This window comes from Lepidochelys olivacea, assembly GCF_965140295.1.
Source record: "Lepidochelys olivacea isolate rLepOli2 genome assembly, chromosome: 1".
Lineage (NCBI taxonomy): Eukaryota > Metazoa > Chordata > Testudines > Cheloniidae > Lepidochelys > Lepidochelys olivacea.
The window spans coordinates 202,698,926-202,843,104 of record NC_140411.1 but is presented as its reverse complement, the minus strand read 5'-3'; the positions used below and the strand labels follow the sequence as shown (position 1 = coordinate 202,843,104).

Genomic DNA, 144,179 nt, shown 5'->3' with positions numbered 1-144,179 from the left:
GCGAAAGATCTTTTATCTTGTTTGGTCCAAGGGGTCTCTAACCTTTCTATTTTATGATCACTTCATAACAGAGATCTTTTCACAGACCATAAAACTCATATCCAAAAAACACCAAATCCCAAACCAGTTGGCTCTCAACATCTTTCATTCAGTGGACCAATGGGAAAGTTCCCTGGATCACTGATGATTCATAAATCTAGTCTATCCTTGTGCCTGGGAAGGACAGGTACTACACTGTAACTATACTTTGTGGAGTTTGTGCACTGTAATTTTAAATGTTCTAAGCTCTGAAGACTAGCTCATTTCTCTTGAAAGACCATTTCAGAATCCATGTGGCTGCTGCAGGTTTGAGGGTGCTGGTCATCAAGACTGAGGTGCATTGGCAGAGTTATGTGGTGGCGCAGGGCTGGAAAAGCTGGGGAGTTTGCAGATCTAAAGCTGCAGGGGTGAGTGGAGGAGAATGTTGGAAGAAGACAGGGGAGAGTGGCTGGAAATCAGAACTAAGGTTTATTGGCTGAACAGGGTGAAGACCAATAAAAGAATAATCAGATGTGTTGCTGTTTAGAAATATTGGCATTGGCAAAGCTGTATTGGAATCAAGGACTTTAAAACAGAGATTTAAAATCCAAACTAAGCAATGCTGACAGGGCTGTATGTGGGGTAGCTCAGAATTGGAATAGCAGCAGATGTTGCAGATAAGAAATTAAATGAATTAGCAAAGCTTTCAGTATGACAGCAAGAGGGAATATCATAGGAGCTACGCACCAGAACTGCATGGAATTTGCAGTGCCAGGGGGAGGCAGGACTGGAATAAACAGGCATTTTGGAGGTCAGGAGTGAGGTACTTAGGCAGAGCTGGCGATGGGGAAGGAAGAGCAATTTTAGACTTGAAACTGCAGCAGAAAATGGAAACAAGGACTCTTTCTGACTCTGAGCCACACAGAGATGAATCCAGAAATGGAATAGCAGGTAGTGCTGAAGGTCAAGACTGATATGCATTGGCAAGACTCTGTGTGCAGATCCAAGGACTGCAATAGCAGGATTTGCTGCTACAGGTTAGAATGGAGAAGGCATGGTTTTAAACAGCTTTTCCCTAGTCGCATTTATATAGGTGATAGTCACTCTAACCAGAAAATCAGTTGACAAAATAATCCAAGGTATAAACCTCCAAGTCTCAGAAAAATATATAAACAGACTAACAACAATTTATCCAAGAGATAGAGAAATAAAAGAACATAATGCTGAATTAACCACTTCCTGGTTTCTCTCCATCACCTCAAACTTTCTCACCTATTATAATATCCCGCTTAAAGAGAAAGAAAGGAAAAAACCTTACCCAAACAGTTCAGAACCTTAAAAGAACAAAAAAAACCCACAAAAAACAAACCTTAAAAGGCATCATGGTCAAATGCAAAATGAAGAGAAAAATCAGTTAGCCAAAAAAACCCAACTCAACCCAATTGACTCCTACAAAACATCTGACTTGTGTGGGTTTGACTAATCAGACTCTCCCTTTGCTTGTCTTTATATGATTGGCTGAGAAGGATGCAGAATTGTGAATATCAAAGGGTGGGGTGGGGGTGGTGGTTTTTTGTTTTAAGAGGTTTCTTAAGATCTTTAGGAAAAAAAGAAGAAAGATCAGCACTCTGCTGTCTCTGATAATAAGAGTAAGGGTGGTGACAGCTCATCCAGATTGGTCAGATTTTTCTTTAAGATGTCTGAGACAACTTTAAGCTATAACGATAGCTATGAATATTCTTTTTCCACGGAGAGTCCTGAAGAGTACTGCCAAGCTCTGTACATACCATATATGGGCATTTTCCTTCCTATTCTGTATGCCACTGTGTTCCTGGTGGGAATCGTTGGCAATGCCATCCTGATGGGAGCCCTGGTCTTCAAATTTCGAGTCCGCAGGCTGATCGACATCTTTATCCTCAACTTAGCTGCCTCTGACTTTGTTTTCCTCCTCACATTGCCACTCTGGGTGCACAAGGAGATCTGGCTGGGGGTCTGGAGGTCAGGCTCCTTTCTCTGCAAGGGCAGTTCGTACATCATCTCAGTCAACATGTATTGCAGTATCTTCCTCCTCACTTGCATGAGTGCTGACCGGTACCTGGCCATCATGCACCCCTCTGTAGCCAGGAAAGTCAGAACAAGATTCTACACTAATGGACTTTGCATCTGTGTCTGGATCCTCTCCTGCCTCCTAGGGCTTCCCACACTTCTGTCCAGAGAACTGAGGCAATATAATGGCCAGGCTTACTGCATAGATGTGGACCTCACACCCGCTAAACGGATTGTGTCACTGGTAACGTTAATTCTGGCCTTCTTTTTCCCCTTGCTGAGCATCTTGACCTTCTACTGCTCCATCACCAAGAAGCTCTGCATGCATTACCAGAAATCTGGGAAACATGACAAAAAGCTGAGGAAATCTATCAAGATTGTCTTCATTGTAGTGGCTGCCTTTGTTTTCTCCTGGATTCCGTACAACATTTTCAAGCTTCTGGCTATCATCTCTGGGCTCCAGGACCTGAAGCCACCTTTCTGCCTTCCTTATGTCCTTGCCCAGGCGGGCATGGAAGTGAGCAGCCCCTTTGCATTTGCCAACAGTTGTGCCAACCCTTTCATCTACTACTGCTTTGATGGCTATATCCACAGGAACATCTTGCGGTGCCTGTGTCCATGGGTGAAGGGCCATAGCACTGGGAGCAGTTCTGACAGCTTGAACACTCGCATCAGCCATTCCATGTCCACTTTTATTCATGGGGAGGATACCATTAGGAAACGGAGGCGCTCTCTGTCATTCTGAGAGGAGCGGGTACTTTGGAAGGAGACATTTCTTCCAATGAAGAGGTAATGGGGGAAGAAAGGTCCACAGAAAAAGCATGAAGGCAAAAAAAAAAAAAAAAGAGTGTGAGTGTGAAAGGGGTAGAGAGAATGAGTGAGAAAGTATAATATGGTTGTACTTCTAGTTACAGAAGAAAATATCATGTTAATTTCCTTTTATTATATAGTTATAACTGGAATATAACACTGTAACTATAGGATAACTACAGGGTTCTGCAGATTACTGTGTAATTACGTTGAGCAGATCTAAAACTAGCCTACAGAGAAATACACACAAATGCTTAAAATCAAAATCCCAATGCTCTGCACAAATAACTACAAACTATAGAGCAACTCACCAGATTCAGAACTAGCTTGTCACACTGAGGAAGTCTGTGAGTGCAAATGCATAGGTTCTCATTAGAGTGAAGCAAATAATTCAGAAAGAATAATGTGTTTATTGAGCTTACCTTCTTTTTTGTTTGTGGAAAATCTATCAAGTAGTCATGATTTTCTCAACATGTATTTGTTATTCAAAATTTGTTGAGGTTTTTTGATTTTGAGAATTTTGTTTATTCATTCCAGTGTTGCCAGCTCTCACAGTTTTATCATGAGTCTCACAATATTTCATGTTTTTCTTAAAGCCCCAGCTTCTGGAAGCATGAAATTATGAGAGAATCCTAAATTTTATTTAAAATAAGTTTCTAGCCCTCACAGTTGCAGAGAAAAGCTGGAAAATGTGACCCAAGTGTAACTTGGAGGCTCAAAGCTAAATGGCAAATAAAAAGAAGCCAACATTTATTATTTTCATAAAATATTTGTTGTTAAAACAACCATGATATTTTGGGGCTTGACTCATGATTTTTGAATGATTGAGTTGGCAATGCTGTGTTGTTCGAAATCCAAAATTCAGCTCGTGTTGCTTACTGCAGTTAATCATTTCGGCCACCTGGTATTATTACAGTTCCTAGATCGGAGGAGTGCAGCTGCTGCAGTCAGGTTTCAGGTGCCGATGTTCATGGAAAGCGAAATTAAAATGTCTGTCCCACAAGTATTTGAATGCTTGAGTTTGGAATTTGTTTTCTGTAAACATTCATGCTAGCAAGATTCAGTCACATGAATGTTCATAGAAGGGAACACAAAAGTTAGTTTGTTAAAAAGGTGAGTGAATATTCACAGAAGACAGGTTTGCAGCAATTGCAGGGTTCTTATTTTTGCTGGTGGTTAAACCACCAGTGATCTTTTAGAAATGCCTATGCCATCAAACTGTACATTTGATATGCTGTAGCAAACATACCAATTGTCCAGATAGTGCCAGCTCTGATGGCAAATGGGATGGTTTTTATCACTATGGGCAAAACTGGAGGAGCATGTAAATTCCACAGATTGGGACTATAAATTCTGTAAAGCCAACTAATTTCATGTTTTTTCATTTTCTCCCCCTTTTACAATTTTAAAATCACAGTCATGTAAATACTCACCCCTAAAAGGTAGCCCAATGTTAGGTTTATACAGTTAAAACGCTGAGAACTAAGGTTGTACTAGAAATGTTAACTCATTTTGTTGCAACATGTCCCATATTCCTGCTTTACTTGTTAAATATGTAGCTTAATCTACTATCGCTTGTAATAAAAATAATAAATCTATACCATAAAGCATCCAGGATTTGCAATGTTTAGAGATTGCCATTTGAAAGATAAGAAACTTCACTTTTGAATTTCCTGAGTTTTTACAATTTTACCTTTCTTTATTCCTTTTTTTTCCCCTTTTGCATTTAGCCTTTCTAGATCCAAAACTAGCTATTGCAAAACCCACAGTAGGGTTTAGAGGGCAGAAATCATTTGATAATCATCACCATGTGATAAAATGAACATGTTGCAATTCATGATTTTCAATATAAGTAAAGAGATCTTACAGATATTTGTAACTATTTAAAGTGAAGAGATGTAGCTCTGCTATGGGAGGAAATCATCCTGCACATGACATGTTTAAAAACAACAACCATTTCTATTCCAATCCTCTGCTATGCTGCAAGTGCTTGTAATTAATGGGGTAGCGGTCCTTAAATTATTTGTTTTGGGTTTTTAAAAATAGTTTTCTCCTCCCTAAAAGGGAAATTCTAGGTACTGGGATGGAAAAGCATGCCAAAAATTAAGCCAGTACAAAAGTGTGCTCTAGTTGCCTGGGGGCTTAAGCCATAGATCTTCTATTAATTTTAATAGAAGATGTGTGACTAAATCCCCTAGACAGCTTTGAAAAACAACAACTGAATCAACTTCTTTTTCTGTTAGAATCTGCCTGTCTATTCTTCCCCTCTTTCTGACCTCCCTACCACACACATTCTCCCTTTCTCTATGTGCTTCCCCTCCCCACAATTACTTCATTTTGCACCCTATTCTTTGCATTTGATTTTTTTTCCCCCTTGCTCCCTTTTTCAGACCCACACAGACCGAGAATGAACCCTAGTATTCTCTATTTTCAAACCTACAACGGTTGAAAACAGGCAAAGCTTCCCTTCAGATTCTAATCCCATCACATCAGAAATTCCTTGAGAGCACCACATCTCTTATCTAAACAAGCCTTCAACCTCACTGCAGGACTCTCCCAAGACAAGGAACAAATGAAGAAGCATGAAAACAGTAGACCAGACCAGACCAGATTTCTCAACAATACTCCTGCTTTTATCAACTCATTAAATGATGTAATTTGTTATTAAAAAAAAGTCTGAAATCTCTAGACCAGGAAGTTTATTCATTGTTTATATTCCACAAGAAGCGTGGGTGATGTTTTAAAGGAGGATTGCCTTAAAAAAAAATCAATACAGGTAATTCTTTATCTCAGATCCCTACAATACCAATTATTTCCCTTCACCTCTTTACCCACATGAAGCATAGCAATCTCTCTGGAATAAAATTAGAGTAAGAACAACTCTAATAATTTTAAACTTTAGGTTACTATTTTTTTTCCTCTTGAGAGCTTTAAAAAAATATGAGAGTTGAATCCACTCTGCCTACAAAATCTTACCATGGCTGCCTCCCCAGTCATTGTAGCATCTGTCTCTAATACAACTGAATGAGGTCACAAAACATTACAAAAGTTGAGCAGGGTCTTTCACAAAAGCCACAGTGAAAGCTTAGTTTAGAGGGATATAAAAGGGAAAAAAACTAGTCCAACAAAACAAAACACTTTACACTTATATTTTGATTGGTCACAAGCCATCATGTTATAACAATACATTTTGAGCATGCTTATTTCACTCAGACAGTGTGTGAAGTTGATTATATGTTTTTTCCACTTAAACAATATTTACCTTAAGTCCTGACAATGGCAATTTTGCTTGTGCATTATTTCTGCTTATTTCTAATCATGAGTGTAAGGACCTATAGGTAGGGAGCGGTTAGGTTTTTATTAGTTTTCATAGCGCCATGTAAACCTATAGCAAGGGAGGGCAAACTATGGCCTGGGGGCTGCATCCGGATGTTTTAATCTGGCCCTTGAGCTCCCACCAGGGAGCTCCCACCAGGGAACGGGGTCCAGGGCTTTCCCCGCTCCATTGCTCCAGCTGGGGAGTGGGATCAGGGATTTGCCCTGCTCCACGTGGCTCCCGGAAGCAGTGGCATGTCCCCTCTCTGGCTCCTACACATTGGGGCAGCCAGGGGGCTCTGTACGCAGCTCCCATTGGCTGGGAACTGCAGCCAATAGGAGCTGCAGGGGTGGCACCTCTGGACAGGGCAGTGTGCAGAGCCGCCTGGTTGCGCCTCCACATAGGAGCCAGAGGACAACATGCCACTGCTTTTGAGAGCTGCTTGAAGTAAGCGCCGCCCAGAGCCTGCACCCCTGACCCCCCCCCTCACCCCAACCACCTACCCCAGCCCTGATCCCCCTCCCGCCATCCAAACCCCTCCATCCCAGCCCAGAGCAACCTCCTGCACCCCCAGCGCCTCATCCCCATCCCAGAGCCCGCACCCCCAGCACCCCAACCCTGTGCCCCAGCCCGGAGCCCCCTCCCACACCCTGAACCCCTCCTTTCTGGCCCCACCCCAGAGCACCCACCCCCAACCAGAGCCCTCACCCCCTCCCGCACTCCAACCCCCAATTTCATAAGCATTCATGGTCCATCATACAATTTCCATACCCAGATGTGGCCCTTGGGACAAAAAGTTTGCCCACCCTGACCTACAGTGATGTATAAGTGATAGTGATTTCAAATGTCATTTAGCCAGCTATGATGCGTAATATATTTGATCTTTGTTATGAGAGAGAAGTGATTACAGGGTGGTTTGGAAATGATGTAATTGCGATGTGAGCCCCAGCCACAACTTTTTAAAGTAATTTTAATTGTTTGGTTTTCATTTGTATAATTTTGAAATAAAGAAACAGGAAACCGTGCAAGCGGGCCTGGTAAGACTGGGACATTTTTTAAAACCTAACTTTTTCTTCTTTTTAATTAAACTTAAACCAAACAAATGGGAAGTATTTTCAGTTACAGGGCCAAAGATCTTGTGTGATGGCCGTTTCATTTTAGGGCAACTTAATTTTGGAAAATATGCACCAGCTGAATAGTAATTAAGTTTCCAGCCGATTATAGCACTGGTTGAAAAATACAAATGGTGACTGAAGATTGTTTTCAGAAGTAGAAGTGGGGAGGTTAGTTTGCTACTATTTGAGAAAGGAAGGACCATCTGGTGGTTAAGGTACTGGCTGGCACTCGTGAGACTGGAGGTGAAATACTGACTCCACTGAAGTCAATGGCAAAACTTCTGTTGGCTTTAATAGGGTCAGAATCTCACCCCATGCTTGTAGTCCCAGCTCTGTAACAAACTCACTGGGCAGCAAGCCACTCAGTGTGTCTGTGCAGCCATGAGGTTTTTTATTGCAATGTACACATACCAGTACACTCTATCATAATACAAATAATAAATACTAATTTGTAGGATCATGTTATTCATGAGTATTCAGAAGCCCAGCAGATATCCATTAAAACGTTTGCAAATCTTGAAAGTTAATCAGGAATTTAAGCACAATTTATTAAACATCCAAAAAATTCCTACAGGAAGATGAGTTTGTTACTCTCCTATGTAAAATGTTTCCATCACTCAGCAGGGAACAACTCCATGTGACATTCAAATATCGCACAACAAATAGTCCAAATGAACAGTTTGCCTACAATGTGAAATTCATTCGCATAAACTATTTACTGAATACTTAGGAGTAACACGGCCATTCAAAGAAACGGATTGGTTTGTGAACAGAAAAAAGGGCTAAATTCACAATGCATATTAAACACAATTAAAAACTCAGCCAACTCTTGATATTTCTCTTAGTGGATCCAAAAGTAATTACCATGTTACCTGGAATCTAACTTGAAAAAAAACAGAATCTATCCTTTATTATCCCCAGTAATAATATAATTATTACCATACAAGTCTCCAGTTACTGCACCATAATTGCCACTTAAGGTTCAACGGCAACAAACTGTCCAATTTTCGAATGTGGGCACCTCAACAGGACAGGCTGACTGCCACTTCCCGCAGCCCCCATTGGCCTGGAGTGGTGAACCGCGGCCAGTGGGAGCTGCGATCGGCCGAACCTGAGGACGTGACAGGTAAACAAACAGGCCCAGCCCGCCAGGGGGCTTACCCTGGCGGGCTGCGTGCCAAAGGTTGCCGATCCCTGTCCTAAAGCATTGGGGATTGTGTAACAGCCAAGCCAACGACCAGTGGAAAACGTTTTTCTCATTTAAAACTGGAATTGCTGCTTTTTTATGTGGGGTCCTAAGCTAAGATTTTCAAAAACGACTATTGATTTTGGATGCCTCAATTTCTGAGTGCCCAACTTGTGATGCCTTAGAGAGGACTGATTTTAAGAAAGTGCAGAGCAACCACCACATTTGAAAATGTAAGATGGCTGTTGCCCAAATGAATTTGCTGAATCTTTGAAACCTGGGAGGTAGTTCGTTCATATTAACAATATAAGATCTGAGATTACATGAGGCATGGCCTTTCTTTTACCCACTATCTGAGGCAGAGGAAAACCGAACTGTGAACCCATGTGGCACATCGGTGAGTTAGAGAATGAAACTTGGTCAGTGGTTTCAAACTCAATTCAAACCGTAAGTTTGCCCCCAAAATAGGTAATTTGATCTGGAAAGTAGATCTTGAAAAGCAAGAGCAATATTTCTAATGAGGACACTGTCTACAAATACACACAATGCACAATTTGCCCTATATAGTAGTGTACACACCTGCTTGACCCTCTCACACACATCTCCCTCCCCCTCCGGCACTGACTAAACAGCTGCACAACAACCACAGGCTCAGCCATCAATACCCACTTCCTGTCACCCACACCACCCCTCCCTGACAGAACCACACAAACAGCTACCCACACCCTTACACACACAGAAAAAAACTCAGATCATGGGGCAAATATATATGTGTACTCTGGGCAATATGGTTTGACAACTTTAACAGGTAGAAGTAAGGACAAAAATAATGTGTGTGTGAAAAAAAAGGGTTGGAGAAGAGAGCACAGAGGACTGAGAGTCCTAGCATGAACATATTTGTCTAACCTTTCTTCATAATTCTAACCATTATAGAAAATGGGATATTAAGGACAGACCTCACTTAAGGGTGACACATTAAGCATGCTTGACACTTCCCATTATCAGACCCTGTTTTCAATTGCTTAGAACTTTGCAAAACGTTGAGCTTTTGGGCTGAAATTTTCCCTACAAGGTGTTTTGCCTCAGTCTGATATTTTTTTAAAAGAAAATTTCAGCCAAAATGGTGCAGCCGTTTCTGAGATTGAGCCAAAGGAAAAAGATATTGTTTTGCCCATGTTCAAAAATTCTGAGGACCTTTTCTTTGATATTCTCTAGCACCCCCATGCTTTGGGGCAGGGACTTCAAATATGGCCAGGGGTTGGCCTTTGTGTCAGTGATGTGCCTTTTGCCATCCCTGTAAAAATCCACCCAAATTTGACCAGCTCTAATTCTTTGGGAAGAAAATCACATTTTGCACATAACAATAGAGAGTTGCTAGCATTTAGCAGCCAAAATGTCTGAAGATTCCATCCTCCTTGAGCCTGCTCCAAAGCCTCCACCACATCACAGCTCCTACATGTGACAGGCACCTCCTAGATTGAGTGCTTGATTTTGAAATCTGAATAAGGGTTAACATAGTTGTTTGGGCGTAATATTGTTCATCTTAGAGCATTGCTTCATTATGCTAAGTACTGTACACACGCAGCATAAGATACAGTTCCTGTCCCAAAGAGTTCACAGAAAGACAGACAAAGGGAGAGAGGAGAAACAAAGGCACAGAGAGGTGAAATGATTTGCCCAAGGTCACATAGTGAATCAGTGGCAGAGTCAAGAACAAACCCCAAATTTCCTGGACTTCCAGTCCACTGGCCAACACTGCTTCTCACTACCTCTAGAATTTAAGAGCTAAATAATTTGGTATCCCTAGGGAACATCATGACAGCAAAGAACTGAGAAGCAAAAATGTTCAATACATAAATAAGTGAACAAAACAAGGAGGGAGTTCTGGAGATGCAGCTTTTCCATACAGACAGTGAAACAGGTTTCAAAAGACAGACTCAGAATATCAACATAAAACATCTAACAGTGAATTCAGCTGGCACTGGGGTGTGTGTGTGTGAAATGTAACAGGGCATAGCCACTGAGAAGAGAGATGGACAGGCTTAGCCTGGCTCTTTCTGACACGAGTGAGGGATGAGCAGTGTCCTAGACTAACCTTTCTCTCACCATCAAATAGCTTCTAATGCCCAAGGTTCTGTGAGAGTAATTGCCAAACTCAGGGTGGCTGCCTCATTTGCTGAGTCACTATGCAGTCCATATCCATTTTGTTCCTGCGTGACTCCTCTAGCATACCTGGATGTATACAAAAGGAGATGTAGAAAGCCACTGTGCTGCTCATGCTGCTATACTCGTGTAATTAGGGTAAGAATTACAAATTACACTCTCAGCTCCTTACCCCCGTTTTTGCTTTGGCAAACACCAATTGAAGTCAACAGGCAAAATCCTGGTCCCATTGAAATCAATGGGAGTTTTATACAATTAATTTTAACAGGATCAATGGCAGTTGGGCTGAAATAAGGACTGAAAATCTAAGCCCCAGATCATTCACCCTCTGGCAGAGAAACCTATAGGCCAGGCATGAAGAGATGGAAAAGTCCATGGAGTCCCCATGCAGAGTTTCCTACTAACCATTCCTCTTAATGAGGAGGGAATTGGGGCCTTGTGAAATTTGCACACCTGCATGCCTCCCGCCCCCCTTTATCTGTAAAGAGAGGAGCCGTTCACATGGACTGCTGAGTGCTCCTGGCTCCACTGTGTCAGGATCCTTGCTGGCCAGAGTCAGGGGGAGTTCACACTGCTCAGTGAGCACTGACTCCCACATCCATGGGATTAGTGGGAATGGAGCGTGACAGCTCCTCTCTCAGTCTCCAGTCTGTTGCAGAGCCCTTCCAGCATGGAGCACTCATGAGAAGGGGGAAAGGTGCCTTCTGATGGTTACTAGGAAGGTGAGATAGTGTCATAGGGTGCCTTCAGCACCTACAAGGGGAAATCCACATTAGGAGGGCCCCCTTAATATGTGGATCCCAGCCTACAATCCAGACCTGAGGATTTGGCTCCCATGGTTTACTTGGCTGTTAGCTAGCTGAATGCTGCCCTCACATAAAAGAGGGACATGGGCAACACACACAACACCCAGTGTAATGACTAAAGGTTACTGATGTTCTCTCTTGGTACCTGCCTACTTTGGAAGTCCCTTTCATCCTCTCTGAGGAGCTCTCAGAGAGCTTTGGCCTCTCCTGACAAGTGCTGAATCGGGTCCCTGATTTGTTCTCTCTTTGGTGACTTGTGGTTGCCTGGTTCATAGTCTCTTTTCTCTCTACTGAGATATTGCTGTGGTAAAGGAATGACTCACCAACACATTCAAACACCACACCACAGATACTGTACTCAAAGTATCAAAAAACATCTATGAGAAACCAACTTTCAGGGTCTGAGGGATACACGAGCCAGGACACTCAGCATTAGGCTGAAAATTCCAGCAGAGATTCTTGCTGCAGACTGCAGCAGGAGGGGAAATATAGCAATAACCTTACTCTAACATTTGGGTATTGCCCTTAATTCAAAAAGATCCCCAAAATGCATTACAGACAGAATCCGGATCTCTTCCCCCATTACTGAAATGCAACCACCTCTGGCGTGGCATGCCCTGCTGCACTATAGCTTTTCCTCTTGAGGAGAGCATGCTCAATCAGGGGAAAGGGCAGATTTAATGGGTCTATTAATATCCCCCCTCTCCAGTTTTAAAAAAAAATAGGGGAATTGGTCAGTAAGGCAGCCCATGATACCACAGTAGTCTCCTTGAGGCGGATATGCTCAAAACACAGGGCCTTCTTCATGGCAAAACAGCCTTGTGAATCACAGGAATTCCACAGGTTTGGAAGGTCGGAGCCCCTACCAAATATGGGGGCAGCAGGTTATCAACCCTCCCTTCCTCTGCCTCACAGAACAATCAGGCAGAAACTGTCAGTGGGGATGGCCTATTTGTTCCTGTTGACATAGCTGAAAGACACAAATTTTGCTCAGACTTTCAAAAAACAAACAAAAAAAACCACCTTTGGGCTGAGATCCAGCCTTAAAATCTCAGACCCAAATCAAGTTCTCGGCTTAAGTTCCGAGGCACTGAAAAGGAGAGATCAGAATGGAAACAGGATCTCCGCTACAGAGCGCACACTAGAGTGGATGCTTTCCGTCTTATTGCTAAACTAAAAGCGGATGTCATTTGTTGTGAGCTGGACTCAAGCATAGCAGGAAGTGGCCATGCTGCGATGGTTAAGAGCACTACAACAAGGATTCTCTCACAAGGTTAATATAGTATCAGTTACTGTGTGAAAAGCAGAAAGGGTGGAGGAGAAAAATAAGAGGGTGTTGCACTTCACTGAATGCATCTGGAAAACACGATGGTGGTAGGGTGCATTGCTTGGCGCTAAAAGTACTAGAGGTCACCAGTATTGACAGAACCTTATCCAACGTAAAAGGAGACAAATGATGACATTTATGTTTTTCCTTTACATCTTATTACATCAAGACTAGAGTATTTGTTCCTGTTTAACTCACAGATTGTCGGGCCAATTATTCAAAAACAGTGCAGGCCCCAAAATAATCATGAGATTACAAAAACAGGGGGGGAGGTCTTTTAATTTGCTTTCTGGCCTTTGAGCCATTAAGTTATGATTGGGTCACATTTTTAAGCTTTGCTCTGCAACCATGAAGGCTAGAAAAGTTAATAAAAAAAAAAAAAGTAAAATGAGATTCTCATGCAATCACTTGCCTTCAGGAGTTGGGCTTTAAGGAAAACACCAAATACTGGGAGAACAACAATAAAAATCATGATAATTGGCAACACATGGTCAACTAACTCAAATTAGCTGAGGTTTCTAAAAGCTGGGCTAGAGCCAGGACACACAACCAGCAAACTACAAATGTGTGTGTCCTGTAATAAGTGTTTGTGGAGTGTTAGCTAAGTTGGGTTAACCGATGGCCAATTAACTTGTATTAGTAAATACCAATATCAATAAACAAGTTAAAACAGGAGAAAAGCCCCCTCTATTCTAAACTTACTCTTAAGCAATAATAAATAATTAACTGGAAGCGCTAAAAGCAGTTGAGGGCTGAAGCAGAGATTTTAAATCTGTCCACTTACCATAAATCATGAAAAGAAAAACATAGAATTTAAGCAGGAAAAAGAATCACAGACTCGTACGACTGGAAGGGACCTCAAGAGGTCTTCTACTCCAGTCCCCTGCACTCAAGGCAGGACTAAGTATTATCTAGACCAGCCCTGACAGGTGTTTGTCTAACCAGCTCTTAAAAATCCCCAATGATGGAGATTTCACAACCTCCCTAGGCAATTTATTCCAGTGCTCAACCACCCTGACAGTTAGGAAGTTTTTCCTAATGTCCAGCTAAACCGCCTTTGCTGCAGTTTAAGTCCATTGCTTCTTGCTCTATCCTTAGAGGTTAAAGAGAACATTTTTTTCTCCCTCCTCGTAACAACTTTTATGTACTTGAAAACTGTTATGTCCCCCCTTAGGCTTCTCTTCTCCAAACTAAACAAACCCAGTTTTTTCAGTCTTCCCTCATAGGTCATGTTTTCTAGTCTTTTAATCATTTTTGTTGTTCTTCTCTGGACTTTCTCCAATTTGTCCACATCTTTCCTGAAGTGTGGTGCCCAGAACCGGACACAATACTCCAGTTGAGAGCTAATCAGCTCGGAGTACAGCAGAAGAATTACTTCTTGTGTCTAGCTTACAACACTCCTGCTAATAGAGTCCAGAATGATGATTACTTTTTTTTTTTTTGCAACAGTGTTACACTGATGACTCCTATTTAGCTTGTAATCCACTGTGACCCAGATCCCTTCCCACAGTTAGAAGCTGACCTTTTATGTTCTCTTTACAACACTGGCTTTTTCCTAGCAGAAAATCTGGCACAGTAGCTAATAGCAAAGTAGGAGTATATTCTGAAATCCCATTAGATTTATAATCACTGTTGAAGAGTCAAGCTATTTGTGATTGTTTGAAGGCACTGTACCATATATTTTAGAAACAACGCTTCATGCAAAATGCATTTGATGCTATATTAGATTAGATAGATAGATTAGATAGGGTGCTGGCTTTTTATGGAATCCTAAAAAATTTTTCAGTTTGAAAAAGAATAACCTGACGATAGAATGATTGATCTCAGCATTCAAGGAGATCTGATAATGTATCTTGTAAAATTAGATTTTGCCTTTTATTGGACCAATATCCTTACTTATTAGCACAACTCTGAAAACCCCTTCTAACCCTAGGCCCCTATCTACAATTACAACAAAGGTAATTAATAAAATCTTTAAAAAAGAAAAAAAAAATCAAAACCAAAATCCCTGCCTCCAAACAGAGTTTTGACCCCCAAAAGGAGAAATGTCGGAGGCTCCATGAAGTCCACTAAGGACTTCACTATTTTTACTGATTTATGTAAAAGATGCTCAGATGCTATGGTGATAGCCAGCAGTACTTACCCCTAAGGCCATGTCCACACAAGGAGTACTCTACCAGTATAGGAATACGGGTATATGGTACCAGCAGAGCACTTTTAGCGTGGACACAGAGCTATGCTGGCAAAGCTACACTTTGTACTGATAGAGTAAAACAAAACCCCATAAAGGAAAACAATTTATACTGGTAAAAAAAACCCCAACAAAACAGTTTTGCCCATATGGTTGCTTCTATACTAGAGGCTTCTGCTGGCACAGCTATGTCTGTCAGAGATCGCACCTCTTCACACCCATGACTGACATAGTTGTGCCAGCAGAAGTCTGTAGTGTAGACCTGGCCTAAGAAAGATAATGTACTCAGTGACTCCAGTGGCAGTTTGCCTGACAAAAGAATGAGTAAAATTGAGAAAGAACTTCAGGATTTGGTTCAGTATTATTAAAAGGATTTTTGTTTTTTAAGAATATACTTCAGAGTCAGGGCTGGCATTAGACTCACTGGGGCCCACGGCAGAAATTAAGGAGTGGGCCCCCACCCCGCCGCCCGAGGCTGAAGCCTGAGCTGCCTGCTGTCGCCGCTTACTCCTCCAAATGTTCCTCCAGACCCCCTGGGGGGAAGGAGGGGAGCGCACCCACCATTTGAAAACCTCTGCTTTAGTGTGATTTATTTCCACTTTTAGAGATCAAATTACTGTAATACTTGCATTACATTTACCACAGGGACTCTGTAGATATGATGTAACTTAGCTTTGTGGGGCTCCCTGGCAATTGCCCTGCTTGCTAACCCCAGCGCCAGCCCTCTTCAGAGTTATGCTGAATGCAAAACAGATTATTCTTGGCTCTAGGTGGATCAGATAGATAACTGTTCTTATGTCTTATGTTAAGTATGACATAGCACTTGGTGTCATCAGAAGGCCTTAAACTTCAAAAGAGAAGGAACACCCCTCAAAATTTTGAACGCTTGCAATACTAAAATAGGAAACGTATGTCACCATTAGTAGGAAATTGATTAATTGTCACATTGCACAAGTGCCAGGGATGATCTAGCCTTGAATTTTTTTGTTTAGTTTTGTTTTGTTTTAAATATGATAATTTCTTTTTTCTCTTCTCCAGGCAGTTATTTCAAAAGTTTTCTTAACGTCCATGTCTTACACTTTTTCTTTTCAACCAACAGCTCTCTTTATGTGCAACTCTGTGAATGAAGCCGTTAACTATTAATCTAATTTAGGGTTTCCCAAACTTCATTGCACTGTGACCCCCTTCTGACAACAAAAATTACTACACGACCCCAGGAGGGGGGACCGAAGCCTGAGCCTGCCGAAGCCCCGCCATCCCCAAGGGCTTCAGTCCCAGGCAGGGGGCCTGTAACCTGAGCCCCGCAGCTCGAGCTTTGGCCTCAGGCCCCAGCAAGTCAAAGCCAGCCCTGGCGACCCCTTTAAAACAGGGTCGCGACCCACTTTGGGGTCCCAAACCACAGTTTGAGAACTGCTGTAATCCATCTATACACACACTCTCTCTCTCCCCATTACAATTCAGGAGTGAAGCAGCTATGCAGATAATTTATCTGCCTTTTTAGGTGGCCTATATATGTCAGCACACTTGCACTGCTCCTTTGCATTGTTAAAATCTATAGTAGGTGATGTAAATACAGTTTGCTGGGTACTTTTGGTATAAACGATTTTCATGGACAATCTTTGCCTGGGATGCCCAGATTATTGCTTTCTACTACAAGACGCTATGCATATATAACTAATGTCAGAGAAAACATTGCATACTAGGTCATCTGGGAAATAGTATGTGATCACATAATTAAAAATTGTATACCGCATACTTTCATGGTGATGGGTTTAAATTTGCACATGCAACCTTAAAACTTCAGCATTCCCTCACTTTTGGAAGCTTACAATGGTGAAAGCTTAATATCCTATTGAGGTAATTTTTTCTAATGGAATTTCATAGGGGTCTTCCCTCCCCACAAAAGAAGGGAGAAAAGAATTCCATCACCTGGGGCCACTCAGCTTGACATCCCTGGAATGCCCTGTTCATTGCAATGTGCATCTTCACTCAGTTCTGTAGAGCACCATCATATTAACAATGCACCTAAATTATAGGATACACTGCCTCATTCAAGCCATACCTTAGCAACTATGCAGCTAGGTTAGACACCTACATATGTGCAAGGCAACCTTTTCTTGCTTATACTGCCAATGAACTTCAATCCCAAGGACTTTACTGCACTGGGTCTGATTTTCAAACCATTATAACTTAGTCAAATCCAAAGCAATTTCCCCCAGAGCCTGGAAAGGGACATCTCCCTGGAGTAGACTATTTCAACTGTAATTTACCTATTCTGCTCCAAAGAAATTCTGTGCATGCTCTATGCGGTCAATTGTATTCCTTTCCTAGGGTTTGCCTTTATTAACAAACTAATAAGAACATATCTAACTCCTGCCCCATTCTTCTTTGCTGGAGTGGCTGGTGCAAGTGTTTGAATTGAAGTAGGGTGTGAATTTAATGGATAACTATTCCTGAATAACTCCATGTGAAAATGCTTCTTATTCTGTAAGGAGTGCCTTGTCCCTATTTAGTTTAATCCAGCTACAAAGTGGATTAAGCTAAACGGGAACAAGATACTCCTATTTCAGAATATAAGTGTCCACACATGGAATTATTTTTTGGAGTAACTTTAGGTGCAGAGAAATACTTATGATCCTTCTCTGTGCCAGATCTTAAATTCCTCTACCCAAGAGCCACTTCTACTTTTCCTTTCCATGTTCCTTATAACCAGGTTGGAATTAACAAGCCACACTTGAGTAAACTGGGACCCACTAGGCCTCCAAGCAGAATTTCAATATCTGCTGGCAGAGTGGGTTCAGTAGAAAGACCCTTCCACTCTGGTACTACCTACAGCTGTTTTGGCCCGCTGGAGCTATGAAAATAAAAATTCACAGCCCTCTTTTTTAAAAAAAAAAAAAAATACAACAAGGAAACGTTGCTACGCCTGTCTCTCCCGCCTCCCTTTGTTCAAACTTTCCAGAACACAGCAGAGGCCAGACCTGGAGAATTTCAGCCCCACAGGTAAAAGCTGGGAATGAAATGGATGAATTGAAAATAGCAACCAAAATCATAGAGGGTGGTGTGCTTCCCCAGCACATCGCGAACCCCAGAGACTAACAGAGGACTTGAACTGGAGGTTGTTTCTCAAAATGTTACAATCTGCACCTGTAAAACGCAACTGCCCTGCGAGAAGCAATCAAGGAAAGGCACTTGTGAACACCAACCAACCCCTGAGCCCACCATTGCAAAAACTCTGGCTTGTCTCAAATCCTACCTGAAGGGTGAAGGTACAGCACGGCCACCTCCTGCAGTGCTTAATGATTACAATGAAATAGCCTATGGTTATGCAGAGATTAACGAGGGGGGGGGAGAGAAACTGCGTGCTTAGAACACAAAGAAGGAAAGATTTATGGGTTTCCCCCCTGGCCCGCTGCTCGGTGAGGTAGCATCGCGTGCAACCTTTGAAGAACCCTAAGGCCTGTCGTGCTTGGTTTGAGTCAATTCTCACCCACTGAGAGAAAATCGGCGAAATCTGAGCCGAAAGGGACAGGTGCTGACTGATCTCTCTCCCCGAGCCTTTGCACGCAAAGGTTTTGTGCTCAAGGAAGAAACCAAGGAGACTCTCTGTCCGTTTCAGTGCAGATTCCTACCCGTCCAGCTAGGCTCCAGCAGAGCAGCTGGGAAGTGAGAGCAGCAAGGCAAAGAGAGAGAAATGCAGATATGGAAGACAGCTAACCGCGGCAGAGAGATCGCGAGAGAGATGAAGGGAAAGCGTGCGAGGGCGAGGGAAAAAAAAGAAAAAAGAAAGTAATGCACACGGCGGGGGGTGGGGGAGGCAGAGAGATAAAAAAAAAACGGAAAAGCAACGGGGGGGGAGGAGGGAGAAGTTAAAAGCTTCAAGACAAGGATCAGATCGAGTGGGAGTGAGCACTGGTATTTGATCTCTATCTCTGAAGTAAATCTAAACAGCTGCAGCATTTCCCTTCTAAACAACCAGCCCTGTGAGTGAGGTACTGAGAGTCCACAACTCCCGCTGGGTCGGTGTTTGTTTGAGGGGGGCAGCAGAAGGTGCTGCAGGAATCCAGCGAGAGCTCCAGGCAGGCTGCTCAGTGCAGCTGATAGGCAGGACAGTGAGGCTGAAACATTTTGTACGGTGGAGGTGCTGAAAGCTGGAGGTCCCGACTCCACCCCAAACTTTTTACTACCCCCCCCACCCCGCGAGCTGGGGCCAGAAGCGGGGCGCAGATGTCTCCTAGAAATGCCAGGTTTCAGAGTAGCAGCCGGGTTCGTCTGTATTCACAAAAAGAAAAGGAGGACGTGTGGCACCTTAGAGACTAACCAATTTATTTGAGCATAAGCTTTCGTGAGATACAGTGATGCATCCGATGAAGTGAGCTGTAGCTCACAAAAGCTCATGCTCAAATAAATTGGTTAGTCTCTAAGGTGCCACAAGTCCTCCTTTTCTTTTTCCTAGAAATGAGTCTGCAGGGCACCAACAGCTGCAGCTAGCTGAATAATAAAAACAGAGGCATGCCGTGGCTCTAAAGAGATCTGCCTGACATTTTTCATATGGACAGCTTTGCTTACAAGTGGCCTTTTTGTTCAAAAACATTTTTACTTTTCCTGTGATTATTTTGGTACACGTTTTTAATTAAAAATGGTCTCCAAATCATTACAGACAATTTTCATTTACCAAAACCTGGGTTTTCAGTAAGTGAAAACTTTTGATAATGATTTTAAGACAAATGTTGACAATATTTTCAATTAAAAAGGTCACCAAAAGCTCAGTCGAACACAATGAACGAAAAATAACTTCAAAACGTTACGATTTTTCACAGCAGTATTTTTTCATTCTTTGGACATCTCTTTTTTTGCAAATAAATGACTTTCACTTCGCTGCTATTCACGGTATGTCAGTCATTGTCTGTGAACATGTATAGCTACCGTTAGTCACAAAAACACTCAGCAACCCCAACTCATGCAGACTGGAAACGTATTCATTATTACTCAGTCAATCTTCATCCTCCCCAAGATTTCAGTCATACAATCAGAGCCCAAGAAGTATACCCCGTGAACGAGCATATGCTATCAATAATCCAAATTCAACAGCTCATGAAAAAAGTTTACAAATTATTCTGAAAATTAATCATTATTTTGGGTGGATATTTTGAAATAAAAGGGGTGTTTGCAGAAATCAGGAACAATTCATCCATCCAACCCACCACTCCCTTTCCTCATGCAAATTTGTTGAAATTTTAGTTTCATGAATACTGTTGAACCAGCTCTACCCCAAACTTTCCCAAAGCCGGTAAATGAGAGGTAATAATGCTTTGTTTTTACAGCACTTTCTATCGAAGGATCTCAAAGAACTTCATGAACTTTAATAGAAATTAGTAGTTGAGTCAGGAAAGTGTTTTCATCTCCATTTTACAGACAGAAATTGAGTCACAAAGACATCAAATGACTTGCTCAGAGTCGTGTGTGTTGAGTCTGTGAAAATAAAACATAGGATCCCAGTTCGGTGTTTTTACTAATAGACAAAGAGTTACTGTTTCAACTTGGGAGCAGATTTTTCTCCTTCCCCTGTCCCTGACTGACTGCTCTCTTAGCCATCTCTCCAGCTTTTTAACTATATCAACAGATGATCTGAGCAAGTGGGGCTGGCCAGAAGCATGGAGGCATCCACATCTTTGCTTCTTGCAGACTATTCAAGATTAGCAGGCTAATGGAGCAGCAAACCATTGCTTTTTGCGCGCGCGCACGCACGCACGCACGCACACACACACACACACCCCCCCGCCCAACCAGGCAACTCAAATACAAACACAAAGATCTTTGGGTTTATTCAGATTTACCTATATACTAGAATCAGGTAAATAGCAGAAATAACTGATGAAAATTTACTCACTGTGGGCAGGTCAATACTATCACTTATGTCAATATAACTTATTTCAGAGTAGCAGCCGTGTTAGTCTGTATTTGCAAAAATAAAAGGAGGACTTGTGGCACCTTAGAGACTAACCAATTTATTTGAGCATAAGCTTTCGTGAGCTATAGCTCACTTCATCGGATACATCAATGCATCCAATGAAGTGAGCTGTAGCTCACAAAAGCTTATGCTCAAATAAATTGGTTAGTCTCTAAGGTGCCACAAGTACTCCTTTTATTTTTGTGAATATAACTTATGTCATTCAGGGGTGTGAAAAAGCCACCCCCCTGAGCGACACAAGTTACAGCAACTTAAGCGCTGGCTACTCTGGTGCTATGTCTGTGAGAGATGCTCTCCTGCCTACATAGCTTCTACTGGTTGTTGTGGGTGGTTTAATAGAGTGGCTACACCGGAGACCTTATAGCAGCGCAGCTGCAGTGGTACAGCTGTGCTGCTGTAAGGTCTCTAGCGTAGACATGGCCTAGCCGTAAGATATATATGTGTGTGCGTGGGCTGGGGTGACCTATGACTTGAGAGGAATTGGTGGGCTGCCACTAAGGATGTTTGTGAACATCAAAAACTTCACAATTTTAGCACAGATTATTCACCTGAAAATTCATACTGGAAGCATGTGATTTGCCTGCTTCAGTCATCCAGCATTTCTTCACACAACACACAGTCAACCTGTGGAACTCTTTGCCAGAGGATGTTGTGAAGGCCAAGACGATAACAAGGTTCAAAAAAGAACTAGATAAGTTCATGGAGGACAGGTCCATCAATGGCTATTAGGCAGGATGGGCAGGGATGGTGTCCCTAGCCCCTGTTTGCCAGAAGCTGGGAATGGGCAACGGGATGGATCACTTGATAATTACCTGTTCTGTTCATTCCCTCTGGGGCACCTGGCATTGGCCACTGTTGGAAGACAGGATACTGGGCTAGATGGACCATTGGTCTGACCCAGTATGGCCATTCTTATGTTCTTATTCAGTGAAAGAGAGGAAAAACAACACTATCTTGCGTAGGTATCTTAAATCTCATGACACAACTAATAGCGTCTAGCTGAAATGGAGAGGTCATGAATAACTTTTAGTCCAAAAACTGTTTGTCTACCCATTTGGCAAATATGTACAAATATATTCAGAAGAAATCAGGATTCATTCCTGAACAATTTGCTAAACAAAACAAGATACATATTTGAAACATAGTTCAGCCAGCATTGCTGGACACCAAGCTCTGTTGGTAGATTCAGGCTCTTTCCTGCAGACCCTGGATTCCTAGCCCTAGAAGAAAGAGCGACTTCCTCTTTTATGCAGGACAATAGGTAAGCACAACCCAGAGAAAAATCTCCTGGTCGTTTAGGACCCAATAGACAAGGAATGGTTTTAGACTACTGAATAAAAACTAGTGAAAGTGGAGCAAGAGGGAAAGAGAAAAAACAGGATGAGATATCACACCCATATATAGGGCGTTTTCATAATGAAAGTAGCTGAAGTTTCTGACTTTTTCATGTGGTAAGCGCCAAGATAAACTGAACCCTGTTACATCTTCCCGTATGTAACCAGCTTATTTTCACATACGTACATGTTTGCGCACACTCCTACTTGACCAAGCAAGCCTCAATCTAAATGACAGCAACAAAGAAATTCACAAAACAGGTCCTCAAAAGAGCAGTAGTGCAATCAGAACTAAAACAGCGAAGTGCACAGCACAGTTTCTGGCTTTGCCGTAGAGGGAATGGATCCAGAGGTAGTTTAGAGATCTGCGAAAGTCGTTCCAAGCTGCTGTCCACAGCCTTAGTCAGCCTGCTGGAATCTGGGGCAGGTGGGGTGAGTTTTATCACCTCAGACAAATGATCTGCTGAATAAGGGGCTAGTTTTGGTAGATTGTCCTTTTGGTACTTCAAAAATTACAGTTCTGAATGGACTGGGGGTGTTATTTCCCCAGAGAGCACCCACCATACCCTCTACAACCCTCCAAGTTGCTCTGTGAGAACCAAGCCACTGGAGGGAGCCTGTTCTCAGGGGCAGAGACTTTGTGAGAGGACACTGAGGGAGGGTTGGAAGTATCAGACACTGTTTCAGGCAAGCCCCTCTGGCCTGTGGTGCTTAAACACAACATTGAGAAAGGGAAGAAGAAGAAGAAAGAGGAGAAAAGGGTCACAGACTCTTTCAGGCTCCCTGATACATAGAGGAATATCAAGAGTTAGTACCATTCTGTCAGAGCAGGACACTTTTTTCTTTAATGCTTCCAAGGTGATAGAGATACCATAGATCAAGGGTGTCAAACTCATTCTGTTGAGAGGGCCAAATACCATTATTAATTATTGTCTATGGGCCAGGCTACAAGTTTTAGGACTACATAGAGTAACTCCTCACTTAAAATCATCCTGGTTAACATTGTTTCATTGCTGATCAATTAGAGAACATGCTCATTTAAAGTTACGCAATGCTTCCTTATAATGTTGTTTGGCAGCCGCCAGCTTTGTCCACTGCTTGCAGGAAGAGCAGCCCTTTGCAGCTAGCTGGTGGGGGCTTGGAACCAGGGTGGGCCGACAGCCCCCCCATCAGCTCCCCTAAGTTCCCTGGGTGGCAGCTGCCCAGTAGGCTATCAATTGCCAGGCAGTTCAGGTGTCCCTCCCCCCACTGCCCTGTGCTGCTCCTACCCTCTGCCTTGGAGCTGCTGCCAGGAGCCCCCTACTTGCTGTGCGAGGATGGGACAAGAGGGGTGCTAATGTCAGGGTGTCCCCTCTCCCCCGCTCCTGTCTCCCACTCCTTTACTCCATCTCCACAGAGCGGTGGGGGAGGGGGGGCACACAGGGCTCAGGATGGAAGAAGCTTGCTGGCAGCAGCTGCTGTCTCAACTTACTGATCTACTTTAAAAGGCAATGTACTTAGAGTGGGATCAGCATACTTAAAGGGGCAATGCACATCTTTCTCTATCTCACACACACACGGTGTGTGTCTTTGTCTGCCATGCTGTCTCCCCTCCCTCCATTTGTGCTGCCTTGTAAAATGTAAGGCCACATTAACAACAATGTGTTAACCCTTGAGGGCTCCCGGGAGTGCTAGTTCATCATTTAGCAGTAAGGTGGTGAGGAGAAGTGTCTGATTTTGGTTACACTTGTCTGGATGATGCTTAGTATCACTGATAACAGTTGAGCCTTATCACTTCCCTTACATCATATCAGCTCTCACAGCAGCAGAACAAGAGGTTATAAAACCACCATCCACTTAAACATTTAATGCAAAGAAGGAAACAATGGAACTATAAACACATCCAAAACTTTATTCGGTTGAGGTGGAAGGTCAAGTGGCCAAATTGTTGAAGGAGAAATTGGCTTTCAAGATTCAACGACAGAATCTGTCTTCCTTCTATTTCCTTTCCCACATCCAGCAGCTTCTTTGATAATGCATTTTTCCCCCACAGGGAGACAGGTTCTCCACTCTTTGAAGGTGGTATTCTTGCCCCTTCTAGTGACATCATCGGGGACATCAATTCTATGGTAGTAGCTGATCTCAGTCCATGAGGAGAGGGGATGCTGCGCATTCTAATTACTCATGTCAAGTGGCCTTGTGACTTGTCTCAATTCTACTGCTGTGCTGGGGCTTCCTCTTTCTTCTTCCACAGACCTGTTAATTTTTCCATCAGCTGTTCTGCCAGCACACTGATTTTAGAGGTCTCCTTCATCAGGAAATTCCTGTAGGCGACAGTAACATATCAGTAAGGTACATCTCTGGATGGGGTACCCTCTGTTTCTATTTTCATAAGACTGCCACTCTCTCATATTTACCTGTGGGACAAATTAGTCCTCACAAATTAGTTCATTAATATGGTTGTGGGACTCTTGAACTGCCCTGTAGGGATTCAACTCAGGAGGCAAGATAGGTGTGGGGCTGTGAGTAGCAATATGGAACTGTGTATCCCCCAGGTGTGCACACTTCTTGTTTCTGTCTGCCATCATCCGTTACCTCAGGAATAGATATTTACTATCTGAACCACCCTTGTTTTCCTTGAAAAATTTCAATTTTTCATTTGAAAACTGAAAAATTCTGACCAACCCCCCGATTTTTCTCATTTTGACAAAAAGTCAAAATTTTCCAGGAGGAAGGAGAGATAACATGTTCCAAGCAGCTCTAATGATAAGGTTAGTTCTAGAGTCACTCTTAGAACAGAAAGGACGAGGAGTACTTATGGCATCTTAGGGTATGTCTACACTACGGAATAAGGTCGAATTTATAGAAGTCGTTTTTTTAGAAATTGGTTTTATATATTCGAGTGTGTGTGTCCCCACAGAAAATGCTCTAAGTACATTAAGTGCATTAAGTCGGCGGAGTGCTTCCACAGTACCGAGGCTAGAGTCGACTTCCGGAGCATTGCACTGTGGATAGCTATCCCACAGTTCCCGCAGTCTCCGCTGCCCATTGGAATTCTGGGTTGAGATGCCAATGCCTGATGGGGCTAAAACATTGTCACGGGTGGTTCTGGGTACATATCGTCAGGCTTCTGTTCCCTCCCTCCCTCCGTGAAAGCAAGGGCAGACAATCGTTTCGTGCCTTTTTTCCTGAGTTACCTGTGCAGACGCCATACCACGGCAAGCATGGAGCCCGTTCAGGTAACCGTCACCCTATGTCTCCTGGGTGCTGGCAGACGTGGTACGGCATTGCTACACAGTAGCAGCAACCCCTTGCCTTGTGGCAGCAGACGGTACAGTATGACTGGTAGCCGTCATCATCATGTCCGAGGTGCTCCTGGCCACGTTGGCTGGGAGCGCCTGGACAGACATGGGCGCAGGGACTAAATTTGGAGTGATTTGACCAGGTCATTCTCTTTAGTCCTGCAGTCAGTCCTATTGAACCGTCTTATGGTGAGCAGGCAGGCGATACAGATTGCTAGCAGTCGTACTGTACCATCTTCTGCTGGGCAGGCAAGAGATGAGGATGGCTAGCAGTCGTACTGTACCATCTTCGGCCGAGCAGCCATGAGATGCGGATGGCATGCAGTCCTTCTGCACCATCTGCTGCCAGCCAAAGATGTAAAAGATAGATGGAGTGGATCAAAACAAGAAATAGACCAGATTTGTTCTGTATTCATTTGCTTCCTCCCCTCCCCCGTCTAGGGGACTCATTCCTCTAGGACACACTGCAGTCACTCACAGAGAAGGTGCAGCGAGGTAAATCTAGCCATGTATCAATCAGAGGCCAGGCTAACATCCTTGTTCCAATAAGAACAATAACTTAGGTGCACCATTTCTTATTGGAACCCTCCGTGAAGTCCTGCCTGAAATACTCCTTGATGTAAAGACACCCCCTTTGTTGATTTTAGCTCCCTGAAGCCAATCCTGTAAGCCGTGTCATCAGTCACCCCTCCCTCCGTCAGAGCAATGGCAGACAATCATTCCGCGCCTTTTTTCCATGCGGACGCCATACCAAGGCAAGCATGGAGGCCGCTCAGCTCACTTTGGCAATTAGGAGCACATTAAACACCACACGCATTATCCAGCAGTATATGCAGCACTAGAACCTGGCAAAGCGATACCGGGCGAGGAGGCAACGTCAGCGCGGTCACGTGAGTGATCAGGACATGGACACAGATTTCTCTGAAAGCGTGGGCCCTGCCAATGCATGCATCATGGTGCTAATGGGGCAGGTTCATGCTGTGGAACGCCGATTCTGGGCTCGGGAAACAAGCACAGACTGGTGGGACCGCATAGTGTTGCAGGTCTGGGACGATTCCCAGTGGCTGCGAAACTTTCGCATGCGTAAGGGCACTTTCATGGAACTTTGTGACTTGCTTTCCCCTGCCCTGAGGCGCATGAATACCAAGATGAGAGCAGCCCTCACAGTTGAGAAGCGAGTGGCGATAGCTCTGTGGAAGCTTGCAATGCCAGACAGCTACCGGTCAGTTGGGAATCAATTTGGAGTGGGCAAATCTACTGCTGGGGCTGCTGTGATGCAAGTAGCCCACACAATCAAAGATCTGCTGATATCAAGGGTAGTGACCCTGGGAAATGTGCAGGTCATGCAATGGGATTCCCTAACTGTGGTGGGGCCATAGATGGAACCCATATCCCTATCTTGGCACCGGAGCACCAAGCCGGCAAGTACATAAACCGCAAGGGGTACTTTTCGATAGTGTTGCAAGCTCTGGTGGATCACAAGGGACGTTTCAGCAACATCAACGTGGGATGGCCGGGAAAGGTACATGACGCTCGCATCTTCAGGAACTCTGGTCTGTTTCAAAAGCTGCAGGAAGGGACTTTATTCCCAGACCAGAAAATAACTGTTGGGGATGTTGAAATGCCTATATGTATCCTTGGGGACCCAGCCTGCCCCTTAATGCCATGGCTCATGAAGCCATACACAGGCAGCCTGGACAGTAGTCAGGAGCTGTTCAACTACAGGCTGAGCAAATGCAGAATGGTGGTAGAATGTGCATTTGGACGTTTAAAGGCGCGCTGGCGCAGTTTACTGACTCGCTTAGACCTCAGCAAAACCAATATTCCCACTGTTATTACTGCTTGCTGTGTGCTCCACAATATCTGTGAGAGTAAGGGGGAGACGTTTATGGCAGGGTGGGAGGTTGAGGCAAATCGCCTGGCTGCTGGTTACGCGCAGCCAGACACCAGGGCAGTTAGAAGAGCACAGGAGGGCGCAGTACGCATCAGAGAAGCTTTGAAAACCAGTTTCATGACTGGCCAGGCTACGGTGTGAAAGTTCTCTTTGTTTCTCCTTGATGAAACCCCCTGCCCCTTGGTTCACTCTACTTCCCTGTAAGCTAACCACCCGCCCCTCCTCCCTTCAATCACCGCTTGCAGAGGCAATAAAGTCATTGTTGCTTCACATTCATGTATTCTTTATTCATTCATCACACAAATAGGGGAATGACTACCAAGGTAGCCCAGGAGGGGTGGTGGAGGAGGGAAGGAAAATGCCACACAGCACTTTAAGCACAGCACTTTAAAAGTTTACAACTTTAAAATTTATTGAATGACAACCTTCTTTTTTTTGGGCAATCCTCTATGGTGGAGTGGCTGGTTGACCGGAGGCCCCCCCACCGCGTTCTTGGGTGTCTGGGTGTGGAGGCTATGGAACTTGGGGAAGAGGGCGGTTGGTTACACAGGGGCTGTAGTGGCAGTCTGTGCTCCAGCTGCCTTTGCTGCAGCTCAACCATACACTGGAGCATACTGGTTTGGTCCTCCAGCAGCCTCAGCATTGAATCCTGCCTCCTCTCATCACGCTGCCGCCACATTTGAGCTTCAGCCCTGCCTTCAGCCCACCACTTACTCTCTTCAGCCCCCCACCTCTCCTCCCAGTCATTTTGTGCTTTCCTGCACTCTGACATTATTTGCCTCCACGCATTCGTCTGTGCTCTGTCAGTGTGAGAGGACAGCATGAACTCGGAGAACATTTCATCGCGAGTGTGTTTTTTTTTTCTTTCTAAGCTTCACTAGCCTCTGGGAAGGAGAAGATCCTTGAAACACATGCAGCTAGTGGAGAAAAAAAAAGGGACAGCGGTATTTAAAAAGACACATTTTATAAAACAGTGGCTACACTCTTTCAGGGTAAACCTTGCTGTTAACATTACATACATAGCACATGTGCTTTCGTTACAAGGTCGCATTTTGCCTCCCCCCTTCCGCGTGGCTACCCCCTCAACCTTCCCCCCTCCCTGTGGCTAACAGTGGGGAACATTTCTGTTTAGCCACTGGCAAACAGCCCAGCAGGAATGGGCTCCTCTGAGTGTCCTCTGAAGAAAAGCACTCTATTTCAACCAGGTGACCATGAATGATATCTCACTCTCCTGAGGATAACACAGAGAGATAAAGAACGGATGTTGTTTGAATACCAGCAAACATACACTGCAATGCTTTGTTCTACAATGATTCCCGAGTACGTGTTACTGGCCTGGAGTGGTAAAGTGTCCTACCATGAAGGATGCAATAAGGCTGCCCTCCCCAGAAACCTTTTGCAAAGGCTTTGGGAGTACATCCAGGAGAACCGCGAATGCCAGGGCAAAGTAATCCTTTCACATGCTTGCTTTTAAACCATGTATAGTATTTTAAAAGGTACACTCACCAGAGGTCCCTTCTCCGCCTGCTGGGTCCAGGAGGCAGCCTTGGGTGGGTTCGGGGGGTACTGGCTCCAGGTCCAGGGTGAGAAACAGTTCCTGGCTGTCGGGAAAACCGGTTTCTCCGCTTGCTTGCTGTGAGCTATCTTCTTCGTCCCCAAAACCTGCTTCCGTATTGCCTCCATCTCCATTGAAGGAGTCAAACAACACGGCTGGGGTAGTGGTGGCTGAACCCCCTAAAATGGCATGCAGCTCATCATAGAAGCGGCATGTTTGGGGATCTGACCCGGAGCGGCCGTTCGCCTCTCTGGTTTTCTGGTAGGCTTGCCTCAGCTCCTTCAGTTTCACGCGGCACTGCTTCGGGTCCCTGTTATGGCCTCTGTCCTTCATGCCCTGGGAGATTTTAACAAAGGTTTTGGCATTTCGAAAACTGGAACGGAGTTCTGATAGCACGGATTCCTCTCCCCAAACAGCGATCAGATCCCGTTCCTCCCATTCGGTCCATGCTGGAGCTCTTTTGCGATTCTGGGACTCCATCATGGTCACCTCTGCTGATGAGCTCTGCATGGTCACCTGCAGCTTGCCACGCTGGCCAAACAGGAAATGAGATTCAAAAGTTCGCAGTTCTTTTCCTGTCTACCTGGCCAGTGCATCTGAGTTGAGAGTGCTGTCCAGAGCGGTCACAATGGAGCACTCTGGGATAGCTCCCGGAGGCCAATACAGTCGAATTGTGTCCACAGTACCCCAAATTCAAGCCGGCAAGGCCGATTTAAGCGCTAATCCACTTGTCAGGGGTGGAGTAAGGAAATCGATTTTAAGAGCCCTTTAAGTCGAAATAAAGGGCTTCATCTTGTGGACGGGTGCCGGTTTACATCGATTTAATGCTGCTAAATTCGACCTAAAGTCCTAGTGTAGACCAGGGCTTAGAGTCTAACATTTATTTGGGCATAAGCTTTCGTGGGCTACAACCCAATTCATCGGATGCATGCAGTGGAAAATACAGTAGGAAGATATATATATATATATATATATATATACATATATATACACACACACACACACACACACACACACACATATACATACACACACACACAGAGAGAACTTGAAAAAAATGGGTGTTGCCATACACACTATAACGAGAGTGATCAATTAAGGTGAGCTATTACCAACAGGAGAAAAAAAAATTTGTAGTGATAATCAGGATGGCCCATTTCCAACAGTTGACAAGAAAGTTTGAGTAACAGTAGGGGAAAAAAGTTTTTAGTTTTTGTAATGACTCATCCACTCCCAGTCTTTATTCAAGCCTAATTTAATGGTGTCCAGTTTGCAAATTAATTCCAGTTCTGCAGTTTCTCGTTTTTTTTTGTTTTTTTTTTTTTAAAGAATTGCGACTTTTAGGTCTGTAATTGAGTGACCGTGGAGGTTGAAGTGTTCTCCAACTGGTTTTTGAGTGTTATAATTCTTGACGTCTGATTTGTGTCCATTTATTCTTCTATATAGAGACTGTCCAGTTTGGCCAATGAACATGGCAGAGGGGCATTGCTGACACATGATGGCATATATCACACTGGTAGATATGCAGGTGAACGAGCCCTTAATGGTGTGACTGATGTGATTAGGTCCTATGATGGTGTCCCTTGAATAGATATGTGGACAGAGTTGGCAACGGGCTTTGTTGCAAGGATAGGTTCCTGGGTTAGTGTTTTTGTTGTGTGGTTGCTGGTGAGTATTTGCTTCAGGTTGAAGGGCTGTCTGTAAGCGAGAACTGGCCTGACTCCCAAGATCTGAGAGAGTGAGGAATTATCCTTCAGGATAGGTTGTAGATCCTTAATGATGCGCTGGAGAAGTTTTAGTTGGGGGCTGAAGGTGACGGCTAGTGGTGTTCTCTTATTTTCTTTGTTGGGCCTGTCCTGTAGTAGGTGACTTCTGGGTACTCTTCTGGCTCTGTCAATCTGTTTCTTCACTTCAGTAGGTGGGTATTGTAGTTTTACAAATGCTTGATAGAGATCCTGTAGGTGTTTGTCTCTGTCTGAGGGATTGGAGCAAATGCGGTTGTATCTTAGGGCTTGGCTGTAGACAATGGACTGTGTGATGTGGTTTGGATGAAAGCTGGAGGCATGTAGGTAAGTATAGCGGTCAGTAGGTTTCCGGTATAGGGTGGTGTTTATATGACCATCGCTTATTAGCACTGTGGTGTCCAGGAAGTGGATCTCTTGTGTGGACTGGTCCAGGCTGAGGTTGATGGTGGAATGGAAATTGTTGAAATCAGGATGGAATTCCCCAAGGGCTTCTTTTCCATGGGTCCAGATGATGAAGATGTCATCAATGTAGCGCAAGTAGAGTAGGGGCGTTAGGAGACGAGAGCTAAGGAAGCGTTGTTCTAAGTCAGCCATAAAAATGTTGGCAGACTGTGGGGCCATGCAGGTACCCATAGCAGTGTCGCTGACGTGAAGGTATACATTGTCCCCAAAAGTTAAATAGTTGTGGGTGAGGACAAAGTCACAAAGTTCAGCCACCAGGTTTGCCGTGACATTAATCAGGGATACTGTTCCTGATGGCTTGTAGTCCATCTTTGTGTGGAATGTTGGTGTAGCGGGCTTCTACATCCATAGATGGCCAGGGTGGTGTTTTCTGGAAGATCACTAATGGATCAGAGATTTTCTGATTCCCATTCTTCTGCTTTGAGCACTTGATTACATTTCTTCATCTAAGTAGTAATGACAGACCACAGATACAAATGGCTAGAAGTTCTCATTTATTTTAATTATACATTTGACATCACTCCAAAAAAACAAACATACAAACATCAGTTACAAGATGCAGAACTACAAAAGGGCTCGTCTTCACTGCAGCATTAGCTCAAGATAATTTGAATGTTGCCCCTAACTTGACTCCCATGCACATGCAAAAATCTCTAGCCTGATTTACACTCTGGGATTTCCTTCCAGAATCACAGTTCTCAGACCCTCTTAAACAGACAGTATCAGGTCATCTGAATCCAGACATATCCAATGAAGCTGATCAGTCAACAAATGTATGTATGCAACATGGGCGGGGCGGAGCAGGGAGGAGAGACGAGGAGAAATATGCTTTGGTATATGGGTTTCATAATGTTTACTCCATTATGTGTAGTTCTTATTGTTGTCCCAAAGATATCTCCGTATGGAAATGTAGTTAATCCTCCCCATTCCCTCACAAGCCACCCCAGGAATAGAGGAAACCATTTCATAGCTGCTCTCAAGGATTACTGGAGTCTGAACAGCTTCCGCCAAGAACTGACCAGCTTTCGGGGACACTTTGTTCACAGATTCGTACACGTAAAATGCAATTGAATCAGGTATGATCAGCCAGTCACGACGGACATGTCTTTTTGAGATTGCCTTAGCACCCACTTCTGGGGAGGCGGAAGAGAATATTAACCATCTTTAACGATCATTTTCCATGCTTGCACTGAGCTCTCCCAAGAGCTGCAGTGGAAAGAGACCAGCTGGAAGACTGTAGTAGGATTTAGAGTCTCCCCGGGATTCAAAGGCCTGTGTCCACGTGTAGGATCCACGGTTCTAGGCTACAAATCTTCAGTCTCTAAATGTAGCCGAAACTGAACAGCACAGCCAGTGTTCACATACCTGTGCATGCACTGGGACTTAGACAGCAGAACACAGTGCTAAGATACTCCCCACTAAGCTGTGCGTGTGGGAGGATGCACTAGTAACTGGCTTCACACTCCCAGTCACAATGAAAATTCATGCACTCTACCCTGTACTACCAGGCGTTAATCCTAGTTCATGGCTAGGAGAGACTTGTGCAAAGCAGGTTAAGTGCATATAAAGCTGAGGAATATCTCCACCAGCCTGAAGGGTTTTAAGACTTACCAGAGAGACTGGTGCTGAGGAGCAGAATCAGAGCCATCGCCAAAGCTCTGGACTGAAGCATGGTTTGTAGCACAAGCTCAATGCAGTACCCTCAGAAACCAGCCAGAAGCACAATTAATCACTTTGATACTGAATAGAGAAAAACAGTATACCCCGAATTAACAACAGGCAACAACTCAGAGAGAGACATCAAGGTCATTCTTGCTTTATATCCTTTACCTCCTTAAAAGATGAGGGCATTGAATACAAAAAGCTAAAGTATTTCACTTATATGGTACCATGAATATGCATCAGTAGTAAAAACACCCAAGCATACATTAGATATGTTAAAGCAAAAATGCTTTATCCTATATAGGAGTTAAATTCACGTGCTTCAGGGTAAAGCCAATCACTAACCTAACACAGGGGTCAGAAAGAGACTTCCTTCATGAGCAGGTTGCTTCTTAAACTGTACACTATATTCTTGCACCTTCCTCTAAAACAACATCTGGTACTGGCTACTGTTGGCCATAGGATACTGAACCAGATGGCCTGAACTGATCTATTGTTTGTATTCCTATGGCTGAGAAATGACCTGCCTGGAAGTCCAAAAGAGTTTCTTTTGGCATGTTCATGCTGGGGATAATTAAGAGCAAAAACCATTGTTTATGCAGTTAACACTCTAAGCACAAATCCTGCTTTGTTCTCATCCAGGCTTCTTTCTCTGGACATTATTTTCTGCTTGGTCAACTGAAAAGCTAATATGAGGCCAAGCCATGGGGGTAAAATTAAATAAGCTTTTAAAACACAGAGGATTTCAAAGGGCACATGCTGGAAGATAACTTGAAAGTTAACATGTTTTGATTTAAATTACCGTAAATTACAACACGTCTAGTCAAATAGAATCATTTCAGTGCTAGGACTCCCCATTGCAGGGAAGGCTGCTGGGCTGCCAAGTCTAAGGGTTTTGCTAAGCTAACACAAGGTGGCTACCAGGGGATTCTCACCGTTAGCCTGCATACCTAAGGCTGCTTCTCTCCACAGCACCTTCCTAGTCCACATTAGAAGCTCTGCTGCTGATGGCAATCAGACAGCTGCTGGTTACTAGCTAACACTCTGACAGCTATTCCTTAGGTAGCTTCCTCTCTGTTAGTCCTGGAGCCACATTCACCCCTACAGACCTAAGGTATAATATGCATCCATGTGGTCATGAAGGGGTAGGGAATCTCTCCTCTTTAAAGCCTGGAACTCCGCTGGTGGAGGCTACTTGGGAGAAGCACTGAATCAGCACACCTCTTCCTGTGTTGGCCCTACCCAGCTTTTGGAAATGTGCTAGCTGACTCCAGGTCCCTAGTGGGAACAGGGATTGCAGATGGTTTTTGCCAGTGCACCCCCATTCCAGAGAGCATTACTGCCTTGGAGTGGTGGGCTACCAGTCTGGGTGAATCCAGCCCTTGGTCTGAAAGGAGAAATTAGGTATAAACAGCCTCCCTGCTCTACTCCCTCCTGTACGTTCCATATAGACACCAATCAGCTACAAGGTTTGCACAGCTGGAAATGACAGATGGAATGTTGTTCTTACCTTGCTCTCTCTCTCACTGGCAGAGGCAGGGGTAGAAGTGTGCCTGAAACACAAGCACTTACACAAAGTTAATTTGAGATAGCAAGCAGGTCAGAGGTCATGCTTGGCTCCACATTGGGCTCTTTCACAACAAGGATCAGATGAGTGGGATGGGTAGGAGGTACAGAGTCCCAAGTCCTGCTCAGAGTGGGATTTGGTAATGGAGGGTCAGTCCAGCTGAGACTAGATCCTGAGCCTTTAGCTAGTGTTTGTTTCATACCCTACCCCCACATTCCCACTAAGAACCTACGCAAACAGCAACTATATTCTCCTCTTCTTACGCTACGTATTTTGTACTTCTAATGACAAGAAGTCAGTCATTTAGTAGGTGCTTCTCTTGCATGTGGAAAAGGCAAAGAGGGTTCATTTTCAAACAAGACCCAATGAATAAGCACATCATAGTACTATTTATCTCTGTTGTCACTTACGAGCTCAAAGCTATTTACAACTAGAGGATAAGTATCATTATCTCATTTGACAGAGAGTGAGGGAAACTGAGACAGAGGGATTTGTAAAGTGACTGGATTAAAGTCCTGTAATTTGAGTAGGGCTGGTCATAAAATTCTCCGTCAAAATTATTTCTTGATGGAGATTGCATTTACAACAAAACCAAGGCCCGTATCCTCAAAGGTATTGATTTCATCGGGAATTTGGCACCTCAATAGGAGTAATGGGAAAAGCATTTGTGGATCTGGGTCTAAGTGTCTGCTTTCCCTGAAAAATTTCTATTTTTCATTTGAAAACTGAAAAATTCTGACCAACCCCCTGATTTTTCTCATTTTGACAAAAAGTCAAAATTTTCTAGGGGGAAGGAGAGATAACATGTTCGAAGCAGCTCTAATGATAAGGTTAGTTCAAGAGTCACTCTTAGAACAGAGATTTTCTGATTCCCATTCTTCTGCTTTAAGCACTTGATTACATTTCTTGGTCTAAGTAGTAAGGATAGACCACAGATACAAATGGCTAGAAGTTCTCATTTATTTTAATCATACATTTGACAATCACTCAAAAAACAAACCATACAAACATCAGTTACCATCTGGCTTTTCATTGTACAGCTGGCATAGTGGAATGACATTGTAGAAAAATAGTACAAGGCACATTCTAGAGATTAAACAAGATGCAGAACTACAAAAGGGCTCGTCTTCACTGCAGCATTAGCTCAAGATAATTTGAATGTTGCCCCTACCTTGACTCCCACGCACATGCAAAAATCTCTAGCTCAGGTTAACTGGCGCTTTAAACTCACATTAGCTGGCCCGTCGGGGGTGTGGGTAGAAGCTCAAGTGCTGCTGGGTCTAATAATGCAACGGAGACATAGCTACACTGCGGTGCTTCCACAAACACACTGTGCTGTTTGAGTGTTATTTTGCTGTGTGGCCACTCTCACTTGAGCTGAGTGAGCACAAGTTACCCCTGCCATGAAGACAAGCTCTAAGATTGTTCCTGGGCCTTTTTGCACTCTCAGTTATGGGTTGCTCGATAGCCAACAGTCTAGATGTGATTGTTTACTTTGTTTGAACTCAGCGATTGCACAAAAAGCAGCCCCTTGGGCCTCCAGTCTTGGAATGGGGTCTACCTACTGCAGCAATAGGAGCTCTACAAATGCATAAGATAGCCAGGCACATGGGTCCATTCTTGTTCAGTGAGAACAGAAGATTTTATACCACTCATGGCTCTATAGCAATGAGTGGAAAGCAGTTGCCAGGATCAATATCTGCCTGCCCTGCAGAACAGGAGAGCTTGCAATGGAAGGTTCAGGCATACTCATTACCCCCAAGAAAGGGTCTCGTTATAGCATAATCACTTTGCACCCATTTCATCTCTATTGATACAGAAATTTTCTTGTTTGCAAGGGATATTCCTTTGACTATTCAACAAGATCCACAGAGACTAGAACTGAATCAGCAACTGGAAATGAATTTATCCAGTTTACCACCTATACACAAGCTCATTGACTTATGAATTTGTTTGCTCTTTGTAATTATTTGAAACGGTCATAAAAATCCCTCCTTTACCTGGAAGGGGCTAATCAGTTCCATTAACCTAGTTGCAACCTGACCAGAAGGACCAATGGGGAAAGAAGATACTTCCAGATCTGGGGGAGGGTGGAAAAGGTTTTGTTTGTGCTCTTTGTTTTAATTCTCTCTTGGAACAGAGAGGGGCCAGGGCAGGAAAAAAACATCTGCTAAAACCCTGTCTGAAATAAGCATCTAAAATTACAAAAATTGTAAGTAAAGCCGGGAAAGGCGTTAGATTATCTTTTGTTTTAGCCTGTGAATTTTCCCTATGCTAAGAGGGAGGTTTTTTTCCTGTTTTTTGTAACTTTGAAGTTTTGCCTAGAGGGGAATCCTCTGTGTTTTAAATCTTATTACCCTGTAAAATTACCTTCCATCCTGATTTTACAGAGGTGCTTCTTTTACTTTTTTCTTTCTAATAAAGTTCTGCTTTTAAGAACCTGATTAGTTTTTAGTCCTAAAAACCCAGTGGTCTGGTCTGTGCTCACCTTGTTTACCTATTCGGTTGGTATATTATTCTCAAGCCTCCCCAGGAAAGGGGGTGAAGGGGCTTGGGGAGATATTTTGGGGAAACAGGAACTCCAAGTGGTCCTTTTCCTGAATCTTTGTCTAACTCACTTGGTGGTGGCAGCAGTACCATCCCAGGACAAGGACGGATTTGTGCCTTGGGGAAGTTTTTAGCCTAAGTTGGTAGAAATAAGCTTAGGGGGTCTTTCATGCGGGTCCCCACATCTGTACCCCAGAGTTCAGAGTGGGGAGGGAACCCTGACAGAAACTTTTGTGTAAACAAACTGCAGTCTGTGGATTTCTCTGACTCCATTCCATGCAAGTAAGAGTATTTAATATTTGAGCTGCATGTTTTGTTATCTAAATCACATAGTATTGTTTCCAGTCCCCAACTGGATATTCTAAACTACTACTGTCCACCATTTAATCACAAAATTAAATGTTTCAGCTACAGGTTTGAAATTAGTTTTCCCAAAAACATTCAGACAAGCAGAATTTAGCTCATGTGAATGTTATCAAAAAGTGAAAAATAGGCCAAACATGGTCAAAACAAGCATTAATGAACTATTCACAAATAATTTCTTCAGCTCTCCTACAGAGCTCGTGGGGAAAGGGAAGAAGAGAGCTCACTTCCTGGTGCCCCAAGTTGTGTCATTAATACAATCATACCATTCTGGCAGTCATCATCAAATAGCACTGTTACACATAACCTTCATGTTCTTTTTCCACAGGCTACGTCTACACTTGAAATGCTACAGCAACACAGCTGTATGACTGTAGTGCTTCAGTGTGGACACTTACTGTAGCAATAGAAGGGGTTCTCCCATTGCTCAAATCTAGGTAAGCTACTCCCTCTGGGAGAGGTAGATAGGGCTGGTTTAAACTGAAAAGTTGCATCAGCATAACTACGTCTCTCAGGAGTGTGAAAAATCCACACTCCTGAGAGACATAGTTAAGATGACCTAAACCTTGCTGTAGACAGCTAGGTCAACAAAATTATTCTGTTGACCTAGCTGTCTACAGCAAGGTTTAGGTCATCTTAACTATGTCTCTCAGGAGTGTGGATTTTTCACACTCCTGAGAGACGTAGTTATGCTGATGCAACTTTTCAGTTTAAACCAGCCCTTAGCATGCGAACAAGTTTTGTCTCTTGGGAAGACATGCTGTGTTAGGCTGGAGTTATACAAGATTTTGTGAAGAGGCAGCTTTTGGGGAAAGAAGTAGCTGTGCAAAAAGCAGGAGTTTACTATCTGCCTTGGGCTCTGATTAGAATCAGTTTATGGGGCACAGTTGCTCCTTGGGAGCCGGGCACTGGTCTGGGCTGAGACTGTAGGAAGAAGAGAAGGGATTATCCTGCATGCTGTTTGACCATCTCATTTCAGAACTAGGGTGCATGTAGATAAAGCAAGTTACACTGAATATACCCAGAATCCATACTACTGATTTTTCCTCCCTGGAAAGTCAACCTGCTCAGCCCCAGACATCTGCTTCTGCTCAGCAGAGGGGCAATGCTGAGTGTCAGGACTGGTCTATACAGGGAACTTACAAAGGCACAGCTACACCTCTCATGGGTGTGAAAATCCATATCCCTGAGAGACATAACTGTGCTGACTTAACCCCCAGTGTAGACAGTGCTAGGTTGACAGAAGACTTCTTGGGGAGGTGGATTACCTATGCCGACGGGAGAACCCCTCCTGATGCAGCGTAGACAGTGGCAAAGCTGCAGTGTTCCAGGTGGGCCGCTGTAGTGGTTTAAGTGTAGACATACCCTCAGAATGGGATACTGATGTGGGAAGAAGGGGCAACAATGCTGTTCTTTAATATCAATTCAGTTGTCCATCAACTCTTCACAACGAATACAAAATCATTAGCCAGCCACACACAGAGAGAAATGTATTAAAACCATCCAAATTACATAAGTACCACTACCACCACCATATCATTAAAATCTCATTTTTAAATAAAAATTTTCACAGATTCATCCAAGGTAACCAGATTCCACAGAGCAATTGCCTCTCTTTTCCATGGGGAATGGAGCCCTCATCCTTACATTCTGGTTGCTGCAATGTTGGGGCTAGCTCACAATGGAAATACAGAAAAGTCTTCTCTAACATAAAATTAGACAGTCCCTGCTGCGTCCATCACAGGTCTCAAGATGAACTTGGATACACAGATATGTGACCGTGGAACAGACCTAGAAGCAACACTGGAGCTGGGAGCATCATCCTCACGTTCTGTATGGAGCCAGCTATTCCAGGTGTGGGGCACGTGTGATTTAGTAGTCCATGCAAGTTACACATCCCCCAATCCACAGAAGAGGTGAGTTTGTTAGTCTCCTGCTGTACAGCCTGGATCTGGATCTCAAGCTTTTAGCTCTAATGGTCCCTGTTGTGCTGCTTCAATCCCTGCTGTGCTGGCCAAGATGGTGGCCATTACGTAAGATGTTCCATCAGCTGTTGGCCTTGGTCTCCAACCCTTTCAGGATAATCCAGAAAAAAACAACCCTCTTATAGAGCAGTAAGAGGGAGCTGGATGTTCATCCTTGGCCCCAAGTTTGAGAGAAGAACTAAGAAATGGCACTAGTTCCCAGGGAATTGTGGGAATTTGACTTCTTTCACAGCGGCCCTAGGTTACCAGACAGTTTTTCAGAATCCACTCGCAGCCACTGCTTCAGGCAGCAGTGCTGGGAACTGTGGGATAGGACACCCAGAGAAAGCACTGCTACCATGATATTGCAGTACTGCCCAAATGTGAGCAAAGGGAAAAACCACAAGCACAAAGAACACACCTAGTGTGGCAACACTACTCCATGGATACTTGCACCATCCAGGAGTTCATCTATCTGGCATACACACAGCCCTAGGGAGGGAGAAAAAGCACTTTATATGAATTCCAGAGGGTGGTTCCCCACAAGAGTGCAAGAAAGGGTCATTTTCAAAATCAATCCTGGAAGCTAGTTTTCCAAAGGAAGTGGCAGGCACTCCACTGATAGTTTTAAAATGTCCTGTAGAGAGCAATCCTGTGCCAGCTGGGAAATGGACTGGATGAAGTAAGAATAGGTCTTGACCAACTTTTAGGTGTTGCGAATTACAAAATAATATACAAGCCATTCCCAAAGCTCCACACAAAGAGCTGAACCCTAGTGTCAGCAGTTCACAAAGTGCCTTTAGAGAGCAGCTTTACCATGGTGATCAGAAGCCTCTTATCTCAACATCCAGAGAAAAGGATTCTTTTGTCTCGTCTCTTCCAGCCAAGAAAAAACAGACTGACCTGCTATTCTGCCTATTGCAATTGGTATCCAAAGGAAATTCTCTCTTTGCTTTTAGTTACAGGGTAATTTATAGGCAGGCACCTTAATCCAATAGTAACCAAACCACAGATCTGTTGAGCAACAAGTTTAGGAAAAATGCAGTGTTCAGGATAAAGATCAGCTCCCTAACAGCATGTTAGAAGGGCAATAGCAAAGCAGGGGACAAGACCCGTCTCCTAGAGCCCATTTTTCCCATACACGCACCTCAGGAGGACAGAGGCCAAGAAGGAAAGCAGAGCACGTGAGATGTTGGGGAAAGGGTTGATTCCTCAAAAAAAATATCCACAGAGATCATCATTTTTGGAGGTGATAGGGTATCACCAAGCTCCCATTGACTTAAAATGAGCATGAGCTTGGTACCTTTGAAAATCAGGCCCACTGTTGCCAGGATGGCAGTTACCCATAGCTCAGCCCCCGAAAAGAGCATCAATCTATGATAACAGAACCTTGTAGATTAGTACTTTGAACTCATGAATACACTAGAGTCTGGGTCAAGTGGCCAGGCAGAGCCTCTCCATGTCGTTATTAAGGTATCTGTCAATATAAACTGGAAGCACTGGCAATATTCAGGCGTTTTTCCAAGCACAGAAGTTGCCATGCGCTCTTGTAGAGAGTGCACTGAGATTCACCTGTGCATGTAGCATTCTGACGCTTCCTTTAGCCCACAGCGAATTGTTTGCTTGACAATTTCATCTAGGGCTGTATGACAAACTCACTGAGGCAAAAGGAAACAACCACTTGTTAATCACAGCAAACATTCTAATGTTTGGTGCTGAATCTCAGGGCCACATGCACAACATTTGGTGAGATTCAAAGTCAGAGAGGGAGGACATGCTATTTGTTCAGTGCCACCAGAAACTCTACTCTCAAAGGGACCACTTGCAACAACCATGGTCTGTTTGAAACCAAAATCTCTAAAGTAAGGAAGGAATAAGAAGGTTTTTAGAGGTTAAAAAGCCACTGATCTCCTGGCCTCCTATGCACAGTTTCCTCATTGGTCTCCACTACATTTTATTTTATCCAGTTGTTGCAGGTCTCCTATTCAGTCAGAAATTACACACTGGGAGGGCAAAAGGGAGCCCCAAAGCAGAACCATTAGGAGTTTCAGTCCTTTCACCATGATGTTAAATGACCACGCTTTTTCCACTGCGGGAACTTCCTTTTTCCTGCAGGAGAAAATTAAAAAAAAAAAAGAGAGAGAATCACAAGTGTGGGGATAACATAGAAAGCATGTCTCCCTACCCTACTCCGTAGCAAAGCAGCAAGGACCTTTGTACCAGCAACAGAGTTAGAATTGGATCTGGGTTTCCTTTAGAGAAATTTATCTTTGTAGCTCTGACAGGAGAGAGAAGGGGAATACCACATTGTTGTGGGGCATGACCCTTTTGACAAGAGCCCTCTGTTTTAAGATCCTACATCTGAGGGACTTGGAGGTCACTTGTTTCCCCATACCTCCTAAAAATTGGGATGTATTAAAAAAAAAAAAAAAGAAATCAGGCGACATAGGTGGTGGGCTGGATAACTCAGAGGTTGGGAATTTTGCCCCTGCATTGCTAGGTCAAATACTGCCCCAGGTTGATAGCTCCCAAAAATTGTTCTCAGCTAATCCCTGTCCAGTGTGAAGCGAGTTCAGTTCTCAGTCCAGGTATCTGCAGCAGTCTTGGCACTAACTGCTCAGCACCTCTGAAAATCAGGCCACTAGTTTAGGAACCTAAATACGGACTTAGGTGCCTAACTTTAGGTGCTCAAGTCTGAAAGTTTTGGCCATATTAGATATGGGTATTTATAAAGGTATATTTTGCTCCTTACAAAATTATTAATGTTAATTTTCTTAAATAGCGGAGACTTATAGAAGTAACGAGCCAACTGAATTTTTTTAAAAATGGAACTAATCAAAGTTTAAAAAAAAACAAAACACCCCTGTGCCCTGGGGCGACAGACACCCCTTCCCAAGGCTGTGAGTCAGCGGAACAATTTGATATCCCTCCTACTCCGACACACCATAACTATGCTGTGTGTGCATGCGATGGGGGAGAATTCAGCACCTCCCTCAACCAAGCTGTGTGGGACATTTTGCACCTAATCCCCACCCACCTTGACATACATCAGGCTCTAGTGCGCATTTGACACCCATTCTCCCACACACAGAGGGACTAACCATTCCCATCAGAGAGAGCAGTGAGGAACTCTGACTCACCGACTGCTGTCCCACACTGCTTCTGTGTTTGCTGTCCTTGGCTGGGATAATTTCCAATGAGCGGTAACTGGGTGGCTTGTCTTCTGGCCAGCCTGGGGAGCGACGATGGCGTTGCCTATTGTTCCCCTGGAAGCGACTGTGCTCTTCTGCCGAGCTCCACGACTCTCGCCATGACGGAGGAGAATAGCTGCGATGCTGGCGCCCCCGCTGCTCTGAATTGCTGCCCTTTCTGTTGGAGCTTTGATATTTTTGCCTCTCCAAAGGCTGCTGCCTAGGGTTGAAACGGCGGCCTGAGTGCTCCCTGGCCTCCTCAGAGTAGAAGATGCCACCACACCTACCGTGGTCTAGCCGGTGTGTGGGCGATACATCCCGCCTGGAACTCCGGTGCCTGCCCTCATAGCTGCCCTCCCTCTGCCTCTGAGGAGGCTGGTCTCGCCCCTTGTGCCAGGATTCCTGATCAAAGCTGGAGAGAGAATCTCCATTCAAGGGCTGGCATCTTCTCCGGTCTTCCCTCTCATCCTCTATTGTGGAGCCCCAGGATTCTGCAGCATGGCCAGCTCGCTGCAGCTGTGACAAGCTACTGCTCCTCTGTGAGGATGGGATGAGCTCAGTGATGGGAGGCAGCTGGATTACCCTGCGCTCCACAATCTCTGAGCTCAGGGAGGAAAGCACGCTGGGATGCTGGTTGGTCCCAAAGTGGTGGGAGGGTAGCAGGGGCTGGGATAGGTTGAGGTTTTGGATCTCAGACTCCAGATAGTCCAGGACGTTGTTTTGCGGGGGCAGCTGGCCCTGTGAATGCACCAGTGGGAGGCTGCTCTGCAGAGAGACATCTAAGGATAGGGGACAAGAGAGAGTAGCAGTCAAGGCGAGGCAATAAGGAGACATCCCCATCCCTGCTAATGAGCAAATTGGCTCCCCTGAGTCAAAAAGAAGCCCAACTAAGCTACCAGATACTTTCTCCCCTCTCTGCCTGCTAGGCAAAGGGGTCCCTGCAAAGCCACCCAACCCCAACATCAAATGCAGCAAGGACCGAAGCCAAGCTAGTAGTGGGCTGGAGTGTTCTGGGGAACTTAGAGGTGATAGGTCACAGGGTCATCCAGCAAACCAGGAATGTCAGTTCAGGAGGCGTTCTTCTAATTTATCTGCTTGAAAAAGAACAAATTGTTCTGTATAGCCGGAACACCTATTCATTTCCCCTGCCTACTTCGTCAAAAGCCAAATGTAAATTCATATGCAAAATTTTGTGAAGCTGGAATTGATTCATACTTGTGACCTTAATACTATGAAGGAAAACAAGTACTTTGAAGATTAGCATAAAGAGTAGCAAACTAATGAACTATAATATAAGGGAAAACTTAAGAGCAACAGTGTTGAGAAGTAAGAAGAAAATACACAGACTTATGGTATTCCAAACAACCTTAACTCTGCCCTTGTCCTCTGCCAGTGTGAACTGTCCGAACAGACATGTGTCATAGATAAGCGTCAGAGTACCACATCTTAAACCATGCCAGCCTTGGTGGCTCAGTCTCAAACTCATTTACTTTCAGACAGAATGAGTATAAGGCCTCGTCTACACTTACCGGGGATCGACATGCAGCGATTGATGCATCGGTGGTCGATTTAGCAGGTCTAGTAAGACCCGCTAAATAGACCGCAGATTGCTCTCTCGTCGACTCCTGTACTCCACCTGAACGAGAAGGGCAAGGGGAGTCGACGGGAGAGCATCTCCCATCGACATCGTGTATTTTGGACCCCGTGGTAAGTAGATCTAAGTATGTCGACTGCAGCTACATTATTCACGTAGCTGAAGTTGCGTAACTTAGATGGATCTCCCCCTGTAATGTAGACAAGGCCAAGATGTACAGTTGGGCCAGGAAAATGGAGCTTAAGATGTCAGCAGCTATCGGAACTAGCTGACTAGCTGTACAAAGACAGCATACACAGAAGCATAGTAGGCAATATCGGTTAGTTGTAAGAGATCACTGATTAGGAGGTCTTCCAGCAATAAGCATATAAGCAGTTTATAATACATCCTGAAATCACGAGAGCTAAATCTGAAGATGCATGCTGTGCAACTGTCAGGACAGTATTACAAAACTTGTTTCAGGTTGATGGCAAACAAGGGTAGAGTTAAAGTTGTTTGGAAAACATCATGCTGCATTTCCCTATTTTCCAGTGTTTGCTTTTTTAAAGTTTTCCTATCAGAAATCCTACTCTGGTTTGCTAATCTTCATCTCTGTACAACAGTCTTTTAACCTTTTCCTTAAGTTATTGATACTCATTTACAACTTTGACTACTTTTTTTTTTGGGGGGGGGTAAGGTGGGTAGGGGGAAATGGACATAAGGAACCAATAACAGGGAAGAATTAAGCTCAACGTGAATCCTCCCTTGTTTCTTTGATAGATGTAATAGAGGTATTGAGGATCATTTGTCCTCAGTCATTTATACAGACTGGTAGCAGCATAAACGAATTGCCTTCTACTCATTGTGTGTCAGTTTTGACTATAAGGAGTTGACTATGAACAGCATAACCCCTGTAGCACCCTCTCCAGGGCAGAGAGACTGGATCCCCTCTTACCCTACGGTACAATATAACTGAGTCATAGTAGGAACATCTCATCGCCACTGTGGCTGAGGAAGCACAGCCAAGTTAGTAGACTCCAAGGAGTTACAGACTCAAGTGCCAACCTTACTCTCCCTGCATGGATACCCAAAGGCTCACCTTTTTGCAGCAATGGGTTCAGCTGGTAAGAAGAGAGTTGGGAGTTCCTGTCACCTCCCACATAGAATGGGTAGTGTGTCATCCATGGCATGAGTGTCCGAGCCTGCTTCACGAACTGATGTCGTTCCAGGGCTAGGCAAGAAGAGACACAGTTACAGCACCTCTTCTCAGGGACACTGCCTGCCCATCGCTCTTGATACAAACTTTGCTTGGTATATGGCAGCATGTGGGTGTGAGCAATAGAGAATTACTGGAGATCAACCACATGAAGGGCTCTCTTTGGCTTGGGACAAAGTTGAAACAGAGACAGGGAGGTTCCAGCATAACGAGCATGACCCAGGAAAGAAGAGAAGGTCTAGAGCACTTGCTAGAAATGGAAACAGAGGAATTCTGCTGGGGTGCAAAACCATCTAAGGTAGCTGGGAAAGAGTTCCCTTGTGAGGTATGGTTCCATTATGTAATGCACCTTTAAAAGTAAAGGGTCGACCTGTTTTTTCACTAGGGGCAGGGCTGTGAAGCAGTTCAAGATGGAGATCTGCACACAGTGAGAGAGGCACTTTACTTCCTTCTTCCTCGTAATCCCTCTTTAACACCTCCATTCCCCATCATTGCCGACAACACTTCCAACCTCCTTTTTGCCTAAAATTACAGCTGGTTTAGTGATGGCGAGTCACAGTAGACTCCTTGCTGTCGTTTGCCCCATCCATACAGACTGTCCAAATCCTGCCGTTTCATCTTCCATGATGTATCTCCAAAGCCATCCCTTCCTCTGGCCTCAGAGCTAAGGCACTCAGTCATGCTCTGTCCAGCTCCTGTCTGGATTACTCCAATCTCCTGCTCTCTGGCTGATCCAACACCTGTACAATATTGTACCCTTCCAATCGATGCACAGTATTGCAGCTAAAATTATCTTCCTTGCTCACCAGTTTGACCATGTCATCCCCAACTTTGAATTTCTCCCCTCCCAAGTTTAAACTTCTTGTTCTCACTGTGAAAGTGCTACAAACTTGGCTCTGGTCTACTCCACTGATCTTTCCGCTCACTGTATTCCCCCTGCCACTCCAACTCCTGTGTTTCACCAAAGATGCCAGTCTCAAAATCCTTTTCACCTTCTCCCACTCCATACTGCCTCTGATATGTAGAATGCTTCCCGCCCCATATCGGTGTGCCAACCACCACACACTCCCCATGCAAGTTCCTCCTGAAGACTCACTTCTTCTATGGACACCCATAAAAAGTGAGTCCACGCACAACAACCAATTGTGTCTTCTCTGTCCTCGCCAGCTTAGGGCGGAGTAAGCTCTCTGGGGCAGGGACTTTCTTCATTTCACGTTTTGTGCAGCACTCTGCATGTTGTTGATACTAAAACAAATAATGGAGATCTTATAATAATGGAGATCTCTCATTGCTGTTTTCCTTAATCTAACAAGCCACCTAGAGTGAAAGCTCTTGTTCTTTGTAAATTGGGGGATCCCCAAACCACACACAACCTTCACCTCACCCATCCACCTCACCCATCCACCTCACCCATCCACCCACCTAAGCAACAGGCTAGGAAGTCAATAACTACGGAGTTCTAATTCTGATTGGTTTCTCTTCAGAGCAGTGCAGCCTAATAGAGCACTGGCCTGGAAACTCAGGAGACCTAGATTCTATTCCCTGCTCTGCTAATGACCTGCTGGGTGAACTCAGGGAAGTCATTTATCTCAGTGCCTCCATTTCCTCATCTGTCAAATGGGGTTAATGATACAGACCTCCTTTGTGGAGCGCTTTAAGAGCTACTGAGGAAAAGCACTTGGTAAGAGCCAAGTATTCATGGCAATCCCAGCTCCCACATTCACACCCTGTGTGGACTTGGGCAAGGCCCGGTTACCTTGTTCCTCCACCTGAAAGATCTCACAGGGCTATTGCAAGAATTTGCTTTTCATCTTCCAAAGGTTTTACAGACATTGGGCCAAATTCAACAATGAGAAGGGGTAGTGTGTGTGGGTAGGAAAATGGTACAAGTGGTTGTGACCATAGGCGCCGACTCCGTGGGTGCTCCAACCCTGGAGCACCCCCGGGGAAAAATTAGTGGGTGCTCTGCATCCACTGGCAGCCAAGCTCCCCTCACTCCCCGCCCCACCTCCTCTTCCTCCCTGCTCCTCCACCTACCTCCCAGCACTTCCCACCTGGCCGCCACCAAACAGCTGTTTGGCAGCGTTAGCATGCTCCAAGAGGGAGTGGGAGGAGCGGGAACATGGTGCGCTCAGGGGAGGAGGCGGGGAAGAATCATAGAATATCAGGGTTGGAAGGGACCTCAGGAGGTCATCTAGTCCAACCCCCTGCTCAAAAGCAGGACCAATCCCCAGCTAAATCATCCCAGCCAGGGCATCCCACCCCAAGAGGTGGGGCTGGGGCAGAGATTTGGGGAAGGAGTTGGAATAGGGGCAGGGAGGGGGTGTAGTTGCGGTGGGGACTTTGGGGAAGGGTTTGGAATGGGGGCGGGGTGGGGTGGGAAAAGGCAGGGCAGGGGTCGAGCACCCACAGGAAAGAGGGGAAGTTGGCGCCTCTGGTTGTGACACTATGCCCCATATTCTTCATCGAAATATGGCTATAATATGATTATAGCATAACTATGATATATTTTGTGAAAGAAGGCATGTGAGGTATCATTGGAAAGGTTATGATTGACTGAATATGATTATACTATTTGTATATATGTATCATTTCTGTATCTGAAATTAGGAATATTGACTATGTAACAATTACAACTGTGTTTACGCCTGGGGAATGCCCACCAGACCCTATGCAATGAGCCTGGATGGGCCATTAGGAAAGACCATGGGTCTTTGAAGATGCTGATCTCCCATCTTTCTGAAGTTCCTTCCTGTGGACATTGCAAATAAACCTTGTCTCATGGGTTGCTTTGGCACTGAAGGGTCATGTGATCATGTCACCTGGTACTGGATTCCATCTTGGACTGCTGGTATTTTTCCACTAGGAGGGGGTGGGGATCAAACTGGGAAACAAAGGATTCCTGCCATATGTAAATCCTATTTAAGTCTGGGGAGCTAGTTAATGAAGGTTGCTGGTTCTTCACGGAATCCCCACCCAGGAGGACTGCTGAAAACACCTAAGACTGATACGGGGAAGAAGGACTGGGACCCAGGCAGAGAAAGGGGTCTGGCCTGTGAAAAGGAATATCTGGAACTTTAAGCTGCAGAAACTCTGTAACCTACCTAAAACAACATTTAGGGTGAGAAATTACTACTTGTAACCAATTTCTTTTGTGCATTAAGCTTAGTTTGCGCGTTTATTTTGCTCAGTAATCTGCTTTGAACTGTTTGCTATCCCTTATCACTTAGAATATACCTCTTGTACTTAACAAACTTGTTTTGTTTATTCTAAATCCAGTTTGTGTAATTCATAACTAGGGGGCAAAAAGATGTACATATCTTCCTCCACATTTGGGGGGAGGGATAGCTCAGTGGTTTGAGCATTGGCCTGCTAAACCCAAGGTTGTGAGTTCAAACCTTGAGGGGGCCATTTAAGGATCTGGGGCAAAAACCGAGGATTGGTCCTGCTTCAAGCAGGGGGTTGGATTAGATGACCTCCTGAGGTCCCTTCCAACCCTAACCTTCTATGATTCTATGAATTTCATGAGCTTACGCTGTACAGTTTTCTGTGCAGCACAAGATAATACAAATTTTGGGTTTGTATTCCAGAGGGGATGGGCACTTGAGTGTTGGGCAATTCCCAAATTGAGCTTTCCCATACAGAGCTAATCTCAGCATGTGTGCGTGTGTTCCTGCAGCTGTGCGTGGGCTGGAAGGGAGCTTGAGAGCCGGTCACAGCAGTACAGTGTAAGGGAACCCAGGCTGGTGGGTCGGGGGAGCTCAGTGGACCCCAGTGCATCAGGTGGCACCCCATAAAAGCGGGGGGGGGGGGACGACAACCTGTCACAGTGGTAAAATAGCCTAACTCTCTTAGGCTGATTACACTTTTCTGCACACCTGCTGAACTCCTATCTTACAGACCAATGGAGTGGCAGGGGCTTGAAAAGGAAAAGCTGCTGACAGGAGAGAGTAACACACAGGTCCCCCCTGGTCTATACCAATAAGTTTATCCCAGAACTTTCTACGGCACCGATACCTGTTTACACTAGGGATGAATTTGGTCCACTGGGCATTGTGTTTTTATACGTAATGCAAATCCCAACCAAGATAAACCCACCTGGTTTTGTTACCAAAATCAAAACCAGCATCAGTAAGGGCACATCTGCACTGCACACTCCTTATGGAGCTGTGTAGAGTATGTATGAGGCATGCCCCCCTAACACAGGTCTAAATAGCAGTGTAATTTATGAGGTACTGCTTAGATGAGTAGAGTAAGCCATGCCTGAATCCTGTGGCTATGCACCCTATATGACTCTACATGCCCAAGCAGTACCTCCCATGTCTACACTGGGACTTTTAGCAGTGTAGTGTCAAGCTGTAGGAGCCTTATCTCACCACAGGGAAAGGCTGTGGCAGTGAGGAGTCAGTGGGGAAAAGCTCTGGCTGCTCCCTTCTGCCATAGCTTTTCACTGACATATGTGGCTACCCACCACAGTGTGGATGCAACCTGTTTACACTGTGGCATGTAGCTACAGGTATCCTACATGCCACTGCTGTGTATTGTAGACATACCATAAGAGATCCAAAATCCAGGTCCTTCACCTTTACCTGGACATCAGCGGCAGCTTTTCTTGCTTCAGATGGTGTGGGCCGCCCTCTAGTGGCCTACGCGAACAAAGATACTGTACGTGTAGGAATGTGTGCGTCTAAGGAGCTTTGTTCTGGCTGTACTGGGACAGTCCCAGTTTTTCCATATAACGTCCTGTTATCCCAGGAACTTACTTTAAGATGCCTCTAGCATCCCATTCTTTGTTTGCTTTGGGAGGAGACAAGTAGCTTCCTGGATGCTCAAAAATAATAATAAAGACCAAAAGGAATTGGGTCAGGGAGCAATGGAGCAGAGCAACAGCGAAAAGGACCTCAGAAAAAAGGCAGAAAAGGAAGAATTACTTGGAGAGTTTCTACATGCATAAATCCCAGCATGCAGTTGAGGGAAAAGTACGGAAGAATGGAGAGGACTGGAGAAGAGCACAAATTACAATCAAGGAATCAGAGAAAGAAGGAGGAGGAACAAACAAAAAAGTTGACCTCTGCCCTGGGCCACCCAAGCTGGGCCAAACCTAAGTGGCGCTGCAACCCCCTGTGCCAGGTTGCAATGCCCGGAGCAGGGATCCAGGCCCTGCCCTGTGGGACAGAAGCCACCGCTGCAGGTGGTGGGTTTGACCTCCCACACTACATCACAAGGGCTTGCTCCCCAAACACACAACCCCTCCCGCCCCAGGGCCTCCCCTCCACACTCAAGCAGAAGTGTCTGTTTATCTAAGGCTCAGAGATGGGGTAATCTGGCCCTCGTTGTAAACTGTAGCCGTTTAGAGCTAGCCATTGCGACACACAAACATTCAGCTTTTACAAAGCTACTTTTGGGAGCAGAACCTCACTTTAAAGATGGTAGCTCTCTCAATGAGCCTAAGGGCAGGGTCTCTACCATAGACGCCTGGGACAAGGCAGTCCCTGCCTACCTCAGCTGCTGGGGTAGAAGAACTGCAGTGGGATAGGGAAGACATGACACTTAGGTAGCCATATGAGGAAAATGGTGTAAGGGGGGAGGAGAGAGACAGGAGGTGGGGGTCGCTTCCTTTGGACCTGGGACGAAGAGGGAGAGAGGGGATGGGGGCCACGTTTTCTAGGCTCCAACCTCTCATCTTAGAGACGTCGTTCTGAGGGTAACATTAGCCAGAGAAACGTCACAGGCTAGCTGGCTGCTAAAAAGCCCAGCTTCCCCCATACACCGAGTCACGCGAGGCGTGCTCCGTATCTGCGGACGCTGCCGCGTGCGGGATCCAGACGCCCCGTTTGTGCCTCACCTTCCTCATTGCAGCAGCAGCGGGTCGGGCAACAGACGCAACGGACGCGGCAGCAGCAGTGCTGGGGGCAGCACTGGCACCAGCACACCCCGATCAGCGCGAGGAGGAGGAGAGCACCCAGAACGATGAAGATCACCGTGAGCCAATCTGGGGAGGAGCAGAGTAATTAAGAGACCCCCGACTGTATGTTGCTGCAGATAGAGACTGAGCATCTCCCCGAGACTCTTAGGTGAGAGAGAGAGAAAAGAGAATGACAGGAGAGATTTACGGGTGGGTGGAAAAACAGAGCGCTGGGACTTACGCAGAACAATGAGCTTAACCTCTTTGTCTGGGTCGCCCGCAGTGTCTCCCGGAGCCTCAACGGCACAGTAGTAGACTCCATGGTCCCACCACATCACCTCGCTGATCACAAGGTCTGCCCCTAGGGAAGAAAACCAGTGAGCAGAGGGCACTTTGGGACTGGCACTGCTCTCGGAGCCCAGCGTAACAAATTCCTGTGCTACCGATCACAGACAGGTGCTGCACCACCTCTCCTTCCTCTGTTGGGGAGCTAGAACCCTGATTTTTCCATCTGCAAATTATACAGGACTGCCACTCGAGCTAACCAAGAGCTCCCTCTGGCAGCTGCAGCAGCAGGTCCTTTATCCCTTTTGTGGACTCAGCCACTGGAGGATAGCCTTACTTACAAATAGTACACTACATCACCCTGTCCTCTGCAAAATATGATGAAACCTTTACACTGTACACATCCCTCTATCTTTCACTTCTTTCTCTCCTCCTAACAAGGAGTCATCCTATTTCCCAGAGGAAAATCAGTCAGCCACATCAGAGCATGTTATTGCACAGTAAGAAAAATATCCCTAGGATTTATATCAGATCAGATTGAATCCAATATCACACCACCTGTCCACATCAGGACAGGTCATTGATACATTAAGTCTGGTATCCTACCTCCTGATCACACCACATCAGTCTAGTAACCCAAGTCTGGCTGTAGCTACTATCTTGCTTCAGAGGAAAGTGAACTCCATATAATGCACCTGGTCACTTGCCACATATGGTGCAGAATTCTTTCCTAACCCCTGTGGTGCTCAGCTTGTGTGATTGCATGATATCCAAGTGCCCTTATCTCAGCTTTAGCTTGTGGAACTGCAAACATCCTCCAGTGGTGACATTCAACAGGAATCTGGCTGCAGGCCTTGCTCATAGCGTCTGTAAGTCACAGATAGAGTTGACCAGATTCACATTTTGGGAAGCGATGACAGGCAGAACGTTGGGTAGTTATAGGATTCATGCCTTTTCTCCTCCCCAGTGGTTACTTACGATTCTGGATGGTGATCTTGCGCTGTCTGTACTCTATGCCTAGCACAGGCTCATTCTGTCCACGTCTCTGAATGACGATGCGCACCACTCGCTGGTTGTCATTACAGTCATTGGATGGGTCCTGGCCAAGAGCTAACCCAGCCTGGTAGGCTACAAATAAGCCATTAAACACAACTTAGATCACAGCAAGGATTTGAGTCAAGCCCTGATCTGAAACCCCAAATGCTATCACCTCAGAAAGGGCAGGGAGTCCCTTACTGACAAATTGTGTGACTAATCCCTTGTATCTGGGAGTGAGTGAATATGTGATTATACAAAGTAAAGTGTGTTGAGTCTTTAATACAAAGCATACTGCAAAGCAGGGAGGACAAAATCTTTTACGGAGTTAGAAAGTGAATGGAGATGGAAAGTCAGTGAGGCAGAGAGACTTCGAGAACGCAGAAGCTGCAGAGGAGAAGGCTCTTGCTCCCACAGTGATGTAGATGGCAGAGAGGAGCAGAAAGGAGGCCAGTTCTCAATGTGTAGAGGGAACCACGAGGTGACCAGAGATATGCAGCCTATGGGACAAGCGGAACAAATCTCAACCATTTAAAAAAAAATTAGTTTCTTAAATAGAGTTTTGAGGTGAATAGAGTTGTACAGATTGTTTCCCTTTTCCCCACCTTTTGCATGTTGCTTGTCTCGTGAATGGAGAAAGGACTGTGTCTTTCTGTGTACATGGACAGAGTCTAGCACGTTGTAGGCACTAATGGAATCTAGAGTCCGGAGATGGACAGTGGATCCAGTGGAATTATTAGAGGACGAGGGAGAATGTGATTTATTCACAAGAGCAAGCTAGCAGCATAATCCTCAATTTCCAGGTGTCTGGTGAGCTGAGACTTGGGGAGGCATATGGAAGGGAGGTAAATCATATGTACATACAGCCACCAACCTTAACCCTCTTTAAGCCCCAAAGGGTATTCCCTTGTAATCACATCAAGGGGAGGAGAAGGAGAGCAGATGTTAAAGGTTCGCTGTTCTGTGTGTCTGTAAAGTCAGTCCAAAGGACCACACACAGGATACTTAATCAAGAGAGGCCATCACAGGCACTAGTATGCTACGGCTCATGCCCCCCAAAAGTAGGCATTTGCTCCATTTCCTCCAATCCCCTTAAATTATAATACCTGGTCACTACTGGCCAGCTGTGACCATGTGGGCCTTCATTCCTGACCCCATGGAGGCAGGAGATTTCAGCTATAAAGTCTGTTTGCTGCCCATTGCCACTGCTCACAGGGCCTTTATTTCTGACCATACAAAGGCAGAGCTCTGGGTTCCATGCACACCAGTGATGATGCAATGAGGAGGAGGATGGGCTGCTATTGGCTAGAACTTCTATGGAGGTGGAATCTCAAAGCCTTCACTCCCCTCAGTGACAATCCCTGCCACAAGTTTCCCCAGCCCAGAGCCTGCGGGAAATACTACCATACTGTTTGGTTTGTGGGCAATATGGGGTCAACGCCCCCTAATGAGTCTCCTCCTTCCTCCCCATTGTTGAGGCTCTGGGGAGGAGTACAGCACTCACAGGCAGAGTAGTAGTCAAAGATGGGGTCCTTGCAGAAGGATTTGAAGCGCCATGTCACCACTATATCCTGCAGCTGTGCTGAAGTGCTGTAGTCACACTTGAGGATCACAGAAGCAAATAAGGTGGTGTATCGCTCAATATCCTGCACTATCACAAGCAGGGAGAGGCAGCCTGCAGGAGAGAACACAAGAAGCCCCAGCCAGTGGGAATGGACGTTGCACAAGAGCTGCCATTCGGCAGTAGCAGCACCGCCAACTTGCCCTTCTATAGCAACTTTCACTCCTAGCCTTTCACAAGCGCTACACTAAGGGAAGGCTCAAAACCCTCCAAATGAAGTATCATCATAGCCATTTTACAGATAAGGAAATTTGCCCAGGGTCACACAGGGAGTCAGCAGCGAAGCCAGGGTAAGAACTCCGAAGTTCCAATTCCCAGTCCCCATCTCTGACCCATAGCATACACATTAGTCCATCTAGTCTGGTTTCCTGTCAGACAATGGCCAGGACCGATTGCTTCAAAGAATGCAATATGCATCCTATAAAAAGCATTTCTATGCATCATTATCCCATGGGAAGAAAATGTCATCCTGAATGAGCATGGTAACCATAGAATCACAGAAGTGTACGACTAGAAGGGACCTCAAGAGGCATCTAGTCCTGTCTCCATACTGTGCCCTGAAGTACAAGTAGGAGCTGTTAGGCCTAGTCTACACTATAATTAAGCTGCCTTGCATCAACCTACGTCGACCTAACTACGTATGTGTCTACACTAAAATCTGGCTCCCGCCCACAGAACTGCCCCACTACACCAACTTATAACTCCACCTCCATGAGACGCGTAGAGTCAAGGTCAATGTAGTTAGGTCAACACAGTGTCAGTGTAGACGCTGCATTTTACTGGCTTTCAGGAGCTGTCCCACAATTCCCTACGCTGACAGTAGAATTGATGCAAGTGCTCCTGGTGAGGACGCGCACCACCGACACAAGGAGCAAAGTGTAGATATGCACAAGCGATGTAATTACTGAGGTTGCTATATGCAGACATAAGTTAGCATGGCCTTAGACTTGTTAGCCTAATGAGCACGGCATCTGTGGTTCTACACATTCATGTAAACATCAATTCTTTAAATCAGTGTTTCCCAAACTTGGGACGCCACTTGTTCAGTGAAAGCTCCCAGCGGGCCGGGCCGGTTTGTTTACCTGCCGCATCCGCAGGTTCCGCCGATCGATTGGGGCTCCCACTGGCCCCCACAAGGTTTAAAGGTTTCAATAAACAGTACGTTAGCTCAGTCACACTCCAGCATTCCCTTATCAAGGGTAAATAAGATAACACAAAAGGGTGTGCTTTTCATTAATAATAACAAAGATATCACCAGCACCCTTAGATAACCCAATACAAACACTGCTGAAGGGGAGAGTAGCACACACAGGACAGGATATGGCAAGGGTGGGATGAAATGGGTTTATGGAGAGATCTTCAAAGGCAAAGGATACCTAACTGCCTACTCCAGCAGAAAGTCATTGTGAGCTAGCCATCTAACTTCCATTGCATCTTTGAAGAGCTCCTCCATAATCCCATATTGCCAGTGTTCTCACTGTAAACCCAACTCCCCAGTCTTTTTGGCAGCAAAGATACTGCTGTACCTGGCAAATCTTGAGCTGATTAGACCCTTAGAGGCTCAGAGGCCTATCCCCTTTCAGGTTCAAATCAAAGCAACACAGCATCCCATTCCCATAAACTATTTCTACCAGTGTCTCTCAGGCCCGAATAAAATAGTACCTAGAATTCATATAGTCCATTTTATCTATGGACCTCAAAGCTCTTTACAAAGATGGGTCAATGTTGTTATCTCCATTTTACATAGGGGGATACTGAAGCACAAAGGTACGTATCCTGGTTTTCAAAGATGCAATAAGTTCCCATGGAAATAGATAGGACTTGCAGGTGCGCTGCACTTCTGAAACATTGAGCTAACTGTCTCACCAAAGGTTACACAGTCGGTTGCAGAGCTAGATAAAGAATCCCTCGACTTTATAGGCCAGTGAGTAGGGTACAGGAGTTGCTGTCTCTCCCCCTGCCTGGAAGAGAACATCAGACTGAACACTTGCTAGATTTTTAGTAACTGAAGCCTCAGATCTCATATTCATTGGTGAAATGGCATTGCCCTTGAAGACTGGTGAAATCAAATGAAGAACACTTGGTCCTACTTCTGATCAAGTTCATCAGCGTCTGCCTCCAAGAGTGGAAACTAACTGTCACCGTAAAACATGTGATAGTTTAGGTCATTCTCAAGAAGCCATAACTGGGCACAAATGAACTTGCAGACTAACTCCCCGTCTGTAACTTTTCATCCTTGCTAAAGTTACTGGGAAGTTAATGCCACACCACTTCCAGCAGCATCTGACCTCTATGAAAATTCTGTATCCGTCCCAGTCAGGCTTCAAAGCTGAATATGGCAGGGAGACAGCAATGATTGCACTGGCTGATCCATCTCCTTACAGCTGTATACCCAGGCCAAATGTCCATGCGGATACTGACAGAAGTACTGGCTGATTTCAACAGTTAGCCACAGGGTGCTACTAGTTCACCCGCAAGAACTTCCAGGGGTCGATGGGCTAGTCCGCACTAGACTTGCTACAGCGGTACGGATGTAGCCATGCCACTGTAGCGCTGCTAGTGCAGATTCTCTGTGCCAGCTGGAGAGAGCTCTCCCGTCAGCATAATTACTCCACCTCCCCAAGCGGCTCCTGGGTTGTTTAAGAGAGCTTCCCCCACCAACAAAGCGCTGTCCACACTGGCGCTTAAGTCAGCATAACTTACATTGCTGGGGGAGGGGGCTTTTCCACACCCCTGAGCAACTTAAGTTATATCAAAGTAAGTGCTAGTGTGTACAAACCTTAAGAAGGCTTCATTCATTCCTTTCAGATAGGTTGGAGATGATCACAATGAACACCCTTTCTTCCCAAAGGCCTGATCTCATCTCATCTCTTCTTCTGTCCAAGACCTTTGTCAAGCCATGAAGGAGACTGCAAGATGCTAAGGTGCCACCCACAACTAGGTTTTCTGCTCCTCAGGAGCAGACAGACAACGGCATTACTTTGGTGCCTCAATATTAGAATGAAAGCAATACTTGGAGGAAAGTCAACTGGTTCAGGATTAACAGAGATGAAGTAGGGGCGATGCTGGCAGAGAGAAGTCCTTAGATAAACCACACCCTCTAATCAGGGAAATCTGACCTCTGTTGGCCACTGCTGCACAAAGTCTTGGAATTCTTATGGGAACAGTTGCTACTCCTATGACCCAAAACATAGTAATGGTCATCAGAAATAATTTTTCTCCCATCTTTGGCTGGTCAGGAAATAGCCTCTTCCTCTCAGATACAGACCTAATCGTGGTAATCCATGCTTTGTCACATCCAGGCTGAACCACTGCAGTGCATTTTACTGGAGTCTCACCTGCGACTATCAGATGGAAATTTTAGCTAGAACATCACTGTGACATTCTATACCTTGGGGGAGCATACTGTAACCTCCATATTCCTCTTTTTCATATAATTGTGATCTTACATATAAAGCATGTCTTGTAAGGTATCAGGGGAAACGTTATAATCTGCTGAAAGTAATTTCTCTATCCACATATGTGTATCATTAATGCATATGAAGTTATGAGAATTGTGTTGTACGGTGATCACTAAAATATGCTGTAAATTGGGGAATCAGCCAGATATTAGCTCCCCGGAGGCAACAGCAATGAAAGTAACCAACGCCCTGGTGGGGTATCAAACAACCCATCAACAGCCATTGTGCAGCAAGGGAGCTACAATGCAATAACTCACCTGCATGAGGCCCCACCAGGGGAATTGCTCAACCTTGCTTGGAGAGACTCAGCAATGCCCCCTAGACATGCCTGGATTTGTGCTCCCCAAGCACATGGACTAAGGGTATAAAACAGACAGAATGGACACATACTGGGCCCTTCTCCTGCCCCCACCTTCGCTGCAAGCAACTAAGACACTGAGAAGACAAGACTGCAACAGAGGAGATTAATATACAGGTTTGTTCCTCAAATCAGGGCCAAAGGACTGCAATATCCAGTGTGGTGAGAAAAAATTGTTTAATCTAGATGTTACCCAGTCTAATAGGGTTGAGAGTTTAGACTGTGTGCTTATATTTTCTTTTCTTTTGGTAACCACTCGGACTTTTTGCCTATCACTTAAAATCTATCTTTGTACTTAATAAATCTGTTTGTTTATTCTACCTGAAGCAGTGCATTTGGTTTGAAGCACATCAGAGACTCCCCTTGGGATAACAAGCCTGGTACAGATCAATTTCTTTGTTAAATTGACAAACTCATATAAACTTGCAGTGTCCAGCGGGCATAACTGGACACTGCAAGATGGAGGTTCCTAGGGTTGTGTCTGGGGCTGGAGACGTTGGCTAGTGTCATTTGGTTGCACAATCCAAGGAGCAGCTTACATGCCAGAGGCTGTGTGTGAACAGCCCAGGAGTGGGGGTTCTGACAGTGGAGCAGGGTAAGACTGGCTCCCAGAGTCAAGGATTGGAGTGACATAGCAGATCACCGGTCCAGATGACACCAGGGGAACGTCACAATCATATAGCAGTCTCTCTCTCAGACAAGACAATCAATGAGCACACACAACTCTGTATTCTGTTCTGTACACTGGCTCCCTATGAATACAGGGTCTTTAATAAAATCATGAGGCCATCTTTGAATCATGTCCAGCAACCCAGTAAGAATGCTACAGTCAATACCTCCAGCCAGCAGGAAACGGGGTCAGGGCTGGGGTCAGGGCAGCGATTTCTCAGGAGAGGAGCCCTGTCTGTCCGAAGCCTCCTTTTCTGGATGTCTGGCCATCTTTACAGCACTGTCACCCTTTGTGACACCACAAGGGAGGCTGCAAAGCAGCCCAGCCCCATTCGCCCCTTCTCCCAGGGAACTCACCCCCCTCCCACCACAAGGGGCTTTAGGGACAAGGCTGCTCCCTGCTGGCAGGGGGCACGTGGATAGCAAAGCACCCAGGCTAGCCACTGAGCCCCAGCATCTCCCCCTCCCCGTCCTGTGGACGCCCAGCTGTCCCTTCTCCAGAGATGCATGAACCCCAGCCCGGAGGGGTGCAGGGCCCGCAGGGAGGAGACCCCCCGCCCCAGAACTGCTCCAGGAAAGGGAGGAGCAAGAGTCCAAGTACTTGCGGGGAAGGGAATCAGAGACCCCAGCAGGGGAGGACTCCGCTGACGAGCCGCCCCCAGGGCCCAGAGGACTCCGGGCGGGCCCCTGTGCGGCCGCGGCTCCCGCTGAGCCCGACCCGGCTGCAGCCCGCTCCCCCCACTTACCTATGGGGAGCCAGGTGAGGACCAGCCCCTGCAGCCACCGCCAGCTCCGGGCCATGGCGCCGCCTTCCCCGGAGGGTCACGGCGACAGCCCCAGCCACCCCAGCGCTCCGCCTCGCTCCCAACCCCGAGACCGCTCCCCCACTCCCACCTGTGCCTCCTTCCGCCTCCGCCCCACTGCCCTCTGCGGCTCTGTGCCAGCTCCCCCGGGGACTGACCGCCCTTCCCCCACTGCCTTCCTCCTCCACCTGCTGTTCCTGTTCCTGTCCCTTCGTCTCCCCGCTGCCATACACTAGCCCTACAGGTGGTGATCCCTCCCCGCTCACTGGTCAAACCCCTCCTCTTCTCCCTCTCTCATTGCCACCTGCCTTCCCTCACAAACAAACCAGAGTCACTCCCCCTGCCTGACAGCCGGGGAGACTCCTCCCTCAGCCCCCCTCACAGTTCCCTTAAAAAGTCCAGCAGGCAAATCCATTCTCATCGCAGGGCTGAGTTTACAATACAGAAGGGCACAGGAGCTACTGGAAATAAACACCAGTCTCTTAGCATGTGCTCCTATGTCGCACCCTTTTGACACTGACAATCCAGCGTCTCTTAAAGTTAGTACAATCATCTCAAATCCCCGCACAAAAACACAACTGGTCACAATAGTGCTTGGGATTTTTTTTAAATGTGCTCATCTTTTAACTAGAGGCTCCCTCCAAATTTCCCCCTTCTAAGATGACAAACCTCATTTCCCCTGGCTTCATTTACTTGAAAACAGATGAGCTGAGAGAATCTGGAACCATGAATTTGTTTTCCCATGTTTTCTCAAAACTACCAACAAGGAGGGAGGCACCATCACACAGCAGACAAATGCAGGCACTTTTGCGGGGGTGGGGGCTGAACATCTATCTTAGCTATCTCTGTACTTGTGTGTCCCCTACCACCATAGTATCTGAGTGCATCATAAATATTATTCAGGTTTCAGAGTGGTAGCCCTGTTAGTCTGTATCAGCAAAAAGAACGAGGAGTCCTTGTGGCACCTTAGAGACTAACAAATTTCTTTGAGCATAAGCTTTTGTGGGCTAAAACCCACTTCATCAGATGCATGCAGTGGAAAATACAGTAGGAATATATATATATATATAAACACACAGAGAGAGAATATGAAAAAATGGGTGTTGCCATACACACTATAACAAGAGTGATCAATTAAGGTGAGCTATTATCAGCAGGAGAAAAAAACTGGACACAAATTAGACGTCAAGAATTATAACATTCAAAAACCAGTCGGAGTACACTTCAATCTCCCTGGTCACTCTATTACAGACCTAAAAGTCACAATATTAGAACAAAAAAAGTCCCAAAACAGACTCCACCGAGAGACTGCTGAATTGGAATTAATTTGCAAACTGGACACCATTAAATTAGGCTTGAATAAAGACTGGGAGTGGATGAGTCATTACACAAAGTAAAACTATTTCCCCATGCTTATTTCCTCCTCTCCTGCCCCCCCACTGTTATTCACACCTTCTTGTCAGCTGCTGAAAATGGGCCATCCTGATTATCACTACAAAAGGTTTTTTTCTCCTGTTGATAATAGCTCACCTTAATTGATCACTCTCCTTATAGTGTGTATGGCAACACCCATTTTTTCATGTTCTCTGTGTGTATATATATATCTTCCTACTGTATTTTCCACTGCATGCATCTGATGAAGTGGGTTTTAGCCCACGAAAGCTTATGCTCAAATAAATCTAAGATGCCACAAGTACTCCTCATTCTTTTTGATAAATATTATTGTGTCTCCTCACAACAACTCTATGATGTAAGGAAATATTACTGTCCCCATTTCACAGGACTGAGGCATAGAGAAATATCCTCTGTAGAGGACCTGCTTGCAAAATTTCAGTAGTAGGGTGGCAACAGGCAAAGTAGTACTGCATCTACTAAATCTAAAGCTATTGTTTCTCCTTCCCCTGTGAAACTTCCTCCTCTCTCCCTAACTATGCCTGACAGTCAACCCTTAGAGTTGTTCCTCCCCTGCCTGGCTCATCTTCCGCTACAGCTGCCTTCTCCAATTCCAACTCAACAACAAACAAATCCTAGAGCTAGTGCAGTTCCCTCCCCATGAAAAATAAGTTCCCTGTGCTTGCATTCCTTCCTTCTGGAGTCAAATCACTTCTCTTTTCCTCCATGCATCAGAGAAAGCAAACAAACAAGAAAAAAATTCCTCCATATACTTCTTACTCCCAGATGCAGAGTCATTTTGCTACAACTTCAGCAACTTTTTTCTATAATTGCAAACTACTAGCATATACTACCCTACATTCCTGCTCTCACAAACACAATACACTGTGTGCTGAACAATAAGAAGAAAAGCTCGGTGGAAGATCAAAAGCTTGTCTTTTTTCACTAACAGAAGTTGGTCCAATAAAATATATTACCTCACCTAACTTGTCTCTTGCACAAAAAGAAAGTCATTACCCTCCCTGCATAGGAACCAAATTAATTGACTTCAAAGGGTACCTTTACAGGCATAGCAGCCTGCCTGCAAGATCAGGACTTAGCTGAACACCTGTGGATTTAATGAAAGAATTTAAAGTGCATATTCAGTGTGCAGTTTTCAAATGCTCATATACCATTGGTAAATCTATGCCAAGCAAAGTCTCTCTAGTCTTTAGTTAGGAATAAACCCAGTTCAAGTTTCCAGTTTCAAAGCTCAACCATTTTTGGCATAGTCCTGTTCAAAACAGTGTGGTTATACTTTGTTTATAGTGAGAAAAATGTTTGTCCTCAGTAGTTAACTAAATTAGGAGTGTTGTGGGTTGTTACAGTTAGGAAGAGAAACTGATGATAGAGTGATTTTTGTATGCAATCTTGTTTATCCACAGAGAATATACATAAAGTCCTGTTTCCCTGAACACAGTAAAAATCAAACAGCAAGAGATAGTTTCTTTACTCATAGTTTCTTTACTTCTTTCAACCAGTACTCCTACCCAAAAACCTCACTCTAAGACTTCTCAAAGGGCCATTCACCATCATTCCATGCCGTGTCTAGACCTTTTTGCTCCTTCTGTTTGTGTGGTGCCTCCCCTGGTGTTGCCTGTCTCTCCCTCTTGCCAACAAACAAACAACATTCCTCTCCCCCCACCCCCACCCATACTAATCAAAGCCCTGCACTCACACACTTCTAATTCCTGGGCAGACTCACATAAGTTTTAGATGTCTCTTACTGCTCCCTTAAATGAGGGGTGGTGGTTACATCCAACAGCTTAAAAGAGGTTTAACCCAACCCACAATAATATTTTTTTTCAGGAACCCATAATATAAAAGTGATTGGAGAGATTTTGCTCAAACCTTCCAAAATAATTCACCAGTGGAGAACAGGCATGAAAAATTTCAGTCCCAAAGATGAATGTTCTGGAAAGTTATGACCATACGAAAACAGCAAGATATTATAGAAAACTATTTTATAACCTTAGCTATTATGGTGACCTGACTGGATCACTGGAATGAATTTTGAGCCTGGAATGGATATTGCACATTCCAGGGCCAGATTTGCTCAGAGCTGATTCAGGGACTGCTGCCAAACCTGCAGTTTCAGAAGCTGCAAGTCATGGGAACTTCTAGGAATATAATGCACTAATGCCCCATAGTAGGGGGTAGATAGTACAAAATGCTTCATGTGAACATTGCTCTGTGATAACTTGAGAGCATATAAAGAGTTGGAGTGTCTTCCCTTTTAACTTTAAAGCAAAGATGGGTGTAACATTACCCGGGGTACAATCTGGACTGATGAGTGACCACTTAACCAGGTGATGGTCTGTTTGATGGCTGAGGCACCCGTTAGCCTTTTGTCTTTTGGGAACTGATTTATGACTGCTCTCCAGACTTGGAACATGTCTTAGGCTATGTTTAACTGCACTTTTATCAGTGAATTTTTGTTGCTCAGAGGTGTGAAAAAACACACCCCGACTGACAAAAGTTTTACCGATTAAAAGTGCTAGTGTGGACAGTGCTTTGTCAGCAGGAGACTCTCTCCTGCTGACAAAGCTACCACCCCTCATTGGAGGTGATTTTATTTTGTCAGCAAGAGAGTTCTCTCCTGCCAACAAAGAGTGGCTACACTGCGAATCTTACAGCGGCAAGGCTCTAGCGGCACAGCTGTGACACTGTAAGCTGTGCACTGTAGACACAGCCTTAGTAATATACAAAAAGAAAGTACTTGTGGCACCTTAGAGACTAACAAATTTATTTGAGCATAAGCTTTTGTGAGCTACAGCTCACTTCATCGGATGCATTCAGTCATAATGTCATACAGTAGAATCTTATAACTTTAGATATGTTGCCACATATTTTACCAGGACAATAATGATCAGCAAATTATGAGTATTGAAATGATGTCTCACAAGGCATTTGTACTTAGTACAAAATGTATCATAGTTTGTAAAAAGGGTAAACACAGGAGCACACACTGACTTAATCTACATCTAAATCTACATTTTGCAGTTTGAGCCCAACTCCAGTTTAAAGGGAATAGATAAGATTATACCCCTAATCTTAACTATTCCCTTTAAACTGGAGTTGGGCTCAAACTGCAAAATGTAGATTTAGATGTAGGTTAAGTCAGTGTGTGCTCCTGTGTTTACCCTTTTTACAAACTATGATACATTTTGTACTAAGTACAAATGCCTTGTGAGACATCATTTCAATACTCATAATTTGCTGATCATTATTGTCCTGGTAAAATATGTGGCAACATATCTAAAGTTATAAGATTCTACTGTATGACATTATGACTGAATGCATCCGATGAAGTGAGCTGTAGCTCACAAAAGCTTATGCTCAAATAAATTTGTTAGTCTCTAAGGTGCCACAAGTACTCCTTTTCTTTTTGCGAATACAGACTAACACGGCTGTTACTCGGAAACTTTTTGTTAGTTTAAAAAAAAAAAATCACTAACGTGGCCAATCAAGTCCCCTCCCTCCCCCGAGAATCCTCAAGGAAGCGATGTGTTTGTCAGTGTGTGTGTTTTTGCCTGTGTAAAACAGCAACCACTATGACTGTGTCTGACACAAGTCTGACCGGCTACAGAACCAGCAAGCCTCCAGCCCGCACCCCGGCACGTTCTTCTGGGCTGCTCTGCGCGTGCGCCCGCGCGCGGTGGCCCGGCGCTCAAGTCACCTTGTCGGGGCCTGGTCCGCAGCCTGAGCCCCAGCCCGCGGCCGGGGCCGTTCGAACTACAATTCCCAGGAGGCGCCGGGCCCCGGAAGCGGCTGCCTAGCAACCAGGTAAACCAGCGATGGAGGCGGAGGGGCCGCGGGACGCGTCAGGTACCGAGCGCGGGGGCAAGTCCCCTTGGTTCATCGCCGCCTGTTCGGGCAGCGAATGCGCAGCGGCCCTGCCGGGCAGAGGGGCAGCTGTCCTGGGCCTTCTTTTAGCACAGGGCCCGACGCCAGCCGCTGCTGGGAGAAGCCGCGTGTGATGACAGCGGAGACGGCGCTTGCCCGAGAACGGATTAGAGCCCCGGGGCCGGGCCAGGCGGCGGCGGGGGCGGCGGCGGCGGGGGGGCGACGGGACAGCGTCAGCCAGAGCTGACAGACGCTGGAGTCAGTGACACTGCGGTTTAAAATGCAAATGTCTTGTCCGTCTGTAACCCCCCCGCTCCCACACTCCGCACCGCCTGGGGGTGGTGCTCTGTCCCCTCGACTGGCACCCAGACCACTGAGAGAGAGGGAGAAAATGAGTCTGCTCTGCAGCCTTAGCGAACAGCCGGCTGGCTTTTAGCTCATGGGGTGGAGGCTCATGCACTAAGCTCCAAAGACCCCAGGTTCGATCCCGCCGGCCGAGGACCGGGTCCGTCCCTATTACATCTACGCAACATATCAGCAAGGTTCAAGGGCAGCGCCTGCCTGGGGAATCCCGACCACCTGTTCTGTCCCTCTCATAGACTGTAAGGCCAGAAGGGATCATCTAGACTGACCTCCTGAAGATCGCAGGCCACAGAACCTCCCCTCACCCACTCCTGTAATAGACGCCTGACCTCTGGCTGAAGCCCTCAAATCATGCTGGGAAGGGAGAGGGTGCTGTGCCCAGGGCCATCCCTAGTGGGGTGTTGGGCACAGAATGGAAGTGATGGACTCTTCTCTTCCAGGACCGACCTTGGGGGCCCCCCATAGCGCAGGGTCTGGAGCGGTTGCCCCAATTCGCCCTACCCCAGGGACAGCTCTGACTGTGCCTGGACCCTGTTTGATAGCCCTATCTTTTGAATACCAGTCTCTGACTAAGCTTCCCCCCAATCTGCTGGAGACAGAGTGTTTTCTCTCTCTTCTCCCACCAGAACCATATAAATACTATAAGAAAGAGGGTCTCAGAATCCTGGTTGTTGCTGGGGAGAGAGAAGAGAGGAAGGAGTTCTCTGCTACTACACCTCTCCCTTACAGTCCATAATTTGGGTTCTCTTCCCCTGTGAATAGCTCCAGTGCCCCTCTCTGTTACTAATAATTTTCTATTACAGCAGCAGGACGTGAACAGCTTCCCAACTAATCTGCAATTCAAATAAATACATAATAATAATACTTAATACTTCTAAAGTTCTGAATAACAGCCATGAAACTAATGAGTTATGTTAATTTCACGTGGCTGCAGCTGGGCAAAACAATGAGCAACAGAAGACTATTAGAACAAAAGGCAACACTCCTTGAGTCTAACCGATTTATTAGAGCATAAGCTTGTAGCTCACGAAAGCTTATGCTCTAATAAATCGGTTAGTCTCTAAGGTGCCACAAGTCCTCCTTTTCTTTTTGCGAATACAGACTAACACAGCTGCTACTCTGAAACCACTCCTTGAGTTACGCTCAACTCACATTGGGAAGATTTTCTTTGTAATAATCATAAGTACAAGAAGATTAACTTTAAAAAAATTTAATTCTGCAGAATTGCTGTTGCACATGCTAGCATCTGTTGTCCCTCTCATGAGGGCTGTGAGCTAGTATCACGTAGTTCTATGATAAAAGAGGCAGGCTAACAGAAACACAGAGATTTGTCTCAATTCCATACTCTTGTTCACAAAGAAAAGGAAGACCCAGAGGAGTCAAGACAACAGGATTTAGAAGATGGAGAGAAGTCTGACATTTCCAAAGATCCTGAAACAAAGCTGGACACAGAGAAGCCAAATGAGTCCTCAACAGAAGGTGAGTGGAGGTTTTCTCCAAGTCTGATGACAGTTTAATATTTCAGTCGTTGTGTAAGATCTCCATTAACTCAATTATCTAAAAAGACAGTGGTGGGCAGAATATGATGTAGTGATGTTCTTACTGCTCATAGTTACTCTACTGGACAGGAATGGAGAAGGAATCAAGGAAGGAGAGGAAAGTTGTGGAAAAGAATAAGTTCTCCCAAGTGGAAAGAAGTCAAATGCTGTAAAGAGAAACAGGATATAAGGCAGCTGACCCTGAAGAAAAGAATGAGTGGTGTGAAACTCATTTTTCCAGCAAAGTGCCTTTAAATTAAAAAACTTGTAGAAAAGTATAATAATTGGCAGGAAGTTCAGAACTGAAAGGTTGTAACTAGAGCTGGCTTGCCAAAGGAGAACTCAAAACATAACCGGCAATATTTCATTTTGTTTCATACATTGGATAAGGGACAGGGGAGAGGGTGTTCAACAATCTTGTTGTCATATAATCAGATCAACTGTTAATGCACTGGTACAGAGAAATCTGGATTGCTCGGTGAGCTGAGTCACTGGGTGCAAGCAAACAATATTTGTTTTCATATAGCCAAATGTAAAGTTATACATCTGGGAACAAAGAATGCAAACCATAATTACAGAATGGGGGAAGACTATCCTGGGAAGCAGAGACTCTGAGAAAGACTTGTGGATCCTGGTGGGTAATTGGCTGAACATGTGCTCTGAATGTGATACTAAGGCCAAAAGGGCTAATGCAATTCTTGGATGTATAAGCAGGTGAATATTAAGTAGGAATACGGAGGTTATATTACCTCTGTATTTGGCACTGGTGCAACCGCTACTGGAATAGTGTGTCCAGTGCTGGTGCCCACAATTCTAGAAGGATGTTGGTAAACTGGTGAGAGTTCAGAACAGAGCCATCAGAGTGACTAAAGGGTTGGAAAACATGCCTTGTAGTGAGACTCAAGGAGCTCAACCTATTAGCTCAACAAAGAGAAATTGAAGGGGTGACTTGATCACAGTTCATAAATACCTACATGGGGAACAAATATTTGATAATGTACTCTTCAATGTAGCAGAGAAAAGTATAACAAATCCAGTGTCATGAGGTTGAAGCTAAACAAATTCAGACTGGAAATAAAGGTGTAAATTTTTAATAGTAAGAGTAGTAAACCAGTGCAACAATTTCCCCAGGTTTGTAGAGGATTTTCCGTCACTGGCAATTTTTAAATCCATCTTGGATGTTTTTCTAAAACATATGCTCTAATTCAAGCAGCAATTAATTGAGGGAAGTCCTGTGGCTTGTGTTATCTAGATAAGAATGGTCCCTTTTGGCCTTACATTCTGTGAATGTATGAAATGTATGTTGTTGTATGTTGTTATGAAAGCAACAAATTCAGCCTCAAATGCTCCATACCTATCCAGATATGGTGAAAGTTTCAGTTTTGCTGAAAGGCTTGTAGAGTCCAAAACTTTCCTACAAATGTTGGCTGATTGCGAGTGTGAACATAAAGTGAAATCAGCCAAGTTTGACATGGCTTAGGGTTTCATAGCTAATCACTAGTCATTACAGTATCATTACATTTTGCATTTATAGCTCCTTTTTTTTCTGAGCCCCTCATGGTGCTAAAAAAAGTTGGTATTATTCCCATTTTACAGATGTAGAAACTGAGGCACAGCAAGGCCAAATGTGTTACCCAAGGAGTCTGTGGCAGGGCCAGGACTAGAACCCAGATCTTCTGACACTCAATTGCCTACCTTAACCACTAGATATGCTCTTTTCCAAGGTTTCCAAATGTAACAGTGGAATATATTCCTGTCATTTTTTAATTTCTTGACTTTTACACATTTAAAATATCAGCCACAGCACTGCATTTATGTAATGTTACATAAATTATCTTTTTTTGTTTTTCTAAAGAAAAGAGGAAGAGACAGTAGAACAAAATACAAAAAACTCCCGGTACCTCTGAATATTATTTATGCTTTGTCAAATAGCAGCAGGAGGAGGAAATCAACAGCTTCATAACTAAACTGTGATAGAAATAGTGAATAATAATAATGCCATCCCCAGGATTCTGAATAGCAGTGATGAAATTGACTAAGCATGTTAATTTTACCCTGTTGCAGCTTGGCAAAGCTATGAGCAACAGCAGAGGTACTAGAACTGTAAACAGTGCTGCATTGAGTTATATTTGATTCACATTTGGAAGATTTTCTTTGTCATCATAATGACAAGAAGATTCGTTTTTTTAAATGAAAATTTAATTCTGAACTGTTGTTGCATATGCTTGCACCTGCTGTCCCTCTCAAGAGTATTTTGAGCAAGTATTGCAATAGTTCTATGAAAAAAGATGCAGGCTAAGAGAAACACAGATTTGTCTCAGTGGCATATTCTTGCTTATAAAGGAAAGGAAGAATCGGAGAAAGAGAGTATTGAGGGGACTATACCTGGTGACAACTTAAACCAGCCAGACTTGGCAGATGGAGAGAAGTCTGACATTTCCAAAGATCCTGAAACAGAGCTGGACACAGAGAAGCCAAATGTGTCCGCAACAGAAGGTGAGTAGAGGCTTTATCCAAGTGTAATGGTAGTCTAATGTTTCAATCATCATGTAAGGTCTCCATTAACTCAACTGTCTAAAAAGTCAGGGGTGGGCAGAATATGATATGGTTATGTTCTTACTGTTCATGGTTACTGTGCTAGATAGAAATGGAGAAGGAATCAAGAAAGGATAGGATAGTTGTGGAAAGGAGCAAATTCTCCCAGGTGGAAAGAAGTCAAACACTGTAAAGGAATGGGATATAAGGCAGTTGACCTTGGAGAAAAGAATGAGTGAGGTGAAACTCACTTTTCTAGAGAAGTGGCTTTAAATTCAAAATCAAAGCTGTAGAAAAGTGCTGAAGGTTCTGAACTGAAAGGTTATAACTAGAGCTGGGCGTGACTTGCCATTTTCAAAGGGGAACTCAGAACAATACCAACAATTTTTCATTTAGCCTCATGCATGGGGAGAAGGGACAGGGAAGAGGGTGTTCAACAATCCAGTTGTCATATAATCAGATCACAGTTATAAACTTTTGTTATCAAAGCACAAAATGCAGGCCTGATTAAATTAACCCTGGGGCCAGATCTGGCCCGTGTGCCCTAGGTTGTCCACCCCTGCCCTACACGTAGGAACTAGATGGGGGACATGCCGGCTGCTTCCCGGGAGCCGTGTGGAGTGGAGGCTAGCGGGGAGCTGCGTGGAGCGGAGGTTAGCAGGGAGCCTGCCAGCCCTGCTGTGCGGCTCCGCCAACTGGACAATCAATGGCCCAGTCAGCAGTGCTAACCGGAGCTGCCAGGATCCTTTTGTGACCGGGTGTTCTAGTCAAAAACCTGACACCTGGTCACCCAGTCCTTCTCCTAAAGCCACAATAACACTACACTTTGCATCTTCAAAGCGCTCTGAGCTCTGTGTTCTTACAACTTTACTGACAACTTGTGGGACTCCTCTGTGTCAGCAAAATTGCCGATTAACAACTTATTTATGATAAGACTGAGAGGCATGACTGCATGTATCTCCCTGTCTTGAGACCGGTTGTGGCTTATGAGCAGCATGGCCAGGAAGAAGGTAGTTTGACAGAATGTGGAGCTCCCCTTTGAAGCTCCACAGCCTAAAGCACTGGTGGCTGAAAGTGAAAGAAAACTTGGTTTTAACCCTGGATGTGTGCCAATAAAGCAAGGCTAAGGGACCAGTATAGACCTGATGTAGTTTTATAGACTAATAACTTGTGAACCAGTAGGACTGAAAGGAACAACATTAGTTTCCAGCTCTGGCAAATTGTGAAACATTCGATCTAAGAATAATATTCTGGTTAACATTTTGCCTTTTTTCCATTTGAATTCTGACATGATTTTAGTGGTCACTATGTCCAGAACTAATATAAATTGAAATTCCTTGCACTATATCATATGAAAGCTCGAGACCTCGGTTTTCAAATACAGTAACAATCTGTACTCCTTAATTCTAGCAGTTTAGGAAATGCTGTTAAAAATTCATCTGACAAACAATTGTTGCAAAGACACCTAGGTAGTGAACCAGTACAAATGCTTCCTGGACTAGTCAATGTGTGAAAGCCTGGTAATGGGAATCAGACAAAAATTCTGATCTCTGAATTTCCTCAGCACTTTCAATCCCTGTGGCATAGTACACAAACACCACCACTGTACTACAAACACTGAGCACTGCAACAACATGCTGCCAGTAGACCCTTGATGTCTCTCAGATTGAAATCTTCATACTCACCTTTCAGCCTGAAGCATTTTTCAGAGCCGAGTAGATTTATAATGACACATCCCTAATTTTAATAATAAATGATTAATTAACTACAATAATTTGAACTTTGATAGGACTTTTTGCCATAGATATCAAAACACTTTAATAAGATGGATAAGTGTTGTTATTCTCATTTCACACATGGGATAATTGAGGCATAGAGAGGTTAAGTGGCTGGTACAAATTTATACAAGATGACAGTGGCAGATTTGGGATTGGAAAAACTCCGGTCTCTGGGCACCCTACCCTGTATTCATTCACTCAGCTTGCCTGCACCTATATCTGTGACTAACTGTAATGCTGGTAGTAGAGCCTCTGTTCCAGTATTACCAGGCCCAAGTGTACAAAATCAAGAGTCAGGAATCTAAAAATCACAAGATTGGCTTAAATATCCTGAGTTGTTTTTAAAAAAAAAAAATAAAAATTTAGGGTTCTTTTCATCTTCTGGGTTTTGAGCCTTCAGAATTTATGTTTTCAAGCTTTTTTGCAGCAGTCCTGGAGGGCTAGAAACGTATGTTTTATTTTAAATGAAAGCGGAGATTCATGACTCCAGGAACTGGCACGTTAAGAAAAACAACAAATATCACAGAACTTGCAATAGAATTCCCAGAGTTGGCAACTCTGCTGTTATAATGTAAGTAGGAGGCCATCTGAAAAGTATAGGTGCACAGACTAATAGGTTTAATTAATTGTTAATCATGAGGGATGTAACCAAACAATACATAAATGTAGACAGATTCTTATTACTGATCTGTCTGTAAGACATGCTCTTGTTTATAAAGGAGAAATGGAAGTCCCAGAGAACGAGAGTTCTGATGAGAGCAAACCTAGGAAAGGTTCGGATCAGGAGGATCAGGCAGATGTGGAAAAGTTTGACTCTTCAAAGGATTATGCAGGAGAGCAGGATGCTGAGAAGATCCCTGAACCGTCAGGAGAAGGTGGGTGGATTTTTTCCAGTGTTTGCAGGTCGCATACATTCTAGTTATATAATAACTTCTCCATTCTCCAGTATCCTGGACCTGTGATACGACGTTTGTCAGCACTCTGCATTTCATTGGATATTTCCACTCTCCTGAAACTGGAGCCCCAAGAGTGATCTTTCCTAGCATGGATTCTTATCCAATGTGAAACTAGGGATTTATTCCTTAGAGACTTCTTATTTCTTGGCTTGAAAGCCCTGGTTCCAGAAAACAAAGGGGATCCAGTTAGCCGTTAACTGTGCATTTCCATTCTTTCAAATATTCAAGTTTCTTTTAAGTTGAATTTTCTGGATTTCTAATACTTTTTTTTTAAACTACAATATTCTTGAAAGTTGTTTTTAAATCTTTAAATTGCTCTTATATACTTTCAATCAACTCCATTTTAAAGTGTCTTGTTTGGGAATAGATATGTGAAATCAAAAAAAGCAAGAGATAAAGCAAGTTAAGATTGAGACTAAGGTAAAGGTAACTTGCAAAGGAGACGAAGGGGAAAAAAGGCTTTATGTTTATTTAATTATTTGTTTACTTATTTGTGAGGTAGTTTGGAGGTCAAAAAGCTTTTTAAATTAAAAGACAAACATTGCTGCTTGTTTTTTACGTTAGAAATTCAGGTCTTGTCTCCCCTGGAAGACTGTGGCAGCTGGAGAACTGGTGCAATTATGACATCATGCAAAGCAAAAGATTGAAAGCTGAAGAACAGTTAGGGGAAGGACATATAGTCAGGCTGTTTAAAATCTTGGGTTTTTTTGGTTCATTTTTATTATACCAACTTAACTGCAATGCCTATTGAACACTTTCATTTGTTGCCTTACCCCTTAAGTTAATGTGTGAAGCCTCATAATGCACATCTCCTGAGACTTTCAAAAATGTCCTTCAGCAAGAGAAGGGAAGATCAGGTTTGACATACCTCATATTTCTAAGGTAAAAAACAAACAAAACCACCCCCCCCCCACTTCCTTTTTAAACAACAACTAAAAAGTTATCATAAAGAAGCAAAAAAGGGTACAAATCAAATTCCTTTGCAGGTCAAGTCATGTTTAAAAGAAAGTCATTGAGATTATTGTCTAAAAACATATGTAAAGTCCTGCAGCCCGAATATTCAACCTTACCTGCAGAAAGGAAGTGTCTTTTGCTTTTATTTTTTGAAGGAATGCAGTGTATTATTCAATGGATTTAATTCTGCATAGTAGAAAATTCCTTGCAGGATAGGAAGAACTTCAATGTTGCATTATTCCGATATGTAGCATACAAACCAGTGAGACACATCCACCGTTTGGGAATTCAAATATACTTAAGTGGGTATTGAGAAGAAGTGAACATTATCCCTATTTTCTTTTGCAGAGGAAGTCAAAAGTAGTGCCCCTAAAGAACCACCTGGCGAAGGAGAAGTATCATCTACTCCAGAGGGACAGGAGGAAGGTGTAGAGAAGGCAGTGGAAAGTGCAGAGGCAGATACCAGTAGTGTCCGTGAGTATTACCTGCCATTACACAGAGATTTCAGTAATGATCCTAGGGTAGTCTTAAGTCTGCATACTGGACAGTTCCCTTGGTTTTTTTTCGTGGTGGGGGTGGGGGTAAAGGGATGGGTGAGGAGGTGGGCAGGGGGTCTATGGTTCCAGTTCACACCAGTGTTTGTTGTGGGCATGCCGGGGCTAGGGTTGATTCCATGATGAACCAAGGTAAGATGTCAGCCTTTGAGTGATGTGTGCTGTACAACACACAAAGATGTCCATGGTGGACGAGTGCATCTGCTTCTTCTTGTGTGTTGATGAGAAGCTGGCCCAAAGAGTGTTCTGTGTATTCTGGGTTCACTGCTCAGGCTTGAAAAGACAGGAAGTAATCTTTTCTAAAAATACTAGGCCTGATTTTCTATTGCTCTGCACCTTGTTTAGAAATTTACATTATTGCAAAATTCTGATCTGGTAGCATTTTACACCTACTTTGCATTAGTCTGACTACACAAGGTAGAGGAATCAGGCATAATATATACACATGGGACTCAATCTTAGGCCCCATGCTCCCAGTGTGAGATGGGGTAGAACTCCCCAAGCTCTTAAGATTTTTGGCCTTTTTAGGCAAAGTAGTGGTGGGCAGTATGCAAGACACCCATCTCTTAGAGATTAATGTGAATCACCTCAAAACTTTCCAGCTAGTTCCTTCTTGACCAGGGTCGGTGATGGTTCTTCCTGCAGAAGCTATGTACTGTCCTCAGTGGTTACTGCTCTAGCTCTCTCCTGGCCTACTGTCTGACCTTTGACAATCCATACTTGTTAGACCAGCTTCTTCAGTCAGAACTGTAATGAATTCCTTTAGTTTTTGGTCTGTGGTGCCTCTCTTGTTGCTCTGGATTACTTAGTCCTGAGAATGTCAACTCATTCAACCTGTTTCAGTCATAGCATACATTGCTACTTTCATTCTGATAGGCTTGTTCTCTGGGTGTTTTGGGTCCAGCTTCCATTTTAGTGCTTTGAGTATTTTATAACAGAATATTGGCACGCCCCATTCAGAGCACTGAGTCTACTGTGGTTCTTTGAAGGATATTTTGTTAGAACTTTGGCACACTGTGTCTTGGCCCTTCAATTCATTAGAACATAAGAATGGCCCTAGTGGGTCAGACCAAAGGTCCATCTAGCCCAGTGTCCTGTCTTCCGACAGTGGCCAGTGCCAGGTGCCCCAGAGGGAATGAACAGAACAGGTAATCATCAAGTGATCCATTCCCTGTCACTCATTCCCAGCTTCTGGCAAACAGAGACTAGGGACACCAGACCTGCCCATCCTGGTTAGTAGCCATTGATGGCCCTATCCTCCATAAATTTATCTAGTTCTTTTTTTGAACTCTGTTATGGTCTTGGCCTTCACAACATCCTCTGGCAAGGAGTTCCACAGGTTGACTGTGCGTTGTGTGAAGAAATACTTCCTTTTATTTTATTTGTTTTAAACCTGCTGCCTATAAATTTCATTTGGAGACCCCTAGCTCTTGTGTTATGAGAAGTAGTAAACAACACTTCCTTATCTACTTTCTCTATACCAGTCATGATTTTATAGACCTCAGTCATATCTCCCCTTAGTCCTCTCTTTTCCAAGCTGAAAATTCCCAGTTTTATTAATCTCTCCTCCTACGGAAGCCGTTCCGTACTCCTAATAATTTTAGTTTCCCTTTTTTGAACCTTTTCCAAGTCCAATATATCTTTTTTGAGATGGGGTGACTACATCTGCACACAGTATTCAATATGTGGGCATACCATGGATTTATATAGCGGCAACATGATATTTTCTGTCCTATTATCCCTTTCTTAATTATTCCCAGCATTCTGTTCGCTTTTTTGACTGCCACTGCACATTGAGTGGATGTTTTCAGAGAACTATCCACAATGACACCAAGATCTCTTTCTTGAGTGGTAAAAAGAAAAGGAGTACTTGTGGCACCTTAGAGACGAACCAATTTATTAGAGCATAAGCTTTCGTGAGCTACAGCTCACTTCATCAGATGCATATCGTGGAAACTGCAGCAGACTTTATATATACACAGAGAATATGAAACAATACCTCCTCCCACCCCACTGTCCTGCTGGTAATAGCTTATCTAAAGTGATCATCAGGTGGGCTATTTCCAGCACAAATCCAGGTTTTCTCACCCTCCACCCCCCCACACAAATTCACTCTCCTGCTGGATTTGTGCTGGAAATGGCTCACCTGATGATCACTTTAGATAAGCTATTACCAGCAGGACAGTGGGGTGGGAGGAGGTATTGTTTCATATTCTCTGTGTATATATAAAGTCTGCTGCAGTTTCCACGATATGCATCTGAGGAAGTGAGCTGTAGCTCACGAAAGCTTATGCTCAAATAAATTGGTTAGTCTCAAGGTGCCACAAGTACTCCTTTTCTTTCTGCGAATACAGACTAACACGGCTGTTACTCTGAAACCTTTCTTGAGTGGTAACAGCTAATTTAGACCCCATCATATTATATGTATAGTTGGGATTATGCTTTCCAATGTGCTTTACTTTGCATTTATCAACATTAAATCTCATCTGCCATTTTGTTGCCCAGTCTTTGAGAGATCCTTTTGTAGCTCTTCGCTGTCTGCCTGGGACTTAACTATCTTGAGTAGTTTTGTATCATCATTTTGCCACTTCACCGTTTACCCCTTTTTCCAGATCATTTATGAATATGTTGAATAGGACTGGTCCCAGAACAGACCCCTGAGGGACACCACTATTTACCTCTCTCCATTGTGAAAACTCACCATTTATACCTACCTTTTGTTTCCTATCTTTTAACCAGTTACCAATCCATGAGAGCACCTTCCCTCTTGTCCCGTGGCAGCTTACTTTGCGTAAGAGCCTTTGGTGAGGGACCTTGTCAAAGACTTCCTGAAAATCTAAGTATACTATATCCACTGGATCCCCTTGGTCCACATGCTTGTTGACCCCCCAAAGAATTCTAGTAGATCGGTGAGGCATGATTTCCCTTTACTAAAACTGTGTTGACTCTTCAACAAATTATGGTCATCTATATGTTTGACAATATTGTTCTTTATTATAATTTCAGCCAGTTTTCTCGGTACTGAAGTCAGGTTTACAAGCCTGTATTGCCTATAAAATTGGGACATCTGGTCACCCTACTCCTCTGGTGGGTTCCAGGACCAGCTGCTCCAAGAAGCAATCATTTAAGGTGTCAAAAAATTTTATCTCTGCATCCCGTCCTGAGGTGACATATACCCGGTCAATATGGGGATAATTGAAATCCCCCATTATTATTATTATTATTATTATTATTGAGATTTTTATTTTAATAGCCTCTCTAGTCTCCCTGAGCATTTCACAGTCACTATCACCATCCTGGTCAGGTGGTCGGTAATATATCCCTACCGCTATATTCTTATTATTAGAGCTTGGAATTTCTATCCATAGAGATTTTATGGTACAGTTAGATTAATTTGATTTACAACTTTTACTTCATTTGATTCTATGCTTTCTTTCACATATAATGCCACTCCTCCACCAGCACGACCTGTTCTGTCCTTCCAATATATTTTGTACCCTGGTATTACTGTATCCTATTGATTATTCTCATTCCACCAAGTTTCTGTGATGCCTATTATATCAATATCCTCATTTAATACGAGGCATTCTAGTTCACCCATTTTATTATTCACCCATTATTTAGACTTCTAGCATTGGTATATAAACACTTTAAAAACTGGTCTCCTTTTAGCTGTCTACCATTACATGATGTAATTGAATGGGACTCTTTATTTGACTGTTTCTGATCAGACCCTGCCTGTATTTGATCATTTTTCATCCTCTCGTCCTCACTAGGACAGAGATTCTCTGTTAATAGATCCTCCTCTAAGGGATGTCCGAACCATGTGCTCCTCCGCACTTGTCGGCTTTCCCCCAGCCCTTAGTTTAAAATGCTCTACGACCATGCTTTCTGTTAATGCACTTTTCCTTTCCAAGAAGAGCTCCTCTCCTTCTCTTAAGTCCTAAATCAGTTTTAACCAATGAAATTCACTCTGCATGAGCAGGAAATCCATTGTAGGATAGAAGGAATTTTAATGCTCCAAGACTGTGGATGATGCTCCATTATCCAAATATGGAGATTGAGAGCAAAACACAGAAATATACCCTGTTGGAATGCTGAAGAAGTGAAAATTATCCCAATTTTCCTTTGCAGAGGAAAGCAAAAATAGTCTCTCAAATAAACCACCAGGTGAAGGAGAGGTACCACCAATTCCAGAGGGACAGACAGAAAGAGTAGAAAAGCCGGTGGAAGGTGCTGAGTCAGATGGCAACAGTACCCGTGAGTATTGCCCCCCCTCCTTAAGAGTCATTGACATCAATTTAAAAATCCCACTGCATCCTGAAATTTCTTTTGTTTGCCTACTGTTGTTAGAAGTAACATAAGGCCACTGTAACTGACAAAGATTAGATAAACAATTACTTTTTTCTACTTTTTCAGCTTGCTCACTTTGTGCACTTTACAGCACTTAATAAGCAGTCCATTTTGCTTTCCTATGGACAGTCTCTGCCCCCTTGGTTGTTTGTATTGGTGCGTCACATAACAGGGAGAGACAAACATGTTAACGAAAAAGATAATCTGACTGTAAAACAATAAGAATTGACAGAAATGACTCAGATTAAGGAATAGAACCTGAAACTCATGTTTATAACAGAGTACAATTCCAACTGACAATATCCATTCAGTTCATTAAGCTCCAGTGAGGAACTATCTAGAGCAGCACATTAGTAGGAAGCCTTTGCTAACATGGCAACCTGCTTTATGTGAAGGAGCAAAGTGCTGCGTGTTTATACTGATTAGTCAGCATAATAATATACATTCAATATCTACTGAAGAAAGAAGCCTCAAACTTGGCTTGTTTTCTAAATCTAATTGAGACCTAAACATCAAGCAATGTTTAAATAAAACTGTCCCAGGAGCTTTAAAGTCTCAAGGTTTAACGTCAGTAAATATGACTCATCTTACAAATATGGACAGAAGTTTTCTGCTATGTGTATGAGGCAGTGAATTTTCAAAACATTCTTACCTTGGTTATTTAGAACCCAGATTTTTCTAATCTTAGAAAAGCACATGCTATTCATTCAAGGCTATTCACAGGATATGTTTCATAGTACAAAGATAGATTTGTTTTTAGACACTAGAGTGCATATCATTTCTTTGGAGGAAGGAAAGAATTAATGAATAATCCACTGTTGCAGTTAGGGTATTGACATGTCTACCTATCTGACTAAAGCTCTTTTTTGTGTCACTATTTCTGAAATACAGAGGAAGAGGAGGAGGAGGATACTGAGAAACCCCCAGAGCGAGAAAAAAAGCTTGAGACGCTAGAAAGGAAAATCTCGGAGACCTTCTTCTATAACTATGAAGATTTGTGCTCACAACCCTTTGTGACGTCAGACTCTGGGATACCAATTAACCTCCTCACTCTCATGTATCCTCCTCATGCACTATTGTATAGACTTAGATCTAGGGTTTTCTTATCTAAAAGCTGCAGTATATTATTTCCTCTAGGTGTAAGGGAGGAACAGGGAACAATGTGTGATTTTCAGATGCACAGGTGGTTTTCCATTGGGGCTCAGTGAAGTTGCTATGAGGAAACCCTTCTTTGTCTCTTTTCTGCATCAGGGCAAGTCTATACTACAAAATTAAGTCAACCTAAATTACATTGATATACAGCCACTGCAGTAATTGAATTGGTTTTGCTCATTCACATTATGCTCCTTGTGTTGGCGTTGCACGTCCTCACCAGGAGTGCTTGCACTGATTTAACTGCCAGTGTGGGGCATGGGGGGTGGTTTCTGAAAGGCAGCAACAGTCGATGTAAGCAACAGTGTCTATGCTGACACTGCATTGACCTAACAACAATGATTTAAGCGCTACGCCTCTCAAGGAGGTAGAATTATTAAGTCAGTGTAGTGGGCAAGTTACATTGGTGGGAGCTACATTTTAGTGTAGACAATTACAGAGTTAGGTCGACATAATCCGCCTTACGTTGACTTAACTATAGTGCAGACCAGGCCTCAGACTGGCAGAGGGAGTGAGCTTGAGGGCTTGTCTACACAGTGCACGGTGCATGTGTACTGCTGGGAGTCTGATTTCTAAAGCCCACTAATGTGTTGCACCTTAATTGGTTGTGTAGACCCTGCTGGTGCGCACCAAATGTTCCCTAGGGCATTTAGCATAGACCATGTTGGTGTGCACCACGTTAAAGTGCACAAGAGAACTTTTGGTGTACACCAGCAGGGTCTACACGACCAATTAATGTGATACACACGAGTGTGCTTTAGAAATCGCCCTTCCTTCCACAAGACACGTTACTTCTCCATGTAGAAAAGCCCTGAGACATTGCTTTGGTTCTGTCTCTTGCATACAGTGCACTTTGTAATCTGATCAATTTCTTTTACATTTTATTTGAAGAGAGAACATTAAGACAATAGAATATGAATTCTTAGGAGAGCTCCAGAGATCAGGATAGGCCATAACAAATGGAGTCTGACATGGAGTTCGAGGGATGATACATTAATCTTTTAAATATTTCGTTTATATTTTCCCCAATTATTTGTGATACCTTGATGGGTTTTAGCTTCATCATGGCACCAGTCTTAAAACAAACCAAACCAAAGCCAGCCCAACAGAGTAACAACCACCCAACTCAGTGTTCCCAGCTGGGCTTGCTCTAGTTTTAGTATTGATACCATTATTGCTATTACCTGGAAGAAATAAACCTCCTTAGTGAGCTGTTCACAGACACTCTTTTGGTTATGACTGCACTAAAAGGGCAAACCTGCAGTTGCTGGATAGTCAAACACTCCTCTATGTAGCAGGCAACCAGCTGGTGCTCTTGGACCTGAAAACTAAATATCAGAGTTATCTCCGGAGCAGCAGCGGTGGTGGAATTGGCATTATCACGGTATGGCTTTTATTTCCCTCTTTAGGAAGAAGATCCCTTTCTGGAGTTTAAAACTTGCAGTAGTGAAACAGGCTGGGCGTCTCAGTTGTTTCATGGAAGATTTCCACAGTTGCCTGCATATTTGGCCTCGGATGAACAAGTGGTATTTATTAAAGGGTTGAAAGGAAAAGTCAGTAATCTCAGATGTGTGACCAGTAGCAATCCATCAAGGTGTACTACATGGACCTACTTGTTTAATAGTCAGGGAACAAACAGCTGAATATCTTAAATAGGTCTGGGTTCCAGGCCATACTAATAAGGTACTTACAAGAATTGACAAGAGTCAACTGGGTTTCACTTTTTGTTGTTTTAAAATTTTATTTGTTAAAATGCTCTGGATATAGTTTAACTGCTTTTGTTCAATTCATCATCTATCCTTATTACAGTTGATATTGGTTAAATGTTTCATCTGTTCTGAAATTTGGAATTTCAAGTACATAGGTAAATGGAGTGAAATGTTGTCCAATTTCACTATTGGAAGCTCCTCTCTGTGGACCAGATTATGAAACACTTACTCTGGTTTATCACCATCTGATTCCACAAATAGTCCTGTTGGATAATTGATACTATTCCAAGAAAGTAAGGCTATCAAAATCTGGTCCTATGCTGTTTTGTCATGTTGTAAACAACACTTCTTGGAGAATCACGTCAGGTCCTCACATCTCCTGCACAAAGCTGGGTGATGTTTTTTTCCAGGCAAATTAATTTGATCTAAAATGCATTTTTCCATCGAGCAAGACTATTTGCAAATATGGGTCAAATTTGGCATATAATTTTGGCTGAATAAAAATAATGGAAAAAAAGAGTTGAAACAGTTTTGACATTTTTAAAGTGAAATATGTAGACTGTTGCAAAATTACAGTTTGCTTTGAAGTTTAGCTAAATTTGTTTTTAAAAAAAACTTTTAAAAGGGTATAAAAAACACCCAAAAAGTAATAAAAATTTTTTTTGGATCAAATGAAACATTTTGTTCAACCCAAAACAATTTTTTCCTGTTTTTGTTCTGGCCACATAAGTGAAAAAGAAATCAATTATTTGCTCAATTCCACTACTGTGGAACAGCCCCTGAATGTGCTGTTTGCTCCTGTTCTCCAATAGTAGAAGGATAGCAGTGCCCTAAATGCTGTCCAGGGGGAGATGGATTGGTAGGCTGAATGCAGGTGAGATGATCAAAGATGCAGGATAAATACAAATTATTGCATCGTTCCACAACCTGTGTGGTGGTATACAACTTGATATTTAGTTGAGGACAGCCAAAGGGGATATCGGAGTATGTAACACAGTCTTTGCTTTTTCTAGGTACATCCTAGTAAACAGTATTTTTCAGTAGGAGAAAAAGGATGGAAGCCAAACATCATCATCTATGAGTTTCCTTCACTAAAGCCATACAGAATACTCCGAGGTAGGTTAAATAGGACTATTTCGGTATTACATGGATACAGCAGAGTTTGTAGTCTCCAGCAAGTGGAATAATGTTATAATTAGTAAAAAAAAAAAGTATAATGTATAATCTTTTGGTACTTGAAAAATCAAATACAGAAAACTGATTGTAAGTGGTTGTCCTTGCACTCCTGGGTGAGTGGAAAATAGCCAACTATTGGCTGAGTCTGCTTCAGCACTAGCCAGATAAAGAGAACTGAGCTCTTTTTAAGCAACTTTTCTTTGTGGACATCTCTCCTTCCAGGTGGGACTGAGGAAGCCTATGCATTTGCTGATTTTAACCATTATGGAACGTTACTGGCCAGCGTTGGGAGCAGCCCTGACTACATGTTGACAATCTGGGATTGGAAACAGGAAAAGATTGTGCTGAGGTCAAAGGCTTTTTCACAGGATGTTTATAAGGTCACATTCTCTCCTGAAAATGAAGAGCAACTCACCACTTCTGGATCAGGACACATCAAGTAGGTTGGTTCACTAACATCAGTTGATGGGAAGTAACTTAAAAAAATCATGAAACTTACAAAATGATTGACTAATAACAATATGATTGTTAACAGGTGCACAACAATGGGGAACAGTGTTCTGCTTAGCAATACAAATGTTGAAACCTCTGCTTTCCAAAAGAGATAATAGAAATGTAGGATTGGAAGGGATCTCGACAGGTCATCTAGTCCAGTCCTCTGCACCGAGGCATGACTGAAGTATTTAAGCCATCCCTTACAGGTTTTTGTCTAACCTGTTCTTTAAAACCTCCAGTGATGGAGATTCCACAACCTCCCTAGGCAATTTGTTCCAGTGCTTAACTGCCCTGACACTTAAGAATTTTTTGTTGTTTGGTAATGGTGTAATGGAATGCCCAATAAACTGGTCCACTGTTGATCTTCAAAAGTGCATTGGGAATGTGGAGAAATATTTCTATATCAACCTCTGTTCTAGTTGTTGGGTCAGCACATGGCTTTTCTCTGAATTCTGGGATTCTTGCCTGTTGGCCTCTTTTTGACTTTGTGAAGTGGGCTGACACATGCTGTTTGGTCAGTTTTAAGAACTAGTCACAAAGCATGGTCAAAACAGCCCACAAAAGCGCCAGAAAGGAACAGCAAGGGGAGCCTTACTAAAAAATATTCTTTGCAAATTGTGAAAGATCTTTAAGATACAGTCTGTTTTACAGGTAAATCTGGGTACCTATTGTAATTAAAAATGGACCAAAGCATTATGCTTTTTGGGGATAGGGACCATCTTTTTGTCCTACTTGTACAGTACCAAGCACAATAGATGACAGGTGTGGTACTGAGTTACAAATAATAAATAATACTAACAATGATGAATCCAAATACCTTTGAATTTTACAGAGGAATCAAATAAAAATCCCTAGATCCAAACCCATACCTGCAATTTGGTTCCAATTTGGATCTAAACCCAGAAGGGGTTTATTTCCAAGGTCTAAACTGATGAGAGTTTACTGATGATTGAAATCTCACAAAATAACATGTCTGGTGAGATTTTTTTTCCATTTTGAGCTAAAATGTCATTTTAAAACAGCTTGAAATATTTCAGTGCCATACAATCTATACTTGATCCCTAGCCCTGATTTGACCTCAGTTATAGCATGGTCCCAAGACATAGTCTAAATATAATCTGGATCCTGATCCACATACCACAAACTTGGACCATCTCTAATTGAAATAGGAAATGATAGTTTGTCTACAGTGGATTCATTCTCTTGTATTTCTATAAGATTTCTGCATGCTTTGTTAGCAGTAACTTTGGAGATACAGGGCCAAATTCGGGCTCATTTAGATTAATGCAACCCCATTGAAGTCCACAGTGTTACACAAAGTGGAATCCAGTGGAGAAGTTATCCACAGGATTTCAACAGGTGAGCATCCTACATTGGAGACCAACCAGAGAGAAAAGTAGGCTTCCTCAAGTAAATATGGAAAGTATTGCAAGATGGATATATAAATTGATTTAGCATCTATTTAAATATTAGTCTCCCTATCTTCTCCTGCCCATATTTTTCTAGGTTTTTCATGGAAGTAGGTGAAGGGAAAGTTTGGGTTTTTTTTGGTGGGGGGAGGGTGGCTGTGGTGTATAATAAACACCTGACTGGGATCAAGGTGGGTTTGGTGACCTAGACATCTTGTTGGGGCATTTCAGTTCCACTCAGTAACAAAAAACCCCAACTAGATAGATAACTTTATATGTGCTGAATGAGGCTAATTTTTAAAAACTACAAACCCTTATTTAAATATAATTAAATGAGTAGTCCACAGATTGGAAATACCCATATATGATGACCTTAGAGCCTGAGATACAATACAATACGTCAGGTGTAACCCCAAAGACTATGTTTTCTGTACTCAGGTTCTGGAAGATGGCCCATACATTCACTGGGCTCAAGCTACAGGGAGCATTGGGAAGGTTTGGTAAAACAGCTGTGACTGACATTGTAGGGTATGTGGAGCTGCCTGATGGGAAGGTAAGTAGAGTGAATGAGTACAACTGTTTTCTTTCTCCCTCTCAGGGACTGAACAAAGGTCAGTTGAAATCAATGGGAGTCTTCCCATTCACTTCAGAGTGCTTTGGATTAGGATTTCTATATACAATCAAATATGCATCTGTGAATCTAATATTGACATTAATTGGCAATAAATTGGCTTTAACAGTTTAAAAGTATCCATTATTATTGTGATTCTCAGACAAATGAGCTTTCTTAATTTAAAGTAAAGGCTATAGTGAGCTAAGATATTCACCAGTCTCTCTTCAATATCTGCACATTGATATGTTACAACACTTATGTATTCCTCTTCACTTGCATGGAAGGTTATCTCTGGATCTGAATGGGGCAACTTGCTGCTTTGGGAAGGGGGCCTTATCAAAGTAGAGCTCTGTCGAACTGGACATAGACCCTGTCACAATGGCCCTGTTAATCAGTTAGTTCTGGATGAGGGAGAGCTGGTCACTGTTGGAGGAGATGGCTACATTAGGGTGAGTGTTTTTTCCTTTAATAGTGTGGATGCATATTTGGTATACAGAGTCTTGTTAACAGGTGGAAAGGGAAGTAATTCTTAGCCTATATGTTGTAACGGGAGTAATCTATTGTGGGAGTTTCTCTCCGTAATCACTGTCTAATGAATTTTGAGAAGGAACTTGATAGAAGCAGATCTCTTTCCACAATGTAGATGTTTGGATCAGATCACATTTAAATAACTTTCTGTGCCTGCTAATGTTACAGAAATCCCTTCTGTGCGCTAATAGATCAGAGTAAATTTCGATGTCTTTAACAAGTTTTATTTCCCCTCACATTCTAACTTTGGGGGTGGGGGGTTGTGTAGCTTAGGTTTATGTTAGTCATTTTCAGGCCTTGTTAACATGTCACATGCTATTTCAAAGGATAAATCACAGTGGTATTTGAAATTATTTCTGATCATGTGAACGCTTAAGGCATTTGTGTAATTAGTTAGCACCTCTGTCATTTTATCTCAAAGACGTATCCATTTCAACTGAGCAACAAACCCCTATTAAAATAATGTGGCACCCTCAACTTAAAAATCAAACCAATTTTTAAAAATGAGTTAAAAAGTAGTCTCAAGTTCTATGTCTGCTTCTGATTCTACTTGCCAGTTTATGGGTTTTACAATCATTTCCCTGTTTTATGTTTTTAGTTTTAGTATCCTCCCCTATTGCTGCACAAGAGACCCAAACAATGGGAAACTGACAGCAGACAAATTACTGTTAAATGCTCAAAACAAAGTGAAAAAAGTCTTTTTTCCAACTAATCTTTCAGTTATAGTAATTATAGGCAGTGGTTACAGCTGTAGGGAAAAAAGTTTCAGATGAGGTTTTTGGTTTAGATTTTTTTTTTTTTACATTGATGGTATTCTTTATGTAAATATCATCCTGGCGAAAGGGTGCTGGACTGGCAGATCTGGAAAGCAAAAGCTGCTCTTTATCCACAGTGCAGACAGAGGAGGTGCAGGCTCTCTCACTCTGTCCTTCCACACTGTCTCAGTAGAGACAACCTCTAGGAGGCAGTTTTACTCTCTCTCGTTGTGAGACTGCCAACATGGGTACTAAGTAGTGCCAATTGTAGTTAATGATTTTTGGGATATGGGCAATTGTCCTTTAGGAATTGGATTGAGACCTATAAACACATTTTACATGGGCCACTGAACAGATGCTAGATGGTAACAGCCTCTGATTGTCACTGCTCCAGGTCATATTGAAGCCAGTGATGTAGACATGACAGGCTCCCTATTCTATATCCTGAGCCACCCATTCCCTTGGATTCTTATCATTGATTTTATATTGCCATTGTGTGTGTTAATGTGAGATGTGTTGGCATTCGGATTAATGAAGGCTGATCTGTTCACTTCCAACTGCTTGAAGGTGTGGGACTTTGAGACGATAGATGCAGCTGATTCTGTGGATGACACGGGTCTACTAGAGATGGACCATATGAATGAACTTCTCGTTGGCAAGAATGTCAATTTGAGCTCAATCATGAAAATTCATGAACTTGGACAGCCCATTTGGTATGCTCAGGTAAGACCTATTTGCATCCTTATCAGCTGTGTAGAGCAATATTGGATGAGGCATGTGGTGATGCATTGCCAGAGGAAATCTGCTGTGAAGCAATCTGCTTTTTCTTGTAGAATTAGTACCCTGTCTTCCCTTGATTATTTTTAGAGTAGAATAACATTTGAGTCTCTCTTCCAGCTTTGAGAGTGGGAGAATTTGAAAGTGTCATTCCCAGGCTTCATTGCCCTGGTTTGCTGCTGAGGTGAAATTGACATCACACTCTATGAAGTCTAAATCCTGTTTCTTCCAGATGATTGAGATTCTTACCTACAGTATTTGTAAGGCATTACAAGGACTGATGCTATTTTCAAACTTAATTTGAAAGAACATTCAGGTTTTAAATATTTATTTCTGTAGGATTCCAATGGAGCCATCTGGAAGCTTGATCTGAGTTTTTCAAATGTCGTAAGTTTTATTCCCACCCCCTTTTTTTTTTAAGTTCCTTTAATTACACTGTGTGGCCACACAATGCCATCCAACTTTTGACCAACTGTACAGTTGAGGATTTAGTATGATTAGGAGGCACATCTTTAGGATTTATCTTCACTGATTACAGTTACTGGCCAAGATTTTCAAAGGTAACTATTGATTTTGGGTTCCTTAATTGTTGATTGCTAAACTGGAGCTACCTTAAAGGGGCCTGATTCTCAAAGGGTGGGGAGTGATGGATATTAATATGAGATGTTAATGTGAGGGCTGCTAGTACAACCTGTGTGGATAGGTATTTCTGAAGTGCCCATCAGTGTTGCATCTAGATGATGCTGAGGACAACATTCACATCTCTGTACATTTGATCAAACTGATTGCTACTATTACTGCTGTAGGAGAGGGTCACATGAGCAGAAAAGTTAAAACAGACACTTAGTGTATGATCAAAAATTCCATCAAGCAGACCCTGTAGCAGCAGATAAATGAAGCAGCAGCACTAGTATGGCAAAAATATATGTATAAAGTGTATAATACATACATGAGTATATAGGGAAACCCATTTTTCCTCCTTGGGTTGGAAAAAGACTTCCAGTGAAATATAAAGCCCTTGGCTTAATGTCATTTTCTCAGCCTTCAGAGCAATAGTTTTCTATTATAAATTTGATCTCCAGGCATTGTGCCTCTCAATATAATATGTTATTTGCCTTTATTTTTACACATCTGATGCCATATTTTTAAATGCAGGTGCTTAATATGCCTGTACAAATTTGCTTGTGCACCTGTTGTACAATCAAAATGAGCATTTGCAGGTACAAAAAGGGAACTGTATTCATGGGTACCACATTTTTGCTAGCAATAGGTGTAGGGTAGATTTTTGCATATTTATTTTAGGTGTCCATTTTATGTTGATGAGGCATTGCAAGCCATGTGTTCAGTCTCTGAATGTAGCAGACCTCTGTTCTGATTTCTCTGTAGACCCATGATCCAGAGTGCCTGTTTACCTTTCACTCTGGAAAGATTGAAGCCATGGGTGTCTCTCCTGTCACATATCTCATGGCCACTACTGCACTTGACCGTAAGTACAACTCTTCCCTAAGCGGTTGACTTGTAAGGGCAGGGTTACAGCTGTCAGGCTCATTGTGGAATTATTCAGTTTTAAACTAATGTGTTTAGTTCACAGTTGTAGTGGAAGTGTGTCTTTTCTTTGTAAAGGTACCTACCAGCTGGTCATTATTCCTGGGGACAGTTTGTTTTTTTTTAAATAATTAGAACAGATCATTAATGGGTTGAAGCCAAGTAAAGTGCAAGGAGTGTCTGATCTCAAGAACTAAGTCTTCAATTAAAGAAAGTCTCACTGTGACGCTTTATAAATGCTGTTCACTGTGAAACAGAAAAGGGGAGAATTTTGTTTCAACAACAACTTTCATATTCCAGACTCAGTGGCTCAATAACAGTGTTTTATAATGCACTTATGGCACTGTATAAATAATTCTGAGTATTAATACTTGTGCCTTTCTTGGCAATTGCAACAGCCATCATGTCCTCATTAATAGTTTAGCTCAGACTATGGACATTTATTTAATTTATGAAAGTGTGCCTGAGCAAGCCTTTAGCACTTCACTTTAGCACTTGTTAGACAGGGAAGGAATATTGGCCAGTTCATGGATGTTATCTTAACAAGTAGTCTTTCAAGAAAAAATTCTGTATTAACCTGTCTGCTTTCCACCCCCCTCCCATCTGTCTTACACAGACTCAGTGCGTATCTATGATTTCATTGGTAATTGCCAGTTGACTGAGATTAAGTTTAAACAGGGAGGAACAGCACTGACTTGGGCACCCCGAGTGGTAAGTTTACCCTACTGCAGTGTGTTAACATGGATTCACAAAGGGTTCATAATGTGGCTATTTCATAGCCACCACACATGTTCATGATGCAGGATTTTAATGAAATTACTTGCCAACTTGCCCTCAGAGTCACCAAGCGAGCAACAAAACAGCTTCCACAATACCTTACTAGTTACCCAGAAGCCAGAAATACAGTTCTCTTAAAGCAACCCAGCCTTGAGTTCCCAGCCAGACAGCCAAGTCAAATATGAGGAGGATTACTGAAAATCTTGTTAATCACATAAAAAGATCCTACCGGTCCCAAAGGATCAGACACATTACCCACCAGGTTAATGAATATCTCAGATCTTGCCCAAATACACACTTACAGCCAATTCTTATTAACTAAACTAAGCTTTATTAAAAAGAGAAAGTATTGGTTAAAAGATCCTTATACATACAGATATGAATAAAGTTCTTAGGTCAGTTTCATAGTAGAGATGATGAGCTTTAGAGCTGCAAAACGTCCTTTCAGAATTAGTCCATAGGTTACAGTCCAATATCAGGGTGATTCAGATGGGACTGGATACCTCAGTGTTGCGACTCAAACTTCCCCTGATGAAGCTTAAGCAGATCTGAGGTAAAAGGATCAGCACCCAAGATTTCTTTATATAGATCACTGGCAGGCTATGATAGCCTCTTGACAGCAGGTATCCCTTGGGTGAAGAATAGCTGCTTCGTAGTAAAGCTACCCATTTCCTATGTATACACAAGTAACTAGTTGCATTCATCAGCATAAGGTAATTATCCATTAAGCAGTTCATAGACAATTTACTACAGACTTCAAAGAGAAATATAGACAATGACATTATTACACCCAAGTTTCATCTAAATGTTAATATTCCCTTTAGATCTCTGAATCAATGGGTAACAATACAGGTTTGCATTTCAAAGCTCTAGTCTATCAAATATGAAATGACCTTAATTACCATTTATGTACTTTTCTAACAAGTCTCTAAAGGTTGAATTTGGGTCATTTAGCCTGCTGGTTGCTTAATTCTTTCTGGCCCTGTGTCAGAGCCCCCTTGGCAGAGTGTGTGTGCTTGCACTTTCTCTCTGCCTTGCACTGAGTCTTCAGCAACTCAGCCCTCTGGCTGAGTCACACACAGTTTGTATGTGAAACAACAGACAGATAAACCCCTTTCATGGTACAAGTCCAACGGGGGCCTATTCCAGTACTCCTTGGTTGGTCAGTGTCTTTCGGAAGCCATCCCTGGGCTCATGTCCTTATTTAGTCCAGCAGTCTTTAAATAGTCTTGGCCCTGATATCAAACCCCCCCGCCCCCAGAGTTCCCTCCATGGAGGCAACATCTTTGCCCTCTCTGAGCCCACTAAACAGTTCAGGTCCCCTTCTTGGGGTGCATCAAAGTCCAGACTACTTCCCCAGTGGCGAATGGGTGTGGGGACCTGTGTCTGCCCAGGACTCCAAGTTACAACCCAGGGATCTTACAGATAGCAGGCGTCCGCCACATCCCTTTAACTAAATTGTGTTGCTGCTATGATTCTCTGGGCCACCTCCCCATGGTCCCAGCACATTATTCACCCTTACCTCAGGGCCTTCTCCTGATTGAGTCCCAGCAGCCGGCCAGGAGCCCCTTCTTGCTCCCCTGGTTCCGGCCAGCAACTGCTCTGTCCGAGGTCCTTTAGCAAACCAGGAGCACCAAGTTCCCTCCTCTGGCTCCAGGCAGCAACTGCACTTGCTCTGGCCCTCTAGCTCTTTTATACTAGCCTTTGGGCCCTGATTGGCTGCTCCCTGCAGCCTCTTTCCTGATTGGCTGTGTCCCATGCAACCTCTCTCAGCAGCTTGGAGGACTCTCTCCACTGCCCTTTTCTGGGGCGGGGTGTGGCAAGCTGCGAGGCTTCAAACAGGGGGCCTAAGGGCCTAGTCCACCCCATCACAATTGCCAATTAACTTGAGTTAGCTAACAGATTTAGACACTCCACAAATGATTGTGACCAGGACTGAACATTTGTGGAGTATCTATATTACCTTTTAAAACATATTAGCTAACTTGAGTTAACTGGCAATCAATTAACTTGAGTTAAACTCTTGTGTTGACATGTTTTTGAGGAAACATTTATAGTAAGTCTGCAGAGTTCACTTATACGGGAAGTCAGAGAGAGAAATACTGCACCTTGATTTTTAAAGGGTAGGGTGGCTTTAGCACTATGATTTCAAGAGCATTTGTGCTATGCAATCTTATGACTATATTTAGGTGACCAACTGTGTGCTTATGGAGTAAGCTGATTGGGTCCTACAAATATACAGCACTATACTCATGGCCAGATTTACAAGGGTAAACAGATACTTTTAAAGATGCAGCTAGGTACCTAACTCTCATTGAAAGTCAATTAGGCACCTTACCTACTTATGCTTAAATCCCACTAGGTGCCTCTCTGCATCTTTAAGTGCCCAAATACCTTTGTAAATCTGGCCCATAGTGTATCCTAGAACATTTTCATTCAGTTTCCTTTGAAGTATTGGTATCTGAACACTGCCTGAGGGAGAATACTTGGCTAGATGGATAAAAGGACTGAGCCCGGTATGTAAGTTCCTACTGCAAGTAGCCAGTCAATGAAAGTAAGTCAATTTATATCATATGCTATGAGCCATTTATTTGTCTAGGATCATTTAAATATCTCCTCCCTAAAAAGAATATTAGAAGCTGCTGCTGGTTCAGATAGCATCCCTAGCCTCTGTTTGCCAGAAGCTGAGAATGGGCGACAGGCGATGGATCACTTGATGATTGCCCTGTTCTGTTCATTCCCTCTGGGGCACCTGGCATTGGCCACTGTCAGAAGACAGGATACCTGGCTAGATGGACCTTTGGTCTTACCTAGTATGGCTGTTCTTATGTTCTTACGCCACTGTCCTATGAGTTACAAGCATGTGAGTCCCCTCTGGCCTGACATCAAAATCAAAGCTCATTTTCCATGGTGGTATGTAGCATCACTAAAGACTACTAAGCTTTTAAAATTAAACTCTCCATGTGACTCTTTCCTTCATGTATGTGGACAACAGAAACTCCATATAGAATGATTTATGAGATGGAGTATATGTTAACTCTAGAGCTGTGTGCTATATAGTTTCTCAATATCAGCCTGATGTTGATCCCAGGTAAAATAATGGAGTAGCTGATCTGGGACTTGATTAAATTAAATTATCCTCTAATGCTTTATTAATGCCAATCAGCATAGATTTATGGAAAATTGACCCTATCAAACTAGCTTAATTTTTTTAATGAAAATGCATATTTGGTTGATAAAGGCAATGGTCTCAATATAATATACTTCATTAAGGCATTTGACGTGGTACTGCACAATGTTTTGATTAAAAAATTAGAATACAAAATGAACATGGGACACATTAAATGGATTAATAATAGACTGACAGATCTCATATATAATTATATATGGGGATTCATCATTGAGCAGGTGTGTTTCTAGTGGGGCCCCACAGTGATTAGTTTTTGCCCTATGCTATTTAACATTATTATTAATGACCTGGAAGGAAACAAAATCATCACCGAGAAAGTTTGCAGATGACACACAGATTAGGGGAGTGGTAAATAATGAAGAATACAAGTCACTGATGCAAAGTGATCTGGATCGCTTGGTAGAACTGGAAGTCAAATCCTACTGAGAAAGATAGAAAGGAGCATAAACTCTGGCAAGTCAAGGATAAAAGTATAATTAGGCAGGCCAAAAAGGAATTTGAAGAGCAACTAGCAAAAGACCCAAAATATAACAACATTTTTTTTGAAGTATGTCAGAAGCAGGAAGGGCAAGAAGCCTGCCATACAATCAATGGGCCACTGGATGATCAAGGTGCTAAAGGAACTCTCAAGGAAGACAAGGCTGTTGCAGAAAAACTAAATGAATTCTTGCATTGTTCTTCACTGCAGAGGATGTGAGGGAGATTCCTACACTGGAGCCATTCTTTCGAGTGGCAGATCTCAAGAGCTGTCCCAGGTTGAGGTGTCAGTAGAGAAGGTTTTGGAAGAATTGATAAATTAAATGGTAGTAAGTCATCAGAACCAGATGGTATTCACCTAAGAGTTCTGAAGGAGCTCAAATATGAAATTGCAGAACTACCAACTGTGGTATATGTAACCTGTTGCTTAAGTCAATCTCTGTTCAGATGACTGGAGGATAGATAATCTAACACTGATTTTTAAGAGTCTTCAAAGTCAATCCTGATAATTACAGGCCGGTAAGCCTAATTTCCGTACCAGGAAATTGGTTGAAGCTATAGTGAAGAACGGAATTATCAGTCATGTAGATGAACATGATACGCTGGGGAAGAGTCAACACAGCTTTTGTAAAGGGAAATCGTGCCTCACCAATCTATTAGAATTCTTTGAGGGATCAACAAATACGTAGACAAACGTGATCCAGTGAATAAGTGTACTTGGATTTTCAGAAAGCCTTCAACAAGGTCCCTCCCCAAAGGCTCTTAAGCAAAGTAAGTAGTTATGTCATAAGAGGAAAGGTCCACTCATGGATCACTAAATGGTTGCAAAATTAGCAGATGATATAAAATTACTCAAAATAGTTAAATCTAAAGCAGACTGCAGAATTATGAAGAGATCTCACAAAACAGGGTGATTGTGTAACAAAATGGCAGATGAAATTCATTGTTGATAAATGCAAAGTAATGCACTCTGGAAAACATAATCCCAGCTTTACATATAAAACGATGGGGGTCTAAATTAGCTGTTGACACTCAAGAAAGAAATCTTGGAGTCCTTGTGGATAGTTCTCTGAAAACATGTGCTTCATGTGCAATGACCATCAAAAACACTAACAATGTTAGAAACCATTGGGAAAGGAACAGGTAAGACAGGAAATATAATAATGCCACTATATAAATCCATGGTGAGCCCACACCTGGAATACTATGTCTACTTTTAGTTGCCCCATCTCAAAAAATATATATTAGAATTGGAAAAGATACAGAGAAGGCCAGCAAAAGTTATCAAGGGTATGGAACAGCTTCCATAAGAAGAAAGATTTAAAAGATTTGTATTATTCGTCTTAGAAAGGAGACAACTGAGGGGGGATATGATAGAGGTTTATAAAATCATGAATGGTGTGGAGAAAGTGAATAAAGAGGTGTTATTTACCTCTTCACATATCACAAGAACTAGGGGTCACCCAATGAAATTAATAGGCGTCAGGTTAAAAACTAACTTAAGGAACTAAACAGCCAACCTGTGGAACTTGTTGCCATGGGATGTTGTGAAGGCCAAAACCATAACTGGGTTAAAAAAAAAATTGGGTAACTTAATGGAGAATAGGTCCATCCATGGCTATTAGCCAACATGGTCAGGGATGCAACTCCATGCTTTGGATGTCCCTAAACCTCTGACTGCCAGAGGGTGGAGGACAGGGGGTAGATGGATCCCTCAATAACTGCCCTGTTCTCTTTATTACCTCTGAAGCACCTCTGGCCACTGTTGGAAGATGGTATACTGGGCTAGATGGATCATTGGTCTGACTCAGTATGGCCATTCTTATGTTGTTCTAATGGTAAACTGGTTGATAGTGAACAATGTGTTTTAATATGGCCAAATGTAAGGTTATACATCTATTAACAAAGAATGTAGGCCATACTTACAGGATGGGGCACTCTATCCTGAGAAGCAGTGATTCTGTAAAAGATGTGGGGGTTATGGTATATAGTCAGCTGAAGCTGAGCTCAAAGTGTGATGATATGGTAACAAGAACTAACGCAGTCCCTGGATACATAAATGGGAATATTGAGTAGGAGTACAGAGGTTATATTACTTCTGTATTTGGCACTGGTGCAACTGCTATGGGAATATTTGATAGTGGGCTCTTCAATCTAGCAGACAAAGCTATAACAAGATTCAATGGCTGTAGGTTGAAGCTAGACAAATTCAGAGTGGAAATAAGGTGTACATTTTTAACCATGAGTGTAATTAACCATTGGAACAACTTACCAAGGTTTGTGGTGGCTAAAATCAAGGTTCGGTGTTTTTCTAAAAGATATGCGTTAGTTCAAACAGGAATTATTTTGAGGAAGGTATGGTCTGTGGTATGTAGGTTAAACTAGGTGATCACACTTGTCTCTCCTGGCCTTGGAGTCTACAAATTTTTTCTTCTGCCTGAAGATGCAAGTGTTTTTTAATTTCATTACGCACAGGTAAATCCCAAAGGAGGTCTAATTGCTGTTGGCTTTGAAGATGGCGTTGTTCGCATTATTGAAGTTTATGATCCCAGGGGACTCGCCATTGTTGCAGGACGGACCAATGTAGGGAATGCAGAGATGCGTCTGAAACAAGCTTTTAAACCCCACACTGCTGCAGTTACAGCCTTGGCATATGAACGAAATGGGGAAGTACTTGCCACGGGGGTATGTCTGACTTATTCACTGAATTGTTTTTATTAAGCCAAAAATATAAATCTATTTTAAGGTGACATGATTGTGCTTATTTATTGATTTATCCAATCATACCTGCCTCAAGGAGGCTTTTCTTGTGATCTCCTCTTAGCCATTGCAGGAAATAACATCTGCTGTTATGTGGATTATGGAGATCAAGGGTTGTATGGACTACAGGGTAAGACCCCTGCAAAAGCAGGAGAGGCTCAGGGAGAAAAGATCCCAAAGCACTTGGGAGAGGATAACTTAGTGCCTAGAATTAACTGATTTTCTGTATCTGTGGTGGGTCTAAATAGATTATCTATCCAGTTAGTAGGGAATTGTATTGGCTGACAAATGTTAGGAATGCATGGCATTGAGGTGAGGAGTATGTGCCTATTTGAAGTTGGCAAGTATGTGAAATGATTAGAGAGCCTTGAAATGCATGCTTTTTGTTATCTATCTTCTTTTCTTTCTCAGAGTAAAGACAAAACAGTCTTCTTCTTTGCTGTTGAAGACAAATATGAGCCAATTGGATACATTTGTGTCCCTGGGCCTGTGCAGTCATTACAGTGGTCTCCACTTTCTCACGTGAGTGGTGAATGTTTTTCCTGGTGCTTGGATCTTATTTTTAAAAGATGCTGTTTCAACACACTGATGTTATATCCTACATTGTTATCTTAAGGATGAAGAATCCTCATCTAAGCACTGTATTACAGACACTTTGCTGCCAAAAGCTTCATGCCATTTCAGGATGAGAGCTATTACTAAACAGAATTGTCCTTCAGTGCAATCACTTAGGAGTGTTTTGGACCTGAGCAACAGAGTGCAGGATCACCTGGAAGCCATCAAAAACTTGGCCACCACCTTGACTTGCTCCTGTGTGAGAAACAAGCCTTTGCATCCGCGAGTGAAACTTTTAAGGCTTAAGAGTTGTAGCCGTGTTAGTCTATGTCAGCTAAAACAATGAGGCAACAGGCACAGTCAATGTTCAAACCAGTGCTTTTTAAATGAAAACTAAGCCTTAAACAACAAGGAGTACTTGTGGCACCTTAGAGACTAACAAATTTATTTGGGAATAAGCTTTCGTGGGCTAAAACCCACTTCATCAGATGCATGGAGTGGAAAATACAGTAGGATGATAAATATACATAGGACATGAAAAGATGGGAGCTGTCTTACCAATTCTAAGGAGACAATTCAATTAAAGTGGGCTATTATCAACAGGAGGAGAAATCACTTTTGTAGTGGTAATTAGGGTAGCCCATTTCAAACAGTTGACAAGAAGATGTGAGTAACAGTAGGAGGAAAATTAGCAGAGTTGGCAAAGGGCTAGTGGCATTCTGTTAGGCCCAACAAAGAAAATAACAGAATGCTACTAGCCGTCACCTTCAACCCCCAACTAAAACCTCTCCAGCACATCATCAAGGATCTACAACCTATCCTGAAGGATGATTCCTCACTCTCACAGACCTTGGGAGACAGGCCAGTCCTCGCTTACAGACAGCCCCCCAACCTGAAGCAGATACTCACCAGCAACTACACACCACTAAACAAAAACACTAACCCAGGAACCTATCCCTGCAACAAACCCCGTTGCCAACTCTCTCCACGTATCTATTCATAGGACACCATCATAGGACCTAACCACATCAGCCACACCGTCAGGGGCTCGTTCACATGCACATCTACCAATGTGATAGATGTCATCATGTACCAACAATGCCCCTCTGCCATGTACATTGGCCAAACCGGACAGTCTCTAGGCAAAAGAATAAATGGACACAAATCAGACATCAAGAATTATAACATTCAAAAACCAGCCGGAGAACACTTCAACCTCCCTGGACACTCAATAACAGATTTAAAAGTGGCAATTCTTCAGCAAAAAAACTTCAAAAACAGACTCCAATGAGAACCTGCAGAACTGGAATTAATTTGCAAACTGGACACCATCAAATTAGGCCTGAATAAAGACTGGAAGTAGATGGGTCACTACAAGAACTAAAAACTAATTTCCCCATGCTAATTTTCCTCATACGGTTACTCACATCTTCTTGTCAACTGTTTGAAATGGGCCATCCTGATTACCACTACAAAAGTGATTTCTCCTCCTGTTGATAATAGCCCACTTTAATTGAATTGTCTCCTTAAAATTGGTAAGGCAACCCCCATCTTTTCATGTCCTATGTATTTATCTCTTCCTACTGTATTTTCCACTCCATGCACCTGATAAAGTGGGTTTTAGCCCACAAAAGCTTATGCCCAAATAAATGCGTTAGTCTCTAAGGTGCCACAAGTACTCCTTGTTGTTTAAGGCTTAGTTTTCATTTAAAAAGCACTGGTTTGAACATTGACTGTGCCTGTTGCCCATGTTCAAATAGGCATGTGCAATTGTAAACAAAGTTTTCAAAGCACCAAAAGCAAACCGTTGGGTGTTTCTCTGAACTCAAGCTCCAGTGCCTTTTATGTTTGTCCATGACTAATTCAGATAGAATTTTGTTATTAAAAACAAAGATTTCAAAAGTTTAATAAGGCCAGGTTCACCCTAGAAACTTCTGCCAGGGTGATATTGTTGGTTGGGGGTATGTGATTCTTTATGAATTTTATAAACCAGCAGAAAGCCCTACCATAGATTGTCATGCTGTCTGGAGTGGCTCACAACTGAGAGTGCCAGTCTCAGGTCAGACTGTCAGAAAACAGGGCAGACACCCCAAACTGGTGGTACATTCTATAGTTAGATTTCACCAAGCCAGTAACAAATGTGCACTCCTGGATCACTATACCAGTATTACCATGGAGTCACAGGGAGTCTCCCTAAGCTCTCTAGCCCATCTTGCCATCCAGACAAACTGGAGTTTGTGATAAAAGGTTATATAAACCAAAAATCACATTAGGTTTCTCCCAATCCCAAAGGATCAGTCCTTTACCCCAAATCAGTTGGAACTCTGGACCTTACACTGGTCACACTGGTAGCCAAATCTCTAGTAAACTAACTAAAGATTTATAAGCTAAGAAAAAAATGAGTTATTTAGAGGTTAAAGCAGGTAAAATACATTAACAGGTGAGTCAAAGTTTTTAAATCCAAATGTAGTAATCTGCTAGCTTTCCAAAAGCCTCTCAGGGTCACCCAGAATAACACTGGGGAACTCTGCCTTGCGTCTGGAATGCTTCCCTGTAGGTGTCCAAACAGTTCAAAAATACAGGATCTTTCCATGAAATCCATTTTTAAACTTCTCCAGAAAATAGTCTGAACAGTGTCTTCACCCACATGGGTTTTGATGAGTAAGAAATACAGACTGAGTCTGTGATTTCCCATTGAACACAATGCCCTTGCTTTGAAGTTAACACTCTTCTTTGTTTGCATTTCCCCAAGGCTTCATCTGCATTTAGGGGGTTATTTAGTTACAAGACTATACATAATGTAATTACCTGCCATCACATTATAATAGAAATAGATAAGCAAAAACAATACAAGTAACATTCCATTAGTTTTTATGAAGTTTTAACATGTGACTACTATCTCAAATTAACATACCTTTGATCTAGGGTTATTTACTTACAGGGTATCATAATGTAGAAGTAATGTAATAGCAAACTACAGGAGATAGACAGATGAAAACAAATCTTGTTTGATCTCTATTAGCATAAGTGTAGATTCAGTTATACTGGCCAAAAAAGTCCTTTAGCCAGTATAGCTTGTTTTGTTTGGGGGAACTGATATAAGCTATACTAGCAAAAGGATTTTTTTGCTGGTATAAGTTGTGTCTCTGCCAGGGGGTTTGCCAACATAGCTGTACATACTAGTATAGCTGTACTGGCAAACCCTATCTAGACTAGACCTGGCCTAAATAACCGTGGGAATTAGCTCATAGCTGCCCTCTTGGAGTCATTCTATGATGGCAAACTGCTCCCTGTTTACCTGACAAGCACCAGTATGTCTTCTCCCTCTGGCTTGTCAGGCTCTTCTGATTGTCCTCCTGCCCAGCAGCGACAAGTATCTATCCCAACCTTGCAGCTAGGTGCAGAAACCCTCTAACGGTGTATTTATTTGCATGTATAATTTCTAGGTTATAACTGTCAAATGTATCTTCATTTTTCTCACTTTAATATAAGCGAAGAAGATTAAAAGATGAACATTTAATTAATGGAACTTTTAGCTGCAGATTTTACGTGCACAAAAGCAATGTAATTCTAAGTTCTGATTCCCACAGCAACTGCAGCTAGCTCCCTTTGCACATTAGGGCTGGGTGAATTACTTCAGATAAAATAAAGACCCCCCGCCCCATCCCCGAGGCCTCCTTTGGGGAAAAACACCTATATGCAAACTTGACTTTTATTGCAATTTAAAAAGTTTGGATAATTCTTCCTCCTACCTCAGTTATTCCTCTGACACTGGCATTTCAGGGATCTAGCAGGGACCAGAAATCCTGTAAGATAGCTGGAGGTTTTTTCCCCCCAAGATTTCCATCCCAGTCTTAAAGACATAAGAGATATGTATAGTACAGATAAAGCACCTAAACTTTCAATTGCTTATTCAAACAAAACCTCTGACACAAGCTTTTGGTTCAGACCCATCTGTTACCGGAGTCCCGGGGGAGCCAGCTGAGGTCACTCAATTAGGGTGACCTGCAAAGAATGGGGCTGACAATCCCCAAAGCTGGTGGATATTCCAATACTTAGATTTACCAAGCCAGCACAAAACAGCTTCTTTATTACCTCACCAGTTGCCCAGAAGCCAACAACACAGTTCCCTTACAGTAACCCAGCCTCAGGCCTCCACCCAGACAGCCAAGTCAGATATGCTGAGGATTACTGAAAATCTTGTTCATCATATTAAAAAATTCTACCAATCCCAAAGGATTGGACACATTACCCTCCAGGTTAATGAATAACTCAGATCTTACCCAAATACACGCTTACAGCCAATTCTTATTAAGTAAACTAAGATTTATTAAAAAAAAGAAGAGAGAGAGTGTATTGGTTAAAATATCTTTGTACATACAGATATGAATAAAGTTCTTAGGTCAGTTTCGTAGTAGAGATGGTGAGCTCGGTAGTTGCAAAGAGTTCTTTTAGAATTTAATCCAATGTCCAATATCATATTCAGGGTGTTCCAGCTTAGAACTGGGATCTCAATCTTGCAACTCAAACTTCCCCTGGTGAAGCTTAAGCAGATCTGAGATAAAAAGGACTGGGACCCAAACATCTTTTATACAATTCAGGCCTCCTTTCACAGGCTGGAGTCCCTCAGCGAACAATAGACAGTCATTTCCTAATTATCGCCCGGTAATTATTCATACAGATTAACATAAGGCAATTGCCTGTTTTCCCACCATTTGCAGATGATATGCTATACATTTCAAAGAGATGAATACAGCAGCATCCTATGTTTACAGTTCATTTAAATGTTAAGATGTTCTTTTGATCTCTGAATTAACAGAATACAGCAGGGATTGGCAACCTTTGGCACGGGGCCTGCAAGGGTGAGCACCCTGGCGGGCCGGGCTGGTTTGTTTACCTGTCACATCTGATTATGGCTCCCACTAGCCGCAGTTCACTGCTCCAGGCCAATGGGGGCTGTGGAAAGCGGCAGCCAGCACATCCCTGGGCCTGCGCTGCTTCCCGCAGTCCCCTTTGGCCTGGAGCGGCAAAGTGCAGCCAGTGGGAGCCGCAATCGGCCAAACCTGTGGATGCGGCAGGTAAACAACCCCGCCCAGCCTGCCAGGGGGCTTATCCTGGCGGGCCGCATGGCAAACATTGCCAATCCCTGGAATACAGCATAGACAGGAACTGTTTGATTACATTGTTGACCACTACCAATATATATGTAAATACACAAAAACACAAACATTATCTCCCCATATATCTTTAAGGGCTGAATCTGAGTCATTTATCCTGCAGGATGCTTAACCCTTTCTGGTCATGCGTCACACCATCTTTCAAAGAAGCCAAACTCACAAAGTGTGAATGTTTCCCCATCTTCCCTGAGCACCTCCTTGCAGCAGGGCACCCTAACACCTGGTCTTCAGTCCCCCTTCCTCTCTCAGGCTCCTAGGGACTTCCCCCTCCCCACAGTCTCTCTTGCCTCAGTAATACCCTGCCTTGGGGCTGGCTTATTACAAAAACATAGAGCAAATAATCCATAACAGAAGTCCCAAAACATAGTCCCTTTATCACCCCCAGTGCATCTAGTTCTTATAACCCCACAACAGCTCATCCATCAACATAGCACATACCATTCTCTGGCATCCTCCACCACCCTTGGGCTCTACTTCTGTCCTCTCCTGGCCTTCTGCCAGGACAGCCACCCAAGCCCTTACAGGTCAAGTGCATCTCCACTCTTCCTAGCAGAATGACACCCACATCCCCCAAACCATCTGCTGGGAGTTCATCCTCAGCAGTGGAGTATCCATTGCTTCCCCTGTTCTGTTAACCTCCCATCTCAGACAGGCAAGCAGGTAGGTACTTCCACTGTTCCCAACTTCAGCCCTTTCTGGTCCTCAGCTCCAGCTCTCTGGCTTGGAAGTCAGCATACAATGCCATCTGCTGCTCTTCTGCCTTTAACTTTCTGTCCTGCCTCTCTGCCTTTGGGAGGTCAGCTAGCAAAGCCCCCCCTCTAGCCATCCCTACAAGCCTCCTCCCTCTCTAATGCTCCCTGATCCTTTAGAGCACCAGGTGCTGTTCTGTCTTTTTAATTGGCCAACTGGGAGCACCTGTACTTGCACAGAGGAACTGGACCTGCTTCATTTAAAGGGCAAGCCTCCTTGTGACACTAAACATCATCATGCTGCTCTCAGTCTAAAATGATATTCTCTGATTTCTGGTGGTGATGCGTCTATTGAAATAATCACATAAAATGAATGTTGACTGGGGTGCTTTGACTTTGTGGCTTAACAACTTCTGACCTTTAGCTTTACTCTGCCTCTCTCCCAGTTCCATATGTCTGTCTAATGGTTGTGTTTTATGTGCTGTTCTACAGGCAGAGAGCATGCTGCTTGTGCTCTGTGAAAATGGCTTTGCTCTTCAGGTTCCTGCACCCATCCTTGGAGAACAGGACACAGTATCCACCTATGAGATCAATGACCTGCCCACACAGTATTTCCATTTCTGCAGCATTAAATCCCGGATCAAGGTAAAGAAATGTCCTGTGGGGAATTAAATTCTCATACCTCAGTTACTAGTATCCCTAGAGTACAAAACTACTCCACTCAAGTTGCTAGTCTGTGTAGTGCTGAATGCAGGGTTCTAGCTGAGCCATTCATAAGGAATGACCAGGCACAGACCACTCCTGGCTTTGCTTCATCAATTGGAAAATTATATGTTGCAACACTAATTCATGGAAATAAAAAGTGGAGCTGAGGAATAACATAGCTTATAATGCATGTATATTATAGGATTATACTAGTGGTAGTAGAGTTAAAGTTAATATGTCACTTCCATTCTAAAAATATATTTTTTGTCTTTTAATTTTCAGAAAAATTATCTCACAGCTGTAATTTCTCATGCTTGATCCCAGCCACAAAGGAAATTCTTTTAAACAGTTTCATAAACATGCATTTGGTCACTTCTGAGTTAATCAAACATGAAAAATGGTTATTTTTCACCAGTTAAATTTTTCTGATACTTTTTTGTGTGCTGTGATAACTGTAAATGGACTACTCTTATAAATAAAAAAAAGTCAGAATTGTATTTATGTATTCCTCAATGAGGACTCGCTCCTTTGAAGACATGTGTGGCCACATTCACTGCTGGTATAAATATGGGCAACACCTTAGATAGCACTGGCGTTACACACTCTTTCACCAGTGGGTATTTTGGGAAACTGAAAAGCACACAGTGGCAGGCTAAGGATTAGAACACTGATTACCTGACTCTAAGCATCAGTGCTCCGTCTAGCACATCACAGCTGCCTCTCTTGAGTGATGGCATTTCCATTCTCAACCATATTTTCAAAGATTTATAACTACTACCTCGATGTTTTGTTAAAGATCTGGCAAAGCCCCAGCATACACAGTAAGAATTCAGTACTCAGGAAGAAGAGATGTCTTTGGCTACCTTACAAAGCTAATATGTCCCTGGGAAAAGATTGTGTGATATTTGACACTTATTTATGCAAAGATAAATTTTAATAAAATGAAGATTTTAAAGATTGTATAAATTGGCAATGGCAGTACTCCTCAATTCAGTGTTCAGAAGGAAGGTCATTACAAACATTTTGTTTTCACTTTAAACTTATGTTTGAGCACAAACAATGCAATGCCACATGGGAATCTGAATTCAAGTCTCCAGCATGGTCGCTTTTACTTTGGGGCAAGTAAAGGACAGAGTTTGGGGGCACTGCAGAAGTAGTGCGTCCAGTCCATGAGTTGATAGAGAATCTCCCATTGCAGTCAAGCAAATCCTCCGGCTAACACAAGGATTGATTGGCTTGGGAAAAGCTGCATTTAGCGTGTCTCTGGTGGAGGGTGCTTGCTGTTTCGTTAGTCCTTGGAGGCAGAATATGAGAGGAGGAGGGAATGAGGGGATTCAAATGAGGTATGATGGGGCTTGTCTACACAGGCCCTGCAGTGCGGACTATGGGAGTCTGAATTGCTGAGTGCATCAAAGTGTTGTGCTGTAACTACTCCATGTAGTCCCCGCTAGCTTGAACTAAAAGGTACCTAGTTTGTGTTAATGCAGTCGCATTTCAAATAGGACTATGTTAACGAGAAACGTGTACCTTTTAGTTCGTGTTTGTAGGGCAGGTATGGGCAATTGCAGCACAACATTTTAGTGTGTGCTGCATTTCACACCCCCATAGTCTGCACTGTGGGGTTGTGTAGACATGCCTGATCTCTGCTTAGTTGCGAGGAATACTTCCCTAATTTCTAGCATTTTTATCATGAGGTCCTTTCAGTCAATGGTGCATTGGTTTCATGACTCATTTTTCACTGCGTTCTGTAACAGAGGGAAGAAGAGATTGAGCGCAGAGAGAAAAAGAAACAGGAGGAGGAGAAGGCAAGGTTGCAGTGGATAAAGAAACAGCAGGAGATGGGAATTGAGATAGAAGAAGAGCCAGAGGCAGAGCCTAAGAAAGAGGAGCCACTGCCACCCATCTATGTCCCACAGGAGCCCAGCCCCATTGTCTGCGGGTTTTATTCAGCACCAGGGAAATTCTGGCTGTCTTTGGTAAATTAAATATTCTTTCATTTTTGATTTGAGAAAGGGATTGTTAAGTGTAGAGACAATAAGATTCATGGACTTGGGGATTAGATGGCGTAGAGAAAGTATTTGGAATAAAAGTCTTTTGCCTCTAGGACACAAGCTCATATGTGCCCCATGCTTGAAGATATTCAAGTGCTCAAAGAAGACCAACTGCTTGATGTGAGTGCTCAGTGGTCTTTGTGAAATGGTTTTACAGTGTCATTCCAGTTCACAACAAATGGCACTCTTTTTGTGGCCTCCACAGAGAGGCCAAGGACTAAACTCTTTCCCCACTAGTAGATGGTGGTCCCTTGTGGTCATGACTGAGGCACATTGGTGGGACAGAGAGGAATGGCAAATGCTTGTAGCTCCACTGATAATGGTGGACTTATTCTGTGGATAAACAGCGTTTCCAGGGGTTTTTAGTCTGGCATCTTTCACTTGCAATGAATTCATTTTTAAAAAGAAATTTAAGAAAAGAGCAATCATTCATGAAACCGCATTTTCCTGAACACCTGCATCAGCATCCTTTCTTCATGTCTTCTTCATGGCCCTTGTCTTCTTTAGGGTGGCTATGACTCTGGGTACCTCTACCACTGTGCATTCTCCCCAGTTCATCATGAAATATCCCCTAAAAGCAGGCAAGATGAGCCCTTTGAGGTGATTCCTATGGAAAACACAGATGACAACCCAATCCAAAGGATCTCTTTCTGGTAAAAGAGCTTATGCACTATGACTTACTGTTTTGTACTAAACTGATGAACTGGACTCTGGAGATATCATGGTATATTCCACTGTTTCTTTCCTTGTGTGGATCAATATCCACGTGCAAGAGTTCAAGAAGAGTTCTGCTCTATTCCCTGGTACCTAGTGTTAGTTGGTTACCAGCGTTAGGATTCCTAATTGGTAGGATTTGTGAGTACAGCTGTGTAAAATACATTATTGTTTCTTTTAAAAAATGTTCATGTTGAAAACGCCCACTTTTTTGAGCACTCAAAGCTCAATTGTGACTTTAAGACACATCCCTGCATTGGGAAGTTCTGCCCAGGGGAAGCCCTGGGATGCTGCTACTTCCTATGGGGGTGCAGTCCACTACCTCAGTGCTTGCTTGGCCAGTGGGTAGGGGGATGGAGTCATGGCCTTACCTCCTTCCATTCCTTACCCCCTTTAGGGTGCTCTTTGCTCCCCAGGAGAGTATGGAGGGAGCAGTCCCCACACTTCCATTGTACCAGGCCAGCAACTTGAACTGGACATTATGTAGACTGCACAAGTGGAGTGTCCTTGTGCTCTCCCCACCCCATGAGACCAGGCCTGATCTGACCCCAAGGAAGCCGTTTTAGGTTCTAAAAACTGTAATTTACACCTGTCTTCTTCTCTCCTTCTATTGGGTGGAGTATGGGGAGGTGAAAGTCACCTCCCAACCCCAAACCAGGCTGTGTGGCAGCTGTGCAACCCCTCTTTAGCTGCTAATCCAGGCTGTGGGCAATAACCAACCTGCACCTGTTGTGGAGGATGTTGGAGCCCAGTGGAGCCATGCAAATCCTGATCCAAAGCCCTCCCCAGTCCATACCTTGTCTACTCCATATTGATTTTCTCTGCCACCCCATGACCCAATTCCGAAGCCAGATCCATGATGTACAGGAGGTGCATGGACACTCTTGTGTGGTCACTTAGTTTGCCAACAGCCTTTATCTCTTGTGCAGGGCATAAGTGGTATGGGTGAAAGAACCTTGCTCCAGCCCTTCATATTTGGATGAATTTCACCCATTGTGTTAAGTTAGCTTTTGTTCACAAGTGTCATTGGCTTTTTGCTGTTGCAACATTAACTGTTCTAGATCAGTACCTGGAATTGTTTAGCTTTTGTTCGCTTTACAGCACCAGCAAGCTGTTGATGTTCTGTGGGATGAAGGATGGAGCAGTGCGAGTTTATCCTCTCCAGGACAAAGACCTGTCAGCAGACATGATGAACGGATACTGGTCCTTCAACATGCATGACAATGATTATGGCCAAATCCAGGATATCTACTCTAGTTATGATGACCGGTTCCTGGTTACCTGTGGAGCAGATAGCAACATCTTTACCTTCAATATCTTGTCTCCAGAGGACATTCAAAGAGAGCTAAAAGCGAAAGTGCCCTCTCCAAGAGTAAGTGACTGAATGAAGACATTCCCTAATTCTTCTGTCTTGTGTTCTGGTGCATGGGTAAAAGCATTACAATTAATTCTCCAGGACACGTCTAAATCTATGAATACCAGAGTACCCTCTAGTGCTAAGTATTGCTGGGCTGTTACTGCTTCTGTGCAAAAAACACCCAGGCTTTTCGCATTGTGGGTCATTCATGACAAAAACTGAGGGTTTTCAAAGCAATTTGTGAATCTGAGCCCACACAAAATGTCTGCTAATGTAATAATAGTCTTTATGTCTGTAATGCTCCTTCTCTTTTTCCTCTCAGTGCTTTTTTTCTTTCCTCTAAAAGTGTAAGTAAGGTCTGTATATTCTGTTGATGTACATGGCATCCCTTAGTTAATCATCACCTCATGTGTTTGTGTGTTGAGAACAACAAAGACTTGACAGATTTTCTCTCTATTCTGTGCTTCTTTTTATTAAAGTGCAGTTCTACTCTGAATAGAGACTTAAAATATGGCATCATAAAGACCCTATATTTATTTTTTATTAGTGGCTTCTGTACCATAGTTGCTCAATTTGTGAGTAAAGAAGGAATTAATAAAAGCTTAATGAGTCGCTGAAGTAACCAGATCTGACTTCAAAAGAAAGGGAGGTCTGCTCAGTAAAAAAGTGCTATCTCGACAGAATCATTTTTTGAGTAGATTGAACTTTAAAATATGTTTGTAAAAATCTGATGATCTCTAGAGCCCTGTGCGGGTACACAAATGTGTATCTGCATTCGATCTGCTATCCGCAAAAATTATCTGCGGATATCCACATCCGCACGTGCGGATAGCCGCAGATATCAGCAGATTTGCAGGGCTCTACACTCGGGGCCAGGCTGAGGCTCCGAGGCATCCCCCCTGCTGGAGCCCAGTCAGGAGAGCCACATGGGCAGCTGTGGGAAGCCCAAAGAGTTGTGAACTCTCCACCTGCCCTTGGCCGGGTGAGGAGCCTGGGGGGCAGGGACACAACCGGGAGCTGCTCTCAGCCCCCCATACCCCTGAACCGCAGGCAGGTGGAGGGTCCGCCGCGGCTCCCCACAGCTCCCTGGCTGGGCTCTACGCTGGCCTGGCTGGGGGAAGGGAGGAGGCCTGTGGAGCTGCCTGGGGGCTGCTTGGGCCCCGCACCCAGGGCAGGTAGGGGATCTGTTGCGGCTCCCCACAGCTGCCCGCCCAGCTCTTACCGTGGCCATGCCCTGGCTCTGAGCTGTCCCCTGCCCAGCTGGAACCAGATTGGGGAGAGCCATGTTAGCAGCTGTGGGGAGCCATGGCGGACCATGCCCTGGGTGGGAGGGCCTGAGCAGCCCCCCACCCAGTGTCCCAGTACCCTACCCAGGGCAGATGGAGGGACCCAGGCTCCCCACAGATGCCAGCGCAGCTCTCCCCGACCTGGCTCTGGGCAAGGCGGCAGCCCGGCCATGATAAGAGCTGGGTGGGCAGCTGTGCAGAGCTGCAGCAGACCCTCCACCTGCCCTGGGCGGGGAACCCAAGCAAACCCTGGCCCATGTCCCTGCCCTCCAGCCCCCAAGCCAAATGTTCCAGCCTCCCCACTTAGTGCCCCTGCTCCCCAGTTCCCCCCGCCCAGTGTCCCTGCCCCCCAGTCCCTCTGCCCAGGGCAGGTGGAGAGACCCAGGCTCCCCACAGCTGCCAACGCGGCTCTCCCCAACCTGGCTCCAGCTGGGAGGGGGTTGCGGCTGGGAGCCGCAGCCTAGCCACAGTGAGAGCCAGGCAGGCAGCTGTGGGGAGCCATGGCGGAACCTCCACCTTCCCTGGGTGGGGGGGCCTGAGCAGCCCCCCATCCAGTGTCCCTGTTCCCCAGGACCCCCCGCCCAGGGCAGGTGGAGGATCCGTTTCGTGGTTCCTCACAGCTGCCCGCCTGGCTCTTACCGTCAGAGCCTTGCACGGATACAAAATTTGTATCTGCATCCATGCTGCTATCCGCAGAAATGGTCCACGGATATAAAGTGGATACCCGTGGATTTGCAGGGCTCTAATGATCTTTATAACATCTGTCATAAATATAAAGGGAAGGGTAAACCCCTTTAAAATCCCTCCTGGCCAGAGGAAAAATCCTCTCACCTGTAAAGGGTTAAGAAGCTAAAAGTAACCTCGCTGGCACCTGACCAAAATGACCAATGAGGAGACAAGATACTTTCAAAAGCTGGGAGGAGGGAGAGAAACAAAGGGTCTGTGTCTGTTTGTATGCTGCTTTTGCTGGGGATAGACCAGGAATGGAGTCTTAGAACTTTAGTAAGTAATCTAGCTAGGTATGTGTTAATTATGATTTCTTTAAATGGCTGAGAAAAGAACTGTGCTGAATAGAATGACTATTCCTGTCTGTGTGTCTTTTTTTGTAACTTAAGGTTTTGCCTAGAGGGATTCTCTATGTTTTGAATCTAATTACCCTGTAAGGTATCTACCATCCTGATTTTACAGAGGTGATTTCTTTACTTCTATTAAAAGTCTTCTTGTAAGAAAACTGAATGCTTTTTCATTGTTCTCAGATCCAAGGTTTGGGTCTGTGGTCACCTGTACAAATTGGTGAGGATTTTTACCAAACCTTCCCCAGGAAGTGGGGTGCAAGGGTTGGGAGGATTTTGGGGGGGAAGACGTGTCCAACTACGTTTCCCAGTAAACCCAGTTAGAGTTTGGTGGTGGCAGTGGAGATCCAGGGTCAAAGGATAAAATTAATTTGTACCTTGGGGAAGTTTTAACTTAAGCTGGTGAAAGTAAGCTTAGGAGGTTTTCATGCAGGTCCCCACATCTGTACTCTAGAGTTCAGAGTGGGGAGGAACCTTGACAACATAGAATCATAGAAGGTTAGGGTTGGAAGGGACCTCAGGAGGTCATCTAGTCCAACCCCCTGCTTGCAGCAGGACCATTCCCCAATTTTTGCCCCAGATCCCTAAATGGCCCCCTCAAGGATTGAACTCACAACCCTGGGTTTAGCAGGCCAATGCTCAAACCACTGAGTTATCCCTCAAGCGCTGACTAGGGGATGCTCTTGCAATCATAATCTGCTCCTGGGACATGATGTTAGCAGCTGCACTTAGTAACAGAATTAGGTGCAACATCATTTCCATAGTCTAGGTTGACAGCATTGCTTTATGTCCATCTTAAAAGTGCTATTTCTTATCAAAGTAACTCTTCAGGGAGAAACTAGTCTATTCTAGTTTTAGTCACATGGAAGAGTTTTCAAATTTTGTAGCTACCTTTAGACATAAATGGGATTCATTGTGGGCCAAACTCAAATCCACTGAAGTTAATTGAGTTACATCATGGATCAGTTTGGCCTCATATGTTCATTGGTAAGTATTGCAGTCGCCCCTTTTTGCCTAGGAACCATTAGAACCTGATATTTAGTGACCCTGTAGTGTCATTCATCATGAAGGTTTCATCTGGCTTTACAAACATCACTTGATTTGTGAGCAGCAGTGTGGGGTTCTTCCTTAATTTATGGAACAGCCTCATGAGCCATTGAGTGTCATTCTTTGTTTACACAAAGATTATATTTTTGCTTCACAGGGAGATCTTGAAAAGGAGAAAACTGCAGAAGATATTGAGGATCCTAGTGCCTACAGGTAAGGCATGCTTGATGAAAGTGAGAAAGGCTGCGCTTGCTGGTAGCTCTGCCTCCAGGTCATGTGGCCCAGCTGTTTTACCTTTTTAGAGAAGGCAGTAGCTCACTCCAAAGTTGGGCCATTGTCTCAAGACACACGGAGCCTTCGATGCCTGTGCAGCCTTTATGCAGACATCCATCTCATCCACCTGTTTTTGTAGCATGATGTTCTGACATCATTATTTAACATATATTGTGACAAAGTTCCTGCTCTACCTTGGTGGGTCTTGGCCCTGGGCGTCCGCCTGGTCCTGACCTCTGTCCCTCCTTTTCTCCCCAATGCTGGCCTGTTACCCGCCCTTTCCACCCTGGGGAAACCTGTTTCTGTCATCAGCCCTCTCCCGTTAGGTTGCAAGGACCCCACCCTCAGTCACATCTTTTCCTTTCGCTGGCAAGTGCAGCTTCTACTGCCGTCGGCGGTGCGTGTTGGAGAGGCGCTCGAGGGGTCCTTCCTCGTCCCGCACCAGGGGGCCCATTACCGGGTGTATTTCTCCATGGGGGAAGCCCGGTGCTACCTCTGCCAGGCATCAGGCCATGTCCGGAGGGACTGCCCCTTAGCCCGGCAAGGAGGGGCATCTGGGATCCCCGAGACCCGGCAGGACATTGGCCCCGTCATTGCTGACGCCCCTCGCCGTCCGATACCTGAACCTGCCCCCCCTCCTCTTCGGACCACTACTTCTCGCGCTCAGGCCCAAGGGGCACCTCCCCTACAATGCCCAGACGAGCGGGAGAGCCCCGCCCTCGCTTTTGACAATCTGGCGGGGCCTATGGAGGAGGGTGTGGCAGAGATACCACCAGGCATGGGAGAGAGCCTGCCCCAGGGAAAATCCTCCCTCCCTTATGTCCCCCCACCGTCCCCCCCAAAAGTCCCTGAGCCATTGCCTTTACCCCCTGACAAGACCCCTGCTAACCAGCCCCCAGATGATGCCATGGAGGGCTGGGCCCTAGTCCAGGGGAAGCGAGGCAAGTGGAAGGCTCGAGCTCCGCCTCAGCTACCCGAGGCGGAGGCCCCCCGGAAGACCAGGAAGGGGGGCACCGATGCCGAACCTTCCACTTTGCCCACGAGTGCGTCCCATCCACCGGTGTCAGCCGGGAAAGACGTGGTAGCACCGGAAGGTAGTGTCTCCCCTCTGAGACCCTCGAGGAAGCCCCTTCTGTCCAGACACTACCCGAAGCCCCCGTGAACCCCGAGGCAACCGTTGTGGCGGGTGCCAGCGGGGAGAACCCCGAAGTGACGGAAAGTATCCTCTCCTCCATGTTCGAGGAGATCGAGGCCCTAGATCTGACCCCGGTCGCCCAGGGGGAGGATGACCTTTTGCCAGCAAACCTCGATTTGGGCGACCTCACTCCACCCCTCTCTTCCCCATGCTCCCTCCCCCTAACTGCTGCTTCTGCTCCCACCTCCGAGGAGCCCCTGGACTCCTCCATCGACCCGGCCACTGATGGCACCCCGCTGACGACCACCGAGCCTGCTCAGGTGACAGCCGGCACCACGCGGCCGGGACACGCGTCGCCAGGGGCACCCCCTGTTGGTGCGGAGCAATCGATTTCCTTCCCGGGCGGGGGCCCAACAGAAGATAATCCACCTCCTGATGCTGTGGCCGCTAAATCCACCATAGAGCCCGCGCCCGGTATCACTGAGAGCTCCCTCCCCACCCCCTTAACCTTCGAGTCTGATCGGGAGGCGCCACCATCCAGCTGCTTGCCTCCCGAAACCCAGAACCTCGCCTCTGCCACTGCCCCTACCCCTACCCAATTTACCTCCTGCAATGTTATTGCCGCCACCGGGGCTGTCTCCTTCCCTTTCTCAACTGATGACCCCCAGGGAGCGGCCTTTGTGTTCTCCTGCCCCGACCCATTAGGAGCTGCTATCTTCCCTCCACCGCCCCCTATCGCCCCAGAGCTTGAGGCGGGCCTAGAAGCTCCAGCCCATCAGGCACCCTGTCGGGGATCCGCACCCTGCTTGTCCGTTTTAGTGGACCACGGGGCTGCACCAAGGGCCCCACCAGGGAACAACCGGGAAACCGTAACCCCACCCCCCCATGAGCTGCGAGGAGAGCTGTGGAAGTTTTTAGAGGATGTCCGTGGCTCCTGCAACAAGGTACAGCTTGCTCTCCAGCGATGGGGGGATTTTTTTCAAATCCTCCGGGCCATAAGGGCCCTCATGGGGGAAGGTAAAGGGTTGGGGAAGCAGGATGCCGCGGCCTACTGGCGGGTCCGCGTCTTCCGTGACCAATTACTCACCTACGGGATGGGTCAAGGACTGTTGCGCGGCCCGCTGGGGGATGCGAGCGTCCCTGCCAGTGAGGATCCCACCCCGGCCCCCCCCATGACACCTCTCACCATCGCAACGTTGAACACCCGGGGTTGTAGGATGGCTCTCCGCAGGTCCCAGGTGCTCTCCTTCCTTCGGGAGGGAGGGTACTCTGTGATTTTCTTGCAGGAGACCCATACGGATCTGACCGCCGAAGACAGTTGGTGGCTGGAGTGGGGGGACAGGGTCTACTTTAGCCATTCCGCGATTCGGCAGGCTGGAGTGGCGACCCTGTTCTCCCCCGACCTACGGCCCGAGGTGCTAGGGGTTGCCGAGGCGGTGCTGGGTCGCCTGCTGCATCTCTGGGTCCATATAGAGTGGCTCGTGGTTAACCTCATTAACGTCTATGCCCCGACATCGGGCCCGGAGCGGCTGCAATTTTATGAGCAGGCGTCCACCTTCCTCGGCACCTTAGATTCTCACGAGTGCCTGGTCCTGGGAGGGGATTTTAATACCACCCTCGAGGAGCGAGACCACTCGGGGACTGAGCAGAGCCCGGCCGCCGTGGACACCGTTGAACATCACTCCCTAGTGGACATCCGGCGTGACCACCACCCGGATGACACTTCCACGTTCACCATTGTCCGCGTGGAAGCCCATCAGTCAAGCCACTCCCGGTTGGACCGCATTTATTTATCACGCTTCCATCTCTCATGAGCCCACTCCTCCAGCATTCGGCTAGCCCCATTTTCTGACCATCACCTAGCCACCATGACAGCCTCCCTCTGTGCGGAGAGGCCGGGACCAGCCAATTGGCATTTTAACAACAGCCTGTTGGAGGATGAAGGCTTCGTGACATCCTTCCGGGAATTCTGGCTGGCGTGGCGAGGGCAGCGGCGTGCCTTTCCCTCGGCGTGGCGATGGAGGGACCTGGGGAAGGTGCGCGCCCGGCTTTTCTGCCGCGACTACACCCGGGGCACCAGCCGACAGAGAAATGTGGCGATAGAGCAGTTGGAATGGGAGGTCTTAGAGCTGGAGAGGCGTTTGGCCGCCAGCCCCGAAGACCCGCTCCTCTTGCGGAGCGTGCCAGGAGAAGCGGGAGGAGCTCTGGGCCCTCGAGGACCATCGGTCTCGGGGCGCCTTTGTTCGATCCCGCATCCGCCTCCTTTGGGAGATGGATCGTGGCTCCCGCTTCTTCTATGCCCTGGAGAAAATGAGGGGGGCTAAGAAATACGTCACCTGCCTCCTGGCAGAAGATGGCACCCCCCTCACGGATCCCTGGATCCGACCGACCCTAGCGCTTGCAGAGTGCTTTGGGAGGAGCTCCCTATGGTCAGCACGAGCAACCGAGATTGGCTAGAATTGCCTCTCACTCTGGCCGAGTTCTCGGAAGCCCTCCGTCGTATGCCCACTAATAAGTCTCCAGGCATGGACGGGCTGACCATGGAGTTCTACCGTGTGTTTTGGGACGTCCTCAGCCCAGACCTAGTCACCGTCTGGGCTGAGTCTCTGCAGAGCGGGGTCCTCCCTCTTTCGTGCAGGCGAGCTGTGCTCGCCTTCTTGCCAAAGAAGGGGGACCACCGTGATTTATGAAATTGGCATCCCGTCTCGCTCCTCAGCACGGACTACAAAATTGTAGCGAAAGCAATCTCGCTGCGGCTACGGACTGTGCTGGCGGACGTGATCCACCCAGACCAGACCTACACTGTCCCGGACTGCAGTATCTTTGATAACCTATTTATGGTTCGGGACCTTTTGGAACTCGGGCGTAGAGACGGTCTGTCGTTCGCCCTCCTGTCCCTGGATCAGGAGAAGGCGTTCGATAGGGTGGACCACGGGTACCTCCTGAGCACTCTGCAGGCATTTGGCTTTGGACCCCAGTTTGTGGGTTTTCTCCGGGTGCTGTACACTTCCGCAGAGTGTCTGGTTAAGCTCAACTGGACCCTGACCGAACCGGTCAGCTTCGGGCGAGGAGTACAGCAGGGGTGCCCCCTCTCGGGCCAACTGTACACTCTGGCGATCAAACCCTTCCTCTGTCTCCTCCGCAGGAAGTTGACAGGGTTGGTGCTGCAGGAGCCGGAGCTGCAGCTGGTCCTGTTGGCGTACGCTGATGAAGTGCTCCTCGTGATCCAGGACCCCGGCGACTTGGCACGGGTGGAGGCTTGCCAGGCCATCTATTCAGCAGCCTCCTCCGTACAGGTCAACTGGGTCAAGAGCTCTGGCTTGGCAGTAGGAGACTGGCAGCAGGCGAGCTCCCTCCTACCCGCGCTTCAGACCATCCAGTGGAGCGCTGGTCCGCTGCTCTACCTTGGCGTTTACCTTTCTGCCACGCATCCCTCTCTGCCGGAAAACTGGGAAAATTTAGAGGGCGGGGTGATAGAGCGGCTCCGGAAATGGACGGGACTACTCCGATGTCTCTCCCTCCGAGGGAGAGCACTGGTGCTTAATCAACTAGTCCTGTCCATGCTCTGGTACCGGCTCAACCCCCTGGTCCCAGCCTCGGGTTTCCTGACCAACCTCCAGACATCGATTCTGGGGTTCTTTTGGTCAGGAACGCACTGGACCCCTGTAGAGGTGGTTCATATACCCCTGAAGGAAGGAGGACAGGGCCTGAAGTGTCTACACACTCGGGTCCGTGTCTTCCACCTCCAGGCCCTACAGAGGCTCCTCTATGGTGCAGGCAGTTCGGTATGGAGCACACTGGTGCACGCCATCCTGCGCCGCATCCAAGGGCTCCGATATGACCGGCAGCTCTTTTATCTCCATCTGGGAGGTCTTCCGCGAGACCTCTCGGGGCTGCCGGTCTTCTACCAGGACCCCCTCCAGACTTGGAAACTGTTTTTAATGACCAGGTCTGTGGTGGCCACCGAGGGGGTAGATCTCCTCGCGGAGCCCCTGCTACACAACCCCCAGCTCCGTGTGCAGGTGGCGGAGTCCGGCTCGGTGCGCCAGAGCTTGATCCTGGCAGAAGTCACAAGGGTCAGAGACCTCCTGGAGTATGACCGGGGAGACTAGCTGGATCCCCTGGCGCTCGCCCGGCACATGGGGCTCTCCAGACCTCGCACCTCCCGGCGCGTACTTCAGGAGGTGAAGGCCACTTTGCCGCCTGCTGCTCGAGCTTACCTCAACCGGGTCCGGCTCGAGGGCACGCCCCGCCCACCCTCTACCCCAGGCCCACTGGACCTTTTAATTGGACCCCTGCCCCACAGACCCAATCAACCCCCTCACCCCTTCACTGCAAGCTGGCTGCATGAACTGCAGCCGGTACGCTTCCAAACCGCGCCAAGGAAACATCTATACATGCTCGTGCTCCACACCCTTCACGTCCTCACCCTAGTGTCCTGCCCCAACACAAAGTGGCGAGACCTTCTGCCACCTTTGGAGGGTGAGCAGCCCCGGTGGGCCAGCCTATATTCCACCTTGGTTCCGAGGCCCGTCGGGGACATCAGTTGGCGGCTCCTTCACGGAGCTGTGAGCATGGGCACATACTTGGCGCGGTTCACCCTCGTCCCAGATACTTGTCCCTTTTGTGGTGTGAGGGAAACCCTAGCGCACGTATATTTGGAGTGCGCCAGGCTGCAGCCCCTGTTCTAGCTCCTCACAAATCTCCTATTATGTTTTTGGTTGCATTTTTCCCCTCACCTTTTTATTTATGCACTCCCCATCCATGGCCTCACAAAGTCGCGGGATCTCCTAGTTAACCTCCTCCTGGCCCTGGCTAAAACGGTCATCTATAAAACCAGAGAGAGGAGGTTGGCCGATGGAGTTTCCTCTGACTGTGGGGCTGTTTTCCGATCCTCGGTCCGTTCACGTATCCGGGCGGAGTTCCTCTGGGCGGTGTCCACCGACTCCCTTGATGCTTTTGAGGAGCGGTGGGCACTGTCCAAGGTTCTCTGCTCAGTGTCCCCATCCGGGTCCCTTTGTCTGACCCTTTGACTGGGGGAGAGAGTAAGGGACCCCAGCCCCAGCCATTGATGCTGCGGACACCACCACCTTAGAGGGGTCCTTTCACACGTGGGTGCACGTGCCTCCCCTATTTCCCCCCCGGATTGTCCACCCCACAGCCTGCCCCTCTTGTTGGGTGCTTTCAGAGGAAGGAATTGTTGGTGACACTCGGGCGTGGCGCCAGGTAACTCGAAGGGGTGGAAGACCACGAGAGTCGATGAAGCCCCCTCGCTCTGGGCCACCAGGTAACTCGGAAGGGTGGAAGACCACGAGAGTTGAGGAAGCCCCCAGCTCTGGGCCCAGGCAAGCTTGAACACTTCCCTCCCCTGAAGCTAATGAGAAAACAATTGTGATTGGTTGCTGTGTTACACATTGCATATGCTGCTGTTTTTACTTTGTAAGTGTGTTATGCAAATCTTTTGCTTCAAAAAAAAATTACTCTCCTATAGCCATCTGGCCCGACCCTGTCACAATATGTTCTGATAGTACATAGGGGCTGTCATAAATATAAAGGGAAGGGTAACCACCTTTCCGTATACAGTGCTATAAAATCCCTCCTGGCCAGAGGCAACATCCTGTTACCTGTAAAGGGTTAAGAAGCTCAGCTAACCTGGCTGGCACCTGACCCAGAGGACCAATAAGGGGACAAGATACTTTCAAATCTTGGGGAGGAGGAAGGCTTTTGTTTGTGTTCTTTGTTTACATGGTTGTTCTCTCTTGGGACTGAGAGAGGCCAGACAGAGATCCGTCTTCTCCAACCCATCGTAATCCAAGTCTGCAATATTGCAACCAGTATAGGTAAACCAGGCAAGGTGGATCAGTTTCTCTTTTGTTTTATGTGAATTTTCCCTGTGTTAAGAGGGAGGTTTATTCCTGTTTTCTGTAACTTTAAGATTTTGCCCAGAGGGGAATCCTCTGTGTTTTGAATCTGAATACCCTGTAAAGTATTTGCCATCCTGATTTCACAGAGATGATTTTTACCTTTCTTTTTTTTAAATAAAATCCTTCTTTTAAGAACCTGACTGATTATTCCATTGTTCCAATATCCAGAAGTTTGGGTCTTTGATGACTTTGTAACAAATTGGTTAGGATATTATTCTCAAGCCTTCCCCAGGAAATGGGGTGTAGGGCTTGGGGGGATATTTTGGGGGGAAGACGTCTCCAAGTGGTCTCTTTCCCTGTTCTTTGTTTAAAACGCTTGGTGGTGGCAGCATACTGTTCAAGGACAAGGCAAAGTTTGTACCTTGGGGAAGTTTTTAACCTAAGCTGGTAAGAATAAGCTTAGGGGGTCTTTTATGCGGGTCCCCACATCTGTACCCTAGAGTTCAGAGTGGGGAAGGAACCCTGACAGAGGCCTACTAAACCAGAGGGATCCCTGGTGCTAGGCACTGTACAAACATATAATAAATGATAATCCTTTCACCCAAAAGCTTACAGTCTAATATTTCATTCTACTTTTCTTTAGCCTCATTGATTCCAGGGGAGCTGCATGAGTATCAATGAGGGCGGAATTATGATCTATGTTTGTTCCTGGCTAGAAGGCTACACTATGGTGTCTCCTCTCTCTCTTCCCCGCCACCATCCAGATAATGCTGCTTCCTTTTTCATGCATTTCCAGTATTGAGAATGCCAAGCAAAAAAAGGAATATGACCAGATAATGAAGGCAGCAGAGGACAAAAAAAACAAAAAGAGGCAAGAGCTGATCATCCTTAGGCATGAGTTTCATCATCTGCTTCAAAGGAACATGGAGCTGCCAAAGCACATGCAGCTACACAGAGAGGTACACATCAGATTGGTGTATAGGTCCTTTATCTCTGGATTAGGCTGCCACTTTAAAATGAGCTGTGTCCAGTGTGTTAGAATCAAAATATGACCAACCCATCTTCCCACTCTTCCCACTCCAGCTCCTTAAGTAAACTGCTTCCCCATGGTACAGGCATTTCTGAGTGTGCTGCAGAAGTTAGTGCCTCAGAAGTACCTGTAAGACCGATAGACTCCAGTCACTCTTTAAAGGCTACAGTGAAGAGAATGTAAATATGATAGAGAACCACTCTGAAGTGAGTGAAAGTAGTAAAGCTAGCAAGGGGTGGAAGTACTGATTTGCCTTGGTTTGCCCTTGCACACTGTGTTTGATGCCTGCTATGGAGAAGCATTGAAGTTCATTGATTTTCAATTTCAGATGGATTGGAAGAAGGGGTGTGTGTGTGTGTGTGTGTGTGTGTGTATGTATATATTTTAATATGCCAGGAGCCTAGTGCTGGGTGACATTAGAGAAGAGTTTTGGAAGAACGTGGTTCTCTCCACTGTGGTGAACAGCTGCTGGAGTGAGCAGTTGGGTTGATACACATCAACTCCTATGTCTGAACAAAAATATGTCTTAAACCTAACCACTGCTACTGTCATAATCTAGCATTCAGCATGCTATGACACAGTTTCCCATTTATCTGCAGGAATTCGAGATGGACCACAGAATCCGTGAGGAGATGGATAGGCAGACAGCACAGAGAATCCAACTAGTGCAGAAAGAGTTGGCCTGGGATCAGGAGAAGCACCGCATTGGGCTACAGAAATTGCAGAGTCGGTAAGGACTAGCTTTCTTTCACCCTCCTCCACCTTGAGATCTTTCATTAACTAAGTTCTGTCTGCCTTGAGGAACAAGAAGGGAACATCTTTTTCATAGAACTAAAGTGTATCTATGTCCTGTTTGTGACTATATTCTCATTTGGTCTGAAACATACACAAGTTAGGCAAGCACTGATATGCAAATCAGGTTATTACTGAATCAGGACTGTGCTATCCACCTCCATGGCATCAGAGCCAGGTTTTGGGGGAACAGCTCTGTTTGAGTTTAAGCCAGTGACATTTGCTGGGGTTCTAGAAGTGCTGGTGGAACTTTGAGGAATAAACTGTGTAGTGAACCCATGTCCTTCATGTGTGGTGAAGTGCAGCTGGGGACAAACTGAGCTTGCTATGGAAGAGATGGTCTTTGTCTCCTTTTAGGAGGGCAGTGTACCAGCATTACTTAAGAACAGATTGTTTGACCACTGCTCAATAAACCATCTCCTGATGTGAGGAATCTCACCAATTAAAACCCTATTGGGAATCTCCCTTTTGTGGGGAAGAATGCTGTAGTGATGCAATTCTGTTGATTCCTGGACTCCTCAGATTTCCTTGACCCTGTCCAGTCTGGTTTTAGACCTGAGTTTGATATAGAGATTGCTCTGTTAGGTGATTTTTCTGGTGTTAGACACAGATCAACTATCTATGTTGGTTCAACTAGATCTGTCAGATGCCTTAGACACCATTTTGGTGGATGAGGTATTGTTGACATAGAATCATAGAATATCAGGGTTGGAAGGGACCTCAGGAGGTCATCTAGTTCAACCCCCTGCTCAAAGCAGGACCAATCTCCCACTTTTGTCCCAGATCCCTAAACGGCCCCCTCAAGGATTGAACTCACAGCCTTGAGTTTAGCAGGTCAATGCTCAAACCACTGAGCTATTCCTCCCTGCCCACTCTTGAGTGGCTCCATTTCTAGATTTCATGATGTCAGTGGACAGTACTTCTGTCATAGCACTGATACCTGTTGTTTTATGTTTGCAGATACTATGATTGTATAATATGTTTAATTAGTATAATACATTGTTTAAGCCTTTTGGGGACAGCAATATGGGCTAGAAGGAAAATACTTCATAGACTGCTACTGCAGAAATCAGACAATAATGAATGTTATCTCTATTTTGTTTCCTTAGGTTTCGGGACACATTGGAATTTGACACAGTGGTCGTTCATGCTATAGGAAGTAATCATCAAATCTCTACATATAGGCTCCTGGCAATCTCCGAGAGGTACTACAAAGCCAGAAAACAAAGTCAAAGAGGGAAAAGGAGAACAAGCAAATTAGCAAAAGAAGCAGAGCAAAGGCGAGAGAGCCAGAAAGAGACAAGTAAGATATATGCAAAGGCCTAAATGCTGCTATTCTGTTTACCATAATGTGCTTTCCATCCTTCATCTCACCTTGTTTATTTTTGTGAGCTTGAGTGGAAGAGACTGCAGTATATCACATCACTTTTAAGCAAAGAAACTTGGCAACAGAAGCTGGTAACAGAGTTATCTTCATGTTCTGTTTCGGTCACCACATTGCATTCTCAGTCAACAGTTCCCCTCTGCCATTTAGAACCAGATGTTTTTCACATTCTAGTCAAAGTTGGCAAAAACCCATCAACCCAAAGGGGACACAAGGTTGCACAGTTTTTTTCACTGATTGATAATATGGCATGAGCGAAGGACCATTGACTGCAGCTATGCTGATTTTTACCAGCTGAGGAGCTGGCCCAGTGTGGCTTACAGTAGCCTTGACTTGCTTTTAGGTCACATAAAAATACCTAATGCTTACACACCCACTTCATTCTTTTTAGGTCAGGCTGCTGGAGTTACTGAAGAGGAGATGGAAGCTGACAAGCTGAAGAAAAGGCCCCAGCTGCAAGGTGCTATAGGACGTTTTGGTGGAAACCGACTTGAACAAGTTAGAAAAATTATGGAGAAAGCGGACAGGGCCAAAGCTAAGATTATGCAAAGAAGGAAGGAGTGGGATGAACTGTAAGTCCTGAATCACAAACTGCATCTTTCCACTGGCCTGCCTTTGTCTGTGGTCAAATAATTGTACTTAGCTCTTATATGCCACTGTTACATTTTTGTATAATTCCCTATTATTCTAAGGGGGCAATTTAAAAACTAATTAGCTCCAAATGTCAGTTATAGACAGCAGGTGCCCTTGAATCTCAAGTGAACCTTAGAATCTTTTGTGCTGGCTGCCACGGCTTCTCTTTTAAAGCAATGTCAATGAGGAGGGCTAAATGACACAATCAATGACCAGATAGGTTGCTCAAACAGGTGGGAAGGTGATGGAAAAGGAAACAGGGAGTACTTGTTGGAGGTGTCCAATTCCATCTTGGCTTGGGGCCACCAAGACTTCTGGGTCAGCCCTTGATTAACCCCTTGAGCAGTGATAGTGTGGGTGAGCCACTTGCACTAACATCATAAACATTATGTTAGCATGTGTCTACGTACAGGTCACACTGTCCCTTCCCTTTCCCTGCTGGTTCTGCTCTTAAAATGGAAAATGACAAGAGTCTTTCAAAATGCACGGAAAACAGGAATCTCTTCAAACTTAATGTGTAGCTTACTGGCATGAATGGAGCCAGCAATGGAGGCAGAAGGAGAGTGCAATGAGTTGGAAAGTCTTGAAGTCATTGAGAATTTGACTGGATAAGAACTGTACAATCAGGCCCTGTACTCTATGCTGCAGCCAAGCAGAACTTTGCGAACCACCTCTCTGAGAAAGTCAGCAGCATGTGCTATGCACATCAGTTGAATTAGTCATGTAACTCCTTCCTTGGGTCTTAACATGGCTTGAGGTATTGAATCAGAGGAGGCACTACAGATGGTGGTGCCGTCTCCTCTTCATTGGGTGTTTTGTCAGCTGAAATCAGCTTTATAGAATGCTATCTGCTGCTCACTGCTATACAAGGGTCTTCTCCGAGCCCAGAGCCTCATTCAAGGGTCTTATTTGAATCTGTCCTTTAATGGCAGAGCTACATCACGTATTTGTTTAGTTTTTAAAAATCACATCTTCCTATGTATGTTTGTTTTTCTCTTCAAAACTGAAGGAGACATTCGTCCCCAGGTATGGATCACTTTCTGACATTCCTGCTAAACACCTAGATAAACTCTTCCAAACAACTGATATTTCCTTCTAAGTAGTGCTTAGTCTTCCACTGACACCTACCTCTCCTACCAAGCCTTGTTGCACAAAGCAGGCATTATCAATGGGTAAGGTAAGCACAGAGGTGGGAGATTTGTGCAGCCTTAGAATTTCTGCTTGGTTTTGGTGTTTGGCAGATACAAGAGCAAACCCAGTGACAACTATGAGAACCCCAAGGATGTTCAGGACATCAAAGAGGCTCAGGAAAACATGGGGGATTTCAAACTGAAGACAGCCACAAACTACAAGATCCCGGAGCACATGCGTATGAACGCAGAGAAGAAGAAGATGCAGCTTAGGTCGTTAGAGGTGGCGGTATGTAAATGGATTCCCCTTTTTGGAAAAAAATGTTATCTAGAAAATGAGCAATTGCAAAATGTTTTGAAAGTGACAGGATGGAGGACTACTAAAGACAGACCATGTGTGGTCAATTTTAACTGCACATTGGTGGTCATTTTGCCAAGCTTTTGTATTTCATCTAGCCCAAGGTTACATCAATCCATACCCATTAGAATAATCCTCAAATGGCCCTCATTGACCAAGCAGATATATTAATTTTCCCCCACCCTTTAATAGAAACATCAATATTTTGCATAATTCCAAAAACACTACCATGCAGAGGTTAATAAACTTTCTCCAGAAACTCAGTGACCTAACTCCCTCCCCCACCATGTTGCACCATTATAAAAACAGAATTAACAGTTCTTCTTTATGTGGTATCTGCATATTGACATTTGTGGGATTAGTGCCTCCTGGCATGGAGCTGTGGAATCTTTCTAGTAAGCATGGTCCATTAGGGCTATTCACCCCTCCCATCCTTGTGGAAAATTCTGAGGGTATAAAAGGGGGGGTGGTCCCACCTGCCCTTCAGTTCCTTTTAACTGCTGAAGGTGCAGCGAGCATGGAGCACGTGCAGTGTCCTCAAGGCTCTCCTCATTGGTTTCTTTCCTTTTCTTCTGCCCTTTGGGGGCTTTTTCATCTTAATTAGTTAGACTGGCAGTTAGTCAAAACATGCTTCTTAAGTTAAAAGAACCAAGAAAAAACGGTAGCTGTCAGGCCTGGGAATTGTCTGTGTGGCCTACAGGGACAGGAGGGCTTCCTCAAATACCCCTGCTGATGGGGGAAACTCCGCAGGCCCAGTCGACTAAGTCTGGTAATGTGTAAGTCCAGCATCAATTTTATACGTCTGCTAGCCTAAGTGGCTCTGTGACCTCTTTAAGTGGCATCCATCTCCCTGATCTTTTCCCAGTGAGTGAGCCTGATGCGGAGGACCCTATATTCCTCCAGGCTGAGCTAATTTGGCACTTAGGTCCTCAGACTGTCAATGTGATCCTGCAGTCTCTGGGTCCTATTGGAGCCAAGGTTCCAGAACTATCAGTGCACCATCAAGACTCTTGGGTCCCCCCTCGTTTGACTGAATTTACTGCTGAGGTTCAGACATAATTGATGTAGTGCCACAGTTTCTGGATTCTTCTGGATCAACTGAATTCAGCGCTGGCATCCTGGCATCATCACTATGTTGCTGAGGTTCCCAGGTCTTTTCAGATCAATCTAGTTGAGCACCAAGGTTCTAACACCATGGACATCAATAGATTCATCCCAGTTAACCAAAAAAAGTGCTTAGGATCCAGTATCATGGATCCTGGTGAACCACTTGATGATGTAGTCTGGTGCCCACTGTACATGGCATTTATGTTCTCCCCTCTGGGTCATCTGAGGCTGGTGCTAAGCACTGTTAGCTGGTGTACTGCATGCCTGAAGTGGTCAAGCACCAGTATAAGAAGTGTTAGATCTCTGGATCCTTCTGGGTTGACCAGGTCTAGTGCTGAGGATCCAGCGCAATTGACACTGGTGAGCCACTTGCTTTAAGTGGCTTGGTGTACAATGTACCTGGCGCTAAGGTCAACCTTAGTTGAAGTGATTTTGTACCCAACTCAAGTGGCTTAGGATACATGGATCCAACTGAGCCAATATAGCTTGGTGGCAAGGATCGAGCACCATTTCCTTGGGTAAGCCATTTGTCAAAGTAGATTAGTACCCAGGGTCAGCAATACCCAGATCTCCAGGATAATCAGATGAGGCTCTGGCATTCTTTGTGTGGGAATTCCTCCATATAAAATCAGTAGAACAGTCCATGTTTCCAGGCTGGGGTTCTGAGTAGGACCTCAAACTCCCTTTATTGGGTAATGACCCCTTCCTTTGGGTTCCCTAACCAAGATGTCCTAGAGTGCAGAGACATTCTCTGTACTCTAAAACCTTGGAAACGCCTTCCCAGGCCCAGACGGAGATAGCTCTGGTACCTACTGAGTCTCATTCAGTGCTACACCACTATTGTCTCTGAAAATAACTAAGACTTCTAATCTGGTGCTGATGCTCTGACTTTGAAAATGTCCAAGGTTGTTATTGACTCAACTGCACATTAACATCCTCCAAACTTCAGGGAAGCAATACAGAGAGAGAGAGAAATTTTGGCAGCCACTCCTGGAATCACCCTGCCTTGGCACCAAAGGTCTTGGTTATAATCAGATTGGGCCCTTTGGTGCCACTTGTAGTCTTATGCTTTAGTCCTGGAACCTATTCTGCTGCAGTGTTAGGAAGATTTTGGGTTTTCATCCTCTGGTGGATTTAGCAGGTAACTTTGTTTCAGGCACGGATGCCTAAAATTGTTTTAAATGTACTTGAACCTGAGTGCTCATGTAGTGAGGATTCCCGTGGGAAAACTTAATTTGTTAATCTCTCTAATCTCTGATGAGTGGGAATATACAGAAGCCACTCAAAGAAGAAAGGAGGTTGCTTACCTGTAACTATTGTTCTTTGAGAGTGGTGCCTCTGCATGTTTACATTCCCTGTCCACCTAACCCTCTTCTCAGATCAAGCACTCTGAAATTAGGGAAGAAACCAAGAGCAGCAGAACCAGGACAGTGGTGGGGGCTAGGTCCCCTGCAACTGAAATATTGTGGGAGCTGATTTATGTTTCTGCCTCTGCAGAAACATAGATTAGCATTTCGTAAACTGTGCAGCTGCTCAGGCTGGGTGGGGCTCTGCAGCTGCTGGGGGCGGAGATGAGACCAGGACCAAGAGAGACTGGAACAGCTGTTGTGGCACCTGGGATCAGGCGCGGAAGCATGTAGAAATGAGGTGATAGGACCAGGCCCAGGAGCAGTTATTGCTGGTGAGAGAGAGACCCCAATTTCTTCCTTCTGTTCTGCTGTCCCCACACTTTGCCCACACCGCCCCCCATTTAACGTGAACTTCTGCCGCCTCTGGAAGGAACTGAAGTGTGGTTGGGGCCCCACTCCTCCTCTGATGCCCATGGAATCTTCTGCATGGGAAAGAGTGTGAGTGTCCCCAACAGATCCTGCTCACTAGAAAGATTCCACAATTTAGTACCAGGAGGTGCTAATCCCATAAGTGTGACTATGCAGAGGTGACACACTTGAAGAACAACAGTTACTGATAAGTAACCTCTCTATATCTATTGTGTTAAGCATTTAAACCCTTCAGGATTGTTTAAGTTAGACAAACCACTGATCAGTGTCCTGTGTCAGAGAAGATTTTATGCTGTAGAAGTGTCCTTGGCAAGTCACACTAAAATTCCTCCTCTTTGCAGGTCCATGAAAAGAAATTGACCATGAACAAATGGATCATCTCCCTTAGGGACCTCAAGGTGGCTGTTATTGAAGAGATCATCTGCCTGGTCCAAGAACTGAAATCCATAAAATCAGCCTTGGATGCATCTCAACAACTTCCTATTCCCCTGATCCCTCAGTTACACCTGGAGGAGACTCCAGAAAAAAAATTCCAGTATGACAATAATATTCTCTTGAAGTTCAAACAAGAGGAGGAGAACAAGAAAAGGCTCTCTGAGCAGGTGGAAGAGAATGCATCATTTACAGTGTTTGGGGGAAAGTTCCTTCATGCACCTTCTCTAAAAGAAATAGACTCCTCCTCAAGAGCCTCAAGTGTGAGATCAATGAGAATAGGATCCTCAGTCATCCCAATGCAACCAAAGGTTTTTGAGATTGAAAAGTCAGAGCCAACGGAGATGGAGCTGGAAATTTTAAAACGGGAGAAGATCCGAAACATTTACCTTCAGGAGACCTTGATCAAGAGGGTAGGAGAATAAAAGGGAACTTTTCAAGTTTTCAGGGGACTGCCCCTACCATGCCCAAAACAAAACCAGTTCACAGACCTCTCTTTACATCTGTCCCACTGATGCTGTGGCATCTTTTGGCTTTTGCATTGATTGCCTTCTGGAAGTCCAGGAGAGTCCACTAGATCAAACTGTAGAGCTGATGCATTAAACTTCAGAGAGAGCACTAGAACACCATTGTGGGTATTACCTTGCCTCTGAAAGAAAACCCCTGATTAATCTAGTTTTGGCAGATGCTGAAACTGTTGTACCTGCCCAAGGAAGAAGTTGGCAGATATTCTGCAAGAGGGTGGATGAGGTGGAGGTCAGTAACATGAGTCTACCACTGCAGCAGGCAGGAGATTACATGAAAGTGTAGGCCAGCATAGAAAAGTGATTAATTGGGGATGATGGGAGGCATCGAAACATCTGTGGAATTTCTGGTGATTCTTATATTTGCTCCCATGGATATCAAAAACATTCCCAGGGATTAATGTTGTTATCCTGAATACCAAAGTAGCTCATAATAAATGTTGCTGGCAAGTTGTTGGTTTAACAGGCAGGAGATTTTTCTTTTTTGCTCCTGTCTCTTGCCTTGCATATTTAGATTCACTTTGTGATTTTTTTCCCCACTCCACTTCTGCCCCTTCCCACATTCCAGATCAATGAACTGGTGATCACCTTTGATGCTGAGCTCCACCTCCTGCGGCACCAGAAGCTGAAGCTGGACACGCAGATGAAGTGTGCTGACCTACGTCACATCACGTGGTTTGAGGAGCTGCTTCTCCTTAAGAACTTTGAGAAACATGAGGACACTCTCCAGGAGCGTGTCAACAGCCTCACCAATGAGGTGGAAGAGATGCAAGTATGTAGGATACGCATCTGATTTGTTACTACTGCAACTGGTGAGCCTGGAAATAAACATCTCAAAAAGAGGCGGGAATGTCATTCTGCTGTCCTTATGCACCAGCCAACTTCTTAGTGCTGAATTCTAAGAAACATTTGGTGATAATATAAGGGCAGTCCTTTTAACTTAAATATGGATTCTTCTTTCCCTTCATGCTTGTATTTTTATAAACCATTGGAAGTGTGAAATTAAAATCTACAGCCTACCTTAAAATATGCAGTTCTCCTTTGGAAGGTGACTGTAAAAATAGCATCATGGGGCTCCACCTTTATTGCATCTCAGTGATGCCAGATCAGATTTGCTTTCTTTACAGATATAAAGGTGATTTTGCAAACTCCAAGGCCTACTAACTCATCCTGAGATCTGAGATTCAAACTGGGATCTTTCTGGCTCATGCATCTTCAGTAACAGATTCTTCAGGCCAAATTCTGCCCAGGGTTACATCTGTGTCACCCTTTCCTTTTTCAAATGGGTAACACAAGTGTAACTTCACAGAGAATTTGCCTCTGCACTTGGAATTTGGTTAACTGAAGAATTGAAGTCAGTGGAACCATGTTCTTTAAGTTAAACAGATGCTTATGTGCTTTGCTAGACTGGGGCACAGATTAGGGAAGAAGAAAAAAAAAGTAAATCAAATTTCAAGCCTACCAATTTCAACAAGTCTGTCTGTCTCTCTCTTTAGACAGATAAATTGCTCTTAATTCAACAACTGAAATGCATAAATTATAATAATTAGCATTTATATTGTAGATTTCACTATAAAGTGGGTCAGTATCATTATCCTCATTTTACTGATGATGAAACTGAAGCACAGAGAAGGGAAGTGACTTGTCCAGCATCACACAGCAAGTGATTGGCAGAGAATTGGGAATAGAAAGCAGAGAGCCCGACCACCAATCCTTTTCTCACTACTAGGAATTGCTGCCTTTACATATATGCTAAAAAGATCTAACAGGTGCTGATAACAGTGTAAAAGGCTAATGCTTCACAGCTCTCTATCAGTCTAATGTACTGAGTTGTTTTACATTGGGGGGGGGTTGTTTTTGGTTTTTTAGTGGAAATTAGACAACTACCTCTCACAGATGGAGGATAAAAAATATGAGATTGCAAAGCTTCAGGAACGCGAGAAGGCACTTTATGCCACTTTCCAAGCATCCCTTGGAGAGAACAACAAATTTGCCAGCTTCCTCACTAAGGTCCTGAAGAAGAAGATCAAGCGTGTTAAGAAGAAAGATGTGGAAGGAGACAGAGGTTGGATGCATTGTTTCTCGAGGGTTATGTATTTGTTTACACAATTCAGCCTTATAATGTAGAGATGGCACTGAACTGTGTCCCAAAACTTGGCTGAAGCCCTGGGCAGATATGAGGCTTTAACCTGGTTCCAGGTCATAAACAAAACATATGATTAGGTCCAATCTATACTACAAGACCAAACTGTTCTGTAACCATCATGAGGGATAATAGTGTTGTAACCACATCCCTTGCACAATTGTATGTGTAATGTCAAAAGACCTTAAAAGTTGGTTCCTTCAAATCAGTGTTGAGGCATGTAGGTGTTGAGTGGAAAAAGGGAGTTTTATACAGCTGCTGCCTATGCTGTACCTGATCTATGGACAGCTGTCAGTCTGGCGTCTGTGTACACTAAATTTCCCTTTCAATCTATTCGTTGACTAATGAGTAATCATTAGGGTCGCCGATTCTGGTTGGATGTATTCCTGGAGGTTTCATCACATGACCGTCTTTAATTAAAGATTAATTTTTAATTCCTGGAGACTCCAGGACAGTCCTGGAGGGTCGGCAACCCTAGTAATCATAGACCCAACCTGTAATCATCCATTAGTCAATTAATAGATCAATTCCAAGACCTCAGTGTATTGCATTTTTCTCAGCAGATAGGTTCTGAACTGTTTAATACTAGACAGTACTATTGATCTGAAATATTTCTTCTTTATCTTTGATTTGGCATTTGGTTTCTAGGAGGTGATCATGTACAGTATGAACTGGCAGCAAATGTAGGCAATAACGACACACAGTTCACTTTTTTTAGTTAGTTAATTTCCTCAGCAGAATGGTAATGCACACGATGACTGAACCCCAAGGTTTCAATTCAGAATAACGATAATACATTTTAAAAAAGGATATATACATTAAGGAATGCAAAAAAGAAAGAAAGAAGGTACCTTTATTTAACTGTGCATGTACCAATATCTGTTAATTCCTTTCCCCACTTCTTTGTCCTGTGGATTCATTGAATTAGTGGAAGGGACTGAAGGTGGGTTGGGCCCACATGTCCCTTTGCTAACCTCTTTCAGAACACTTGAATTGTTGGGGGATGTGTTCACTCAGACTCAATGGGCACTGTTCTCCCATCTCATAAGTAGGGATCTGCAAAAATAACATACCAGAAGAACACCTATTGCTGTAAGTGACCTTTCCATGCCAGGTGTGAACTTTAAAAATAAAACTATTTGAGTCACTGATCTGAGTGAAAAGAAACCAACCTGACATTTCTTACAACAGAATACTTTTTTCTGTCTGTCTTCTGATAGCTCAAAAATAACCAGCCAAATGACATTTTACCAGTTTCCCAAAAATTCACCCATGGGTTGTGTACAAGTATAAGAAAATTCAGTCCAAAGAGTCATTTTACAAAAGGTTTTAAGCAGCCTTAAATAGTTTATAAGAATGAAAATCCATCTTCATCTATAAGGGTCCCTTCCCTTCTAGGGTCCCTACTGTAACTCTATAATACAAGATACTGTCACCTTTTCCCTTGCCTGATACCTGCTGTGTGTAAATGCCAGCATGAATTAACTTCCGCTGAGTGCTTTCAACTCAGTATACATTTCTTTAATAGGACAACTTTTTGTACAGGTAATATACTGTATATAAATGAGAGATACTGTACCAGTCTGGGCTTATGCTAGTGAGATCAATGTATCTAACAGGGAAACTAGAATCCTTGAGCAGGAGCCAGTCACCATTTTGTCTTGTTCAAAATATATAATCACCACCTTTCTGGGAAACTAGCTCTTTCCAGTTACTCTGAAGGGTTTATTTGCTGTGTCATTTTTAGATTACAAACTCTTCAGGGCCTGGAATGGATCTGAAGCCCTGATCCTGAAATTGGCAGTGTCTGGGTGGACTGCTGAGCCTTTGTGACTTCAGCAGGGCTTTGTGCAGGTGCAGCAGTTTGGCCACATGCTGTCAGTTGCAGGACTATGGTCTCAGTACTTGGTAAAGGACGGTTTCCATCGGTGGTGCTCTTTAAATGATGTATTTGGCTTTTAAAAGCCAGTAGTATGGTATTGCTCATTAGGGCTCCATTGGTGTGCTGTACAGACAGCAGGCCTGTCACAGATTAGAACCAGGATTTTCTGAGTGCTAACAATACTGCTTTCCTTTCCCAGATGAAGAGGAGGATAGTGATGAAGAGAGTGATGATGAGTCTAGCTTGGAGAGCGATGAAGAAGATTCAGGATCTGAAGATGAAGTCTTTGATGACTCTGTTTGCCCAAAGAGTAAGTGAGCCATTTTGGTGCTCTCTACTTGTTTAGCTTTACGGGTAACACTGTGAATTTAAATTCAAGAACAGGATTTTTTTCTTAGGTTTAATAATATTATTATGGCCCAGACTCTTCCCCTCCCTTGTTGAGTAGCACCTTGGTCCTTAAGTAATCTCAGTGATGCAGATGGGACCACTGTGGAGAAGAGTACTACTCAATGTGAGTAAGGATGACAGAATCTGGCCTGTGTGTTAAATAGCAATTGGTTATTTGTAAAGAGGAGTAGCAACCATTTGCAATAGATAAACATAGATAAACATTTCAGTATTTCCTTGCTTCATCAACCTCTAATAACTGCAGTGCAATGACATATAGCCTGGGGGACCTCAATTACCATCTCTGGGGAGAAGGTAAGTGGAGGAAAAATCTAATTTTTAAAAATCTAAAAGGGAACTAACTTTAAACAAGATCTAGTGAGAGCCAGTGGAGCTGCATTGGTATTTGTTTCCAACTTTTTATTTGTGAAAAAAGGAACAAAAAACTCAATTCTGTAGGTTTCTTTTTCAAAACATTATGTACCTGTAGCCACCACTGAAATCCTTATGGACGGGGGACAAGGTACCAGGAGATCTAGGTTCTCTTCCCATCTCTGCCACTGACTCGGTGAGAGACCCTAGGTAGTTCCCCCTCTGTAGTATAATACTTATTGCGCAGGAGTGTGGTGATGATCATCATGCACAAGTCAGCTAAATGTACAACACAAAGTGCAACGAATTGAGTGAAGGACTATTTGCTGTTCCCTGACTGTTTTCTCTCTGAGGGGTGGAATTGGAGCCTGTAATATATTCTCTTACCATGGAAACACAAAGAATAAACTTTTTTTGCTATGATTGTTTGCCTTCATCCCATGGAAATCCTGAATGGTCCCTAATTTGGAGTGTAAATTAACTTCTTTGTTGCCATCTAGTGGACAGAGGCCATAATTTCTCATTGCCAGCCATATTTCTTGGATTTACCAGTAAAGATTAAAGATTTTATTTATTTTTAAACGTGTCTGTTCAGCACCTTTGTAAAATCATATCCACCCAGTCAGCAACAGCAAGTAACTTATTTTGTTGAGTGGGTAAAACCATTAGTTTAGTAAATGTTTGAGCTTGGCCTGGTGTATGTTTATGACCATTTAAAAGGCTGCTTTTCAGGCTGGTTTATTTCTGATTTAATTAGAATTGATTATCATTTGCCTTGCCATATTTTTTATAACTGTTTTTTGTCAGTTTGATAACGGTATTGTTATCCATATTCTTTCCTTCTATAGTGAGGTGGGAGGAGAATCCTGATAGTTAAAGTTTTCTGCAAAGTACAAATTATTGATGCAAGGAGAAGGTAGATAATCGAATTTGCGTTTTTGTCTTTAATTGCTTGTGTTCTTATTGGGGTTGATCTTGTACATTTACCTGACTTGTGAGTGAAGTCTGCTGTCTTTCACACATGCTCAGTGTTTTAATTGACACACTGAGCTGATAATATGTACTCCTTATCCCACAGTCCCCCATCTCAGTCCCACTCTCCTTAGCCATTCCCCGTCCCTTCCCCGCAACTCTCATCTCTTTGTCCCCAGTCTTCTTGCCCACCCAGCTCCCCACCTCTTGGCTCCCCTTCTGATTTGTCTCTCTCCCCGATCCATCCATATTCCCCATTCCCAGTGACTCCAGGTCCCAATCTCCCTTCCTGTGTTCCCTGTCCAATATTGGGTGATCACCCTCTTCCCATCAATTCCTTGTCCATGTCTCTTTGCCCAGCCAGTCCCAGTTCTCCCTATGCACCCTGGCTCCTTGTCAAATCTCTTTTGCCTCCCCCCTCCTTTCTCCACCTCATGGGTTCTCTGTTCTAGTCTTCTTGCCCATCCACTACCAGTATCCCCCCCACTCCTCATCTAATCTCAGTTCCCCCCTCCACTTCTCTGCTGGCTCCCAGATCCATCTCTTAGCCCAGCCAGTCCCAGTTTCCCCCTCCCGGGTTGCTTGTCCCAATGTACTCCCCATCCCTCCCTGCAGATCCAGCTCTTGTCCCCTCTGTTCAAATCAGACAGCTTCCTCCCTCATGCTGCCTCAGCCTGGTGCGGGAGATCATTGAAAACACAAGAGAGACAGGTTTCTTGCTCTTAGTCTGGTGCTTAGACCTGGAATGGCTCACAGCAGTCCTTAGATGCAATTGCAGGGAAGGCCCTGCTTTTAGCCCGGGGCTGGTGCATGCTCAGTACAAATGGAATCTTTGGGGAATTTAGATCCCTGACACAAAGGTCACCCCATATCAAATTCCAGGTTCTTGCTCAACGCAAGGGGGTGCTAGATAATCTTAAGAAAAAAAAAAAAGACTTCCAGAATTTAACATGGCAAAACAAGATTTTTTACCTAGTCTTGTTCCTGGAAACGGCTGAAGCATTGCATCTGAAATTCTCCCAAATGAGTCAGCCTGAGGCAGGCTCCTGGGATGGAAAATTTCAGCCCAAAAGAGTTAAAGTTTAGCAATGTTATAGCAACTGAAAACCGGGTCTTATAATGGGAAATGTCAGGCAATCTTAGGTGGGGCAACCAGTCCCACCTATAAATATAGTAAAGTCAAAACTAAACCAAAGCTGCAACCCCTCTGGTTTAATTCCAAGCCACCTTCCTTCTCAGACTGTGATGAGGCACTCTTCGAAAACACTCTTCAGCTCCGGGAGAAGCGGCTGGACATTGAGGAAGCCTTAGTGGAGGAGAAGAAAGTTATTGATAATCTCAAAAAGGAATATGATGCCTTGGCTAAAAAGGTACAGTAGGCTCTCAATTTCCCAGCATGCCTCATTTGCTATGTCTGGGTGGGAATGGCATGGTACTTGAGTTGTTATCTTTTCATTGAGACTTAAAACCAAGGGCCTAACCTCTCAAAGTCATCGAAGATCCACTGGCACTTTTGGCATGATTTGTGGGCAAAGACCTGGCAAAATTGCAATGAGGGTAATTACATTCTGCCCAGATAAATTCCCCTTTTAGTAGCAATTTGATACACTGATCTTCACATCCTGTCCTAAAGTGGTATGCAGTGTTGCTGTGCTACACAGCAGTGATATTCCATTGCTTTAGTGGCGGGTGAAGAGGCTGAAACGCATCACTGTTGAGAAATGAAAGTTCTTGCAGCAGTTATTTGCTGTCTCTATTTTATAGCTTGACTGCATGATACATCTGAAACTATATAATTTATGCGTCTTCCCTTAGTGTTTGGTCCCAGTGTAAAGATATCAGGTCAGATTCTCAGAGTGTGAAAATCAGCATAGCTCCATTGAAGTCCGTAGAGCTACACTGATTTATAGCAGCTGAGGATCTGGATCATTTTGCTGCATGAGTCAACATTTTTCCCCCCCATCTTCAGTATTTCTAGAACACCCATCACAATAGTAACTAACAAATCTCAGCTTTGTTGAAATATTATTTAAAAAAAAAACCCCACACCCTTAAATTTATTTAAATGTAATTTGCAATCTTTTTGATTTCATCTTTTAACATTAACTCATTCTGAGCTCTTGGGCTCTTTTTTTTTATCTGGGAGTTTAATTTTTTATTAATTCAAAAACATTTTTTTTTTAAATTTAATGTGAGATTCTGTTTTGAAAAACTACTCTGCAAAAAACAGCATTGTGTAAGGGTCCATTTTTACTGTGTCTCAAGGATACCCAATCCAGTGTGCTCAGTTTATGAGTTTGTATGTTTGTTTGTTTGATAAAGATTTTTCTAATCTCAACACCACACATTCACGCTGGGTTCTTTCTTTTCTTCTCACATTGCATCAACATCCTCAAAGCAGAATTTACTAGAACAAAGCTGTTGATGATGCATGAGCCAGAATAGAATCCAGCACCCCTTCCCATAGCTTGTGGACTCTGCAAGACTAATTGAAGTAAAAGCTGATTATTTTAGTCACTAAAGTGTGTAGATGGTATTCAGCCAAGAGTTCTAAAGAACTCAAATGTGACATTGCAGAACTACTAACTGTAGGTCTGTAACCTATCATTTAAATCAGCTTCTGTACCAAATGACTGGAGGATAGGTAATGTGACGCCAATTTTTAAAAAGGGCTCCAGAGGTGATCCCGGTAATTACAGGCTGGTAAGTTTGACTTCAGTACTGGGCAAACTGGTTGAAACTATAATAAAGAACAATATTGTCAAACATGTAGATGAACATAATTTGTTGAGGAAGAGACAACATAATTTTAGTAAAGGGAAATCATGCCTCACCAATCTATTAGAATCCTTTGAGGGGGGTCAACAAGCATGTGGACCAAGGGGATCCAGTGGATATAGTATACTTAGATTTTCAGAAAGCCTTTGACAAGGTCCCTCACCAAAGGCTCTTACGCAAAGTAAGCTGCCACAGGATAAGAGGGAAGGTGCTCTCATAGATTGCTAACTGGTTAAAAGATAGGAAACAAAGGGTAGGAATAAATGGTCAGTTTTCAGAATGGAGAGAGGTAAATAGTGGTGTCCCCCCAAGGGTCTGTTCTGGGACCAGTCCTATTCAACATATTCATAAATGATCTGGATAAATGGGTAAATGGTGAGGTGGCAAAATTTGCAGATGATACAAAACTACTCAAGATAGTTAAGTCCCAGGCAGACTGCGAAGAGCTACAAAAGGATCTCTCAAAACTGGGTGACTGGGCGACAAAATGGCGGATGAAATTCAGTGTTGATAAATGCAAAGTAATGCAGATTGGAAAACATAATCCTAACTGTATATATGAAATGATGGGGTCTAAATTAGCTGTTACTACTCAAGAAAGAGATCTTGGGGTCATTGTGGATAGTTCTCTGAAAACATTCGCTCAGTGTGCAGCGGCAGTAAAAAAGAGAACAGAATGTTGGGAATCATTAAGAAAGGAATAGATAATAAGACAGAAAATATCATATTGCCTCTATATAAATCCATGGTATGCCCACATCTTGAATACTACATGCAGATGTGGTCTCCCCATCTCAAAAAAGATTATTGGAATTGGAAAACGTTCAGAAAAGGTCAACAAAAATGATTAGGGGTATGGAACGGCTGCCATATGAGGAGAGATTAATAAGACTTGGACTTTTCAGCTTGGAAAAGAGATGACTAAGGGGGGATATGATTGAGGTCTATAAAATCATGACTGGTGTAGAGAAAGTAAATAAGGAAGTGTTTACTACTTCTCATAACACAAGAACTAGGGGTCACCCAATGAAATTTATAGGCAGCAGGTTTAAAACAAAAGGAAGTATTTTTCACACATCACACAGTCAACCTGTGGAACTCCTAGCCAGAGGATGTTGTGAAGGCCAAGAATATAACGGGGTTCAAAAAGGAACTAGATAAGTTCATGGAACATAGGTCTATCAATGGCTATTAGCCAGGATGGGCAGCAATGGTGTCCCTAGCCCCTGTTTGCCAGAAGCTGGGAATGGGCAACAAGGAATGGATTACTTGATGATTACCTGTTCTGTTCATTCCCTCCAGGGCACCTGGCATTGGTTACTGTCGGAAGATAGGATACTGGCCTAGGTGGACCTTTGGTCTGAGCCAGTATGGCCGTTCTCTTGTCACTCTGATATGCACAATGAAGGGGATTTACAGTGTAAGAAAGCCACCTTTGCATCAATACAGTCAGCATAGAACCTCACTTTAGAAAGGAGATGATCCTATTACTGGGCAGGGAAGTTCACTACAGATAACAAGACAGAACAAAATAGTGTGGCCCTTCCATATCACATTACCATTAAACTAGACAAAAGTTGCCTTCACTTAAACATGGAACCAAACAGTACAGATCTGATGAATTGGGACCCTACTTCTAAGCCAGTCCCAGAGCAGCCCTCGGTCACCATTGCCATGATGGCTGGTTTAGGTCCAAATTATGAAGTCCTCACATCAGTATGTGGCTTGCACCTCTGCAGGTGAAAGTGGTGGAAGCCAGCTTGGACACAGCTGAAGGGGAACTGGAGGCCTTTCAACGGGAGAAGCAGCAGAGACTGAATGAGCTCCATGTTGTAGTGCCTCTGAAGCTACACCAGGTGATGCAAGAGTGTGTGTGCGCTGCATTTGGTTTAGCAGCAGCAAGGCGATTCCAAGCAGGTGGAAAATAGGCCAGGTTGTGACAGTAGGGGTATGTCTACACTACGGAATTAGGTCCAATTGATATAAGTCGGTTTTTTAGAAATCAGTTTTATATATTCGAGTGTGTGTGTCCCCACAGAAAATGCTCTAAGTGCATTAAGTGCATTAACTAGGCGGAGCGCTTCCACAGTACCGAGGCAAGCGTCGACTTCCGGAGCGTTGCACTGTGGGTAGCTATCCCACTGTTCCCGCAGTCTCCGCTGCCCATTGGAATTCTGGGTTGATATCCCAATGCCTGATGGGGCTAAAACATTGTCGCGGGTGGTTCTGGGTACATATCGTCAGACCCCCGTTCCCTCCCTCCCCCCGTGAAAGCAAGGGCAGACAATCGTTTCGCGCCTTTTTTCCTGAGTTACCTGTGCAGACGCCATACCACTGCAAGCATGGAGCCCGCTCAGGTAACCGTCACCCTATGTCTCCTGGGTGCTGGCAGACGTGGTACGGCATTGCTACACAGTAGCAGCAACCCCTTGCCTTGTGGCAGCAGATGGTACAGTACGACTGGTAGCCGTCATCATCATGTCCGAGGTGCTCCTGGCCACGTCGGCTGGGAGCGCCTGGACAGACATGGGCGCAGGGACTAAATTTGGAGTGTCTTGACCAGGTCATTCTCTTTAGTCCTGCAGTCAGTCCTATTGAACCGTCTTATGGTGAGCAGGCAGGCGATATGGATTGCTAGCAGTCGTACTGTACCATCTTCTGCCGAGCAGCCATGAGATGCGGATGGCATGCAGTCCTTCTGCACCGTCTGCTGCCAGCCAAAGATGTAAAAGATAGATGGAGTGGATCAAAACAAGAAATAGACCAGATTTGTTTTGTACTCATTTGCTTCCCCCCCTCCCCTGTCTAGGGGACTCTTTCCTCTAGGTCACACTGTAGTCACTCATAGGGAAGGTGCAGCGAGGTAAATCTAGCCATGTATCAATCAGAGGCCAGGCTAACCTCCTTGTTCCAATAAGAACAATAACTTAGGTGCACCATTTCTTATTGGAACCCTCCATGAAGTCCTGCCTGAAATACTCCTTGATGTAAAGCCACCCCCTTTGTTGATTTTAGCTCCCTGAAGCCAACCCTGTAAGCCGTGTCATCAGTCGCCCCTCCCTGCATCAGAGCAATGGCAAACAATCGTGCACCTGAGTTGAGAGTGCTGTCCAGAGCAGTCACAATGGAACACTCTGGGATAGCTCCCGGAGGCCAATACCGTCGAATTGTGTCCACAGTACCCCAAATTCGACCCCGCAAGGCCGATTTAAGCGCTAATCCACTTGTCAGGGGTGGAGTACGGAAATCGATTTTAAGAGCACTTTAAGTCGAAATAAAAGGCTTCATCGTGTGGACAAGTGCAGGTTTACATCGATTTAACGCTGCTAAATTCGACCTAAAGTCCTAGTGTAGACCAGGGCTAGCAGTATTAGTCTCATCGGCCCACAGTTCATTGCTTGCAGTTTTTCTTCTCAGTGTTATGGGACCCTGGACTGACTTGGAATATCTAGTTGTTGTTAAAGTAAAAGAATTGTTTGCCCCTCTACTGCTGGACCACTAAAGGAATACACTGAGTAGTAAGGCCAGACAGCCCAGACATGCTGAGTGACCATGTACCTCAAGTATGGTGTAGGTTTGTGGTCAGAAGTCTGCTAAGGGCTCGATCTCGGAGTCTTCATGTGTGCAAAATTCTCATTGAAGACAATGGGAGTTTCGTGCAAGTAAAGACTGGCAGATTGGGCACAATGTATTAATTCACAGATGTTGTCCCAGCAGAGGTGATTTGAAAGCAGGGAGACAAACTCGACACAGTGTTACTTTTTCCTCTGCGTTGGGCGCTTTTTTGCTGTTACTTTATTTTGTGTCCTGCTTGGAGGTTTAGGCAGAGGCCACTGAAAAAATAGGTCAGGTCCTGCCTGCTCTCACCCAGGTGCCTTTGGGGCAGGCCCTGCTTCCCCTGCCTGCTTTCTCTTCCTTCATTAAAATAGATCTTTGGTCAGAACTGAAGGACAGAAATGTGTCAGAACTGGCCTTATAGCTCTGCAGACCCCAGGCTGCTGGAGCGTGCAGGCAGCTGGGTAAAGAATTGCTTCTCAGCTCCATTCCAATTGCCAAAGGTGGAAGCCTCTGTGTTGGAGTCCATGCAGGGCTATAAGCAGGCTCTTATCATGCTGGGGTCTACCTTGTTGGGAATGGGCTTTCCCTAGGCTATTCTCTGCCAGTTGTGTTTAAAACAGCATGCTGTCCTCACACAATGGCTGTGCCATAATCACTTGTCCGCCAACCAGACTGCTGACTTGAGTTCCCAATGCCAGTAACATGCAGTCATCAGCCTAGTCTGTGACTATTTCTGGCAGGTGGAGTACGTGGTAAATGGGGAGTTACCCACTGACCTGTCCCAGACATTGGTATTTACCAACCAGTCCTTGGAGTATCTGCAGCAAAGGATCATGGTCCTGCAGCATGAGAAGTTGGAGCAGAGGGAGCTCTACAAGCAGGCCCGGCAGCAGCATAAGGAGCTCATCCGGGACAGGAGGGAGATAGAGATAAGGATTCAGCGTGAGTTCCTAAGCACAGTTTGGTCTTATCTGCTGTGTATATGGCATTCTAGGTCTCTTTCCACCTTATAGGGATGGGCATCTCTTCTTGCATGCATCTGTGCTTAATGTATACATATTGCTGGGTGTGAATTAATTCAATAGCTGCCTTTCTCACCTCTGCTCCCTGCACCAACACCGATATCCCAGCGGGCTACTGTGGAGATGGTGCTGATGTCATAATGACCACACAGCAGAAATAAGCGGTAGAACTGTTTCTCAGAGCATCAGTAGCTTTTCAATGATATACATTGATAATGAATGATACGAAGAAGTGCTGGTTAGAGCATCAGGACTCCTGGCTACTATTCCAGCCTCTCACTCTGAATCCTGTGGCCCTCAGGAAAGCACTTTAACCTCTTTGTGCCAGTTTCCTCCTCTGTTTAAAAACATATACTTATCATGTAGGGTTTTTTTTTTTTGAGGCTTTACATGAATTAATGTATTTAAAATGCTTTGAGGTCCTCAGATGAAATAAGCAATAATAATAATAATATCTAGCTCTTTTTATCAGTAGATCTCAAAGCGCTTTACAAAGGGAAGGAATCTGTATCATTGATGTGACTCGCTCAAGATCAGCTACTAGCAAAGCTGGGAACCTAACCCAGGTCTCCTGAGTTCCAGTCCACTCTGGCTCTATCCACTAGGCAACTGCATCCCCACAGATATGCTAGCTCTTATTATTCACCTATGAAAAAGGTTTCCGAATACATATCTTAAACGTGATGTCTGTTCTGTTAGGATTGGAAGAGAACTGTAATCAGCTGATGCTGATGAAGTTTGGCCGGGTGGTGGACTTGGAAGCCCTGCAGACACTCTCTGTTAACACAAACCTGGAAGAGCTAAAGATAAAAATAATGGAGAAAGAGCACATGCAAGCCCAGGAACTCAAAAAGTGGGAGGTAAGGAGCAGGGACAGAGGCCCCCAGGCCAGTGATACAGCTGCAATTACAAGGAAGTCACTTGCCTAGAAACTGAATAGCTGCATAAAAGTCTCTTCAGTGGGGGCTCTCAACTTCTTTTCCCCCTTTTCACCACACCCTTTTCCCTCCCATATCCCCAAATCCTTTGTGCTTCTGCCACAAACTGCTGTTACACTTGCTGTTTTGTACTGGAGAATCAGGACATATAGTCACTATTTTCCTGAGTTCAGTTTCTGTCTTCCTAAAGTATTTCTTGGGTGTCCATGCCATTGACTTTCAATTGATGTTTAGCACCTAATAACCTAATTTTCCTTTGAAAATCACAGCTGTAATATTGAATTTAGCTTGTAAGTGCTTTAAGTAAGTACAGTCTTTGTGTTCTGGTGTATGCCTTGGGTTCCTGGGTGCTACAGGAATACAAATAATTTAAAAAATACTTCCTCATAAGTCCCCAACCATCTCCTGGGCTAATAAACTCCTCAGCCTATTTGCTACTAAGAACTTGCCCTCTGCATCTAAGCATTTATTCAGCCCGAGACCCAGCGATTACTTTGTAAATGCAACCGCCTTCCAGTTATTGTTAGAATACCCAGGCGTTATTTATGTCATTTAAAAAATATGAAAACCAGAGGGAACATGTGCAACAAATTTAAGAGTGATTGCAAAGGTCAAGAGACATGGAAAACCTCCCATATAAACAGACACACTCTTGTCTGCTTTTAATTGTAAGGTATTTGACCAGAATGATGATGTTTCTCCCAGAAGTGCCCAATAAAACATCCAAGCCTACATATGTATTTTGGATACATTGTACCTTCCTGTCACTTCCTTCTAAAGAAATCAATAGCAAAACTGTCTTGGGGCAAGATTTTGGGCTCAGATGTGATAAGTGTAGTGAATTACCCCTCGCTGGAGTTTCTCTGAGTTTACATCGGTGTAACTCGGATCTGGATCTGGCCCAGGGAGTTTTGCCATTGACTTCAGTAGGAGCAGGTTCATTATGAAACATCTACTCCTTGCAAATAGTATGGTTTTTACCACTTAAAAAAAGAAAAGAGGGTTTCCTTCAACTTTCCTCCGTCCCAGGAGAAGATTTTTGAGCTGCGGCAACGGCTGATGATGCTGATGAAAGAGAACACCGGCAAGCTGCAGCAGCTGAACAGCTTGTGTGCTGAAAAGCAGGGACTCGAAATGAAGCTGGACGCACTGCAGAATGACTTGGTAAACCTTCCTGCTGCTCTGCCTAAGCCTTGGTCATGACAGTTTAGTAACAGGCCTTCGTCTGTTCCCACTAGGACACCTTTATAATTCCTTGTACTGCCATCAGCATTTAGTGATCTGGGGTAATGATGCTCATGGTAAAAGTTGAGCAGCAACTCCAATTTGTATTGCAGCAGGGTGGCTTTCATCCATATGCCTGCTGGAACAGGCCATGCCCAGATTTCCCTTTGTTAAGGCCGTGGCGTCCTTTTACCACTGCAATGCAATCACCATATTTCTGATCGAAGGAGACTGGATGGGACTTCCCTCGCAGCAAGTCCACCCCACTCCATTGTCCAGAGTGATCTGAGTGAAATGACGTGTTCTTTCCCCCGTGCTATCTGTGGTGCCTGCTCCGAGGCCCAGCACTGAATTAACTGTCACTTACTGAGTGGTCATCAGATGTGAGTGGAGAAGGTGTAAACCTGTCCTAAGCCTGGGTTGGTGAGGGTAAGGCTTTGCTTTCCCAGCTGAAGTGAAGCCATGCCTTCCCCAGTGCTTAAAGAGAGCTCTGTTTCATTCTTCCTACAGGGAGCAGAATTCCAAGGCCCCCGGAAAGCTGAGATCCAGGAGAGAGAGAGGCTGATTACACTGGTCCAACTCCAGGCCCAGGAGGCAGAAGTACTCAAGGAGGAAATCACTCTCTTAAGCAGAAAAGATGGACGCATCTTCCCACCACCTCAGCCTCCACGTGATACCAAGATACTAAACTAAAGTTCCCTCTGTCACTAGCCTCATTCGTTAGATATTTCCCTGGTGATGGGCATATGTCACTGAGAGGCCCTGTCTGCAACCAGCACCAGTCCCAATAACACACAGGATGTCAAAATTTGGGCCAAAGGTTTTGTCCTGTTTGCAATCTCCCCTGGGGTTCCATATTGCCAGTCATCCATAGGGCATCTTTAATACAGAGGGACTGTAAACACTGCAGATCCCAGTATGCAATGCTCCCTTTTGAACTTCCATTCAGAGCCAGCTAGAGCATCACAGGCTGCATCTGGTGAGCTGTAGCAAATGGCTTTGTTTACTGCTGATTAGGTGCAGTCTTTATGGACCCTTTAAGCAAAGTCTGCACTTCTGCAATAAGGACTCATCCTATGCTCCCATGGCTTTTATAAGCTATTCATAGCAGTCAGACCTACCTTGGGGTACAGTTGTGCACAGCTCCAGACTAATCAAGGGCTCAGTATCTGGCTGTCGCCTATTCACTTCCTTGTCTTCCAGCGAGCAGGGTAGATCTTCCCTTCAGTGCCTCTTGAAACATGATCTATTTTGTATCTTCTTCTGCTGAGTGTCATGGGTAATTCTTAACTCTATTAATTAACCAACACACCCTTACAGGATAATATGCATAAAGAATGGGAAGGGGTTACATGGATTTTAAATATGTAAAGTCAGTTTTGAAGCTGGCATCCTACTGTAGATAATAAAAGTTTGTAAGCAGGTTGGAGCGTTTTGAGGCTAGCATACATATAGATTTTTTTTAAGGCCAAAAGGGACCATTATGATTATGTAGAATAAACTGTTCAAAAGTGACTTAGGCGTCTAAGTGCTTAAGTCACTAAAGTGGCTTTTGAAATTGTTACCGTTAGTCTGACCTCCTGCATAACACAGGCCATAAAATGTCACCCGCTGATCCTTGCATCAAACTCAAGCACTTCTGGTTGAACTGGCGCATAGCATTTAGAAAGCCATCCAATCTGGAGTTAAAGCGATGGAGAATTTTCCTGACTTCAGTTGTCAGCCATTGGATCTTGTTATGCCTTAGGGTGGTGGACTAAGCAGCCCTCTGGTATCCTATATTGGTATCATAGCTGGCAAAGCCAGGTTAAAAAGATTTCCTTAAAGTTTTGTTTTGGTTTGATAGTGGGTGCCCTGACAGCTAGGACTAGTTACAAAGGGTAACCCTCGTTAACCTGCAAAGAAAGAAATGCACATTAAGAATGCACTGGAGGCCAGTCATCTTGGGCAGTCAGAACACTGTTGGTTGGGTGCAAATTTTAAATAATAGTACATACAGGTAATAAAGGAAAAGGAATGTGTAAGAAAGAGGGATAAAAATGGAGTCCCAACTCACATTCACTCCTCTTGTTTTAAACCTTTATCATAGTCTTGGCAATAGAGGAGGCTAGGTAGTGCTCCAGATACAATCATTGAACAGTGTTAGTGATGTGCTACAGTGATTTGCATTGAATGAATGCTGGATGTGCTCTTAGCCCTTGTTCAAGAGGGAGCAATTTTTGATGTGTGAGATCTACCCACTGGAAATTGCACTCCTCAGCTCTATCTTTAGTACTTAGGTGTAGTTAATGGGTTTCTTAAGGTTGCATCTTGTGATGTAGTATGTCCTGTCAAAGAGCAACTGGGCACGTATTTCGAGAGAAGCACGTTCCACCAGCTGTCTGCTGAAGAGTAGGCTAGCCCAATACCACAGATGCTCTCCTGCCCCCTCTGTGGGGGCGGAGGGAGGACACATTGTGAAAGGGGGGAATGAGAGGGAGGAACAAAGTATTTGGAGAAGCCCAAGACAAGTATGCTGTACACTGTGGATGAACTTCTTCAGGGGCTGAAGGGTTAAACTTTGACCAAATTAGGCAAGGCCATGGCTAAATCACAGACTTTGCTGCTTGCCTCTAAGACACCGCAATGAATTGGGGTACTGAAGTCAGTGTTAGGGAAAAGTGCACCTGGCGTGTTTGTAGCAGTGATAGGCCTC

General features: G+C 44.4%; 4 protein-coding genes across 4 annotated transcripts; 2 read left to right on the top strand and 2 right to left on the bottom strand.

The window, feature by feature from the left end:
• Window positions 1-1,714: 1,714 nt before the first annotated feature.
• Window positions 1,715-2,809, top strand: GPR15 (G protein-coupled receptor 15; the record flags this gene model as incomplete). Its single annotated transcript, XM_084614037.1, has 1 exon — window positions 1,715-2,809. The coding sequence occupies one exon, from the start codon at window positions 1,715-1,717 to the stop codon at window positions 2,807-2,809; it is 1,095 nt and encodes a 364-aa protein (XP_084470163.1).
• A 21,345-nt stretch (window positions 2,810-24,154) lies between these two features.
• Window positions 24,155-32,868, bottom strand: LOC311520006 (apovitellenin-1-like; the record flags this gene model as incomplete). The annotated part of the gene is made up of 4 exons (XM_084627159.1): window positions 24,155-24,586; window positions 31,939-31,951; window positions 32,156-32,353; window positions 32,832-32,868. The coding sequence occupies 4 exons, from the start codon at window positions 32,866-32,868 to the stop codon at window positions 24,478-24,480; spliced, it is 357 nt and encodes a 118-aa protein (XP_084483285.1). The 3' UTR covers window positions 24,155-24,477.
• Window positions 32,869-38,041: 5,173 nt separating this feature from the next.
• On the bottom strand, window positions 38,042-59,483 carry ILDR1 (immunoglobulin like domain containing receptor 1). The gene is made up of 8 exons (XM_084617982.1): window positions 59,384-59,483; window positions 54,033-54,203; window positions 52,472-52,621; window positions 51,450-51,569; window positions 51,149-51,295; window positions 45,187-45,318; window positions 42,464-43,293; window positions 38,042-41,432 (listed from the first exon to the last, which is right to left on the bottom strand). Exons 1-8 carry the CDS (start codon window positions 59,436-59,438, stop codon window positions 41,391-41,393), a joined length of 1,647 nt encoding a protein of 548 aa, XP_084474108.1. The 5' UTR covers window positions 59,439-59,483; the 3' UTR covers window positions 38,042-41,390.
• Window positions 59,484-64,617: 5,134 nt separating this feature from the next.
• Window positions 64,618-142,907, top strand: CFAP44 (cilia and flagella associated protein 44). The gene is made up of 38 exons (XM_084616877.1): window positions 64,618-64,699; window positions 66,440-66,559; window positions 68,962-69,114; window positions 71,651-71,806; window positions 73,190-73,315; window positions 77,530-77,655; window positions 78,640-78,805; window positions 80,122-80,284; window positions 81,623-81,725; window positions 82,008-82,224; window positions 84,128-84,242; window positions 84,587-84,751; window positions 86,153-86,308; window positions 86,702-86,749; window positions 87,749-87,848; window positions 88,524-88,618; window positions 94,827-95,036; window positions 95,523-95,633; window positions 102,025-102,177; window positions 103,992-104,213; window positions 104,796-104,941; window positions 106,104-106,374; window positions 109,923-109,978; window positions 117,834-117,996; window positions 118,667-118,797; window positions 119,969-120,162; window positions 120,635-120,815; window positions 122,118-122,295; window positions 125,591-126,094; window positions 126,774-126,977; window positions 128,075-128,270; window positions 130,430-130,540; window positions 133,204-133,334; window positions 136,482-136,598; window positions 139,041-139,242; window positions 140,022-140,182; window positions 141,290-141,424; window positions 141,995-142,907. Exons 1-38 carry the CDS (start codon window positions 64,669-64,671, stop codon window positions 142,175-142,177), a joined length of 6,000 nt encoding a protein of 1,999 aa, XP_084473003.1. The 5' UTR covers window positions 64,618-64,668; the 3' UTR covers window positions 142,178-142,907.
• Window positions 142,908-144,179: the final 1,272 nt, after the last annotated feature.

Bases quoted from the DNA above. Each gene is read 5' to 3' on its own strand.
- ILDR1 (XM_084617982.1), bottom strand. From the start codon at position 59,438: ATGGCCCGGAGCTGGCGGTGGCTGCAGGGGCTGGTCCTCACCTGGCTC. The intron at 51,570-52,471 runs GTAAGTAACCAC...TTTCTTCCCTAG, and splicing joins CAAGATCACCATCCAGAATC to GGGCAGACCTTGTGATCAGC. The intron at 41,433-42,463 runs GTGAGTCAGAGT...TTTCTCCTGCAG, and splicing joins GCAGTGTGGGACAGCAGTCG to GAAAAAGGAAGTTCCCGCAG.
- CFAP44 (XM_084616877.1), top strand. From the start codon at position 64,669: ATGGAGGCGGAGGGGCCGCGGGACGCGTCAG. The intron at 77,656-78,639 runs GTGAGTATTGCC...TCTGAAATACAG, and splicing joins GTCAGATGGCAACAGTACCC to AGGAAGAGGAGGAGGAGGAT. The intron at 80,285-81,622 runs GTATGGCTTTTA...TGCTTTTTCTAG, and splicing joins GTGGAATTGGCATTATCACG to GTACATCCTAGTAAACAGTA.